This window comes from Pelodiscus sinensis, chromosome 15 (genome assembly GCF_052426305.1).
Source record: "Pelodiscus sinensis isolate ZL-2025 chromosome 15, ASM5242630v1, whole genome shotgun sequence".
In the NCBI taxonomy this organism is placed as follows: Eukaryota; Metazoa; Chordata; order Testudines; family Trionychidae; genus Pelodiscus; species Pelodiscus sinensis.
The window spans coordinates 3,789,224-3,911,119 of record NC_143066.1 but is presented as its reverse complement, the minus strand read 5'-3'; the positions used below and the strand labels follow the sequence as shown (position 1 = coordinate 3,911,119).

Genomic DNA, 121,896 nt, shown 5'->3' with positions numbered 1-121,896 from the left:
GTCGCCAGGCCAGGCTGTTCTCCTCCCCGCCGACCCATGGCACGGAGCCCGCTAGGACCAGGAGGGGCTGTGAGAACAATCACGCCTCTGCCGCGCTCTCCTGGGGGGGAGGGGAGGCCACTGGAGGATTAGCTCGGTTCCATGGCTGGGGAAACTGAGGCCCGGAGACGGCAGCGACTGCTCAGGGTCACCCAGGGTAGAGCTGGGGAAATGAACCTGGAATGCCTGGCACTCACGCTGAGTCCGCCACCGTATCGCCTCCTTTTCCTTCTCCCCTAGCATTGGTGGCGTCGGCCCGGGCGCTGGCCCCGCGGGTCCGTCAGGCTCTTCTGCCTCTCCGAGCGGCTGGTCTTTGAGCCAAGCCATCTCTTGGCCACTGACTTCGTCCTCCTCGTGCCTCTGGGCGCCTGGTCCTGGGCAGCTCCTCACCGCCGCTAGGGCCGCAGCCAGTGACAGGCTGTTCCCACGTCTGCAGGATCTAGCCCCTGGGAGGCTCCGGGCACCGAGTGGGGTAACAGCGCTGGCCCCTGTGTGCGACAGGCCGCCAGCTCGGTGTGAGCTGGGACCCAGCAAGCCGGCGGCCCAACCCCCCGACACAGCCCGGGCTCCCCCCGCGGCCTGGCTGCGGTTTCCCAGAGGCGGATGGGACGTTCACTGCGAGTGATTCTCAGGGCCCGGAGGAGGGACAATTCCCTGGCTCCCATCGCCCAAGAGAGGCCAAGGAGCCAGGGGGTCAGCCCCTCTGTCCCCCAAGCCTGCTGAGCTGGCTGTGACCGGATTCAGGGGAGCAGCCTGGCAGCGTGCTGTAGCCATTGGGCAAGCTGGCCTTGTGAACGGCTGTCCTGCTCCCTGAGCCCCAGCAGAGCCTGCCCAGGAGCAGCTCCCCCCGCCCTTGCTCGCTTGGCCCTGCCCATGGCTTGCCTGGCATCAGCCAGCACTAGCACGGCTGCCCCCTCCGCAGCGCTGCCCTCCTTGGCTCACACCTGGGCCCCACGGAGCGGAGTCCCTGGAGGCCGCCTGCTGAGTCCTGGCTCCTTGGGCTCGCCGGCGGTGCCCATCCCCGGCATGTGGCAGCCCTTCCAAAGCGAGCCAGGGAGCGCCATGCCAGCCGGCCGGGTCCCCGCCAGGGAGCAGCAGGCCGGGCACCTGGCGAACGGGCCTGGCTCATCTCTCGCTCCTGGGCCTGGCGTGGGCCACCAGGCTCCAAATGGGCAGCGTTCTGGGCGATGTGCTCATCCCGCAAGAATTCGCCCCTGCCTGGCGGCTCCCCCCTCCCGCTCACTCTTCGGAGACTCCTCGGGTCCTTTGATCTCCTCCCAGTGTTTGCCCAGCGATCGGCTCAGACGGGGTTAGAGTCTGAGGTCAGCGGCTTTTCCATTCCAGCCGCCCAGACGCATCCGTGAGAGGAGCGGACTCAGGTTACAGGCCTGCCTCCCTCCTCTCCCCTCCCAGCCCACCCCCCAGCCGCACACGCACACCCCAGGCCCGGCTCAGCCACTCGGCGGGACCCGCCGCTGCTCCCTACACCACGCCGGCGAAAGCCGCACGCCAAACCATGGCCGCAAACCAAGCACTGCGGGCGGCTGGGGCTTAACGACCCCCTTGGGGGACCCGCATGGACGGAGCCCGTCTGTGAATGAGTCTCCCCCTCCCCAGAGCCGCTCGCCCGGGGATCTGAGCCCCTCCGCTGGAAGATGAGCTTGGCAGGGCCTCGCGGGGGTCTTCAGCCGGAGCGCAGCCCCTGAAGTGGCCGGCGCTGTCGGGCCTCGTCTCCGGAGAGCCCATGCGGAGCGCGGCCTGGGCACGGTAGAGCCGGAGCTGCGGGTGCCGCACGTGCCGGCCGCACTTTGGATGCGATTCGCTCTGCTGGAGGGAGCTGCACGCGCGGAGCCTCCTGGCCGGGGGGCCCGATGTCTGCCTGGCACCTCGGCGGAAGGGCACTGAAGAGGAGCAAAGGGGCGCGCCGGCCCCTGGAGGCAGCCGCGCCCGACCCCATGCTGGCCGCACTGCTCCTGTCCCTCCTGCCCGTCCTGGCCGAGAGCGCCAGCCTGCAGCCGGTGCGGATGAGCCACCTCGGCGTGTGCCCCAACCAGCTGAACCCCAACCTGTGGGTGGACGCCCAGAGCACCTGCGAGCGGGAGTGCCGCACGGACCAGGTGAGCGCTGCCTGGCTCCGGGGCCGCCCGGGACCGAGCCCCTGGTGGAAGGTGGTGCATGGAGGGACTGGCTAGCACAGACCCGGCGGGGGGAGGTGGGTGCCCACCTGCAGCCTGGCACTGAGGCTTTCTGGTGATGTCCTGCCTGAGCCGTCAGGTCGGGGCCTGCTCTGCACCCCCAGGCTCCTGGGGCGTGATTTGCAGCCTGCCCGGGCAGCTGCCCCTTGCTCGGACCCAGGCAGCGATTTAGTCGCTTGTTGCGCTTTTCGGGTGGGGGAGCAATTGTGGCTGCTGGTCAGTTTCATCCCAAGGGCCCAGCCAGGAGCCCTCCCACCAGCAAGACCCAGCGGGCCGGGGCCGCCAGCTGTGGGTGGGCCAGGCCTTTGGAGACCCGATTCGCAAGTACCCAAGGGGAGGCTGTGACACTGCAGGCAATGAAACCTGGCCCAGCACGGCCCAGGGCGGGAGACTGGGGAGGCCCACAGATGTGCTGGTGCCATGTCTGCGTGTGGGGCCCGTGTGGAGTCCCCTGGAGGGCAGGCGGGAGGTGACCCAGGGTCTGCGCTGGCAGGGGAGCGGACAAAGTGTGGGGGTCGGTGCCAGTTTCAGCCGGCAGTGCTCAGTGTGCTGCAGGCGAGCAGGAAGTTTGCAGCAGAGAGGCAGTGCGACCTAGGAGTTAGAGCTTTGCACTGAGTGAGCTGGCTCCTGTCCCCAGCTCTGCCACCAACCCATGGTGTGTCCAGGAGGGAGTCACGCCCCCTTGACCTGCTTCTGCTTCTTTGCCTGCCCGGTGTCTGTCTGGATCAGGCCCCTCCCCAATTCTGGCTCCCATGTGGGGCAGCAGAGAGGGGCTCAGGCCCGAGGAGGGGCAGGGCCCCCAGCTCCTGGGCCACATAAGGGGGACCTGTCCCACCTGCAGCAGAGGGAAGGGAGGACGTGCCGCCATGGCGCCCAGGTGCCCTCGGGATGACGGGGCCGGCCCACCGCTCTGGCTCCTGCTGGTTTGACGAGCGGGGCGGAAGCAGCCTCCCTTGGCTCTGGCCGGCAGCTCCCTGCAGGAAAGTCGCTCCGGCCCCCGGCGTGGCACCAGGCAGAACGCGCTGGCGTCCCCGGGGCCACAGCGAGGGGCAGGCTGGGCTGGCTAGACTTTACCGGTGTGTCCCGCGGCTCTCCCCACGGGCCCGGTCTCAGCCTCCCGCTGGGCGGGGACGGACGCCACTGGGCCCTTGCCTGTGCCAAGCAGCCTGCAGCTGTTAGCGCCGGGGGCAGCAGGCTGCGTGCCGATGAAGCCGTGGAGCCAAAACCGCCGTGGATGGGGGGAGGACTGAGGGCCAAGGGGCCTCCGGCCCCAGCTTAGCCATTGGCTCACTGTGGCCCCCCCGGACTGGGCATGCCCCCACATGTGCCTCAGTTTCCCCCACCTGTCAACCGAGAACAGCCCCGGGGGCCCAGGAGGCTGCGGTGACGGGGGCGATGGGGCTCGTTCTTGTGGTTAATACGAAGGGCCAGGCTGGGTCAGAGCACTGGCCATCTTGGCCAATAGCTACTGAGGGACCAGCCCCCCGGGGCTTCCCTAGGGCCGGTTTGAATCCAGGCCCCACCCCCGGGCAGGACTAGCACAGGCTGAGAGGGGAGAGACTTGCTCCCAGAGCTTGGGTCAAAGCTGCTGCCTGTCTATTGCACCGGGAGACCCCTTAGGGCTTGCAAAGGGGTAAATAACCCTCCCTCTTCCTGCCCCCCACGCCCCGCCTGACCCTACAGAGCTGCCCCGCAGTCCTGTGTCCCCCCCCCCCCCCCCGTCCCTTTCCAAGCGGGAACATCCCAGTCTTTTTCATCTCTCCGCGGATGGCTGCTGCCCGGTTCCGCACCTTGCCCCCCTCTCGCTGTGTCTCTCCGGGGCAGGGTGCACAGGCGCTGGGGATATTGTGGATTCTGTAACAGCCCCACGATCGCGTCTGCCTCCCGGTTCCCACCAGCCTGGCCTGTCTCGTGCCGCAGCAGCCAGTGGGGGGTGTTTTCAGAGCCCCGGTCACCGGGCTTGGGGTCGTGCCTGAGCCGTGTGCTGTGCCTGGCGGGGTTACCGCCACCCAGGGCTTGGTGCGTATTAGGAGTTAGGCCGGTTTGCCCCCCAGGGTGTGACGTCCCCGAGTCGCTCTGCGGGCAGCTGCGGGCCTCACTCTCACCATGAAGTCTGCGTCCCCTGCACTTGGGGCTCCCCCTGCCCAGGCCCATAGGAATATGCCAAACAGCCCCGGTCCCCAGAGGCTGCCCCCTCTCTCTTGTGGAAACCCATCGTTCCTCCTGCCCAACACAGATCCCCGAGAGCCTGAGCCCTCCCAGCGCAGGGCCGAGCCGGGCGCTTATGGGCTGTGGCGAGGGAGTCGGTCAAAGACCAAGTCTAAGGGCAGCGGGTCCTCCAGCTCCCCCTTCCCCCGCGCTGGCGCCTGCGAAGACTTCGACCGCTTGGGCACAGGCCGAGGTGACGCTCCCCAGCATGGGCTGGGCGGGTGTGTCTGAAAATCCCGGGCCTTAGCTTCGCCCGCGTGCCCAGCGCTGACGTTAGCCCGACCCGCCGGGGTCGCCTCTGGGCGGTGCGTTACCTCCTCGCCAGCCATGCGGGGCAGAGGCAGCGCTGAGGGGGGGGTTACCACGGTGCGTTTCCTACCACTAGTCACCTACAGCCCCCCCAGCGCCTCTCGGACACCCTACAGCCTGTCCTGGAACACGAGCCCTCCCCCGCGCAGGCCACGGAGGCCTCGGCCCCAGACACCCCCCAACCTGCAGCCACACCCCAGGCGCACTCAGCCCGGGACCTACCCCTGCCACAAGCCCCGTTGCCAGCCCCTCTATACAGGTAACACCATCCCAGGGCCTACCCGCATCAGCCACCACAGCAGAGGCTCATACAACTGCACGGCCGCTAATGGGACCTGTGCCAGCTCGTCCACGGACAGTGGCCAACCCGGGCAGTCGCTGCAACAGGCCAGACCTCAAAACCGGTAACACACGTGGGGGGACATTTTACCCGGCCTGGGCACTCGGCCATGGGTGTGAACGGCGCCATTCTCCGACCCGGGAATTTCACCAGGCACTTAGCGAGCGACTGCAGGACGGGACTGCAGCTACGACTTGGGCACTGCTGCCCTGGGCTGGGATAAAGACAGTAAGTGGCGAACGCACAACAAAGCTCATTTCCCTGCCTTTGACAGCCAAAGCTGTGGGGACACACCCAGCCCCCTTAACGAGCATGGGGCCTGCCACTGGCAGTAACTGCGCTTGCTGGTCTGCAGAGCGTGGCGTCTGTGCTTTCCACTCCAACTCATCCGAGGACGTGGGCTTTACGTGGGATGCCACCCGGTCCTGCCGCCTTAGTCGCATCCAGTGTGTCCGTTTGTTTCAAGCCCTCCTCTTCTGCGCTCTCGGTCAGGGCCAGTCCCTTCGGCGGGTTGCCTACAACGCACGGCTGGCCTGCAGGGTCAGCGACACCCGATGCACACGGGGACTAGCCTCTCTCTGCAACAGCCCTGCCTGCCCCGTCAGCACCCGGCTCTTCCAGGGGGCCCCTGAACTGCCTGCCTGGGGCTGGAGCCCTGCCGCAGACCGAACTCCCGTGCCTCGCTCCCGCAGTGGTGTCTTGGCTGCGCGCTGTTGCTGTGTGCGGTTACACAGCTGCCCCGGAGGTGGCTGCAGCCCGGTGGTGGGTGGGAGAGGTTGGCAGGCGGCCGATCCAGGGCGGGGGCACCGGGGCTGTCCTGGCAGGGCTGGCTGTAACCTGCTGCGGCTTGCTCTCCTGCAGGACTGCGAAGGCTTTGAGAAGTGCTGCACCAACGTCTGCGGCCTGCGGAGCTGCGTGGCCGCCCGCTACGCCGACGGCAGCGTCTCGTCCCTGGCGCTGGCGCAGGAGGCCTCGTGCGAGAGCTTCGTGTGCACCCAGCAGGGCTCGGACTGCGACATCTGGGACGGGCAGCCCGTCTGCAAGTGCAAGGACCGGTGCGAGAAGGAGCCCAACTTCACCTGCGCCTCCGACGGGCTCACCTACTACAACAAGTGCTACATGGACGCCGAGGCCTGCATCCGGGGCATCAGCCTCAGCGTGGTGCCCTGCAAGTACGTCTTCACCTGGCCCAACACCAGCCCGGTGCCGCCGGAGACCACGGCTCCCCCCACGCCCGGGGCCACCGCCGAGGTGCCCATCCCCCCCGCCCTCTACAGCAACCCCTTCCACCAGTCGGTCGCCGTGGGCGGCACCGTCAGCTTCCACTGCGACGTGAGCGGGCGGCCCCGGCCCGACATCACCTGGGAGAAGCAGAGCGACCACCAGGAGAACTTCATCCTGCGGCCCGACCAGATGTACGGCAACGTGGTGGTCACCAACATCGGCCAGCTGGTCATCTACAGCGCCCAGCCCGAGGACGCCGGCATCTACACCTGCACCGCCAGGAACGCCGCCGGCCTCCTCCGGGCCGACTTCCCCCTCTCCGTCATCAAGCGGGGCCCCTCCGGCGGGGAGCCCCGGGCCCCCGGCGCCCAGCCGCTCCCGGCCGGCGAGTGCCTGAAGGAGCCGGACACGCAGGAGTGCGAGGCCCAGCAGGTGCGCTGGCATTTCGACCCCAAGAAGGGCTCCTGCGCCACCTTCCGCTACGGCGGCTGTGGCGCCAACCAGAACCACTTTGAGACCTACGCGGCCTGCCGGGCAGCCTGCGTCAGCAGCGCCGTCAACACCTGCACCCTGCCCGTGGTGCAGGGGCCCTGCAAGAGCTGGGAGGCCCGCTGGGCCTACAACCCCCTCCTGAAGCAGTGCCACTCCTTCGTCTACGGCGGCTGCGAGGGCAACGAGAACAACTTCGAGAGCCGGGGGGCCTGCGAGGACGCCTGCCCCTTCCCCAAGTCCCTGCCGTGCAAGGCCTGCCGGCTCAAGAGCAAGATGGTGTTGAGCCTGTGCCGCAGCGACTTCGCCATCGTGGGCCGGCTCATGGAGATCGTGGAGGAGCAGGACTCGGGCATCGCCCGCTTCGCCCTGGAGGACATCCTCAAGGACGAGAAGATGGGCCTCAAGTTCTTCAACATCAAGTACCTGGAGGTCACCCTGAGCGCCATGGACTGGAGCTGCCCTTGCCCCAACATGACGGCGGAGGAGGGGCCCCTCATCATCATGGGGGAGGTGCACGACGGCATGGCCATGCTGGACCCCAACAGCTACGTCCGGGCCGCCAGCGACAAGCGGGTGAAGAAGATCTACGAGCTGCTGGAGAAGAAAACCTGCGAGCTTCTCAACAGGTTCCAGGACTGAGGTGCAGGCTGCCCTGGCTGGGGGCAGCCTCAGTGGTTTGGGGTGGGGGTCAGAGTCCTCCCCAGCCAGGCGTGGCTACCAGCCCCCCCCCCCCCCGGGGCCAGCCCTGGGGCTGCCGCCCGCTCCCCAGATCCTCCCCCTTGAGGTCAGAGCGGAGACGCTTCTGCCAGCTCCCCATGGCCACGGGTGGGCATCTCATGGTGCAACAGAGGCTGGTCTAATGCCCAGGGGGGCTGGGGCCAGGCCTGGTTCTACCCAGCAGCCTGGCCGTTGTCTAACTGTAATGGAGCGGTGCCCTGTGTGCCCTGGCGAGGCCAGACTATGCCAATAAAAGCATGATGCCCCCGCTTCTCCAAGAGCCACCCTGCGGCACGGGGGGGGGTGGGTGCAGCAGCTGCATGAGGCTGCCTCGGGCTGGCACGGCTCAGGGCCAGCATGGGAGCGGAATGCTGCCTGGGGGCCCTGCTATCTCGGTGGGCAGCAGCCCGCTGCAGAGCGACCAGAGGGAGATGAGGCCAGGCTCTGGCCGGCGTCCCTCCAGGGGGCTTGGCAGGAAAGCCACGGCCCAAATAGCCAGCAACATCCCTTGGGCACAGAGCCGCCTGCTGGTCCCAGGCAGTGGCTGCCAGACTGGGAGCCTGGTCCTGGTCCTGCTGCAGCCTCTGGGCATCACACTCAAGGCCCTTTGCCAAGGAGGCTGTAGCATTAGCCCTTTTACAGCTGGGGAAACTGAGGCACGGGGCTGTGCCAAAGTTGCTCATGCTCTCAGTCCTGGGCCATGTGGCCTCCATCACCCCCGTGGCTGTGGCAGCCTCTCTCCAGCCAGAGCTACAGCCGAAGGCAAATCTCCCTGCCAGCAGCACAGCTAGGCAGGTGGGGATGGGGGAGCAGCCGTCACTCCCACTGCTGAGCCTAGGCAGCACCCGCAGGGCCTTGAGCCAGGTGCTGGATGGGGGGCCAGGCTGGTTGGCTGGGACACTTGCCATGGGACAGGGCCCCCCCCGTCCTGAGCGCCAGGAGACACAGCCAATAGGAGCGGGGAGGGCGGTGCCTGCACGCACCATGGGCCGTGGTAAGCGCTGCCCTGACCACAGCCTGGCGCTCCCCCCGCCCCCCCCCAAGCCCTTCATTTCTGGCCCATTGGGAGACCTCAACGTGCCCCCCTCCAGTACCCAAGCCCTCTCGCCCCTCCCGGTGCACCCAGCCCCCTTACCGGTCAGACTTGCCCCCACCCGAGCCCCGTGGCAGCCCAGGGCTGCAGGACACCAGCGAGCTGAGGCGGACACCAGGCAAACACGATCTTTATTGGGCCAGGGCCCACATGCTCCAGGGCAGCCGGTCCCCCAACCCACAGCCCTGCAGTACCCCCTCAGGCCACTAGAGGGCGCCCCACCCCGCAGCGTCCGGCTGCCCTGCTGGACTTGGGTAGGGGAGCGAGAGCCGGTGATGCCAGAGCCCAATTCCCTGCCGTGGTGGGACCCGTGCCCCTAAATCACCTGGGCACCTCGGACCCCCCCCCCCGGCGTGCGGGCTCTGGTCACACTGCCCCCTGGCAGCCTGGGGTTGCTGCCGAGCCGCTGGCAGGCGAAGGGGGGGCCAGGCCCAGAGCGGGTTCGTCCAGCCCCCCCCCCCCACGGCTGGTACGGCGGGACCAGGCTAGCCACGGCTCGGCCCCACGGAAACTGCTGCCGTGGCAGAGGCCACGTGCTCCGGCTGGGTCACTGGGGCAGGGGATGGAAACCACCGTGCAGCTCAGGGAGCCCATGGGGGGAGCAGGGCCCGAGGGAGAGCTGCAGCAGTCTGACTACATGGGGCCCAGCCCACGGGAGGGGGGAATCGTCCCCCCAGGGTAGCCAGACGCCGCCGCACTGCAGGGCTACATCCCCAGGGGAGAGGTGACCCCAGCTGTGCCCCCCCTCGGGGGCTTATCCGTCCCCGGGGGCCGTGAGCACAGGCTGGGTGGGGGCGTGCAGGGAGGTGGCAGCATGCAGTGCCCACAAGCACACGAGCGACCCTGCTTCCGGAGGCTTTGGGGGCGGGAACACGAGCGACAGGCACACGATGACACCACACGATGGCAGCTGCACCCCTCCCAGCGGCGCGTCTCCGGCAGGGCGTCACTGACGGGCCATGGAGCCCGATGCAGCAGGCGGCTGGCCCCGAGCGGGCCCCCGGGTCACTGCTTGCGGAAAATGAGACACTTGTTGTTCGCAGGCATGTCCACCTAGGGGCACAAAGCTGGGTTAGGGCTCCGCGGCAGCTCCAAGAGACCCGCTTGCCAGGAAGCCAGGCTCCCGCTTGCTGCATACAAGCCCTGGGGCGCCCAAGGCCACCAGTGCTTGGGGGGCTTGGAATCAGAACTGATGGCCCGGCTAAGGGAGGGGGAAACAGAAAGTCTCCAACCCCTCCAGCAGGAGGCGCTGCAGGGAATGCAGGGGGGGGGGCGCCCAAGTGCACCAGTCGCTCCAGCAGGAGGCGCTGCAGGGAATGCAGGGGGGGGGCGCCCAAGTGCACCAGTCGCTCCAGCAGGAGGCGCTGCAGGGAATGCGGGGGGGCGCCCAACTGCACCAGTTGCTCCAGCAGGAGGCGCTACAGGGAATGCAGGGGGGGGGCGCCCAAGTGCACCAGTCTCTCCAGCAGGAGGCGCTGCAGGGAATGCAGGGGGGGGGGCGCCCAAGTGCACCAGTCGCTCCAGCGGGAGGCGCTGCAGGGAATGCAGGGGGCGCGCCCAACTGCACCAGTCGCTCCAGCAGGAGGCGCTGCAGGGAATGCAGGGGGCGCACCCAACTGCACCAGTCGCTCCAGCAGGAGGCGCTGCAGGGAATGCAGGGGGCGCACCCAACTGCACCAGTCGCTCCAGCAGGAGGCGCTGCAGGGAATGCGGGGGGGCGCACCCAACTGCACCAGTCGCTCCAGCAGGAGGCGCTGCAGGGAATGCGGGGGGGGGGCGCCCAACTGCACCAGTCTCTCCATCAGGAGGCGCTGCAGGGAATGCGGGGGGGCGCCCAACTGCACCAGTCTCTCCAGCAGGAGGCGCTGCAGGGAACAATGCGGGTGCACTGGACGCAGGGGAGCGCTCTAGCCTCTCCCGTGCTCAATCACAGCAGATCTCTGCCACGCCCCCAAAAGCACTGCGGCGGGGCAGCCCCACAGCCGCCACACCAACCAGTCTGCTCCTGGGGAGGGAGAGGCCTGGGCCCCAAACGCTCCCTTCCATGGCAGGGCCCTAAGAGGCTGGACGGGCTCGGTGCTGCCCCTGCACAGCTGTGACGCGAGGGGCTGGCTGGGGGACCCTCTGTACTCACCAGTGTCTGGCCGGGGGTTCTCATCCCGCCCCAGGAGCCAGCCCTGTTCCCAGTGCTCCCGTGTTAGAATTGCCCCCTCAGGCCAAGCTGGGAAGCAGGGACAGGTCTCCCCAGCTCTGGCAGGGGGTGCTCTGCTGGGGAGGGGAACCATCCCACCCTTCTAGCACTATCCCCCCATAGGTGGGCCCTGCTCAGGCATGTGCCCTCTCAGTTCATGGGCCTCCAGCGCGGGGCGCCCGCCGGTACCCACCATCCTCTCCAGACGCAGCCCATTGGCCTGGGCCAGCTGCTGCAGCACAACCGTGTCCCGCAGGCCCCAGGCCGGGTTCCTGCCGGAGACAGAGCAAGCGTGTCACTGTGGCCGCTGGCGGCGGCTGGAGTCCAGGGGCAGCCCCTTCCACACGCCAAGGGCTGGGGCAGCGGCCGGCCCAGGGACCCAGCCCCATGGCTGCCACCCTCAGAGAGCCTGCCTGGGCCTTCGCCCACGGGACACGCCAGCTGTGGGCGTGGCGGCTGAGTCCAGGGAGGGGCATTGTGGGTAATGCCGTCAGCCCGAGACAAAGGCAGGAGGATAACCCAGTCCTGGGGCAGCCACAAGGCCCTGTGACGTGGGGTCCTGGGGGCTCCCCAAGGCAGCAGCCTTACCCAAGGGGGAGGAGACCCGGCTGCACCACAGACAGCGGAAGGGCTGGGTCTAAGGCCCTGGACTGGGAGCCCCCGCCTCAAGCATCAGGTGCGGCCGAGCCAATGCAGACAAGCCGACCCCAGCCCGCTCGGTCGGCACGGCCCATGGGCTCCCTGCTGAGCCACACCGCCCCAGCAGGCAGGACTCCACCGCGGCCCCAGCACCGGCCTGCACGTTCCAAGCCAGGCTGGGTCTCAAACTGCCAGCCAAGGGGCAAATGGTCCTGAGCCCCTCTGCCACTGCCGGGGGCCGAGCGGGCTGGGGGGATCTGCAGGTGCCTGGCCGGGTGCCACGCGGGGTCTCTCTGCTCCGGGCCCCTAGGGAGGGCGTGTTGCCTAGCTCCTCCCACTCCCCATTCCCACGCAGGGGGAACGCTGCGGCCCCCCAGACGGGGGTGACCTGCACTGGCCCCTTTTCCCAAACAACTGGGCCGCGAGAGCCCAGGGCCCCCTCTCCTGCCCCCACGCCAGGCTCCCCTACCTCTGCCTCAGGAAGCAGTCAAAGTCCACGTTGCTCTGCGGGCTGATCCGGCCGTTGATGGCGTAGGGCTGCGGGGGCAGGGAGAAGGGACTCAACCCAACGTGGCCTGGCGCCCACCCACCCCAACAGGGCGCGATTCCCCAGGGCTCCACTTGCCCCAGAATGCTGCGGGGAGCGAGAGCACCGTGATCTGCGGGCAGAGCTGGACCCTGAGCCACCCAGGCCGGCAGACACATCCGTAACGGGCCGGGGGGAGGATGCACCCGGGTGTGCCCCTGCCGGGGGAGGCTGACGCAGCATGAGGACGAGTTCCTGAGCTGGGGGATGGAGGCCATGTGCTAAGCAGGGGGGAGCGTGGGACCCGCGTGGGCCGTGCGCGTGGACCCTACAGGAGCCATCGAGTGCACAAACCAGAGCGCAGAAACTGACCAGGGCCACCCGCCCAGGGTATCTGGCCCAGAAAGGGCCCCAAGAGCTGCCCGGGGCTCAGCACACGCTCAGGGCCAGGCGTTCGGGGTCCTAGCGGGCTCTAGCTGCACCTCTTAGTGTGTGCACCCAGCTAACAGCCAGCCTAGCCCCTCCCCAGACACCCCCCTTCTCAGCCTGGGGGCAGAGGGGCACGGCTCTCACCCCCCCAGGGCAGTGGGCCTGAGCCCGGCCAGGGACCATCGCTTACCCCATAGGTGATCAGAACAGCCTGGGGTTTCAGCAGCGTCCCTGCTCCTTCGAATAAGCCCTGGGGAAACAAACTCCATAAGGGACGGGGCCCCAGGCGGGCCCCAGGAACCGGGCCCTGGAGGGCAGGGATCTGGAACCAGCTCCCGTCCACTCACTCACCCTCTACCCTGGGACCCTGCATGAAGGGGGGGGCGCTGTGAGCAAACCCCGGGGCCCACCGATGGGAAAGAGCCCAGCTCCATCTTGGATGGGCTTGGAGATAAAAGCCCGGGCCAGGCGCGCGGACCCAGGCCGGTCACTTCAGATGCCACATGACTCAGTTTCCTGGGAATAGAGCAGGGGGCGGAGACGCTGAGCTCGTCTGTGTCTGTAACGTGCTCCGGGATCCAGGACAGGAGGTGCCTTAGGAGGCCCGATATCAGGGTTACACTCGGGGAACAAGCATCCACTAGGTGCACCCAGCGCTTCAGGACCTGGGCTCCCCCAGGCTCCGGCTCAGGCAGGGGCAGAGACCGGCGGCCCAGCCCACAGGGTGCAAAGAGCTCCCAGAGCCCCGGCCAGGGGAGGAAGGGCCTCACCTCGGTGCACCGCATCTCAGTGACGTGCATCATGTTGATGTTGACCATGAGGTCCAGGGAGTTGGGCCTCTCGCCGCCCCACGTCTCCCAGCTCTGGGACGAGTCCAGGAAAATCGGCGGCTTCACATTCGTCACGTTCTGCGCTGCGATCAGTGCAGAGATGCTGGGGGGCGGGAGGGGGAGGAGATCACCTGCTTGACGGGCACACCGGACCCCAGTGCAGCACAATGCTGGCCCCCGGCCACAGAGCCAGCAGGGGGCGCTGTACCCAGGCCTGCCGTCTGCACTAGCGCACAGTGACTGAGCGCCGGCCCCGCAGTGCTGAACGCTGCACGCACGCCCCATCCAATCGCGCACCGGGGGCTGCGAAGGGGGTCAGCTGGCCCCAGCTATGACGGGGGGGGGGGGGCTGTACCAGGGCCGGAGACAGGGAGCAAAGTAGGGCCAAACCTGGGTGCTTCAGCAAATGGAAATCCCACCCCCACCTCTGAGTCATGCGGCAGCTACTTGAGCTGGATCCCCTTCCCCAGCGTGGAATCCCTTCCCACAGCCCCAGCCGCTCCCTTTCCCTTCGCCAGTCTGAGCCTCCTCCAGCCCCTGGCTGTGTTGGGGCAGGGACAGTCCAGTGTTCCGCCCATTAGACCACACTGCCCCAAACCAGGCAGTGGCCCTACGTGGTTGCCAACCAGATTTCTATGCAGCCTGGAGGCCCGTTTCCACCAACCCCCGCACCACTGAGCAGAGAGCAGAGGGTGGGGAAGGGTGATGAGGGCACTTGGCTTTTTAATCTGCTGCTGCACGCCAGGAGGCTCGTGCCCGCACGCCGGAGAGCAGACGCCCGTCGCACGGCTGGGAAAACGGGGACAAGGCTGAGAAAAAGCTGATGGAAGCGCCCAAGGTTTGGGGAGCCCAGCAAGGCACCTGAACACAGGCAGGCGGAACTCAGGGTGGCTTTGGAAGCTTTTTACCCCAGGGCCTTGCCTGGGCTGCAGATCCAGGAGCCCCAACCGGGCTCCCAGCCCTGTGTTCTGACCACTGGGCGGCACTGCTCTGCGTCCATAGTCAGAGCCGGGCTGACCCATGAAGTTGGGGCTGGGATGGAGCAACAGCCCCCGCTAACGGGGTCGTTCCTGTGCAAAACGCGGCTGGCGGGGGGCCCACTCCAGTAACCCCGTGGGGGGGGGGGAGCTGGCTCTAGGCTCAAACCCACACGGTCCCCACGTGAGCAGCCTTCCCCAGATGCCAGGGCTCACCTTATCCCGGGGGGGGGCACAAAGCGAGCCCAAAGCCAAGCCCCCCCCACGCCAGCCCCCTGCCTACAGAGCCCCACCACACCCCACCCACAGGTTCCACCGCGCACACCCTGGGGCTCCGCCCCCGCATGCTCACAAACCCCGCCCCCACCCCCGGGGCTCCACCCCCGCACACCCCGGGCCCCGCCCCCACCCCCGGGGCTCCGCCTCCGCATGCTCACAAACCCGCCCCCACCCCCGGGGCTCCGCCCCCGCATGCTCACAAACCCCGCCCCCACCCCCGGGGCTCCGCCCCCGCATGCTCACAAACCCCGCCCCCACCCCCGGGGCTCCGCCCCCGCACGCCCCGGGCCCCGCCCACCTCTCCAGGCAGGCGGGCTCCACGTCCGAGGGCTGCCAGCGCAGGTTGGGCAGCGCGCGTGCGCAGTGCACCGCGTGCTGCCCCGCGCCCGACGCCACCTCCAGCAGCCGCAGCGGGGCCGGGCCAGGGCTCGCGTAGTCGCGCAGCACCCGCAGGATGGGCTCCTTGTTCCGCTCCGCCGCCGCCATCGTGCGCGCGGGGCACGCCGGGACACCGGGCCCGCCGGCTGGGACTACGAATCCCAGCATGCACCAGGCCGGCCCCCGCCCCGCGCCTTAAAGTGACCGCGGCCCATTTCTCGCGGGAAGAGGAGGGGGACTAAGGGGGGGCGGGGAGTTTTAATGCAAATGTCCCTGTGGGGGGGGCACTGTCCCGCCCACTCCGGGTCTGCAGGGGGAGCCTCCCGGCCTTGCTTGGAATGACAACCCCCCCCAAAGGCAAAGGGCATCGGACCCCGGGGGAGCAGGGAGGGACCGACACCCCCGCCCCCTCGCACCCCCTGCTGGAGTAACACGGGGCGGGGGCCGGGAGCAGGTGAATAAACGGGGGCTGAGAGGGGCGCAGGTTAAAGGGGGGCCCTGGGGTGCAGCCAGCGCGCGGGATTCTAGGCGCGCAGGGCTTTGGAGAGAAGGGGAAAAAAACACCCGTGCGCCGCCCGGGAATCGAACCCGGGTCGCAAGAATGGGAATCTTGCATGATACCACTACACCAGCGGCGCGGCTTCTGGCCTTGCGCCTCCGAGCAGCCCATCTCGCTGCGCTGCAGCGCCACCTGCCGGCTTCTTCCTACTCCATAGATTAGAAGCAGGGAGCATCATGACCAACCAGGCTGGCTTGTTGCATCCCAGAATCAGCCAAGCGTGCTCACTGGTTCCTGCAGGAGGCGAGACCTTACCTCTTATAGAGAAGGGGGATTGATGTAACGCAGCCTGGGCCCACCAGGGGTCTGTGTGTGGCCCACCAGGCATTTCGTTTGCCGTTGCCCATGTGCGGGGGTCTAGTTTTTTCTGCCATTTGTACTAAAGTGACACACACAAAGCCAGGGCATGTGCTCTGCGACAGGGACTCTGGGCCCATCCCAGCACTGCCATCGCACAGCCCGCATGTTCTAGATACACAAGCACAGTAGCAAAATGTCTGCCCCATTGGGAATCACAATCTTGTGAGTTCACCACCCCACAGGGGGGGAGTGTCCACTCGTTAATTACCTGTACTGTTTGTTAAAGCCCTGAATTTTATTTTTGGCCGGAATTTGTGCGAGTCCTAACCACGGAGTCCCATAGATTTTCCACCCTGCTGGATTAAAGAAATCTTTCCTCATACAAGTACTGTGCCTGCGCCGCCCGGGAATCGAACCCGGGTCGCAAGAATGGGAATCTTGCATGATACCACTACACCAGCGGCGCAATGGATGCATTGCACAGCGGGGGAGTCCATCTCCCTGCACAGCAGCGCCACCTGCTGGCCTACGCCGCCCCACCCCGCCCCACTGAGCTCGGGTCCCTGTCGCAGAGCAGAGCAGCCACCAGAGGGCCTATTTGAAGTCACGGGAGAGTCTAAAAGCCCCTCCCCCAGCCTTGCGGGAGGGACGACTGGACCCATGGTTCAATTAATTACTTGGGACAAATAATGACTAAAGGGGCAAGGAGTGTGGGCCAAAGGTTCATAACTAGGGATCCGGATGGGGACACCGAGCAGAGAACCCCGGCCAGCGCCCACTGCTCCTCAGAGCTGTGGATGGAGCCAGTGGACGCCGCCCGGAGGAACTCTGCCCGGATTCGTGACGTAAGGGAGGAGCGGAAATAGGCCCCACAGTCGCAGAGAACCCCTCGTCCAACATCTTACTCCTGGGGTTCTAGATGGCGACCTTTGCTAGAGCCAGGAGGAGGGTGACGAGGTCTCGCGACTCTGTGGGGCCACGGATGGGGTGTGCGTAAATAAAAAGGTGGGGGGAAAAGTGCAGCCAGAACCTCAATCAGAGGTTCTGGAGGAGCCGGAATAGGGGCTGCACCCTGGCACATTCGAGGTAGGCGTGCGCCAGGTTCTCCCTCACGCCGCAAAAGGGGCAGGTGTCCGGGATTGGGATAAACCGCGCCAAGTACACGCCTGTGCTCACGGCCCCGTGAAGGAGCCACCAACTGATGTCCCCAGTGGGCCGCGGAATTAGGTGGGAATAGACGCTGGCCCATCGGGGTTCCCCACCCTCTATAGGCCTAAGGTAGTCCTGCCACTTGGAATCGGGGTGGGACGCGAGGGTGGGGAAAAGCAGGGTGTGGAGCACGAGCGTGTACAGATGTTGTCTTGGCGCGGCTTGAAAACAGACCGGCTGCAATTTTTGCAGCCGGCTGGGGGTCCATGGATGGGGAGGCCGGGGGGGCCCGTGGAACAGGGGCCCGATAATAAGGGCCAGAGGCTTTGCAGGAAGGGAGGGGCGGGGCATACCCTCTCGCAGAGACCGCTGCAGGAAGTCGAGAGCGGGCCGCGGCAAAGCCGCCTTCACCTCCTGGAGTAGGCGCAGGGGGGTTCAGGGGTGGAGAGCCCCATGCGCCGAGCGAGCGCTCGAGGATCCACCCAGTCCCCCCTGTCGTAGTCCAGGAGGTCTCCGACCATGGTGGTTTCTGCCAGGATCAGCCTCCGGCGCACCGAGGGAGACTCCGCCACCTGCACACACAAGGCTGGATTGGGAGCAGGGGCTCCGCGAGGAGGTCTGCTCCCTTGGAGGCCACAACAGACCTGGTCACCAAAAACAGCTTCCAGGTCTGGAGGAGGTCCTGGTAGAATTCCGGCAGCTCTGAGAGGTCTCGCGGGAGGCCCCTCGGGTGGATAAAAAAGAGCTGCCGGTCGTATCGGAGGTGGCGGAGGAAGGCGCGCGCCACGGTGCCCCATGCCGGACTACCTGCACTAAAGAGGAGTCTGCAGGGCCTGGAGGCGGAAGGTCCGGACCTGGCTGCGCACGCAGACCAGGCCCTGGCCCCCCTCCTCCAGGGGGAGGGACAAGACCCCTGCAGAGACCCAGTGCAGTCCTGGCCAAAAGAACCCCAAAGCTGCCCTCTGGAGCTTGGCCAGGGCCTCCGGGGCCGGGCGCAGGGTGTTGAGCCGGTGCCAGAGCATGGACAGGACCAGCTGGTTTAGCACCAGCGCTCTCCCGCGAAGGGAGAGACACCGGAGCAGTCCTGCCCATCTCCGCAGCCGCTCACCCACCCTGGCCCAGCCACCAGAGGGAAAAGGGCCGCCCAGCTCCCCTGGCTAGGGCCAGACTCTCACTGCCTCTGGCCACGCCTGGCAGCTCTCTGCAGCTGAGTCCCTGGGCTTTCGTTAAAGCATCACAGTAGCTCCAGTGACCCCTGTTCCCCAAAGCAGGTGCCAAAGGGGAAAGGCCCATTTCACATCGATTTCATGTGCCTCATCGCTACTATTCTGGTGAAGGGAAGTGCTGGCTTTGGTGGCAGCCGCCCCGGCACTAAGGGCTGATGGGGTTGCAGGCTGTGTGCACTAGACACTGAAAGCCAGGAGAAGCGGCTGTGCGTGCCACCCGGGGAGGAAGCAGAGGGCTTCTTGGGCACAGGGCTCGCGGGAGGGTGAGACCGGGAGATTTCTGGGCAAAGAAACTGCCTGCGTTAGGGAAACTGACCGTATGGACTTCCTGTGGCCACAGACGCCATTCCACCAGGGCTGTCCCTGCTCCAGGCATCACTTGCTCATCCAAAGTGTAATGGAAACAACCTTGCAAGGCCCTTGATGCTGGCCAGCGCCGGGGCCCACCAATGCCATGCCCTTGATACAGCGCAGTGGGGGGGGATGGGAGTAGCTGCAAACACTGCTAACCTCACTCTTCCTTTGCCGCAGGCAGGGCAGGAGGATGCATTCTGGGAAGGGCGCCTTGTCCCCCCAGAACGCTCCCTGCTGCTCACTCTGCCGTTAGCTATCTTGGCTGACCCACACAAGCGTGGCCCTGGCAGGCGAGAGCTTTGGGGGGGGAGGGGCTGGAAAACATGCAACACGCGTTTGAACTGCCCGGCATAATGAACTGCCCGCTCAGAAGGCATCGGGCCCCACTGTGGAGGGTGCGTCCTGGGCGTAGCCTGGGAAAGGGGCTCCTGGCTGGAGTTTTGCTTGCCTGCCTGCCCCGCCATGCGTTTTAAGCAGGAAGAGACCAATGGCAAACCCACTGAAGCCCGTGGAAATCCTGCCGGGGGCAGACCTCAGCATGTGGCCAAGCAGAAAATGTCGGGGGGGCTCCTCCCCCCCCCCCCGCTGGCTGCCTTGGAGTGGCCAGACGAGCCTGCGGGGCCTGGATCTAACCACAGCTTTGATGATGATATTGTTGGGCCGAGGGCCGTTGTTAGCCCTGTGCAGCGAGGGGCCTGGCAGGAGTCAGATCCCTGTCTGAGCCTGGGGCCCAGGGCAGAAGCTGAAGTGTCAGCCCCACCACCAGGGGCTGAAGCCCAAGACTGAGCAATGTAACTTCAGGGGGCCCCGCTGCCCATGGGGCCCTGGACAACTGCCCTGCTTGCTACCCCTAGCCCTGTCGGCCCAGGCAAATGGCTCAGTGGGTGGGGGCCTTGTGTGTTTGGGGAGCGGTGCCAAGTCCCGGGCGCGCCCGACACGACCTCGGCTTTGCTCCTCCAATCTCCATCCAGGCAGACTGTGGAAATACAAACAAATGCCTGTGAGGTCTCCTGGGCCCTGGAGCTGGGTGGCTGCTGGCCCAGCTTCGAAGGCAGGGCCGCCAGGCTGAAGTGGCGCAGGAGTAAAGGTGGCATGCCATGGCCAGAGAAACGGGGGCCCCCTGCCCTCTGTCAGCTCCCCCAGCCGTGTCCTCTGGTCGGGAATTGGAAGCGCAGGAACTCTGCATGGATCGGTAGAGACATCGCTCGGCTCACATTCTGCTGAGGTCTGTGTTTGGGGTGTCCTGGGGAACTGCAGCCCTGGAGGAAGGGGGGTCATTGGATCAACCCCCCCAACTCTGTCACTCCTTCTACCTGTGCCATGGCCCAGAGGGGACAGTTCCCACCACTGGACACGGGCCAGGCACTTTGCATTGTCTGAGCCGGCGGGAGATGGTGGGGCTGTGGATGGGACTGGTTCAGGGGGGAGGGGGATCCCCTGATGGCTGTTACTGACCCTACACGCTGTGCCAGCAGCATGTAACTCACATGTCTCCAGCCGTGTCAAATCACATGCAGCCAGGCCTGTCAGCAGCAACGGCACCAGCGAGCGTCAAACGTGCTGGGAAAAGACCCTCGTGTTGTGCAACTGGATACAACCTGCTTCTCTGCTCCCTTCTTCCGGGCCCTCTAGCCCTCACCCTCCAGGCTGGTCTCTGCTCCGCCAGCCATGCCCAGCAGCCGCCCCTCCCAGCCCTTGGTGTGAGCAAATCGCTCCCCTGCCTGAGGCCCTGCGTGGGCTCCACCCGCTGGCCCCGCAGTCTCCCGCCAGCCAGTTATCAGCTGGGGAGCCACATGGCTGCTGATCCTGTCTGCAGGGTGGCTGTCCACGGGTCAGCTCCAGGCTATTATAGAAACATTGCACATTATTATTGCAGCTTATCTCTGTGCCTGATCTTGTCAGTCTCTTACACAACCATCCTCTCCTTGCCTGGCCTTGCCGCTGGGGCTCCTCTGCCAGGCCTCTGGGGCTGGCTGTGTGGGAACCCTTCTGCCATGCTTGCTGCCTGCATAAATCTCACTGACTTGACTCCACATATTGCTGTTGTGCTGCTCTGTTTTCCTGAGCTCCAGCTGCCTGTCTTCACACGGGGGTAGGGATCCACTGTTCCGTCTGCAGGGATCCCCTGTTCACTTCTGCAGGGCTCCACCTTCCTGTCCACAGGGATCCTCTGTTCCTATCTGCGGGGATCCCCCATTCCCCTCTGCAGGGATCCCCTGTTCCCGCCTGCAGGAATCCCCGTTCCCGTCTGCAGGCCCCACAAAGCTCCGTGGAACCTCGGTTGAGCCGTGTGGTGCCAGGGCCCCAGGGCAGACACGAGACACCAGCCCGGCCTGCAGGATGCAAAGCTGCAGCTCCTAGACAAACAGAAGCCTCCTGACTCCCTTGTGAGCTTCCTCTGCAAACACGGGTCCCCTGTGGCCAGGCACGGGAGAGCTCACAACAGCTGCTTGTGCAAATAGGCCAGGGCGGGGGAGTGCGGACCTTGGAGCGGTCCCAGCCCCTGTGCAAATAATCATTTTTCAAAGTGGATTTGGTGCAACGCGTTTCCGTTCTCAGAGCTTTTCGCAGCAAGAGGCGTGAGGTCCCCGGGGAGCGCGGGCAGCCAGGAGCGCAGCGAAGGGAAGATGGCAGCAGGTGGCCCTCATAGGAATGAGATTCGTGCCGGCCCAGGATGTGGCCGTGCTGGGCGCTGTACACACCGGGACACGCGGAAAGTGAAGACGAGCCCGAGGGCTAATTCCGGGGAGAGGGCACGGCCAGCCTGGGGAGCCGGGAGCTTCAGCCTGAGCACACTGGCCGGGGATGGTGCCATCGGCACCTGGAGCCCACAGTCCCTAATGTGAGACTCTGGGCCCCACAGCTGCTTGCACACTCCTGCCAAGGCCTGGGTTCCTGCTGGCTGGCAGCAGGCTTGTGCCCCTAGGCGGGAGAGTCAGCAGCGATGCTTTTCACGGGACGGCGTGTTGGGGCCTGCCCTGGGGGAGCAGACACCTCCCGTCCCGGGAACATGCCGCGTGCTCAGCTCCCGTCCCAGCGCAAGGCAGGGCGAGCCTGGAGCAGCAGAGAGGCAGAGCACACAGCATCAGGGCCGCAGAGGAAGTGGGCACGGGCCACTCCCCCCTCGCCAGCTCAGTTCTAGCATCCACCCAGCCCGGCTCCTGCTGCGTTTCTGGAGGGGAGGGTCTGCAGCCCCCAGTGGCCTGGCCTCTGGCTCGAGAGCACATGGAGCCTCACGGAGCCTGCTCCGGCCGGGCTGGTCCTTCATAACGCTCAGTCTGCACACCCAGACCACGGGCACCGTCTGCGTCAGCCATCAGCCCACGGCATTCCTCTGTGCATTCCTCTACCTCTCCCACCCGCCACGGCCACGGGGGGAGTATCCTGGTCCCTCAGTTTTCCACCATCCTAACTGCGTGCGCCGTTCACGCACTGGGGTACCCTCATTACGCTTCACGCTGTTCCCACCTGTTCAGTCCACTCACTCCATGGTACGTGTCGGCCTCCGTCCTCACACCAGGCATTCGTCCACCCCACTGCACCTGGCGTAATGGATCCCACACGACTCCTTTCAATGCTTCTCTTCCCCAGTCCTTGCCCTAAGGAAGCTTTGGATTCGGGCTGGAGCCTCTCCTGGCAGCCTGGCAAAGCCTTTCAGGGTAGCTATAGGTCCAGACCATTTAAAATGCTTTTGAGCTACCCGCCTAATCATTAGTGCAACACCATCATCAAAACGGGCAGCAAGCGAATTCAGTGGTCCCAACAGTGTCTGCACTAGCAATGGGTCCTGCTTTCAATAACTGTGAACATTTATGCAACCACGCCAGAAATTCGGTAAAGTTCTGAGATGGGGGAACCGACAGCGCCTGCTAAGGCCGTCAGCTCATTGCTTTCGAAAGGGTTGAGCCTGGCTGTTAATGCACTGGCTCCAGATGCACCTGATTTATTCTCCGTGGATTTAGGGTCTATATTTCCCCTTCTTTCTTTTTCCATTTCTGACCATGGATGTTTCAGAGCTTCCTCCATCTTTTGAGTGGCATCCTCTGCTTCCCTCAACGTCTTATTTACAGGGGACATTTCCTCCGATTCTTCCTCCTCTTCCCCTGCTGTGCTCCCCACCTTTACAGGGACTGTTCTAGGTTCTGGCAGAGGTTTTTCCAAATCCTGCTTCTCCTCAGAAGCCCTCGCCCATGGAGCAGCGGAGAATGATCCTGGGTCATTCCACGTCCCCAGTACAACATCCATTCCAACTGTCCCATGATCCATCTCTCAATGTAGCCAGTGCTACCTGTTTCCATTTCTGGCCCATAGCTTCAGGCACCACAGTGTCTAAAAGCTGCTGTTTCGCGGCCAGGGACGGCACGTCTCCTTTTGCAGGTTTTCTAGAGCTTGTTCCAATCTCTCCTTCTCCTGCTTTCCCTGCTCAAGCAGATCATGTGTTCGGACGGCCTGTTGCCCTGCCAAGGTCCTGTTGCCTGTGCCCTGGTTAGCTCTATAACCTGGGAGGCCAGCAGTGCAGCATGCTGGTTAAACCATCTCACTGCCATAGGCACAAGTTGCAAAATCCCAGGCCTTTTACTGCTATTACTAGTCTTCAGCGCTTCAGTTTCTGCCGTGGCTGTACATATACCGGTCCGTGTTTCTTCATACTCTTTTTTAAACTCCTATGGCCTCCTTTTTTAGCAATCCAACGGGTCCATAGTTCATCAGAACCTACCGAGGTTGTCAGGGAATGTAGATGGGAGTTCCCTAACTCGTGATTTTCTGCCATTTTAGATGTTAGATTGCAAACAGATAAACAGGATCGTTCGCCTTCTTACCAGATCAGCGGTCGGGGTCACCAGTGTTGTCAGGGCCAGACTATGGGCTGGGCGAGCCAGGCAGCTGCCTGGGGTGCCAACCGATGGGGGCGCCTGATGGCAGCTGTAAGGGGTGCACGGCGTCCCTTATAGCTGCCATCAGGCGCTGCGCACCCGGCTCCCGCAGCGCCGTCCCGCCCGCATCCCCGCGGCGCCGGCCAGCAGCGCCCTTCCCCCCACGGCCGCGGGGCCCTGCACAGCCAGGCGCTGAGCGCCAGCAGCGGTGGCTGGATCAGGCTGGGCAGCGCATACGCCATGTATCCCGGGGTCAGGCCCGTGCTCCTGGGGGTGGGCCCATGTCCCAGGGTGGGCCCGTGTATGTGCCATGCGCCCAGGGGTGGCGCCACGCGCCCGGGCCCAGGACGCCAAAATGGCTCGGGCCGGCCCTGAGTGTCGTACCTCGGCGTTCTGTACCTCGGTACCTTCGGGGGTCTGAACTGTCTGAACTGTCAGTGTCAGTGTTGTCTGGTCGGGGTCGTCCTGGCGCGCTCCTGACAGGACCTCTACTCCGTCGGTGATAAACTCTCGGCTGCGTGCGTAACAATCGGCGCTCCCTTTACCGAGACTGTTAGACCCCTGCACTTGGGTCAACACCGGAGATCTCCGAGAGAGCCCGGAAACGGCAGATGCAGGCCAGGTTTGAAATCAGTCGAGCAGGTTTATCGACACATGTGAAGCTCTACCAGTCGGTAACAGAGAGCAGTCCAGTGTTACACCACTGGGCACTATGGCACGTTGACAAGGGACCAACACCGGGCCGGCCTGTTGCCTAGATCAGATATTAACAGCAGTCAGTCAGAGTTAAGTACTGTGCGTTCTGTAAGTCTAGGCGATGACACCTGCCGGTCAGGCGCCTAGTGCACCCACCCCAGGTCGGCCGGAGAGCACCCTCTGCGGTGTCCTTTTATAGACAGGTACAAACAACTGACATCACTTCTTTACGCACCAGGTTGCCACCCTCTGTTGCCTCGTTACCACCCCTCGCCTTGTGCAAGGGGGTGCTCACCTTCTGTTCGTCATCCTGTCAGTTCCGCCGGTCCTGAACCTCGGTCGGCATGTGCCTAACTCCTAGGGCGTCCTCGTACCAGGATATTCCTCAGGATGTGCCGTTACTCCGTCGGCTCACAGTCTGGACTTGGGGCGTCCCTGCTCCACCTAACGTACAGTCACACAGTGATCAGGGGGCCTCTTTCTTGGCTCCTGTGTTGCTGAGCCCAAGTGGTGCTCACTAGATTGCAGGCCTGTTGCTGTTTTCACTCTCTTTGGGCCTGCTGACTCCATGGTCCTGACCCTCAACTTACTACAGGCGGGGGCCACTCCCCCCTCGCCAGCTCAGTTCTAGATTCACCCAGCCCGGCTCCTGCTGCGTTTCTGGAGGGGAGGGTCTGCAGCCCCCAGCGGCCTGGCCTCTGGCTCGAGAGCACATGGAGCCTCACGGAGCCTGCTCCGGCCGGGCTGGTCCTTCATAACGCTCGGTCTGCACACCCAGACCACGGCTGCTGCCCCTCGCTCGTGGGGTGCTGGGGAGGCGCCTCTGGGCCCATTGCTAGCAAGGCGGGTGACAACTGCCCCCCTCCCGCCCCCCAAGCCAAACAGCCCACTGCATGGAGCTTTTGCCCAACCCCAGCCCCTTCCTAGAGGGCCCAGCTTGTCCGTAGCTACACACTCACATGGCCCCTTTGCTGTGGGATCTGCTCGTCTCCCACTCGTCAGTGGGTGTCAGCCAGGTGGCACCCCAGGGCCCTGGTGGGCAGTGAGGCGCGGAGAGGTGAACACTCAGACCCTTAGCCGTATTTAGGCACCTAACTCCCTTTGGTTTTAGCACCTAACTCCCTTTGGGGGTCTGGGCCCAGGAGACTTGCCCCGAGTGGCCCAGCAGCAGGGAGCTGACCCCCCCTCTCCCAGGTCAATGCGCGAGTGTGTCCTGCCTGCCCAGCTTGGGGGCATTAGCCAGAGAGGCTCAGTTCAAAAGACGCCAGCTGCTGTACGCCAGAGACCTGGCTCCTCCCCAGCAGTGCCTGCAGGCTTACAGCGCCTCGCTGGCGCCAGACACCCCGCGCACTGCATCCCATGCCCCGAGCCTGAGAGACTCCGAGGGTCCTTCGCCCGGCTCCTGTCCTTCTTGCCACGGCCGCACACAGGGGCAGGACGGGGGGGCCAGAGGGCTCCATGGCTGCATGTCACGCAGGCTGCGAGCTCCACCGGGCCCAGGGAAACACCCCTCCCGGTGTGCCTCCCCGCATCTCCCAGCACCTCCCTGCGCCTCCCACTGCGCCTCCCAGCATCTCCCACTGTGCCTCCAGCTGTGCCTCCCAGCACCTCCCACTGTGCCCCCAGCACCTCCCACTGTGCCTCCCAGCACCTCCCACTGTGCCCCCAGCTGTGCCTCCCCGCATCTCCCAGCACCTCCCACTGCGCCTCCCACTGTGCCCCCAGCTGTGCCTCCCAGCCCCCCCCACTGTGCCTCCAGCTGTGCCTCCCAGCACCTCCCACTGTGCCCCCAGCTGTGCCTCCCCGCATCTCCCAGCACCTCCCTGCGCCTCCCACTGCGCCTCCCAGCATCTCCCACTGTGCCTCCAGCTGTGCCTCCCAGCACCTCCCACTGTGCCCCCAGCACCTCCCACTGTGCCCCCAGCTGTGCCTCCCCGCATCTCCCAGCACCTCCCACTGCGCCTCCCACTGTGCCCCCAGCTGTGCCCCCAGCTGTGCCTCCCAGCCCCCCCCACTGTGCCTCCAGCTGTGCCTCCCAGCCCCTCCCACTGCGCCTCCCAGCCCCTCCCACTGTGCCCCCAGCTGTGCCTCCCAGCACCTCCCACTGTGCATCCAGCTGTGCCTCCCAGCACCTCCCACTGTGCCTCCAGCTGTGCCTCCCAGCACCTCCCACTGTGCTTCCAGCTGTGCCTCCCAACATCTCCCACTGTGCCTCCAGCTGTGCCTCCCAGCACCTCCCACTGTGCCTCCAGCTGTGCCTCCCAGCACCTCCCACTGTGCGTCCAGCTGCGCCTCCCAGCACCTCCCACTGTGCCTCCAGCTGTGCCTCCCAGCACCTCCCACTGTGCCTCCAGCTGTGCCTCCCAGCACCTCCCACTGTGCCTCCCAACATCTCCCACTGTGCCTCCAGCTGTGCCTCCCAGCACCTCCCACTGTGCGTCCAGCTGTGCCTCCCAACATCTCCCACTGTGCCTCCAGCTGTGCCTCCCAGCATCTCCCACTGTGCCTCCAGCTGTGCTTCCCAGCACCTCCCACTGTGCCTCCAGCTGTGCCTCCCAGCACCTCCCACTGTGCCTCCAGCTGTGCCTCCCAGCACCTCCCACTGTGCTTCCAGCTGTGCCTCCCAACATCTCCCACTGTGCCTCCAGCTGTGCCTCCCAGCACCTCCCACTGTGCGTCCAGCTGCGCCTCCCAGCACCTCCCACTGTGCCTCCAGCTGTGCCTCCCAGCACCTCCCACTGTGCCTCCAGCTGTGCCTCCCAGCACCTCCCACTGTGCCTCCCAACATCTCCCACTGTGCCTCCAGCTGTGCCTCCCAACATCTCCCACTGTGCCTCCAGCTGTGCCTCCCAGCATCTCCCACTGTGCCTCCAGCTGTGCCTCCCAACATCTCCCACTGTGCCTCCAGCTGTGCCTCCCAGCACCTCCCACTGTGCCTCCAGCTGTGCCTCCCAGCACCTCCCACTGTGCCTCCAGCTGCGCCTCCCAGCACCTCCCACTGTGCCTCCAGCTGCGCCTCCCAGCATCTCCCACTGTGCCTCCAGCTGCGCCTCCCAGCATCTCCCACTGTGCCTCCCAGCACCTCCCACTGTGCCTCCCAGCATCTCCCACTGTGCCTCCAGCTGCGCCTCCCAGCATCTCCCACTGTGCGTCCAGCTGTGCCTCCCAGCCCCTCCCACTGTGCCTCCCAACATCTCCCACTGTGCGTCCAGCTGTGCCTCCCAGCACCTCCCACTGTGCCTCCAGCTGCGCCTCCCAGCACCTCCAACTGTGCCTCCCAGCACCTCCCACTGTGCCTCCAGCTGCGCCTCCCAGCACCTCCCACTGTGCGTCCAGCTGTGCCTCCCAACATCTCCCACTGTGCCTCCAGCTGTGCCTCCCAGCACCTCCCACTGTGCCTCCCAACATCTTCCACTGTGCGTCCAGCTGTGCCTCCCAGCATCTCCCACTGTGCCTCCAGCTGTGCCTCCCAGCACCTCCCACTGTGCCTCCAGCTGCGCCTCCCAGCACCTCCCACTGTGCCTTCCAACATCTCCCACTGTGCGTCCAGCTGTGCCTCCCAGCATCTCCCACTGTGCCTCCCAGCATCTCCCACTGTGCCTCCAGCTGTGCCTCCCAGCATCTCCCACTGTGCCTCCAGCTGCGCCTCCCAGCATCTCCCACTACACCTCCCACACAAGGTCTCGTGGGAGACCAAGGCCGGAGCACGTACTCGTGTGCTGTCCGTGATGCTGGCTAGCTGAGAGAGGACGTGGCTTCCCCTTTGGCCCGCCCAGCCTGGCTAGGGATGTGGGCCACTTTGTTCCACACACCACCACCCCTTCTCAGGAGCAGTGGCTAGGCCAGGTCATGCCTAAAGCTGGATGTCCTGCGAGGCAAGGGCAGGCCTCATTGTCTGGTCAAGGCTGAACTGGAAACAGCCTTTTGACTGGGTCTGGCCTGGGGCGTGTGGGGACCTTGTGTGCCCTTGGGAGCCTTTTCCAGCAGTGGGACAGGGGAGACATCATCTAGTGCTTAGAACAAGGAGTGTGGGAGTTTAGGAGAACTGTTTCCCAGCTCTGCCACTGATTCCACTGTGTGACCTTGGGCAACTCACTATGCCTTAGTTTCCCCATATCTAAAATAAGGATTCGGCTCACCTTTAAAAAGGGAAGAGTAGGGTATTATGGCTGCTAATCTCTGCCTCCTCTCAGGAGTTTGGAGCACTAATACTGGCTCTGCTAGTTGTTACTCCAGCTTGGACTGAATTTCACTGGTGGTTTCTAGTCTTCCTGCAGGCGCTAGCAGCAGAATCCTGCTGTGTAAACACAGAATGGTAAAGTCCTTCTTTGGATTATTTCGCTCAGCTGGGAGCTGGAAGGAACCTGGTGTTTACCATGCACTTTTCCACTAGGCCCTTGGCCTGGAAAAGGAAGCAACTCCCCCAGGTTAACTGTGCAGTGCATGCAAACCAACTGCCTTTTCTAAGCCGGCTGGACGAGGGCAGGAAACGCTCTGTGTGTGGACACAGGCTGCTTTCACCTCCTGCGTGCCTGTGCCGTGGGCCAGTGAATGACGGCCGTCTCCAGGCGGGCCAGAAACCTGCGACCCTTCCCTGCAAATACCATGGAAGAGGCCCTGGGCTCTGCAGTGGATTGACCCCAGATGGTACGTTGGCTTGGCTGTGACCTGATCCGAACGTGGCCCCTTCCCAGTGTCACACAGCCCAGGAGTAGGGTGCCATGGGGACCCGCTGATCCCTTTGTTCTTCCCATGAGCGTTGGGGGAAGCCCAGTGGCTCTCCACGGGATGCGGGGGGCTTGCAGTACATGTGCTGCCTCCCAGAATATATTTGTGTTCGGGGTCTTGTGCTCCCCTGCACCCCTCACGTGGAGGCACCCTGTGGGCTGTATCGTGCACGGCCCCACATAAGGTTTATTACTGAGAGCTGACATTTTAGATGAATGCAGAAAAACGGCAGAAAGAAATAGATAAACATGCACATACATAAACCCGCTGGGGGCTGGATTTTTTGTGACTGTCCCCTATTTACATTCTGTCTCTCAAACATCTGGCCAACCCAGCAGAGACGGTCTCCCATTCCAGGGTAGGGATGTTAAATTTCGATTAATTAACTAATCAAATCTTCAATAGGGTTTCCATAAACGATTTGATTAGTCGATAAGAACTTCCGCATTCCACCTTTGAAATGCACAAGAGCCCCAGCGGGCTTTTAAGCTGGCTCCCCCCGGCCTCTCCTCCTTTTCTCCCTCCTTGCTGCCTTTTTGGCTAGGTCTACACCAGGGGTCTCCTACCTTTTTAAGCACAAGATCACTTTTTCAATTTCAGTGCAATGTAAGATCTACCTCAAACCGAATACCCCGGCCCCACTTCCTTCCCGCCCCTTCTCCAAGGTCCTGACCTTGCTCACTCGGTCCTCCCTTCCACATTCTCCCTCCCTTTCATCAGGAAGGGGCAGAGGGTTGAGGCTCTGGTCTTGGGCTAAGGGATTTGGAGTGTGAGGGGGGCTCTGAGCTGAGCCAGGGGCAGGGAGTTGGGATGTCAGAGGGGGGAGTGTTCAGGGTACAGGCTCCATAAAGGAATTTGGCTCCAGGGGGCTCAGGCAGGTGTTTGGGGTGCAGGAGGGGGGTTCATGACTGGGGCATGGGTTTGGAGCAGGCTCCAGATAGACACTGCTCACCTCAGGTGGCTCCTGGGTGGTGGAGCAATGGGAATGGGGCAGGATCACCCCTGCCTTGGCCCTGCACCACTCTCAAAAGCAGCCAGAAAACTCCCCCCATTCCAAGCCCTGTTGTGTCCCCACCTTTTCTGTGGAGATAGACTATAGGGTGGAAGATGGGGCATCCTGACATCTGCCCCCCTCCTCTGCTTTCCCTGCCCTGCCCAGGCAGCAGGAGGGAGAGTGGGGGCACAGCTCCACGGCAAAGGGCAGGAGATGTGCAGCAGCGTGGGGAGGAGCAGCTGAAGAGCGGGCACTTGACAGCCTCTTGGCCAAACCCGTCAGGATCCCCCGTCAGAGGCTCCAAGATCTACTGGTAGATCCTGATCAACTGCTTGGTGACCACTGGCCTTTTTTCAGAAAAAGCTACGCAAATTGCACTCCACAATTGTGTGGCTTTTTCGGATTGCTTTTCCAGAAGAGGCTTTTCTGCCATTTGGCCCTGTCAGACGGAAAGGCCTCCTCTTTCGGAGAGCCCTCATTTCTTGTAGCACGAGGTCCATGGGGCTCCCCGAAAGAGCATGTCCAGGAAACGCGTTTGCTCTTCAGCTTTTTCTTGCGGAAGAGCAAACGTGCTCTTTCGGGGAGCCCTGTGTACCCACAATGCCTCGGCGCTCCCGGCACCTCCTCTCTGGGGGCTAGAAACGCCGACACCCCATACCCGTCTGTCCCAGCCAGCTCGTCCCCGGGTGTCTTTCGATGCTCGGCCCACCTGTGAGACGTCTCGTTGTGGAGCGTGTTCCCAGTGGAGGCCATGTTCAAAGGATCCCACCCGCAGGCCGCGTGTTGAGCCCCACGTAAACCCAAACCGCACCACGTGTTGAGTAGCCCTGGCCTAGTCGACCAGAGTCTCGACTGTCAGATAACCCTTTGCTGATTGCACCGTCGACTGGTCGCTTGCATCCCTATTCCAGGAGACCCCTCCAGAAACGGGAGTGAGGTGTCCTGTGTGTAACCTGCACTGCTGGGCACCTGTCCTGGTGCTGCTCTTTCTCCGTCCCAGGAGAGACTTACGGAGCCCCGAGGAACCGGCTGTTTAACCCTTGGGGGGCTGAGAGGCCACTCTGCTGACAGTGGGGCCTTGTGAGCACGTGTTGGCTCCTGCGGCTGGATTAGTGCAGCGGGCTGGACGATGCCAAAAGAACTGCAGGGAAACGGGAAGGGGACCACCGGGGTGGGCAGCTGTCCTGATTGGAATCCTCGCGGGGGGGGGGGGGGGGCACCTGGATTCTCCTTGGGGAAATCCTGTGTCCTCCCCGCTGAACCGCTCGGGCCCTGGCACGCAGCACAGACACGTCCTATCAAAAGCAGCCGCTGGTTTTGGGGTGGGGGCTGGGGGGCACAGGGCTGATCCCAGCCCCCAACTGACCTGTGCAACTTGCAACACACCAAGGCGCTGGGTCAGAGACAAGCCCCCGGCACAACGTCACAACCTGCATGCGCTGACCCGAGGACACTTTGTGGCCAGCCCTGACAAGGGACCTCCCGGCCCACATCCAGGGCACATCCCCAGCGGTCCAGGCGTCGGGCCTGGGCCTGCCTTGCAGACACCTTGGGGGTGGCAGGTTTCTGTGCCGGCGGCTATTCGGAGCGGCTGTGGAGCAATTTCCCCCCTAGGGAGCTACAAGGTTAAGGGGTTAACCCCTCCCTAGCGGGGGAGGCTTCCCGGGCAGGGGCTGCTCTGGCCCGGGGGGTCGCCACAGGCCGGCTCGCTCCAGCTGGCTGTCGCTGCCGGGCGCTTGCCGTGTCTCCCCAGGCCCGGCCGGGCGCTGTGGTCCTGCCCCACGGGGCCGAGCCGAGATCGTAGCGGTTACCTGCCTTCCTGGCCCGGCACACGCCGAGGGAGCAGGGGGCGGGCGGCCCGACTCCCCGCCCCGGGAGCCCGCGGCGCTGCGGGCCGGGCAGGAGGCGGAGGCGCCGTCTGCGCCTTTAAGAGGCTCGGGGGGCGTGTTGCAGCCGCGCCGCTGCTCCCGGGGCCCGGAGCGGGGAGGCGCCGCTGCCCCCAGCCAGAGGCGCGGGCGGCTCGCGGAGTTTTGCAACAGGCGGCGGGGCCGGCCGGGCGGTCGGTCGGGGCCGGGCTGCAGCCCTGCCAGGCGCAGCTGGAGCCGCGGGCGCATGATGTACACGCTCGCCAAGGGACCTAGCAAGCTCGCCACGCAGAGGCGGACAGGTGGGGCCGGCTGCTTCTCGGGCGGGGGGCTGCGCCCCGGTTCTTGCCCTGCGGGGCCCGCGCCCCCCGGCTCTGCGCCTGGGGCCCCCGGCTCGGCTGCGCGCCCTGGCGGCTGCGGGGCGCCGGGGAGAGGGGGCCCCGCAGCCTGACCCGCTCTGTGCCCGCAGGTCCCACGCAGCAGGTGGAGAACAAGGCGGCGGAGCTGAAGGGCCGGCAGCCGCCGCCCAGCGCCTGGTCCCCCTCGAGGTGAGCGGTCGTGGGCCGGGGCACCGGGCCCCCCGCGCGCCCGGCTCCGGCTCCAGCCCGGGGACCCGGCGGCGGGGGAGGGGTGACCTTGGGCAGAGGTTACCCGGCTTGTCCTTGCCACATGGCTCGGGAGCAGGCGGAGGGGCGGGGAAGGGGGTGGAGGCCAACAGGAGACTCAACCCCGGACCCGATCGCTGCCTCGCCGGGCGGGCAGAGGGACCCAGGCAGGACAGGGAGCAGGGTGCTGGAGCCGGGGGGTGGGGCAGGGGTCATGGAGCACATGGGGTGGGGGAGGGGCAGTGCACGGAGCTGAGGGGCGGGGCAGGGGCCTGGAGCACGTGGGGGGGCAGTGCACGGATCTGGGGGGGACAGGGGCCTGTAGCACGTGGGGGGCAGTGCACGGATCTGGGGGGGACAGGGGCCTGTAGCACGTGGGGGGCAGTGCACGGATCTGGGGGCAAGTTAGAGTATTTGGGGTGACTGCATAGAGCTGGGGGGCCTGGAGGAGAGGGACTGAGCTGGGGGGGGGGAGGACCTGATGGGCCAAGGGGTGCCAGCCAGCCAGGGCCATTCTAGGGGAGAGGGACACAGGGCTGGGGCAAACCTCCCATGCCTGGGCCATTGGGGGGCAAACTTCTCCTTCCCCTGCTGCAGACCCTCCCCCACGCCGCTCCCCAAGACCTGCCCCTCCCCCTCCCCCCTTACCATGCAGGGGGTGGGGTGCCCTGCTCCCTGCCAACGCAGGCTGGAGAGGGCAGCACAGCGGGTGGGGGGAGCAGGTTGCTCCGGCTCCTGCCCTGTTTGGGGTGACCCCTGCTGCTACCACTGCACCAGGACTCCCTACTGCCCTGGTCTCTAGGCCAGAGGCTGGCTGAGGCCACTGCTGCAGGGCCCCCAAGCATAGGGCCTGGGGCGGCGGGATGGCTCTGCAGCCACATCAGGCACACTGGCAGCCAGAGGCCCCCCACCCCCACCGCCGCCCAGAGTTAGCCTTTGCCCCAGTGTACAGGCGCACGCGCTCCCCGGGGCGGGAGGGGCAGGGTGTGCCAAAGTACAGGCAGGGATGCCCGAAGGTGAGCCAGCTGCTCAGGAGGCATCTGCTGAACCCAGTGTCTCCTGCTGCCCTGGCCCGGGGAAGGAGCCATGGGCCCCAAACGTCTGGCCCCTGCCGCGCCAAACCCACATGGGGCTATTGGGGCCCGGAGGTGGGCAGTCAGGGCCCTGAACGGCCCCGTGTTTCTGTGTCCGCGCGAGCCTGGGATCTTGGCCCCGGGAGATCAGTGGCAGAGCCAGCGCGCACAGAGCGGGAGCTGTGGGGCCGGCTCCGCTCGGGGGGGCAGCAGCGTGGCCTTTGCGGTGCACCACCCAGGGCAATTCACGGGAACGAAGTGGCTGTGACCTTGCGAAAGGCCCGCCCCCCCCGGCAGAGCTCCCATTGACTTACCTGGGGCTAGTGTCACCCAGGGCTCAATCCCAGGCTGCGGGGGGGGGGGGGGGGGCTCTTCCCAAACTTCTGTGCTCTCCAGTGTGTGTGTGGGAGGAACAAATACTGTTTGTGGCCTGGTTCAGATGAGCCACTACAGGCTCAGGTCCCCCCCCCCCCCCCCGGCCTGTTCTTTCCCAGATAGCACAGCCTGACACTAAGGAATTGCACCCGGCGGTGGGCCTGCTGATAAGGAGGCCTCCAGCCCTCGGACGCGCAGTAGCCAAGGCAGGGTTATTGGAGGGGCGCTAGGACAGCCCCTGGCCCACCCAGGCCCCTGCCTGCAGTAGGAAGGGTTGCGTTTCCCAGCCCGGTGGGAGAAGGGGGGGGGAGATCAGAGCAGCCTGTGGCACTAAGACCCCATAGCTAGAAAGCCAGGCTGGATCTGGTGCAGGGGCCGGAGGGGCTGAAGCCACGGTCCCTGCCCACGTCCTGACCTGCCCGCTGTCCACTCCAGGAGCATAGCGAAGGGCAAAGTGGAATCCCGCCCCCACCATGTCATCAGGTCCACCTGGCTAGAGCCACGTGCAGCTCCGTGGATGTCAGCTGGGCTGGCAGGGCTGCTTTGCGCCCCCTGCTGGCTCACTCATGTGCATTCATGTATGCCACGCTGCACGTGTCTAGAGCCCTGCCTGGATACAACATCTGTATCCCCAAAAGCAAGTGGCGGACCAGCTCTAACATCTGCGTGGACCCGTGGACAGCTGCAGACTGGAGGGTTCTGGATACAAAATGTGTCTCCACATTCATTTCTGCAAAAACTGAGCTGGGGGTAGCAGTAGAGGGGTAGGGCTCTACCCCGAACCCTACCAGGCAGGAAATGACCAGCAGGAAATGGTGCCTACAGCTGGGATGAAAGTTCGTTTAGAGCTTCCCAGCCTGTTTGCTGCGTGGCCTCCCTGTCACCGGTCGGACCCCTCCCCCGAGCCCATTCTTCCCAGGCCCTTCCAGCAGGGACTCCCCCCTCCGATCACTCAAAAGTCCATGCAGCAAAACGCACTAAGACAGCCCTTTGCGGCTGAGCGCGGGAAGTTGCCACACGGCTGGTGTACACGCAGCCTTAACTCGGCATTACTAGACTGGCCTTTAATTACACGGTCACATGCTGTTTGTCAAACAGTGAACGACTGAAATCGTCCGTTTTCCCGTTTATAAACAGCAGGGTTCTGGCCAGTGGGAGCAGCGGGGAAAGCCGCTGGGCAAGCAGTTTCCTGCGGAGCCATTTCCTGCCTCCGCAAGCCGGGTCTGCCCCCTCGCAGCAGGAAGCTGGCACTGGTGCTCTGACCTTGGGGGGCGGAGGGGCTGCGGGTCTGAAGCACCAGTGCAGGCTCCTTGCTGGGAGGGAGTCCGTGGCCATGTGCAAGACGTGCGCAGGCCCCACTGGAGCGCCACCAATCTAGCGGGAACTTCCTCCCGTTCAGTGGCGTAACCCCACCGTGGTCACGGCCTGCATGAGACAGTAGCGCGAGGGAAGGCGATGGGGGGGGGGGGTGAGTCAGAGCCAGGCTGCCACCAGCACTGGTTTGTATCTGTTCTTCCATCATGTGGGTGGTGGGCGTAATTGGATCTAGAGGGCTGTCCTACCTAGAAAGCCCCCATCCTGCCTAGAAAACCTCCCGCTTTGGGCACTGCCACGACTGCTTCTGCAGACCGTGTAATGCGGTTCCCTTAAAGCATTGTAACCAATGGAAGCGCAGCAGGCAAGCGAGCTGGGCGACGATTGGGCGAGTTCCTGCCGCTGTCCAGCCCACTGATTACAATGACAGGTTGGCTGCCCTGCACCTCTTTCCAGGTGGAGCGTACCCCAGTGCTGCTGCCAGCCATGGGGGCTGACTTCACTGGAGGACTGGCCATGTGTCTAATCCAGCCTCCACTGGAATCTGCGGAAGGGTCTGTAATTGCCCTTGGCACTTCCGAGCACGGCACTGAGCTGCACCTGGTGAATTCAGCTCCCAGGCACCTTCTTAACATACACCTTTTGACCAGGACACACAAGCCGCCCCTGTTCTCGCTGAATGGCTGCAGAGAGGGATGCAAACCTTCCCATAGCTCTGCAGGGTGCTTGTTGTTAATATTTATTAGCACTGTCTTCTGGCCAAGGAAACAGCTTTGCGCTTTGTTCATGCGGCTGCGGTGGAAGTAGATGATTCTTGGATTTAACCACTTAAAACCTCATTTCCCTTAGAGCCTGTTAAACAAACCACAGCTGTCATTAGCCATGAAAGGCTGTTCCTTGTTAGGAGCAGACTTCGTCGTGACTCCAAGCCACAGGATTCTCCCGTCGAGATGACCTGTCTCTACACCTCTCTGGTGGGCTTTTGAGGGCAGACAGAGGAGGGTTAGAAAGGTTTGATCTTGGTGGTTATTGAGAAACATCAGGAATGTCAGTCTCTTGATTTTGCTGGAGGACTCCTCGGTTGGGACCATGCTGTGGATGGGAAGTTCTTAACTGAAGGGCTGGAGGTGCTACTACGAGTTAAAAGAAGCAGCTTTCCGTAGCCTTTCCCTCTCTGTTAATCAGTTTTCATGTCTTTGCTGCTTTCAGCATCACAATCCTAGTAAATCTCGAGCTAGCGCTGGAATCTGCCATGGCAGACAAGACCTTGGTGTCTAATGTGAAATTCATGCAGATGGCGGGGAGGGGGAACCTCTGATAGTCCCAGCACATCTTTCTGGCCATTTTTCTTCATCCCCAGGAACAAGCAAGAAAAGGCCACGCTCCGTCCCCCCTTAGTTTAACATGTGAACAACGCTGACAATCTACTCGTTAAACTTTTACTGCCTTTCAAATGGCAAGTCACTTATTTACCACCCGGGCCGGACCGGTCACTCGGCGAGGAATGTTCTTCAGAATAGAACGTCCCTTGGGCGTTCGGCAGGCCCTGTCACTGGATCGCGTGGCGTGGGTGGCTATTGCACTGCAGTTCCATCCAGGCAGGGGCGTGGCTGCCGGGGCAGATGGTGATGCCAAGACCAGACTAGCCGTCGTTTGTGAGGCTTGGTCAGAGAGTATCTCCAGCACGGTCTGAGGCGGTGGCAGGGCAGGTCCAAGCCTTCACATCACTAGCTCAGGTCCCGAGGACGGTGGAGTTTCTAGATTCAGAAGGGGCTCTGAGCTGGCTGAAGTTGGAATGTCCGCCCCATCCTACTTCAAATTTTGGTTTTGTCTCCAATCAGGATGAAAACTGAAACATGGAGATTTTTGGCAGAAAAGGGAATTTTGAAAAGGTTTCACTTAAATGTTTCTGTTTTCACCGTCCCAAATTGAAATGCTTCAGTTTGCTCAAATGCCTTGTGAGCTGTTCGGTCTTTGGGGCTGTGATCCCCAGCTGGCCTACACCTGACCCCAGTGCACTGTGGGAGATGACTCAGGGGGGCCCTCCTGCATTGGTTTAAGAAGAGGGACTGGCGCAATGTCTCCTGGGAGACGTAGTCCAGGCAGAGATACCGCTCAGTAGAGAAGAATGGTAGCATGAGGCATCCAAACTACATTTCCCATGAGACACTACGGTAGCTCAAGAGGATAATACATTAATGTTACATAGACTTGAAAAACTTTGATTCTGTTCAACACAGAAATGTTTGTCTGAGTTGACCAGGCCTGAAATGAAATGAAATATTGTTACTTTCCTGTCGGAAAATTTTGCAAAATGAGGGGTTTTTGGGAGTTGGGGGTTTCCATCAAATTAACCAGTGAATTCTAGTGTCTCAGCTGGCTTAGTCCCTTCTTGCACAGGTGGTGCATGTGTGTGAAGTGAGGTTTGCACTGATGCATCTACTCCAGATTCAGACCCGTTGCCCAAACTTAGCCCTCCCTTTTCCAGGCCTGCCCGATGTGGAAAAGTAGCATGTGACCATGTAATGCAAGACTGTACCGTAATGCAGACACACAAAAGGGCCCAATTAAAGTTGCTTGGGCAATTCTGGTGTGTCCTGTCTTCTGACTGCATGACACAGCAGCCTTTATGCTCTTGTAACAGAGCGTGTCTGCATGTAACTCCATTGGTTTTTACAAAAGTCAAACTGATCTGTCCCCAGAAATCCCATCAAGGGGCATCAAGCCACTAGATCCGCAGGCTTGGCGAGTCTAGAATGATCTGAGGCCAATGAGGTTACCGATGGCAGTGGGAGGTTGTTATCCGCTCCATGAGTGCAGCACTAAAGCAGTATGGTACAGGGCACTTTGCTGGGGGCGTCACAGAACTTGGCTCCTAGCCTAGGAATTGAGACTCAGCATGGATTTTACTCCAGGCTTTGGAGGGGACTTTGGGGGGCTCAGGCTCTTCTGCCCATTCCCCCAGTATGCCTCCTCGTCCACAGTGCCCCCCCCCCAGACTCCTTGCCCGGCACCTCCTAGTCTCCCCATCTCGGTTCCTGGTCGGATCTGCAGCTCACCCCTCCCTCGGCTTCTCCTCCAAGCTCCGGGTTCTCCCCACAGCCTGCTTCCTTGGCCCAGTTCTGCCCCGCACTCCAGGCCCTCGTAAGAGCTGTGTCCTCATACTCTTGCCCCTCCCCCCACCTCAGTGTCCAACCAGCCCCCCTCCCAATTCCTGTTTCCTTTCTGCCCCTGCCCCCCCCATATCTAGCCCCTCTCTCCCGGCCCAGCCCTTTTGCCCCAGTCTGTGCCCACCCCACAGCTGCACTGAAATCACACGGCTTCCTCTCTCCGCCAGGGCACCATGGCTCCCCGAGGCTGTGGGCCCAGCGAAGCCCCTTCAAAGAAAAGGCCGTGAGTTTTTAACTTTTCCCTGGACCCATGAGAACTAATGGGGCTGATTTCTCCCCCAAAGCACCAGCCTCCGGCAGGCTCAGCATGGGACGTTTCTGCCTAATCCGCTTGTGGGTTGGCAGAGCTGTAAGTCACTCAAATCGGGGCTTTCCCGGGGGTCCCTCCGGCACCCTTTCCTCCAGCCCCGCCCGCGTCAAATGCTCACCTCCTTGGGAGCGCACGCGGAGGGCCAGGGCTCCCCCGGTGCTGGAGAATTCTTTCGGCCGCCTCGGTCTGTCTGCGTGGGGGCGGGTCACGCACCCTGGCGATGCAGCTGGGTCTAACGTGTTAGTGCAGAGTCGGCCTCCGAGTACAACGCCTCTGTTCTCCCCCCCGAGGGGGGGGGGCTGTGTCTGCAGCCACGGCGCAGGGAGCCACGGCTGGCCTGGGCTTTCCTAACCCGCCCAGGGAGGAGAATGTTTCAGTGGCACCCACAGATGTGACACTTTGCCCCTGGGCTCCCTCTGCAGGCTGGTGACGCCCAGTGCCCCACGCCTGCTGCTGCTGCTCCAACAAGCGAGGGGCAGGGGCTCTGACGTGGGGGGGTGGGGGGGATCCCGGCCATGGGCGGCCACAGGGCCCGGGGGCCGTGCTGCACTGTCTTAGGGACACGCCTCCCCCGGCCACAGGGACACGTTGATGGTGCAGAACGAACAGCCGGAAGCTGCTCTAGCCCCACGGTGCTACTGGTGGTTGCACCAGGGCCGCGCTGGGGGAGTGTTACACAGGGATGTACGATCCCATTTAATCAATTCACTGATTAAACATTACACTTAACTGGTTACGTCCCCCTCCACCCACAGTGCAGGGGGCCTGGCCCTGGGGCTGCCAGTTAACCCATTCGCAGCCCTAGAGTTAAATCAACTGGCGGCAGCAGGCAGGGCTGGGGACACATGGGGGGGACACATGGGCTGGCAGGCGTGGCTGGGGGACACGTGGAGGGGGATGCATGGGCTGGCAGGCGGGGCTGGTGGACATATGGGGGGAAGCACATGGAGACACCCCCACAGAGCCCTGCCAGAGGGGGTGCCCGCTGGCCCACTAGGAGGATGTGAGGATGGGACCAAGATCAATCGAGTTTGAGACCCTGGCTTTAGACCAGCTGCCCGGACTCCCAGTCTCAGCTACAAGATCCACTTCCGCTCATCACGCCCGCTGCCCGGCCTGGCTGGCGCTGGCTGCAGAGAGCTCTGCCCTTTGGGCTCTGACCTTATCTGATCTCTGTTTCCGCAGCCCGACTCCCAAACTCGTGTTTAACAGAGTGAATGGCAAGAAGCCCCCAGTGACGGCCCAGCCCACGGCAGCCCACGAGGAGAGCTACACACTGGCCCACGAGGAGAACGTCCGCTTTGTCTACGAAGGTGAGAGGCCCCCATAGGCTGCAATGGTCCCGCTAAGCTTTTCTACGTATGTACAGAATACACTTTTCTATATGCACTGAGGCATGTGCCAATGTGCACCCCCAGGAGAGACAAGCCTGCCTGTGGGCGCTCTGCTCATCAGCTGGGCGGCTGCAGAAGCACCCAGCTTGCAAGGAACACTGACAGGCAGGTCTGGCTAGTTCACAGAAAGAGGGGCACCCCTTGTAATCCCAAGACTCACGGGGTGTCACGGTGCCAGGGGTTATAATGGAGTGGGGGGGACACAGGTGTCCGGTGCTGGAGGTGCTTCCCCGGGGTAAGGATCCTGTTCTGTGACCTGGCCCTGCTCTCATCCTCTGGCAAACAGCCACTCTGTGCCACGCCAGGGGGCGTGGATCCCAATGTCCTGGAGCAGCGTCTCCGGGTGGGGCTTGGGGTCCTGGCAGAGAATCAGCTGCCCACGACGCTGCGGCTCGTAGGCTAATGCCCTCCAGGGGGGCGTGGACAGGGACTCGCGTGGGTGCAGAGGGGATGCTACCTCTGGGGGCACCGCCGGGAGCCTGCGCCCAGCCCTGGGGCCTGCAGCCGAGGCAGGAGGCTGATGGCTTGGCGGGGTCAGAGATGCGCCATGGGAGGGGGAAAGGGCCAGGGCCCTGTCCTGTCGAGCCGGGGCTGCGAGTCTCCTGCGCTGAGCTGAGTGATGATCACAGTGGGGAATGGGGACTCGTCCTGGCTCCTCAGCCCAGCAAAGAGCCAAGCGGAGCCAGGAATCGGGAGCAAGGTGTAGGTGGCGGGGAGGGCTCCAGCACCGAAGGTTCCAGGCCCGGCAGCTCTCGGGCCTGCGTTACCCAGGAGTTGGGCGTGGGGGGCCAGGGCTCTGTTGCCCCATCCCAGGGCCAGTGAGCGGGTCCCTCTGGCGTGTGTCTCTGCGGTGCGGGGCCAGCGCAGCCCAGGGGTGTCTCCCCTCCTGGTGCCGAGCCTGGGCGCTCTCGGGCGGCAGGGCTCTCACAGGCTGCCGGGGGCTTAACTGCAACATGCCACCGCAGCTGCACCTTTTGGCCCTGGGCAGAGGTGGGCGGGGGCTGGGAAAGCGGAGAGTGCGGGGGGATGGAGTGTACAACAGCTGGCACTGGAGTAGCCAGAGGGCCGGCCCCTGCTGACCCCTGCGCTCTCCTCCTAGCCTGGCAGCAGGTGGAACAGGAGCTGGAGAGCAGCCGGCCCGGGGAGAGTGGGCGTGGCCCGGTGCAGTACGCCGAGAAAACTCCCAGCCCCACGCTGACAAGTGAGTGTCCTGGCGCCCCCTGCAGGGGCCCTGCTCACCTCGGTGGGCGGCGGCGCTGGACGATGGGCCGGGCTGCCTTCCTGGGGACCAGTGCAGCGCTGGCCCTTTCCTAGGGCGAGGCAGCAGGACCCCAGCTAGCACGCTGACAGCAGCAGCCCCAGCCGCCCCAGCCTCGGTGGGAGTCCCAGAACACGGGACCCATAGTCAGGGGCAGCACGTTGTTACCCCAGAGCCTGTCTCCTGTCCTGGAGAGAAGGGCCCTGGGGCCTGTCACCCGGGGCTCCCTTCTGTGGCTCTGCTGAAGCACAGCACCTCTTCCAGCTGAGCACCTGGGAGTGCCAGGGGCCTGGGCCAGTTCTGGCTCTGGGAAGAGCGCCCCCTTCTGAGTCACCAGCCATGTGTGACTGCTCCTGGCCTGCTCACTCACGAGCCCCAGCTGTCCCTGGGGAAGGCCGGGGTTCTCTTGGCAGCAGCCTTGGGGCACAGAGCTCCCCGGGAGATGCTCCTCTCCTGCCAAAATACCACACGTGGCAGCCTGGCCACGTGGCTCCAGGTGGCTGCTGGGCATGGAAATTCTTCCCCCCTCCACTCAAGCAGGCAGTGGGGGGAGGGCGGAGCCTTTTGCCTGCAGTCCAATGTCCCCCCGTGTGGGTGGGGGAACACCCAGCCATCCCCATGAGCGCTGCCAGGCTCCCGTCTCGCACAGTCTGGGCCAGTCTCCCTCTCCCCGTGCAGATTTCGTGCCGATCGACCTGGAGGAGTGGTGGGCGCAGCAGTTTCTCGCCGCAATTGAAAACGGCTCATGAACACGCCAGCCGCGGGGCCGGAGAAAACGAAGCGAAAGAAACGGGGCCTAGAACAAGCGCAGCCGAGGGGCCGCCCCGGAAATGGACCACGGCTCCGCCACGCCGCCCACGGCCCCCTGCCTACACAGGGCAGGACGGCAGCTCCCTGGCCCGCCTGGGACCCCTTAAGTGCCAGCGCTCAGCCACGTGAACTCTGGGGGCCGGGCGAGCCCCTGTGGCGGGGGGAGGGGCGTGACTCCCCGGCTCGCCGTGGCCAGGACCTTGCTGCAATAAAGAGCTGAAACTGCCCGTGGGGGGAGTTGGCTCTGCCTGGGGGCTTTGCGGGCAGCCCCTGAGCTGGGCGACAGCCCCGACCTTCCACAAAGCTGCTGGTTCTGGGGGGAATGGGAGGGGGCTACCAGGTCAGGATAGGGGGGTGCCTGAGGCCTCCCCCTTTGCAGCTGGTGCCCCCCGATTCCCAGTGGGGGAAGCAGGGTTCAAAGCACCAAAAGAGCCTGGTCCTGCAAGGCTCCCCCAGGGCCTGGGCTGAGGTGGCCCCCTTCTCCCCCAGCCTGCGGTTCCTGGCCCATGGGAGCTGCAGAGCTGGCGCGCAGCAGGGGGGCAGCCCGCCGCCTGGCCAGTCGCTTGCAGGGCCCCCAGACAAGTAACGGGCAGAGGCCCGGGTAGGAAAATCCAGTTTATTTCGAAGAGGACACACTTCACCATTGCAGCTGCCCACCACGCACACAGCCCCTCCCCCGCGTACACAGCTGTCCAAAAGCCACAAGCCCTCCCAGTGGCCCAGGGCCGGCCTCTCCCTCCCCATGGCCGCTCGCTGGGCAGCCCACAAACACAGACCCGGAGCACAAGAACGGCTGAGCGCGCCAGGCAGGAAACGGACACGTGGGCTTAGTTCCCAGCGTGGGATCCCCTTTTCCAGACGGGCCAGGGCCCCAGGCCACGGTAACCCTGTGCCCTGGGAGCAGATCCAGCACGGGGCCGTGCACACGGAGCAGCAGCCCAGTCTCTGCAGAATCAGGCGCGCTAAGAACGAAGCAGGAGAAACCAGGGCACCGGCCCAGGGCGGATCCTGCCAAGCACTGACACAAACACAGCACACGCCCCTTCACTCCAACCCCCCAGCCGACTCCGGTTGTGCCAGCCGGCTGCTGGGCCTGGCACCCCCAGGGAATCCCCTCGCCAGTGGCGCTGGGCCATCGCGCCTGGCTTTCGAAGGCAGTTCAGAGTGGGGGGGGGGCCCTGTCCCAGGAATGGCAGCAGCACGAGCCCCCAAAACCCTTACCCAGGCCGTGACCGGCTCCAGCCCAATGTCACTCTGGCAGAAACCGCTTCCCAAGGTCGTTTGGAGCGGCCCAGGGGAAGGGTTTAGTTCCTACTAGATGGGCCCAGCCTGGCTCAGGTCCTTCCTGCAGTGACTGATTGGTAAGGGGCTTACTGCATCGAAATCAGTGCTCTGGGAGGGGGGGTCGGGCACAGGCTGCCCCAGGGAGAGAGGACTCCCAGCCCTGACTGCAGTAACTTGGGGCCAGGTGAGAAGCGCCTCTCCATGGGCACTGCAGCCCCAGCTGGGGCAGATCCAGGTTCATCTGCCCCCCGCAGTCCCCAGCCAGAACGAGGAATGCAGCAAACGGGGCACTTTCCCGTTCCGGGCACCACCACGGCCTGGCCTTGCTTGAAGCCAGGGTAGGAGGAAGCTACCTCCGCCGGGCAGTGGGCCTTGCGCTCACGGCAGGAGTCCTGGCGGCCAGACTCGCGCAACCGGAGCACAGATTAGTGATTATCTTAGAGACGGTTCCCCTAGCTGCTCCTAAATTTGCCCCTCCCTCCCCTGTAGTTGGAGGCTGCCGCCTCCCCCCAGCAAGTGGGGCAGGCCGGGCTGGCCGTAGCACACACCTGGCTGCTGGCTGGGTTCGTAAGGAAAAGGTGACAGTAGTTTCTGTAAATATTGAATTTAAAGTGCAGCACCTTTACCAGGAACCCCTCCCCCAGGCCAGCAGGTGACCCAAAAGGAGGCTTGAGCTCCGGTTCCCTGCCACCCCGGCTGGAGGGAGCTGAGCTAACGGGAGTGACCCTTCCCTTCCCTTCCCTTCCAGGCAGGCTGCGTCTGGGATGTAGCCAGAAGCAGGCACCAGGGTTGCAGGCCGGCGTCCCTGCCAAGGACAGCGATGTTGATTGCACCGGCCCGTTGCTGAACGGGTCTGAAGGGAGACTCCAGTTCCTGGAGCTCTGAAGGCCAGAGCTGCTGGGGGTGCAGGCCCGGGAAGCTGGGGTGCAGAGGGTGCTGCAGCATGCCCAGGTTTTGCACCTGACTTCCCTGTACCCAGCTGGGGGTGGGGGGACACAGCCCAGCCCCCCCCCACCTTACAAATAGTCCCAGGGGTGGGGGGGAGGTTTCCTGCTGCGATGGGCGGGGGGGTTAAACTCCCAGCCAATCAAAAGCAGGAGAGCAGGCTCTGGCCAAGCAGGGCCATGTGGCTGCAAAGCCGAAGTCATGAGCAGCCGACCAGGCAGGGGCCCGCTGGGAACGCAGCCCCCAGCCCCCGAAGCCAGGCCTGGCACAGGCCGTCCCACAGGTGACAGCACTGGGGCCAGATTCCCCGCTGCTGCTCTGCTTGGGCTGGGGGCCATGGCAAACGCAGGCTTTCGAATGCGGCCGGGGGCAAGGCAGCCCCCCTGAGCCCTGCGCTAGCGCCCCACACAAGGGGCACCGGGCCTGGTGCCCTCCGAGCCAACAGGCGCCACTGGCAGGAAACGTCCCTCCTACATGAGCCACATTGTCACTGCCTCTGGCCAGGGCTCCTCCCGGCCCGCGCGTCCCCTCCACGCGGCTACCACGGCCCAGCCGCCGAGCAGAGCCCAGAACAGCCCCTCAGCCCAGCGCCGCTCCCCAGGGGCCCACGGGCTGTTCTGGGAGCAGGGTGGTGGGAGACCAAAGATTGAGTAAAAGCAATTTTGAGTAAAAGCAGCCCCGGGGCCATGGTGGATGGATGCACACGCTCAGTAAGCCACAGCTTTGGGCAGGAGGGGGCATTCCCAGCAGCTGGTAAGGGGCAAAGCCACTCCCTTCCCTGATAGTATGGAGGTTTGGCGGGTGCAGAAGGGATCTTGGGGTAAGGCATTTGGGAGCGGGGGGGGGGGGGCTGGCGTCAGGGGCAGGAGCCTGGGTGCAGAGTCTGGGAGGGAGTTTGTATGCAGGAGGGTGGACAGAGGGTTTGGGGTTGTGGGGTGGGGGTGCCAGAGGCAGGCCCTGGCAAGGAGACACGTTCCTGGGTGATTCCTGGCGGCTCAGAGCAGCAGCCGCGGGGCCACGTGCATCTGAACAGCTGCGAGCCCGAGGGGGGAGGGTACGCTGCATGGTGCCTGTTCTTCAAAACAGGAAGCGCCCACTGGTGTTTCCAGCCAATGGGAGCAGCAAGATTGTGCTGGGGGTGGGACCTCTCCTCCCCCCCCCCCCCAAGCTTGCAGCTGTTCACAGGAAAACCAGGTTGGCAGCCAGCTTCTCTGAGTGGCACGTGGGGCGGGGCAGGGCAGGGCGGGGCGGGGCAGGGAGCCTGAGGCTCGCACTGTGCCCAGGGTCACACCCAGCGGCGTGGGAAGGGAGAGCCGGCCTGGGGGCTGTATTTTGCCCAGGCCTGGCTTGGGGCCCTCGGCACAGCAGTATCACTGCGTGTCAGCTCTGGGGTAATTCTCTGGGACCACTTCAACTGACGTGGCTCAGAGCCACAGCCCGGCCCAGGGGCTCCTTCGCCCCCACCAGCAGCCAGCTGGCCGGCCATTTCTTCCTGGGCCCAGCCGCTTCCACTCGCTTTCCCGTGGGCTTGGCGGAGCGCAGGAGTGGGCCCTTCCTGCGTCGCAGAGGTACAACTGCAGGGCAGCTGGCCCCAAGGCCCTGGCTGAACCCCCTGCCGTAGCAGCCCTGGGACATTGCAGGTTAATAATGCGACTCAGGGCGGCCGCAGTTCTCAGCACAGCACCAGGGAGTAATGGGTTAGGGAAGAGGCTGGTTACAGGAAAACCCAATTCAGACCCCAGCGACACGCCCGCTCCAACGCAAGCTGCCCCCGGCCCGCCTTGGCTCACGGGGGCTGTGCGATCGGGGACAGCGACCGTGCAATGACCCGCTCGGCGCGGACCCCGCAGCAGGCTCATGGACGGGAGCTAGTCACCCACGGGGGAATCAGACCAGGAGAAAGCACCGAGACACCCTGAACGTATCGCCAGCTGCTCCCACGGCCTCCTCCCCGCGGCTGCAGCACCTCTCGCCCGCCACAGGAGCGGGTTCGGGCGGGGGGAGGACGGGGGGGATGCGAGCCGCCTGCGCTGACCATGCCAGGGAGCGCAATGGTGCCCCTCTGAGGCCATGTGGTCACAGAGGAGCCCAGGGCAGGCCAAGGGGAGGGGCAGCTGCAGCATACTGGGATCAGAAGGCTGCCCGCTTCCTGGGAGCACCGCCCCGCAACCACGCTCCGCTAGCGGCACTTGGGTCACGCCAAGCTGGGCAGGGGCTGGGCACCCCGTTGGAGTAACACGTCACCGCGTGTGGCAGGCCCCAGCCCGGGGATCCAAGCCCTCGGTCCCCTGGGCCGGTCAGGAGCAGGCCGGGGCTGGCCCTTGGCAGCAGGCACAAAGCCGAGAGGCCCGAATGACCCACAGGCTGGGACGGGGGCTTGGTTCCCCGCTGCTCCCAGCAACTGGAGCACGTGACCCAGAGCAGCTCCAGGCCAGGCCCAGCGTGGCGCCCGGACTGCTGCTGGGTTACAGACGCCTCCTCTCCCGGCAGCAATGGGAGACAGAGCCCCGCCTCGCATTGCACGGAGGAGCGCGCCGGGCTGGCGGCGGGAAGCACAGGGGTCTGCGGGTGCCAGGCAGCCCTTCGGGCAGAGGCCGCATTGCCCCTTCCGCGGGCACGTCCCGGGCCTCGGGGGCTTTGGTGAACTAGCTGGCAGCATAGGCAGGGCTCAGTGCTGAGGGGTGCCCGGGGGGAGCGGGGTGGCAGGGAGCCCTTGCTGGGATCGGCGGCCTGCATGTGGGGCGTGTGCATTGGCAGACGGGCGAGGATGGGATCCCACTGCCCCGGGGAGGGCTCTCCCCAGCCACGCCCAGCAGCGTCTCACTGTGGCCGACACCCAGGGGCCAGACCCAGCCCTTGGGGCAGCTCTGCAGGAGAAAGCTGCCTGCGGCGCAGTGCCCAGGGCTCTCCCCACAGCCCGCCCGGCTGCTGCTCTGGAGCCCAGGTGCTCGTGCGCCGCGAGCTGTGGTCCTAGTGCAGGCACGGCTGGCGTTTATTCCAGGACTTCGGAAAGCTGGCTTCCCCACTTCCGAAAAGCCGGCCGAGAAGGACGCACGTGCAGCCCCGCAGCAACCTTGGGCCAGGCGGGACGGTCTGTGACGAGGACGGTCGTGTCCGAGAGCTGCGCCCGCCCCACACGGAGCGCGGCTCTCGCCGGGGGCACCGGGCCAGGCTCAGCGCGAGGCAGGGCCCAGCTCTTCCTCTCAGCAGCGCTGGCCCCGCAGGAATGGACGGAAGGTTTGTTTGCAGGCTGGGAGCGTCCATGGGCCATTTGCGTCTCAGCACCCGGAGGAGCGTCCCCAGCCAATCCCGCGAGGAGCTGGCTCTAAGCTACATGCGAGTCCCCTTAGACCCCAGCGAGCCCGACAGAACACGCGTCCCATGCAGGGCCCGAGCCGGGGTCTTGGGCCTGTGCAGGGACGTGGCACAGGAGTGAGGGGCCCTCTGGAGCCGCGGCGGGAGAGCCCCCCATCTCAGCCGGGACGCGAACTGGCGGGTGCTGCAGCTAGCCTGGAATGAAGCAGCCGGCCCGATCCTGCAGGCTCTGCCGGCAACTGCAAACGCCGATCGGGCTGGTGCCCTTTTGCCGAGTCTGTGGAAAGGGGGGACCCCGAGGAGTGACGGCCTCTGGCACCCGCGCAGGCAGCGATTGGTAACACAGATCTTTCCATGCACGGATCCCCCCTCGATGGAGCGCAGCAGCAAGCCGTGGGCCTGGCGTGGTGCACAGGAGACGGCTCAGTGGCTCTGGAGTCCACGGTGCCCCCTTCCCTTCTTGGCTGGATCAGCGCCGGGGCAAGAGGCAGGTGCATTCAGAGGTGTCCCCGCAAGGCAGCCGGTGGTAAGTGTCTCCGTGGGCTGTGTCCGGCGCACCCTGGCCACACGCCCCGTGCGATCCCAGCGCGAGGAGCAGACAGCCCCCGTCCCGACACCGACACCGTACTGACGACACACGCCATCGTTTGAATTACTGTCTCGCGCCGCAGAGCCTCGGCGGCAGCTGAGTCCCAGCAGCCGGCTCCGCTCACTTCCCGCGCTCCTCCGCGCAGTGCTGGAAGCGGGTGAAGCTCATGAAGACCTGCTCCAGGGAGATCTGGCTGACGGAGTAATCCTCCACGCGGAACTTCTCCTTGGCCCTCTCCAGCGCCCCGAAGACCTGAGGGAGGCACAAACAACAAGCTGGGGATGCCGTGACACACGGCCCAGCGCTGCCCGGGGGAGTGGTACAGCCGCCAAGCGCACCCACGGCCCAGCCACTGACACACGGCCCAGCGCTGCCCGGGGGAGCGGTACAACCGCCAAGCGCACCCACGGCCCAGCCACTGACACACGGCCCAGCGCTGCCCGGGGGAGCGGTACAGCCGCCAAGCGCACCCAGGACCAGCCACTGACACACGGCCCAGCGCTGCCCGGGGGAGCGGTACAGCCGCCAAGCGCACTCACGGCCCAGCCACTGACACACGGCCCAGCGCTGCCCGGGGGAGCGGTACAGCCGCCAAGCGCACTCACGGCCCAGCCACTGACACACGGCCCAGCGCTGCCCGGGGGAGCGGTACAGCCGCCAAGCGCACTCACGGCCCAGCCACTGACACACGGCCCAGCGCTGCCCGGGGGAGCGGTACAGCCGCCGAGCGCACTCACGGCCCAGCCACTGACACGGCCCAGCGCTGCCCGGGGGAGCGGTACAGCCGCCAAGCGCACTCACGGCCCAGCCACTGACACACGGCCCAGCGCTGCCCGGGGGAGCGGTACAGCCGCCAAGCGCGCTCACGCCCAGCCACTGACACACGGTCCAGCGCTGCCCGGGGGAGCGGTACAGCCGCCAAGCGCGCTCACGCCCAGCCACTGACACACGGTCCAGCGCTGCCCGGGGGAGCGGTACAGCCGCCGCGTGTACCCACGGCCCAGCCAGACACACGGCCCAGCGCTGTCCAGGGGAGCGGTACAGCCGCCAAGCGCACCCACGGCCCAGCCACTGACACACGGCCCAGCGCTGCCCGGGGGAGCGGTACAGCCGCCAAGCGCACTCACGGCCCAGCCACTGACACACGGCCCAGCGCTGCCCGGGGGAGCGGTACAGCCGCCGCGTGTACCCACGGCCCAGCCAAACACACGGCCCAGCGCTGCCCGGGGGAGCGGTACAGCCGCCGCGTGTACCCACGGCCCAGCCAGACACACGGCCCAGCACTGCCCGGGGGAGCGGTACAGCCGCCAAGCGCACCCAGGACCAGCCACTGACACACGGCCCAGCGCTGCCCGGGGGAGCGGTACAGCCGCCAAGCGCACCCAGGACCAGCCACTGACACACGGCCCAGCGCTGCCCGGGGGAGCGGTACAGCCGCCAAGCGCACTCACGGCCCAGCCACTGACACACGGCCCAGCGCTGCCCGGGGGAGCGGTACAGCCGCCAAGCGCACTCACGGCCCAGCCACTGACACACGGCCCAGCGCTGCCCGGGGGAGCAGTACAGCCGCCAAGCGCGCTCACGCCCAGCCACTGACACACGGCCAAGCGCTGCCCGGGGGAGCGGTACAGCCACCGCGTGTACCCACGGCCCAGCCAGACACACGGCCCAGCGCTGCCCGGGGGAGCGGTACAGCCGCCAAGCGCACTCACGGCCCAGCCACTGACACACGGCCCAGCGCTGCCCGGGGGAGCGGTACAGCCGCCAAGCGCACTCACGGCCCAGCCACTGACACACGGCCCAGCGCTGCCCGGGGGAGCGGTACAGCCGCCAAGCGCGCTCACGCCCAGCCACTGACACACGGCCAAGCGCTGCCTGGGGGAGCGGTACAGCCGCCGCGTGTACCCACAGCCCAGCCAAACACACGGCCCAGCACTGCCCGGGGGAGCGGTACAGCCGCCAAGCGCACCCACGGCCCAGCCACTGACACACGGCCCAGCGCTGCCCGGGGGAGCGGTACAGCCGCCAAGCGCACCCAGGACCAGCCACTGACACACGGCCCAGCGCTGCCCGGGGGAGCGGTACAGCCGCCAAGCGCGCTCACGCCCAGCCACTGACACACGGCCCAGCACTGCCCGGGGGAGCGGTACAGCCGCCAAGCGCGCTCACGCCCAGCCACTGACACACGGCCAAGCGCTGCCCGGGGGAGCGGTACAGCCGCCAAGCGCGCTCACGCCCAGCCACTGACACACGGCCCAGCACTGCCCGGGGGAGCGGTACAGCCGCCAAGCGCACCCAGGACCAGCCACTGACACACGGCCCAGCGCTGCCCGGGGGAGCGGTACAGCCGCCAAGCGCACCCAGGACCAGCCACTGACACACGGCCCAACGCTGCCCGGGGGAGCGGTACAGCCGCCAAGCGCACTCACGGCCCAGCCACTGACACACGGCCCAGCGCTGCCCGGGGGAGCGGTACAGCCGCCAAGCGCACTCACGGCCCAGCCACTGACACACGGCCCAGCGCTGCCCGGGGGAGCGGTACAGCCGCCAAGCGCGCTCACGCCCAGCCACTGACACACGGCCAAGCGCTGCCTGGGGGAGCGGTACAGCCGCCGCGTGTACCCACAGCCCAGCCAAACACACGGCCCAGCACTGCCCGGGGGAGCGGTACAGCCGCCAAGCGCACCCACGGCCCAGCCACTGACACACGGCCCAGCGCTGCCCGGGGGAGCGGTACAGCCGCCAAGCGCACCCAGGACCAGCCACTGACACACGGCCCAGCGCTGCCCGGGGGAGCGGTACAGCCGCCAAGCGCACTCACGGCCCAGCCACTGACACACGGCCCAGCGCTGCCCGGGGGAGCGGTACAGCCGCCAAGCGCGCTCACGCCCAGCCACTGACACACGGCCAAGCGCTGCCCGGGGGAGCGGTACAGCCGCCAAGCGCGCTCACGCCCAGCCACTGACACACGGCCCAGCACTGCCCGGGGGAGCGGTACAGCCGCCAAGCGCACCCAGGACCAGCCACTGACACACGGCCCAGCGCTGCCCGGGGGAGCGGTACAGCCGCCAAGCGCACCCAGGACCAGCCACTGACACACGGCCCAGCGCTGCCCGGGGGAGCGGTACAGCCGCCAAGCGCACTCACGGCCCAGCCACTGACACACGGCCCAGCGCTGCCCGGGGGAGCGGTACAGCCGCCAAGCGCACTCATGGCCCAGCCACTGACACACGGCCCAGCGCTGCCTGGGGGAGCGGTACAGCCGCCAAGCGCGCTCACGCCCAGCCACTGACACACGGCCAAGCGCTGCCTGGGGGAGCGGTACAGCCGCCGCGTGTACCCACAGCCCAGCCAAACACACGGCCCAGCACTGCCCGGGGGAGCGGTACAGCCGCCAAGCGCACCCACGGCCCAGCCACTGACACACGGCCCAGCGCTGCCCGGGGGAGCGGTACAGCCGCCAAGCGCACCCAGGACCAGCCACTGACACACGGCCCAGCGCTGCCCGGGGGAGCGGTACAGCCGCCAAGCGCACTCACGGCCCAGCCACTGACACACGGCCCAGCGCTGCCCGGGGGAGCGGTACAGCCGCCAAGCGCGCTCACGCCCAGCCACTGACACACGGCCAAGCGCTGCCCGGGGGAGCGGTACAGCCGCCAAGCGCGCTCACGCCCAGCCACTGACACACGGCCCAGCACTGCCCGGGGGAGCGGTACAGCCGCCAAGCGCACCCAGGACCAGCCACTGACACACGGCCCAGCGCTGCCCGGGGGAGCGGTACAGCCGCCAAGCGCACCCAGGACCAGCCACTGACACACGGCCCAGCGCTGCCCGGGGGAGCGGTACAGCCGCCAAGCGCACTCACGGCCCAGCCACTGACACACGGCCCAGCGCTGCCCGGGGGAGCGGTACAGCCGCCAAGCGCACTCATGGCCCAGCCACTGACACACGGCCCAGCGCTGCCTGGGGGAGCGGTACAGCTGCCGCGTGCACCCACGGCCCAGCCAGACACACGGCCCAGCGCTGCCCGGGGGAGCGGTACAGCTGCCGCGTGTACCCACAGCCCAGCCAAACACACGGCCCAGCACTGCCCGGGGGAGCGGTACAGCCGCCAAGCGCACCCACGGCCTAGCCACTGACACACGGCCCAGCGCTGCCCGGGGGAGCAGTACAGCCGCCAAGCGCACTCACAGCCCAGCCACTGACACACGGCCCAGCGCTGCCCGGGGGAGCGGTACAGCCGCCAAGCGCACTCACGGCCCAGCCACTGACACACGGCCCAGCGCTGCCCAGGGGAGCGGTACAGCCGCCAAGCGCACTCACGGCCCAGCCACTGACACACGGCCCAGCGCTGCCTGGGGGAGCGGTACAGCCGCTGCGTGCACCCACGGCCCAGCCAGACACACGGCCCAGCGCTGCCCGGGGGAGCGGTACAGCCGCCAAGCTCACTCACGGCCCAGCCACTGACACACGGCTCAGCGCTGCCCTGGGGAGCGGTACAACTGCCAAGTGCACCCACGGCCCAGCCTGACACACGGCCCAGCGCTGCCCGGGGGAGCGGTACAGCCGCCAAGCGCACCCACGGCCCAGCCACTGACACGGCCCAGCACTAGCGGAGACTTCCACTGCATCCTTCGTACAGCTGAGGGTACCACGTGCCAGTCCCAGCACTGAGGTGGGTGGGTGCCACCCCTAACGCTGCCAGAGAGAGTTCAAGCCCTGCTGAGACAGGGCCCCTCCCGTGGCCCATCCACTGTGGGACAAAGCTCAGCATCCCGGCAACGGGCAGTGATGGTGGGAGAGAAGCGAAAGTTACGGTCAGTTCGGTCTAGTGGCTGGATGTGGAGTGTGCGGCGGCCCATTAAGCGCACCCAGTAAGTGGCGTGGCCGTGGCCGTGGCCGAGCGCGTGGCCTGGCAAGGCAGGAACCGCCCCCAAAGGTCCCTGCACTCCCTGCTGCGCTCCCGCCCCTCGGCTCTGCCCTGGGCCTGCCCTCACCTGTGCCCAGCTGAGGTTCTTGCTGGTCAGGTGATAATGGACCATGCCTTGGTGCTCGTGCTTGAGGACGCTGCCTGGGGAGACAAGCAGAGGTTAGCGCCCGGGCGGCAGCAGGAGCCTGCAGGCAAAGGGGGCCACGTCCCCTGGCCACGGCCGTACCTGGGAACGTCTTCTCCACGAAGGCCTTGAAGACCTGCACGTCGCCCTCCTCCTCCGCCCGCGTTTTCGCCAGCAGGGTGTAGCCGCTGCCAAACTTGCTCTTCAGGTGCTGGGGGCTGCCCAGGCACTTGAACTGCCCATTCACCATGATGGCCAGCCTGGTGCACAAGGCCTCGCACTCCTCCATGCTGCGGGGACAGGGGCCGTGGGCAGGAGGCAGCAGCTGGGCCCGGACCCGGGACCCTCTTTACCCGCGTGGGAGGTGGGCCGCCAGCTCCCCCTCCCCGCCCCCGCCGGGCAGGCCAGGAGCCAGGCCCGGGGCCGAGCAGACCTGCAATGGGAACTGGGGGGCCTGTGCTCCGGGACCACGGCAGGGAACCTCCCGGCCAGCCCGCCCCTCCCCCCCTTTGCCCTGCGTCCTCCCCCCAGGCCCAGCCGGGACGGGGGCGCCACCTGTGGGAGGTGATGATGATGGATTTCCCGCACTCCCGCGCCCTGGTCACGGCGTCCCAGAGCAAGCGCCGGGCCACGGGGTCCATGCCAGTGGAGGGCTCGTCCATGAAGATCACAGGCGGCCCGCCGATCAGGGCCACGCCCGCACTCAGCTTCCGCTTGTTGCCGCCGCTGCGAGGGGGGATGAGACAGGCAGCCTTGAGACCGGGCAGGGATGCCCCGCTGTGCGGGGGGGAGGGGAGTCCCAGGAGGGACATCTGGCATCTCATCAACCCCCCCCCCCAGGTGTAATAGGTTTGCACACCCCAGCACCAGCGCCTCTCCCAAACTGTGCTGCCCCCCCAGCCCCTCTCGGGCAGGGAAAGTGTCTCCATGGGTCAGAGGGAAAGCCGGGCAGGGAGAGGGAGGCTGGCCAAAACTTCTCAGCCAGCCTGGGCCTAGATCTCAGGTCTTCCGATCCCCAGCCCAGAGCTGTAACCACTAGGCCACGCTCCCACAGTGGCCAGTCCCGCCCGGGTCTGCTCTCACCTGTAGGACCTCACTAGCTTGTCGGCGTGGGGCTCCAGGAGCAGCCCCCGCAGCATGTTCTCCACGCAGCTGCCAATGTAGCGCTCGGGGATGCCCCGGAGCCGGGCGTACATGCTCAGCGTCTCCCGGCCCGTCATGTGATCCAACAGGGCGTCAAACTGCGGGCAGTAGCCAATCCGCTGCTGGACCTGGGAGCCGAGACAAGCCCAGAACATGAGCCAGGAGCTGGCCTGGGAGGGGCTCACCAGCAGGGGGAGCCTTGTTCTCACGACGGACACTCCCTCCGCTTCCAACCGTTTTACGTTAATTGCACCGGGGGTAGAGTCAGGCCACGAGGGCCCCGAACAGACTGACTGGCCCCCCCAGGAAAGGGGCTGCCGGCTAACAGGCCTTCTAAGCCGCTGCTAGGAGAGCGCCACGGCAGGGGCGGCTGCTGCGCCGAGACAAGCCCTGATCCACTTGCCTTTGGGGCGGCTCGCCGCACGCTGCCGGGCAGGACACCCCCACTCGGAGCACTGGGCGGGGGCTCTGACCAGCCGGTCAATTCCCTCGGCTTATCCCTGCCAGGCCACCGGATTTCACACTGGAGCGGGCTGGCTGGACACCAACACAGCCTGGGAATCGCCATTCCGCCAGCCTGCGCGCAGCCCCTGCCCCGGGCCTGGCTCCAACCTTCCCTGCCCGCGGCCAGCAGCGGCTCGCCCCCCCCCCGCCCGCCCGCGGCCAGCAGCGGCTCGCCCCCCCCCCGCCCGCCCGCGGCCAGCAGCGGCTCGCCCCCCCCCCGCCCGCCCGCGGCCAGCAGCGGCTCGCCCCCCCCGCCCGCCCGCCCGCGGCCAGCAGCGGCTCGCCCCCCCCGCCCGCCCGCCCGCGGCCAGCAGCGGCTCGCCCCCGCCCGCCCGCCCGCGGCCAGCAGCGGCTCGCCCCCCCCCCGCCCGCGGCCAGCAGCGGCTCACCCCCGCCCGCCCGCCCGCGGCCAGCAGCGGCTCACCCCCGCCCGCCCGCCCGCGGCCAGCAGCGGCTCGCCCCCCCGCCCGCCCGCGGCCAGCAGCGGCTCACCCCCGCCCGCCCGCGGCCAGCAGCGGCTCACCCCCGCCCGCCCGCGGCCAGCAGCGGCTCACCCCCGCCCGCCCGTGGCCAGCAGCGGCAGCTCACCCACTACCCGACGGCCCACGGCCAGCAGCGGCTCCTCACCACCGGCCCACGGCCAGCAGCGGCTCCTCACCACCGGCCCATGGCCAGCAGCGGCTCACTGCCCGCCCATGCCATCGTGGGGTGCTTTGCGAATCGAATGCAGGGCGCACAGCAAGACGGCTCCCAGCCACTGCCCTCGGGCGCCGCCGCGGGTGCAGCAGGGCCCAGCCTCGGTACCTTTTTGATGTTGGCCAGGAGGCTGTGGCCGTCCACGTAGGCGTCGCCCGAGGTGATGCTCTCGTCCCCCGTCAGCATTTTGAAGGTGGTGGTCTTGCCGGCGCCGTTGAAGCCCAGCAGGCCGAAGCACTCGCCTTTGCTGACCGCCAGGGAAATCCTATCCACAGCCAGCAGGGACTCCTGGGTGTCGTACACCTGGGAGCGCGCAGGGAGCAAGCACTGGTCATGGAGAGCCCGGGCTGCTGCCGCTGTTCCCAGACCGGGCCGCCCAGGACAGCAGCCTCGAGACAAATCAAATCCAAGGCCTGATCGGCCCCAGGGCTGGGAGCACAGAACGAGACCCCACCTCCTGCCCCGTCAGCACGGACTAGCGGCTGCCCCGATGCTCCCGCGTGGCCAGCAGGCATGGTCCCGCTGCCACTCTCCGGGGCAAAGGGGCCACGTGGGTGGCGTGGGAGCAACCCCTGATTTGGCTGCTATGTAAACGCATAGTCCAGAGACTGGGCAAAGGTCCCGCGCCCTTGAAACCCAGCCCTGCCGCCCCCGAGCCGGCTGTGTCCTTCCAGCTGGGAGCCTCTGCAGCGCGGCCGTGCCCTGCGCGGTGCCTGGTCTCCAGCTCACCTTGGTGAGCTCCTTGATGACCAGGGGGCTGCTCAGGGAGGACAGCAGCTCTGGCGGGGACTCCAAAACCTTCTTCCTCTCGTCCGCCACGTCCCGGTCCTCCGGCAGCACCGGCGTCCTGTTCAGCAGCAGTGCCTGGGGACAGAGCGGGCCCGGATTACGCCGGCTCTTAGGCAGCGAAACAACAGGACTCCAGCCCAGAGCTGCTCCTTTCGGGCCCCGACAACGGCTCCACCTCTCGCCGGCCGCACGCTCCCCGAGATTCCGACGCGTCGCGCCGCACGCTGGGAACTCGCTGTACGCCGGCCCCCTGCAAAGCACACGTCCCTCCACCCCGAGCCCTTGGGGACAATCGGACCGGAGCCGAGCCACGTGCGGGGGGCCCACCTCCCCTCAACAGCCAAGGGGCCGGATTCTCATTTCCGCCAGCATCACTTCCCTGGCACCTGGCTCAGCAGCTCACCCATTTCCGCCGCCGGCAGACGCCGCAGACAACGGTCCTCAGCCTCCAGAGGAGGTTGGTTTCGATGAAGAAGAGGAGGAGGAGGAAGGCGGTGCCCTGGGCAGCCAGGGAGGTCAGATACTGTCCGATCCCCGGAGTCTCCCACGAGAAGTAATTCGTCTGGTAACTGATATCTGGAGGGGAAATCAGAGGTGGGTTCCGCTCTTGGGGGGGGTTCGCCCGTTTATGTTCTCTGAGCGAACGCTGCGGCTTCCCCACACAACTCGCCCGTGCCCCCCACTTGTCTCCCCCTCCCGCTCAGCCACCCCCCCCCGACTAGCCCCCTCACAGCTTGGGGCGAGGCAGGCGGCCCGCCCATGAGGTCCCAGGCAGAGACCTCTGGAATCTTCCTCTGTGCAGACTGACCCGGGCCAAGCTTCCAGCCGATTTCTCCTCTCTCCTGGCCCCCCGCTGAGCTCTTCCGAGCCTGGCCCAGCCCAGCCCAGCCCAGCCCTCCAGCAAGCCAAGTGCCAGGCCCCTGGACACGGCCCCCAGGGGTCTGCCCAGGAGAGCCCGCCATGGGGCAGCAGGCGCGGTGCGCACGTGGGCCGGAGCCCTCGGACACTCACTGAAGGCTTTGCAGATGATGATGGCTTCCACGGAGGAGGTGCAGAACTGAATGAACTCGTAGTTCTGGTAGAAGTCGCTGATGCACTGGCCCAGGCAGTAGTTGGGCAAAACCAGGAAGATTTTATCCAGGGTCCTGGAGAGGTCCAGGAGGCCCAGCTCTGCAAGAGACGAGCTCAGCTGGGCAGCGGCCGGGTGGAGCCAGCTGGCTGATCCCAGCTCGGGGAGGGAAAAGGAATCGGCCCTTCGGTGCAAGGCAGAAGGAAGGAATCCGCAGACTCTCCCTGCCAGCACTGGGCACGGCGGACAGAGGGAAACCGACTTGCACGCGGGGGGCGGGGAGGCTCTGGGGCGGGGCAGGGCCCTCACCTGGGATGCTCATGATGGTGACGGCGAGGAAGGTGGCCGTGCCCGAGAAGATGTTGAAGATGGTGAGGCGCGTGTAGGCCGTGGCTGCCACGGAGAAGAAGAAGCTGAGCAGGTACATGAGGGGGATGATGGCCCAGCCGTACAGCAGGAAGATGAGCATCACGTCGACGAGGTGGCTGTCCTGGGTGAAAGCCTTCACGTCGAAGGCCTGGAATATCACCTGCGAGAGGCCACCAGAGGAGAATGGAGACGAGGCGCGAGCCGGCCTGGACCCCGGCGAACGCAGCCCCCAGCTGAACAGCAGCCGGCTCTTCACGCGCCCGCCAGGGCCTGGGCAGAGCCAGCCGCCTCCGGGAGCCCCCGCCCGGCATGGCCACCCCCCGCCTCCTTCCTGCGGGATTTCTGCAGGCCAGAGACACCATTTTCCTTGGGTCCTTTGCGGTACCCGAGGCAGTGATGGACCCAGCGGGGCGGCCCCCTCCCAAGGCTGCAGCACTGGGCACCACGTGCGCATCCGAGGTGTCAGCCCCGGCGGGGCAGGGAACCTCTGTCCCCAGCGTACAGACGAGACCCGAGCGACAGGCCAGGCCAGGGGCTCGGCCAAGGCCAGAGGCAGGCTGGGCTGGGCCAGGTCCCGTCACTAGTTCAGACAAGCCTGTGCAGGGGCTCCAGGGGCCACGCCAGGAGCTACCCGACGTGGTGCAGCCCAACTGGCCTGGCTGCGTCAGCACGTGGCCAGCGTGGGTGCTTGGAGACGGGCCTCGAGGATGGGGGGCCGTAGACACGAGGGGCTCCCTGGGTCCCGCCTCGGGGCGACTCACCAGCATCAGCGCGCAGGGAACGAGGAAGTTGATGAGGTCCCACACCAGGGCCGAGAGCCAGAAGTTGGCCACGTAGACCCCGCTGACGAACTGCACGTGCTTGGCCTTGAGGGCTCGCTCGCTGACCAGCAGGAGCGCGAAGGTGCTGGACAGGGAGGCCATCCCATAGAGCAAGTTGATGGCGATGGCAAACCCCGTCTGGCCCCTAGGGGACAGCAGGCTCCCGGTTAGCTGGGGAACCCCACCAGAGCCACAGCGGGGTCCCCACCCCCTCCCCGGCCTTCTGGCAGCTGGGCCCAGCGCGCCGGCTGCTAGAGCGGACAGGCAGCTTCCGGGCTCCTGGGCGTGCCGAGCCCCGCGACTCCCACGGGAACCTCAGGCTCTCTGCGCTGCCCAGGACTGGGCCCGGCCATGCACCCGGGGCAGGAGAGGAGCCAGAGCAGCCCCTGCCCGCCCCAGGGGGCCAAGTCCCTGCCCAAGGCCCAAGGGAAATAAATCCAAACGCGCAGACGCTCGTAACATAGTGCCGCCGCTGCGGTGCTCACCCACCCCCTCCCTTGGGAGCCCCGGCACAGACCCCATGGGCGTCTCCACTGCCAGCTCCCTGCCTTGGGACCCCTCCAGCCTGCCTTCCCGAGGGTTCAGCAGCCCCATGGAGCGCAGCTGGAATGCTGGGCCCGAGCCCCTCGGAGGGCACAGCCTGCGTGACGCCACTTCTGGCTAGTCGGGTTCTATGGCCTCGGGCAGAGCCAGGCCGCAATTCCCTAGCCCACGGGACAGAAAGGGACCCCAGCTCCCGCCCGACACGTCCCTCCCCCTGCGCCAGTTAGCGCCACTCCACCGAAGCGCAGGGAACGAGGCCTCTCGCTCCAGCCCGGATCCGAGCCCCTGGCCCCGTCACGAAAGCGAGGAAGGAGGCTGGCGTACTCCATGAGCTGGTCCTTCGCCGTCTCCGTGATGTTCCGGGGCTGCGGGTAGTTGGTGACCGTGATGGACGCATTGGGCCCGGCCAGCAGCCGGAAGAGGGCGTTGTCTGCCAGCATGAGGGCGGCGGCGGCGGCGTGGTATGCCTGGTTGTTGAACAGTGCCGTGACCAGCGTGCGGTTCCACCGTGTCTCGAAGGACGCTGCCGCGACGTAGCGTTCGTTGAAGGCTCCGCCCTCGGCCGCCGCGCGGGCGATCAGGTACTCGTCCAGGTCGCCTGTGCAATCACACCCGCCTCACCATTACAAACGGACCGGCCAGTCCCCACCCAACGCAAAGCAGGGCCGGGCACGAAAACCCAACAGCCAAAGGCCCTTGGGGGAACGAGGGGTACAGCTCAGCACGCTCCTCCCTGAAAGAAGTCACAAGCTACCCAAGCGGGTGGGTCTTAGGGCTCTTTGGGTGGGTTTTTTCATTCAATTTTATTCTAGGCAAAGCCAGAACGTGCTGCAGAGAACACGTCAGAACGGCCAGGCTGGGTCAGACCCAAAGTCCATCTCGCCCAGCGGCCAACGCCGGGTGCCCCAGAGGGAGTAAACAGAACAGGGAATCATCCAGCAATCCCGGTCCCATCACCCATTCTCAGCCTCTGACAAACAGAGGCCAGGGACACCATCCCTGCCCATCCTGGCTAGTAGCCATTGATGGACCTAACCTGCAGGAATTTCTCTAGCTCTTTTTTGAACCCTGTTACAGTCCTGATCTTCACAACATCCTCTGGCGAGGAGTTCCACAGGTTGACTGTGCGCTGTGTGAAGAAAAACTTCCTTGTGTTTGCTTTACACCTGCTAGCTAAAGCCCCGGGGTTGGACAGGACACATACAGCAGGCAACTGTTATCAGGATCTGTCATAACCAAGAGTGCTGACTAGCACCCGGTGACTAAGGGGTTAACTAATGTCTCCTGTGCCTAGCCAGGTATCAGGTGGTCAGCCAATAACAATGCAGATAGGAATTTCAAACTGGAAGAGGGGTTTCTCTCTCTGTTCTTTGTCTGAGAGGCAGAGCAGTTTCTTCCAAGACTGAGGGAGATGGGACACACTTCTCTCTCCGAGAACGGACTGCTTACAATGCGTAAGTAGGGAAAAATGTAGCTAGTCCGTCAGGATTTGTTGTTTTCCCTGTTTGGGAATTTGGAAATAATGTCTGAGCTGTTCATTGTGTTTTTCTTTTTTCTTCTTAACTAAGTTTTAGCCCAGGGGGCTTCCCTGAGTATCTCTATCAATTGGTGGCTCTTTCCATCTAGCCACTCGACTATGCCCGCAACTGGAGTTTTGTCTTGATAAGAAAGGGTTGTTTTCTTTTCTAATGAACCGGGATTGGTTGGTTGTTGTGTCCTTAGGATCCGCGCCTAGTGACAAGGGCAGAGTCCATTGTTGCCTGAATTCCCTCGGTTTTTCCCAACTCCAAGTAAAACGGAGGTTGGGGTCAGGGAGAGTTTTACCTTAGGAAGGGGATTTCCCAAGTGATCTCCTCCCTGGTTTTCTTGGAATTACTTGAGTGGTGGCAGAGGAGTCCCCAGACTCTGGGTATTAGGGTTTTGGGGGGAAGCTTTGTACCAGGGCCTGTACAGGCAAGGCTTTGGCATGCTCTTGCGGGCCCTCACTTCTTATGTTCCCCACTCTGGCCTGACGAATGCAGAATGGCCAGACTGGGTCAGACCAAAGGTCCTTCTAGCCCAGTGTCCTGTCTGCCCACAGTGGCCAATGCCAGGTGCCCCAGAGGGAGCGAATCGAACAGGTAATGATCAAGCGATCTCCCTCCTGCCATCCATCTCCACCCTCTGACACACAGAGGCTGGGGACACCGTTCCTTACCCAGAATGGCTAATAGCCATTTATGGACTTAACCTCCATGAATGTATCTAGTTCTCTTTTAAACCCTGATCAAGATGCAGCCGTGTTAGTCTGGTCTTGCTAAAACAAAAGACTGGACTATGCAGCACTTTAAAGACAAACAAGATGGTTTATTACGTGATGAGCTTTCGTGGGCCAGACCCACTTTCTCAGATCAATTTGTGGAAGAAAATTGGCGTGACCATATATAGTAGACTTCCGATAATCCGGAACCTATGGGATTTAGGTGGTGCCGGATTATCAGATATGCCGGACTATCAGGGGGTACTATAAGTTGGTTATTTTTATATATATATATATATATATATATATATATATACATATATATATATATATATATATATATATATATATATATATACACACACACACACACACACACACAGTATACATTATATACTGTATATAAAGTGTTCTTAACTCTTTTTCCTGTACATACTGTATACAGTATACTGTAATGTTTTAGTTTTTTTAAGCCTTTTTTACCCTTTTTACTCAGTTCAGCTACTGCTGCCGTTACCTTGCGACTCATTTTTTGCCGAAGCTCACTCACTAGGCTCTTGCCATTTTGATGCCGGACTATCAGGAGTGCCGGACTATTGGATGCCGGACTATTGGAATTTTACTGTATACCAAAGTGATACGATCAAAAAAAGTGAACACATAAAATTGACAAATCAAATTTTAGAATAGAGTGGTGGTACGGGGGGAAGGTTAGTGTCTGCAAGGTAATGACATTAGGGGGTGATAATTGGAGAAGCGATCTTTGTAATGGGTGAGATAATTAGCATCTTTGTTGAGACCCATACATAAAGTGTCAAATGTAAGCATGAATGACAATTCTGAAGCTTCTCTTTGAAGTCTGGAGTTAAAATCTCTCTGAAGCAATATGCATGTTTTAAAGTCATTGAGAGAACGGTCAGTCTGGTTGAAATGGCAAGCAACCACTTTCTCTCTGTGAGAGAGCCTGATGTCTGTTTTATGTGCATTGATTCTTTGGCCAATTTTATGTGTGTTCACTTTTCTTGATTGTATCACTTTGGTATATATGGTCGGGCCAATTTTCTTCCACAAACTGATCTGAGGAAGTGGGTCTGGCCCACGAAAGCTCATCACCTAATAAACCATCTTGTTAGTCTTTAAAGTCCTACGTAGTTCTGTCTTCTTTTAAACCCTGTTACAGTCCTAGCCTTCACAACCCCCTCAGGCAAGGAGTTCCACAGATTGACTATGTGCTGTGTGAAGAAGAACTTCCTTTTATTTGTTTTAAACCTGCTGCCCATTAGTTTCATTTGGTGGCCCCTAGTTCTTATATTATGGGAACAAGTAAATAACTTTTCCTTATTCACTTTCTCCACACCACTCATGATTTTATAGACCTCTATTATATCCCCCCTTAGTCTCCTCTTTTCTAAGCTGAAAAGTCCCAGTCTCTTTAATCTCTCCTCATATGGGACCCGTTCCAAACCCCTCATCATTTCAGTTGCCCTTCTCTGAACCTTATCTAATGCCAGTATATCTTTTTTGAGATGGGACCACCACATCTGTACACAGTATTCCAGATGTGGGCGTACCATGGATTTATATAAGGGCAATAAGATATTCTCAGTCTTATTTTCTATCCCTTTTTTAATGATTCCTAACATCCTGTTTGCTTTTTTGACTGCCGCTGCACACTGTGTGGACGTCTTCAGAGAACTATCTATGATGACTCCAAGATCTCTTTCCTGAATAGTTGCAGCTAAATTAGCCCCCATCATATTACATGTCTAGTTGGGGTTATTTTTCCCAATGTGCATTACTTTACATTTATCCACATTACATTTCATTTGCCATTTTGTTGCCCAATCACTCAGTTTGCTGAGATCTTTTTGAAGTTCTTCACAGTCTGCTTTGGTCTTAACTCCCTTGAGCAGTTTAGTGTCGTCTGCAGACTTTGCCACCTCCCTGTTTACCCCTTTCTCCAGATCAAGGGAACAGCCTTGACAGGATCAGTTATAGACTCCTTGCTCAGTATGAAAGCGAAACTCTCTTTAACGGAGCACAGCACGGACGAGTCCCTCCCGCCGAGCTGAGCCAAGAGAGGGCCATGCCAGAGGGATGGTCTGCAGTGGCTGTTATTTAAAACACCAAAGACAGAACAGCAAATCTACCAACAGCACCAGTGCGTCAGAGGGACACGAGGGTCAAACCCAATGCATCCGGGGAAGCGTTATTCAAAGAGCCTGTTGGGGAGAGCCTCATGCGTTCCCGTCAATCCAGATTCCCTCCTGGAGACGCGCGGGACCCTCGCGGTCAGCCCAGCCTTCTGCAAGCGGGGACACTTTGCAAGGCAGGAAGCAGCCCGCAGAGCCTGGCAAAGCCCCACTGAGCAGAGCCCCCATTCTAGTCTAAAGCAGGAGATGCGGATCTGCCAACATCGTGTGCCACGGCCTGCAGAGGCTCGCCCCAAGCCGGCACCGGCTGCCCGGGAAACGAGGAGGGGAAACGGAGCAAGCTCTATGCAGCCCTGGCGATGCTTCAGGAGCACTAGAACGCTGCCCCTGCCCAGTGCGAACACAGGGGCAGCGAATGCCGAGCCCAGGACCAAGCTGTGAGCCAGCGGAGATTTTTTGTTGGCTGCCAGAAGTGCCCAGAGGGGCCCCGGTCGAAAGGCAGGTGGAAATTCAGCAGCTAGAGCGTAGCTCTGCCATACCTGCTCCCAGCAGGGTCCCACGGGACGGGACGGGAGCCAGCCCGCGCACTGCATTACCCAGGCCTTTCTGCCCCCGCATGGCTGGAACCCGACCTCCCCGGCGTCTGCTGGCCCAGCTACCGGCTGCCTCTGGAGCAGGACACCAGCAGCCCTTCGGCACACGGCTTGGCCTCTGAGGCCCCGCGCCCGGCCCACCTACCGAGCACCTCCAAGGGCGTCTGGCGCTGCGCCTCCAGCAGCAGGGCGTACTGCTCCGCCAGCCGCGGGGGGAGCCCCGAGGCCTCGGCGGCCGAGAAGGGCACGACAGTCCGGCCGTACGGGTCCAGCGTCAGCCTCAGCAGCGCGGAATCTCGCGGCCCGGGGAAGGTCTTGGCCACGACCAGCGCGAGGGTGGTGAAAATCAGCGGCACCAGGAACTGCGCTGCCACCATCTTCCAGTTGCGCCAGCTGTACACGGCCCTCTTCATGAACATGGCGTAGAACTGCTGGCAGCACAGGTAGAACTGGCAGGGGAGAGGGGAGGGGGCTGAATGTGGTCCCAGCATCCCGGCGAGACACTCCTGCTAGAATCCGTCCCGCCCCCGCCCATCCCGGGGCTCCCGCCAGCTAACGAACCGGCCCTGGCCGCTTGAGCCCTGCACCATCTGAGCGCCGCACCACACCCTGCCCCCAAGAGCCAGCTCCTTTTGGTCCGACCCCCTCCCTTCCGACCGCGGCGAAACAGCCACCCAGCCCCGGGAGCTCGGCCACGCTGGCTGCAAGCAGGGAGCGCCGCGGCCACCTGGATCATGTCCACTCATCGCCCCATGGCCATCTGCATCCTTCCACTGAGACACCCGTGGACACGGCCCTGGGGTGCGGGTAGCCACGTGGGGCCCAGGACTCCTCGTTCTTCCCCCGGCCGAGGCTGGTCCAATTACAGACATCACCTCCCCTGGCTGGTCTCTCCCAGGACGCCCCCCTGCTGCCCAAAACCATCGCGCGCAGGACGGCAGCCAGCGAGATCTGCCCTTCGAGTGCCAGACGGATTCAGACCCGCAAGATCAGCATGAGACGGGATTCTCGTGCTGCCCACTTGGGGCAGGGACTTTGCGACGGCGGGATTCTCCCCCTCCCTGGCAGAGCAACTCGGGCTGGCCAAGCCAGCGGGGCGTCCGGAAGCGAGACCCAGACAGCTCCGATGACTGAGCCGAGACTGGGCTCTGCCACTCAGAAGCCGCAGGGATCCAGGGTCAGAGGAGGGCTTAGAACCGGGGGTTCTGGCTGACTCGATTCCCTCCTGATATCCCACCGTGCCCCGGCAGGCCCCGCGCCCGCCCGAACCTCACCCCCGTGTTCAGTTTGATGCTGGAGCAATCCTCCGTGATCAGCGCCCCGCTGTCGTCCGTCATGTCCGTCATGCCGCTCAGGCTGCTGGAGTCGTCCACGGCCCAGTCGTTGGAGCGCCGCTCGTGCTGGTACTGCAGTGCCGGGAGCTGGATGGCCTGGATGTCCATGCTGGAGTCCACCAGCTTGCCGACCCTGAAAGAGAAACAGAGCGGCTGCGGTGTCGCGCTGGGGACTCGGGTCCACGATGCTCCATTAAAGCAAAGGAAAGTCCTGGACGAGTGCGGACGGAGCCAGGCTCTGCCACACAGGCCCCCGTGCCGCCAAGCCGGCCTGGGGTATCTGGAGTTTCCCTCGCAGCCAGCGGGAGGGGGTCTGTGGAGCGGTGGGCCGGAGGCTTTCCGGGCACCCAGGGACTCTGGCTAACGCTGCTGGGTTTTTGTTGAAATCTCAAAAGACAGAAGCCAGCTTTGGGCAAGCACACCCCCGAGAGCCTCCCGCTCCAACTCTCCAGGGTCCTAAACCGCAGCTTGGCTTGGCCTGGCCACCAGTGCCCCTGCCAGAGCTCTGCGCAGTGGATCTGAGGGCTGGGGGCGTCAAACACTGTGGATGACTCATAGCAGGTGAAAAATGTATCAAATCGGGTGCAATCACGCAGGCGTAATGGCTGGCAATCAGCCAACTCCCTTCTGGGCTCTCTCAGACTACGAATGACAGGAGACAGGGCTAATGTCCTGCTAATATTTTCCAGTCATGTGTGGAATAAATTGTGTTCTGTGCACCAAGGCATGGGTGAATGTGCACCACCTGTATAAACACCTGCAGCCTCCCGACGCGTCTCACAGCCCTGCCGCAGAGCTGGACCCCGGAGCGCTGGCCGGAGCCGGTTCACGGGTCACGTCACCGCACTGCACCCAACGGTGTGGACAGGTGGCATTCGGAGCCACCCCTGCTGGCGTTCCCGCGGCTCCAGGCACGGTACCCACCTGAGGAAGACCTCCTCCATCGTGGTGACAGAGGCACCATAGCTAGCGATCCCCAGCTCCTCTCGCTTCTGCTCCAGCTCCGTGAACAGCGCCTCGAACCTGGGGCACGACACAGCCATGTAACCAGCGGCAGCGAAGGCACCGCGCCCGCTGGAGGGCCCCGCGGCGGCGGTTACCTGTGCGTGCTCTCCGTGGGCAGGATGAAGGACAGCTCTGCCCCCGCGTTGCTCTCCAGGGTGGCATTGGGCACGTACTGACAAACGAGCCGGGAGATCTCCCCAAGGTTACAGTGCGGCTCCTTCACCATCACCATGTGGTAGCCGGCCCCTGGAGGAGACGACCGGTCACAAAGGGAACTCCACCCCGGGCAGACCTAGGCTCTGGCTGCTGGGAGCCGACCAGGCCTCGTGCAGCATGACACGGATCTGTGCCACCCACCGCGGGCCCCACAACAGCGCCCGGAGGCTCTCGCTGCGCCCCTCGGCGGGGTGTGACCCCGGGACCAGCGCTGATCCAGAGGGTGCCGCAGGAGCGGAAACCCTCCCAGCCTCGGGGGGCCCGCAGTCTGGGAACGAGCACCCAGGCCAGCCCTATGGCCCGTCCAGCCCACACTGGCGCCTCAGAGGGAGCAAAGGGAACAGGACAATCCGCGACCGACCCAGCCCATCCGCCAGGCTCAGCGCCAGCACTCAGAGGGTTTGGGACACGTGGGGTCCTGTCCTTGGCTAACAGCCCTCCAGGGACCGACCCTGCCTGGCCTGACCCACGGTCTCGGCGTGGGGAGTGAGGGCAGACGGGGGCCTTGGGTTTCCTTGTTTGCCCCACCGCCTTCCACCCTTGGATTCCTCCTCCCCAGACACAGCGCTCCGGGGCGGACGTAGCCCCCAGCACGACACTGGCCTACCCACCGCAGCACCCACCCTGCCCGGGCCCCGCTCGCAGGGGACTGGGCCCAGCTCCCCGCCCCCCCATACCTGCCATCAGGCTGACAGGCAGCTGGGCCAATCCGAGCGAGTCTGTTGGGACCTGGCGAAGGGGGGAGCAGGGCCACGTGGGTTCCGCCCGGGAGCTCGTCTGCCACACCGGAGGCAGCAGCCAGGCCCACGCCGGGGAGGGGGAGGGGGAGCCGGGACAAATGTAAGCTAACCTGGTGTTCCCTCCCACACAGTGTGCGAGGGTGGGGCAGGCCACAAGGCACCACCACGAGGCCTGGCGTTCTCCCCCCCACGTGTGGGGGGGGCTGGGCGAGCCGGAAGGCGCCGCCACGAGGCCTGGCGTTCCCTCCCCTGGGCACGTGGGGGGGGCTGGGCGAGCCGGAAGGCGCCGCCACGAGGCCTGGCGTTCCCTCCCCTGGGCACGTGGGGGGCAGGGGAGCCACAAGGCACCGCCACGAGGCCTGGCGGTCGCTCCCCTGGGCGCGTGGGGGGAAGGGGAGCCACAAGGCACCACCACGAGGCCTGGCGGTTCCTCCCCTGGGCGCGTGGGGGGCAGGGGAGCCACACGGCACCACCACGAGGCCTGGCGGTCCCTCCCCTGGGCGCGTGGGGGGAAGGGGAGCCACAAGGCACCACCACGAGGCCTGGCGTTCCCTCCCCTCGGCGCGTGGGGGGCGGGGGAGCCACAAGGCACCGCCACGAGGCCTGGCGTTCCCTCCCCTCGCCGCGTGGGGGGCGGGGCGAGCCACAAGGCACCGCCACGAGGCCTGGCGTTCCCTCCCCTGGGCGCGTGGGGAGCCACAAGGCACCACCACGAGGCCTGGCGTTCTCCCCCCCACGTGTGGGGGGGGCTGGGCGAGCCGGAAGGCGCCGCCACGAGGCCTGGCGTTCCCTCCCCTGGGCACGTGGGGGGGGCTGGGCGAGCCGGAAGGCGCCGCCACGAGGCCTGGCGTTCCCTCCCCTGGGCACGTGGGGGGCAGGGGAGCCACAAGGCACCGCCACGAGGCCTGGCGGTCGCTCCCCTGGGCGCGTGGGGGGAAGGGGAGCCACAAGGCACCACCACGAGGCCTGGCGGTTCCTCCCCTGGGCGCGTGGGGGGCAGGGGAGCCACACGGCACCACCACGAGGCCTGGCGGTCCCTCCCCTGGGCGCGTGGGGGGAAGGGGAGCCACAAGGCACCACCACGAGGCCTGGCGTTCCCTCCCCTCGGCGCGTGGGGGGCGGGGGAGCCACAAGGCACCGCCACGAGGCCTGGCGTTCCCTCCCCTCGCCGCGTGGGGGGCGGGGCGAGCCACAAGGCACCGCCACGAGGCCTGGCGTTCCCTCCCCTGGGCGCGTGGGGAGCCACAAGGCACCGCCACGAGGCCTGGCGGTCCCTCCCCTCGGCGCGTGGGGGGCGGGGGGAGCCACAAGGCACCGCCACGAGGCCTGGCGTTCCCTCCCCTCGGCGCGTGGGGGGCGGGGGGAGCCACAAGGCACCGCCACGAGGCCTGGCGTTCCCTCCCCTGGCGCGTGGGGGGCGGGGGGAGCCACAAGGCACCGCCACGAGGCCTGGCGGTCCCTCCCCTGGGCGCGTGGGGGGCGGGGCGAGCCACATGGCGCCGCCACGAGGCCTGGCGGTCCCTCCCCTGGGCGCGTGGGGGGCGGGGCGAGCCACATGGCGCCGCCACGAGGCCTGGCGGTCCCTCCCCTGGGCACGTGGGGGGCGGGGCGAGCCACAAGGCGCCGCCACGAGGCCTGGCGTTCCCTCCCCTGGGCGCGTGGGGAGCCACAAGGCGCCGCCACGAGGCCTGGCGTTCCCTCCCCTGGGCGCGTGGGGAGCCACAAGGCGCCGCCACGAGGCCTGGCGTTCCCTCCCCTGGCGCGTGGGGGGCGGGGGGAGCCACAAGGCACCGCCACGAGGCCTGGCGGTCCCTCCCCTGGGCGCGTGGGGGGCGGGGCGAGCCACAAGGCGCCGCCACGAGGCCTGGCGTTCCCTCCCCTGGGCGCGTGGGGAGCCACAAGGCGCCGCCACGAGGCCTGGCGTTCCCTCCCCTGGCGCGTGGGGGGCGGGGGGAGCCACAAGGCACCGCCACGAGGCCTGGCGGTCCCTCCCCTGGGCGCGTGGGGGGCGGGGCGAGCCACAAGGCGCCGCCACGAGGCCTGGCGGTCCCTCCCCTGGGCACGTGGGGGGCAGGGCGAGCCACAAGGCGCCGCCACGAGGCCTGGCGTTCCCTCCCCTGGCGCGTGGGGGGCGGGGGGAGCCACAAGGCACCGCCACGAGGCCTGGTGGTCCCTCCCCTGGGCGTGTGGGGGGCTGGGCGAGCCACAAGGCGCCGCCACGAGGCCTGGCGTTCCCTCCCCTGGGCGCGTGGGGAGCCACAAGGCGCCGCCACGAGGCCTGGCGGTCCCTCCCCTGGGCGCGTGGGGAGCCACAAGGCGCCGCCACGAGGCCTGGCGGTCCCTCCCCTGGGCACGTGGGGGGCGGGGCGAGCCACAAGGCGCCGCCACGAGGCCTGGCGGTCCCTCCCCTGGGCGCGTGGGGAGCCACAAGGTGCCGCCACGAGGCCTGGCGGTCCCTCCCCTGGGCGCGGGGGCGTGGTGTTCCCGGCCGTACCGTATTTGTGCTTGAGGAAGAGCGAGGAGCCGCAGCACTGCAGCTCGCCCTGCGCCATGATGGCGATGCGGTCGCCCAGCAGGTCCGCCTCGTCCATGAAGTGGGTGGTCAGCAGGATGGTTCGGCTGCTCCGCTGCTGCTGGAGCAGGTCCCAGGTGGCCCTGCGGGAGGCTGGGTCCATCCCCGACGTCGGCTCGTCCAGCATCACCACCTGCGTGCAGGGACGGGACCATCAGCCGCCACCAGACGGACAGTGCACACGCGTGGACGGGCCGTGGGACAGGGACTCAACCCAGCAGGGAGCACGGGGAGCAGGCAGGAGGAGCTGGCTGGTCTCGCACACGGGCTACATTGGGACTTAATGGGCAGCAGGGAGGTGGAGGGCGCAGGCTGGCACAGGTAGGTACGAAGGGAGGAGGTGTTGGCCTTATGCATCAAGAACCCAGATGCTTGTCCCGAGGGCGGGGGAGGGCAGAGGCAGCCCACTGGGATAAAGGGGTAACGAAGAGGGGTGACGTCACAGCAAGGGTCTACCTGGAGCAGCAAAGCAGGGAGAGGAGGTGGGGGAGGCAGTCCCAGGAGTAACAGACCTGCCCAGAGCCCACGCCCTGGTAGCAACAGGGCACTGGAACCCCCGGACCTAAGGCTTGTCTGTGAGCACGGGAGAGATCGGGCCAGGCAGACAGCCACGCGAGCCTCGGCTCTGAGCAGCAGGGCTACGACTCTGGAGGTGGGAGGCAATTCGGGGGAAAGCAATTCACGATCTCAGGAAAGGGCAGAGAATCAGCAGAACACAGACGGCGACCGGGAGCGGGCAGGCCAGGCCCACGGGAGGGAAGTCTCAGGGATAAGAGTCCAGGGCAGCTGCCCTGGTGCAAGAAGGAAGCCGAGTCGGAGGCCGGCCGGGCCGTGCCAGGCGCTCTGTGGCGATCAGAAAGGAACCCTACAGAAAGTGGAGCGAGGGGAATTGCTAGAGGGCAGAAGAGCAGCACCAGCATGTCAGGGCCAGACCGCAACAGCCTGGCACAAAACAAGCTACCTCGAGCAAGGGACGGGCCTCGTCAAAGAGAGGAAGAGGCAGGAAAGTGCAGGCCCCTGCTCCCGGGAAGGGGTGCGATCAGACAGCCACAAGGAGGACGAGGGGTTAACGCCCGTTTTGCTTCAGTCCAGATGCTCCACACAGTTGATATTAACACGAGTGGGAGGGACCGCGGGCCAAGCCAGGCAAGGGACCTTCGCACGCGTTAGGTGTCTGCATGTCCGCAGGGCCTGATGAAATTCATCGCAGGGCACCGACGGAACCGGCTGAAGCCACCTCGGAACCGTGCGCATGATCTTGGAGGCCAGCGGGGCTGTGAGGACGAGCCCAGCGCAAGCCGGGCCGAGCCAGCGAGTTTCCGCGTCTGAGGAGACTGGCCTGGTGGCCGGGAGCCGTCACACAGGCCCCAGAGACAGGCGGGCGAGAGGCAAGTGCGACGAGCCGTGAGCACGAGGGGCTGACCGACGGCACTCCAAGCCCAGCTCTCAACAGGCCTGTCAATCGGGGAGGGCGGATGCAGTGGGGTCCTGCAGGGGGCAGTGCCAGGTCTGGGGCTAGTCGACATTTCACTATGACTTGGATACCGGAGTGGAGAGGCTGCCTGTCAAACCTGCAATGACTCCACGCGGGGAGGGGCTGCAAGCACTCGGAGGCCCGCATTCAATTCAAAGGCCACCGGGGCAGTGAGAGACCCGCTCTGAGATCAACAGGGTGAAATTCAGGACAGACAAGAGCAAGTTATTGCAGGAGGAAAGGGAAAGGCAGCGCCCCACTAACCGCGGGGAAGCGGCAGAGGGAAGGGGGGTTACAGCGGGTCACGAATCGGCACAAGCCAGCGATGAGAGACCGGCCAGTAGCCCTCTGGGCGGCACGAACACAAGCGCCGCAGGGCAGGCTGCGGAAGGAGCTGCCCCGTTCCACTGGCGCTGCGGAGGTCTCCGCGGGAGAGGCCCAGAGGAGGGCAACGGAGCGAAAAGAGGGGCCCAAACCTGCCCTGGGAGGGAGGGTTACACAAACTGGGCTCGTTGAGCGGAGCGGGACAGGACCCGGCCTGCCCCGAGGAGGCCAGTGACCCCTTAGTCCCCACAGCCACAGAGAGGTGCCGGGCTTAACCCGCCGGCAGGGAGCTGCAGGGGCCGGCACAGGGAAACGCTTCCTCGCCTAAGGGGGGCTAAGCTTTGGCGCAGGCCTCCCCGGGAGGCTGCGGGATCCCTGGCACTGCGGCTGGACAGACACCCCCCGAGAGGTCTCGGTTTCCTAGGCCCCGCCTTGGTGCCCTCCCGAGGCCTGTCCAGTCCTACACGCCTCTGGCTCTGGGGCAGGCAGGGGGCCAGCGGGCCCGGGCCGAGCCCAGGTCAGTGCCAGCGTGAAGTCAGCACAGCGGAGGGACCAACAGCCACACTCGCCTGCCTCAGTGGGCAAGGGAGGCTGCCAGAACCCGCCCGGTAACTGGTCCAGGCAAGGCAGCCTGGCCTCCCGCCTCCCGTTCTGGGGGTCCTGGGCCCCAGCACCCGCTGTTCTAACCACCGTGACTCAGCAGCTGTTTGCCACAGCCCTGTCCCCAAAAGCCCTTTGCTGTAGCCACTGAACGACACAGCCTCCCTGTGCCCGAGACCACCAGTGCGCCCCCTGCTGGCAGAGCGGGCGCAGCTCGGGACCGGCCTCCCTGCCAGGGGAGCTCCCTCACTCGCCAGCGCGGGAGCCGCTTGCCTTGGAGTCGCCGATGAGCGCGATGCCGATGGACAGCTTGCGCTTCATGCCCCCGGACAGCGCCTTGGACCGAGCGCCGCACTTCTCCTCCAGCCGCAGCAGCCTCACGATGCGGGCGATCTCCTCCGGGCACTTCAGCGGGGGGTAGCCCTTCAGCTGGCGGCGAGGGGGGAGGGTTAACGCTCGAGAAAGGGGCTGGGACACCCGGGCAGCCCCTTCGCACGGGGCCCTGCTCACGCTGCTCCCAGGGGAAGGCCACGCCCCGTGCTCCCTCCCCCCACGCTTCCCAGTGAATCCCTCCCGCAGGGCTCTCCCCGGTGCCGGGATCAGACCCTCCCCGGTTAAATCCCAGGGCCCCAGCCAGAGAAACCTCGGTGCCTTCGCTTAGCTTGTCTGGCCAAGAGGCTTATGGCGAAGGCCAAGCCAGGGATGTCAGAGCGTAGCCGTTCGGAGGGTTAACCGATCAGCAGCAGCCAATCCGGTTCCATTACGGTCACACGCCGGCTCCCAGCCAGCTTCCGGGGAGCCAGCTGCCGCTCCGCACTGCGGGCTCTGCATCAGAGCTCATGGGGCGGCAGCCAGCTCGCCGGGAGCGGGGCCGGCAGCAGGGAGGCCAGTGCGCCAGGAGCCAGCTTGTAAGCCGGCTGCTGGTAGCCGGTGCTGCTCCCAGGGCACAGCTGGCTGGCTGCGCTGCAGCAGGGATGTCTACGGGTAAGCAGTTAACCAGCCTGTCGGGAGCCGAGGGCCACTCCAGCCCCCCCCCCAGCGCGGAGGCCGGGGGCCCCACAGGCTGGAATGGTGAGATCTCATTGGGTGGGTAGCCGGTTGAAGGTTACCCACATCCCTACTGCAGTGCAGGCTCCACGCAGTCAGCCCGCAGCGCCTAGCCGCTGAGCTGGTTCGTGGGCCCACGGTTCCAACCGCCACCGGTTTTGCACTCGAACCCCAGCACAGGGCGGCTCTGCCTGAACGGGGCGGCTTGCAGCTCTGCGCCCAGCCCCGGGAAACGGGACGGCACGAGGTCCCTGCGGAGGCCACTCTCGGAGCCAGGACTGCCCCGCTCTCAGACCCGCGGCTCTGTGGAAAGGCCCCGATGCGGCTGAGCGCCTAGGAGACCCCCGCTGTGGCCCAGGGGGCTGGGCCCGGCTCAGGCTGCCTCTCCATCGCTCTGCCGCACCCGCTAACGGAACAAGCCCCGCCCGCACCGCCCGCCGGGCCTCTCCATCGCTCTCCCGCACCCACTAACGGAACAGGCCCCGCCCGCACCGCCCGCCGGGCCTCTCCATCGCTCTCCCGCACCCACTAACGGAACAGGCCCCGCCCGCACCGCCCGCCGGGCCTCTCCATCGCTCTCCCACACCCACTAACGGAACAGGCCCCGCCCGCACCGCCCGCCGGGCCTCTCCATCGCTCTGCCGCACCCACTAACGGAACAGGCCCCGCCCGCACCGCCCGCCGGTCCTCTCCATCGCTCTCCCGCACCCGCTAACGGAACAGGCCCCGCCCGCACCGCCCGCCGGGCCTCTCCATCGCTCTGCCGCACCCGCTAACGGAACAAGCCCCGCCCGCACCGCCCGCCGGGCCTCTCCAGCGCTCTGCCGCACCCGCTAACGGAACAAGCCCCGCCCGCACCGCCCGCCGGGCCTCTCCAGCGCTCTGCCGCACCCACTAACGGAACAGGCCCCGCCCGCACCGCCCGCCGGGCCTCTCCATCGCTCTGCCGCACCCGCTAACGGAACAGGCCCCGCCCGCACTGCCCGCCGGGCCTCTCCAGCGCTCTCCCGCACCCACTAACGGAACAGGCCCCGCCCGCACCGCCCGCCGGGCCTCTCCATCGCTCTGCCGCACCCACTAACGGAACAGGCTCCGCCCGCACTGCCCGCCGGGCCTCTCCAGCGCTCTCCCGCACCCGCTAATGGAACAGGCCCCGCCCGCACCGCCCGCCGGGCCTCTCCATCGCTCTGCCGCACCCACTAACGGAACAGGCTCCGCCCGCACCGCCCGCCGGGCCTCTCCATTGCTCTGCCGCACCCGCTAACGGAACAGGCCCCGGCTGCCCGGCGGCACCCACAGCACCGACCATGCCCTTTCAAACCAGAGCAGGGCCCAGCTTGAACCGGGCTCACTCCGCATTCGCCAAACCAGGCTACAGGAGCAAGCGAAACCGGAAGGAATACGCTGTTCAAATGGAAGCCCGGGCTTCCGCAGGGGCCGTGCCTGACCCCAGGGGCCGCACGCCGGCCTGCAGCCAGCCCCGCGCCGACAGAACCGCACAGGGGAGGCGGTATTGCAAAGGACAAGCCGCCAGTGCCGGGTGTGGGGCAGTGACAGGGCCCAGCCTCGCTGATGGCGGCTGCGGGGCCCAGCCCAACCCCCTGGGCTGCCAGGACTTCTGCAGACAGACGGGCCCCCTGCCTCCTCCCGGCCCCCCCCTCCCTGCAGCTCACCCCAGAGTAGAAGTGCAGATGCTCCGCCACCGTCATGTTGTCGAAGAGCACGTCGTGCTGGGGACACAGGCCCAGGCTCCTGCGGATCAGCACCATGTCCCGGGCGATCTCGTAGCCGTTGACGTAGGCTTGGCCGCTGGTGGGCGGGTACAGCCCTGGGGGGGAACACACGGCCATGGGGCAGAGCTGGGAGACGCCAGGGCCCCGGCTCCCACTCCCTGGGGTCCCCCCCTCGCCCCAGGTCAACGTGCTTCAGGCAAAGACCCACCGGGGCCCTGGGGGATCCCCCCGCCCTTCGCACAGCTGGCAGGGCTTGCACTGCCCTGGGGTGCAGCCCAGACTGGTGTAGAGAGCCTGGACGATCAACAGCGAGGTCTGCCTTGGTCTAGAACCTATGGAGCCGCACGACAACTGGCCACGCAGGAGGCAGGTACCAGCCTGGCCAGCGCGTCCTCTGCTCTGCACGCTGCTGGGCGCCACGGGGAGGGCCAGCCACCCCGGCCGAGGTTCCCAGGCGTCCCTGGTCCGTGGGCCAGGCCCCACGAGGCGGCGGAAGGAGCCGTGACAACGCAGGGCGCTGTGAGGCGACAAGAGCCCTTCCCTTCCAAGCGCCCCGCCGGGCGTCACCCAGGAAACGAGGAGGCAGGGGAAGCAGCGTGGGCAAAGGAACAGGCCGGAGTCAGACCAGGACAAGAGGCACCAGGGCAGCACCGGCGAGGTGCCCAGAACACCTGTCTCTTTCCAACAGGCCTCTGATGGCAGAGCAGCAGGGGGCGGGCGGGCGGCTCGACAAGCAAGCCAGGAGCAAAGCTCTCAGCAGGGGCCGACGGAGCAGGGCAGGCGGAGCACAGGAGCGAGAGGAGGGCGCGGGTCTGTCCCACGTGGCACTGGGGAGCCGCAAGGGCTGTAGGACTGAGGGGCACACGGGAGGAGCCTCGTTACGTGGGAGGATCTCAGATGAAGGCAGCCCTGGCCCTGCCCACACGGACCAAAGGGAAGGGCAGGGAATAACGGACCGGGGCAAGCAGAAGATCCGGACCCAAGTTCAGCGGCAATGGGAAGACGAGAGGAAAAGGCAAAGCTCGGAGTCAGAGACAAGCCCGAGAGGGCGTGGGGACTCTGGCGTGCCACGGCGGAGCAGGACGGGACGGGAGCTGTGAAGTGGATCCACAAGGAACTGGACTCCAAAAACGGCACCGTAGGGAAGGCGACCGCCATTCTGACGAGCCAGAAAACCAGCCACACCACTCGCGAGCTGCACTGCTGGAGCGGGGCGCGGGGAGGGACAAGGGACAGGGCAGAGGAAGCGGCTGGTGGGAATGAGGACAGCTGGAGGCGGCAGAAAAGTACAATTGCTGCGACAGGAAAGAACGAGGCGACAGCGGGGCCGCGCGGACGACGGCCTGGCTCAGACACGCCGCACACAGAGCCGGATCCCGCATGCGGAGCTACACCAGAGCGCAAAGCCCTCGGGGCAGAGCGAGACAGAGCGGCCAGGCTGGGTCAGACCAACGGCCCATCCAGCCCAGGGTCCTGTCGCCCACAGTGGGCAATGCCGGGTGCCCCAGAGGGAGGGAACAGAACAGGGAATCATCCAGTGATCCCTCCCCTGTCGCCCATTCCCAGCCTCTGACCACAGAGGCTAGGGACACCCTCCCTGCCCATCCTGGCCAGTAGCCATTGATGGACCGAACCTCCATGAATTTAGCTAGTTCTTCTTTGAACTCTGTTATAGTCTTGGTCTTCACAACATCCTCTGGCGAGGAGTTCCACAGGTTGACGGGGCACCGTGTAAAGAAATGCTTCAAACCTGCTTCCTATTGACGTCTGTTGGTGACCGAGGATGCGTTGGACGAGCACAGGGAGGACCGATGTGGAACGAAGTGAATGAAGCTGGTACGAGGGAGACCGTGCTGACAAGACTTCCTTTGGCCCCGTGGCAGCTGCGGAGCTGGCGGATGGGCCAGAGAAGAGCAGACTGCGGTGGGGTGCGGACACCAGGCTCCTCGGCAGCTGGTTCTGGCTTCATACGCAGCAAAGCAAGACCCGCCCCCGAGCCACCACGCCGTGCTACCACGCGCCTGCCCCTGGATGGCCCGGGGGCTCGTACCTGTGAGCATGGACAGGGTGGTCGTCTTCCCGGCACCGTTGTGTCCCAGCAGCACTGTGATCTGCCCCTCGTACATGTTCAGGGTCAAGTCCCTCACGGCCTCCCTGGTCTTGTTCCCCACTTTGAACACCTGCGGGAGCAGCGGGGATGAGAAGGACACGTGCTCATCCCGGGGTGACCCATTTCGATGACTCAGCAACACGAGCAGTCGCTGGAAACTCCGCCGGCTACGCGATTAGTCGATAAGGGGGAGGGGCGCTCGCTAGCCCGCTGCGCCTCCGCCTTTGAGACGTACAAGAGCCACCCGCGGCTCTCGCTACGTTTCAAAGGGCGAGCGCGGCCGGCGGGCCCCACCCGAGCAGGGACTGCTTCCCCTCGCGCCGTTTCCCACCGCGCCTCTGGGGGGCACCGGCTCCTGCTCCCCGACTTGCTGCCCCCCATACAGAGGCAGCGGGGGGATGGCAATTGAGTAGGGACTCAACTACCCGATAAGCCTGGGCTAGGCTACTGGGTGGTCAACTAGTCGCTTCCGTCCCTAGTTCACCCCCCTTCGTATCTCCCCCCCCCCACGCTGAAATGACCCGGTACAAGAGACCCCCCCAGTGCATCCACACAGCAATCGCCAGCTACACGTAGGCAGCTTTGAACCCGTGAGAGGTCCGAGCCCCGGGGCAGGACAGGGCTCCCCGAATTCTCCGGCGCCCACGTCACCGCCTGCAGGCAGACGCCTTCCCAGCACCGGAGCTGGTTCACAGCAGCCCTAGGAGGGGTGCCCAGAGTCGTACCGGCCCTAGGGGGAATTGGGGCGGCCGCTCCAGGCCCTGCGTTGTGGGGGGCCCAGTGGCAACCGCCCCAACCGTCCTATGGCTGGAGGGACCCGGGGGATTCTGGGGCGGGGCAGCACAGGGGGGCAGGGGCTGCCTCACCTTGGAGAGGTGCTTTATTTTGATCCCTGACACCAGATCAGCAGGCTCTTCCTCGATGTACTGGCTCTTCAGGGCCTTCTCCGGGTCCTCCTCCTCCTCCTTCTCCTTCCCCAGGGCGGTTTGGGGCGTCCCGCACCAGTACGAGGGCTAACAGGAGAGACACGGGGGTGAGCCAGCTGCCGGGCACCGCGCTCCTGCCAACCGCGTCCAGACGGGACTTGCCCACCCCGCTCGCAGCAAGAGGCCCATGCGCAGAGCCGTGTGGCGCGCCGGCAGAGACCGGCCCTTCCTAACGCCACGCCCACTGGGCACGCCCCAGACCGGCCCCGCCCCGCTCAAACGGCATGCTCCCAGCACAGCAGGAGCCGAGGGGGTCCAGCGCCTCCCAGGATCGGGTCCCTGGGACACTGATCCTCTCCCCCCCCCATTCTCCCAGGGGCACCTCTGACCCTGCAGAACAAGCCCGGGAGGTGCGCTACATCCCTGCTCCGCCAACAGGCGCCAGCTCCCAAGGAGGCAGGCTCGTGCATCTGCACTCAGAGGCAGCGCGGACGGGCAGGGCGGCCGCTTGCCCGGTGCACGGGCGGCTCTGCCTCTAGCCGGAGACCCCACAGTGCGTTCGCACCAGCACCGCAAGGACCCCGGGCCCTGGAGAGGGGCTGGTGCCGACACTTCACCCTGCCCCGGGGGCTGAAGAGCCAGCCAGAGCGCGCCCGCCCCATCGCCGCCCGCCCGCCCCATCGCCGCCCGCCCGCCCCATCGCCGCACGCCCGCCCCATCGCCGCACGCCCGCCCCATCGCCGCACGCCTGCCCCATCGCCGCACGCCCGGGGAGGCCTGGCTCCCCTGCCAGCCAGTGGGGCTGCTCCCCAGTACGTGTTCCCTGCTTGCATCTCTCCGTCACGGAGCCCCTGCCTGGCACAGGGCAGCCAATGCCCATTCGAGCCCCACTGGGAGAAATGTCCTGGGCACAACCAGAGGCCCCCCCGCGCGGATGGCAGCCGGGCACGGCAGCGGCGCTCACCGTCAGGAAGAAGTACCAGGGCTGCGGCACGCCGTACTCCCCGGGGAAGACGGCCTCCACGTACCAGGCCACTAGGCCATAGAGCACCGAGTCCAGCAGCAGCATGCCCAGCACCTGCGCAAAGGTGAAGTTATCGTCCACGCTGACTGGCTTCGTGAGGTCCCGCCACTGCACGCCGGTCCCTGCAACGCACACGAGAGAGTCTGCGCCCGCCAGCCAGCAGCCACGGGGCCCGCGGTGCCTCCGCCGCAGGCTGGGGAACAGGCACGGGGGCTCCGTCTCCAGAAGGAGGAATCCCAATATGCATTCCCTGCCAACACAGGTCCCCTCCACCCCCCCCCGCGCCCCCGCGCCCGGCCCTCTGCCGGGTCCCCCCCTTCCCCCCGCGCCCGGCCCTCTGCCGGGTCCCCCCCTTCCCCCCGCGCCCGGCCCTCTGCCGGGTCCCCCCCTTCCCCCCGCGCCCGGCCCTCTGCCGGGTCCCCCCTTTCCCCCGCGCCCGGCCCTCTGCCGGGTCCCCCCCTTCCCCCCGCGCCCGGCCCTCTGCCGGGTCCCCCCTTTCCCCCGCGCCCGGCCCTCTGCCGGGTCCCCCTTTCCCCCCGCGCCCGGCCCTCTGCCGGGTCCCCCCTTTCCCCCGCGCCCGGCCCTCTGCCGGGTCCCCCCCTTCCCCCCGCGCCCGGCCCTCTGCCGGGTCCCCCCTTTCCCCCGCGCCCGGCCCTCTGCCGGGTCCCTCCCTTCCCCCCGCGCCCGGCCCTCTGCCGGGTCCCCCCCTTCCCCCGCGCCCGGCCCTCTGCCGGGTCCCTCCCTTCCCCCCGCGCCCGGCCCTCTGCCGGGTCCCCCCCTTCCCCCGCGCCCGGCCCTCTGCCGGGTCCCTCCCTTCCCCCGCGCCCGGCCCTCTGCCGGGTCCCTCCCTTCCCCCCGCGCCCGGCCCTCTGCCGGGTCCCTCCCTTCCCCCCGCGCCCGGCCCTCTGCCGGGTCCCTCCCTTCCCCCGCGCCCGGCCCTCTGCCGGGTCCCTCCCTTCCCCCCGCGCCCGGCCCTCTGCCGGGTCCCTCCCTTCCCCCCGCGCCCGGCCCTCTGCCGGGTCCCTCCCTTCCCCCGCGCCCGGCCCTCTGCCGGGTCCCTCCCTTCCCCCCGCGCCCGGCCCTCTGCCGGGTCCCTCCCTTCCCCCGCGCCCGGCCCTCTGCCGGGTCCCTCCCTTCCCCCCGCGCCCGGCCCTCTGCCGGGTCCCTCCCTTCCCCCGCGCCCGGCCCTCTGCCGGGTCCCTCCCTTCCCCCCGCGCCCGGCCCTCTGCCGGGTCCCTCCCTTCCCCCCCCCGCCCTCTCCCCTGCGCGCGCCCTGCGTGTCTCTTGTCCCCAGCGTGTGCACACTGGAGGCGGAGGGGCGACAGAAATCACCTCTGGCAGCTAACCACCATGAACAGGTTTAGCCCCGTGGCTCTCGGACGGCGGGTGGGGAACCCCACGGGGGTTGTGAGTCTGAGACCCCCGGCTCAGCGCAGGCCTATGACCTGGCTAAACACCCGCCCTGCCCTCCCCGCGGATGACTCGCACGAGGAGTCCAACCGCCCTGCGTAACGCTCTGTCCAGCGCGGCCCCGAGCGGCGGCGAACGCAGTCTGCGCCCACCCACCAATCCCAGCTGTGCCAGCCTGGCGGGGAGGTGCTTCCCTCCGGCCGCAGGCAGCTCCCCGGAGAAGCGGGCGCTATCCAGACCCTCAGAGCCGCTAAGCACGTGCCGGGAGACGCCTGCCGAAGGGCAGCCCCCGGCCCTGGCTGCGCAAGGGTCTCCTCTCACTTGGGCCTTCAGTGGCACAGGAGCAGGGACGACGGGGCCCGATCGCAGCGCCTCGCCCCCAGCCCAGGAGCAATTCACGGGCACGTGCTCAAGGGACTCGTGTTCCTGGGCGTCCCGCCACTCACCTTTCCCTTCGAACATGCCTAGGAGCTGCGCCCCCATGGCCATGGCGACGTTGGAGATGAGGCAGGACGCCAGCTTCTGGCTGTGGGACATGAGGTCGTAGCGCGGCGAGATGAAGAAGTAGGGGATGTAGGAGAAGAAGTAAAGGAAGCCCCCGGCCGCAGCGGCCACGTTCGCTGCAGGTGCAGAGAAAGAAAAGCCCTTTTCAGCAGCACGGGGAGACCCGCACGGACAGGCGTGGCCCAGGGCCCCGAGCGCCAGGCGGCAGCCAATTGAATGACTGGCCCCAGGCCACTGCAGGTCCGTAGCTGAGCTGGGACTACGCCAGAGCCTCCCCCAGAGCGCCCCACGCCGCGCAGCCGCTACGGAGAGGCCTCGTGGCGTGCGCCGGCCCTCGTGCAAAGGTGCAGGGGGGAGGGGCACGCTTCCCGTGCACGCAGCGCAGAACACAGCCGAGCGGGGACGTGCCCCGACAGCCCCTCCCCGGCCCCCACGCGGACTGCCCGGGACGTGTCCGCAAGCCCCACACAGCCACCGGCAACGGGACGTGCTCCCAGCCCTTCCCAGACGCCCACCACCCGGGGTGGAAACCCCGCTGAGTTAGTTAACTGGGGGGGGCCTGCTCACGACGGGCCCCGCGGGGCTGGAGCAGCCCCCCGCCTCCTGAACGTTTACCGGTTAGTCGACTATTCTGTAGCCCCTGGGGCGGGGCCGGCAGCCAGTGCGCTCTGGCCCCGCCCCCGAGGAGCCGCTGCCCCTCCACGCTGCTGCCTCCCCATCAGAGGCAGCAGCGCGGGATGCCAGGCAGGAGCTGGCCCCAAGGGGGGCCAATTTAAACACCAGCTCCCCTCGCAGACCAGCTGCCTGTCGCCCTGTGCCCGAGGGCCCTGCAAGGTCTGTGGGGTCCGAAGCCAGGCTGGGCCTCTCCCTCCTCGCACAGCCCCGCCGCTAAGGGGCATGGATCCCGCAGCGCCTCTTCGACGCCCCGTCTTCCGCGGCGCAACCGGCTGCATCCTGGCTAGCGGCTGTGCTGACTGCTCCGAGGCCGCTCAGACTCTGGCTGAGCCGGGTCGGCAGGCGGATCCGCAAGGGGGTGGAGAAGGGGCCATTGCCCCGCGGATGTCAAAGGTTACCGGGGGCTCACCTCGGGAGAAGAAGGTGCTGACCATGAAGCTGAAGGAGATGGAGGAGATGGAGAAGATGGCCAGGAAGGTGAAGACCAGGGTTGGGTCACTGTTGGTGAGCACCGCCCCCTGCTGGCTCACCTACGAACAACATTCGGGCCATGAGCTCGCACAGCAGCTAGGCTGGGGCAGAGGGCAGCACAGAACAAGGGACGAGACCCAAGAGCTGCCGGAGCTACGGGCGGGATGATCCTGGCGCCGACCAGACTCTACAGCAGAGCGGCCTTTGCGCCCCCACACGCCAGGGCCTCCTCAGGCTCCTCACCAGAGGGCCCAACCCACAGTCCCTCCGGCCCAGCACGGCACAGGAAAGCCGTCGGCCGCGGTTCTGGGACGCCTGCCCAGGAGGAACGGCTCCTCCCAACGGAGAGGCCACACAGACACAACCCTCAGCAGGAGGCTTAGAGCCCTTGGAAAAGCCAGGGCAGCCGACTCCGTTAGCAACCAGATGTCCCTGCTGCCCTGAGGACACCCCTCTCCGGAGCCCTGCAGCGCCTGGCCTCCACGACACCTTGCGGCGAGAAGTTCCACAGATGAAGCGCCGAAGCTCCGTGCCAAGTGAGCTGTGGGCTCTGCAGGGGGAAGCCAAACCCAGGGCGGCAAAGGCCCTGCCTGGAGGAGCGAAGTGACCGTCCAGGTTCCTTGCCCTGAGAAGGGGCAGGCCCCTGCCACCCACTGCGGACTTACCCTGGCTTGGGGCATGAGCAGAAAGGTTCTCGGGAGCCGGGAGCGGTGGGAAATACAACTCGGGAGGCCCATGAGTGTGTAAGACACCCCCAGCGGATGGCGGGAAAGCAAGTCCCCCCGCCGCTGGTGCCAGGACTCACCTTGACACAGAAGAGCACGGTGACGAAGAAGATGGAGACCAGGAGGAAGAGGAAGAACATGAGGAACCAGGCACTCCAGTGCAGCCAGTTGCTGAGGCCCATCATGCGCATGTACTCCTGCGGGAGGCCAACGCAAGCTGTCCGTTACCCACGGCCCTGCCGTTGGGGGCGCGGGGCAGGAAGAGGCGGCCGAGGGGCCAGGCCCCGCGTGGGACGCAGGGTGCGGTGGGCACAGCCTCCGAACAGGGATCGCCAGTGGCGCCAGATGGCCTGGGGGTGGCGCCGGCGAGAGAGCAGGGTGCCCGGACCCACTTAGGGACCATCGCGATGCTCTGGTCTGACCCAGGAAAAGCCCCTCCCCCTGCGGAACGGGCACCAGGGCCCTCACATCAGCAACCCCACGCGCTAGCCGGACCCCCATCTCTAGGGGTGAAACAAGGCGTCGTGCCCTGACACAGACAGCCCCGTTCCCCAGCCACCCCCATGCAGCTCCCCTGCCCCCCCAGCTCCCCGCTGCAGGCACCAGACAGACAGAGCCGAGACCTCCCCTTCTGGAATTAGCCCCCGGCCCCCTTCTGCGCTCTGCTCTTCAGGTGGGATCCGGCAGCGTGCCGGGGTGGGTAAGCGAAGCCCTGCCTGCAGGGACCTAGGCGTGTGCAGACACCTGGGGCGAATTCCTGCCAAGGACAGCACCCAGCCTGAAGCAAAGCCAGACTCCAGCCACTCGCCGGCCTCCCTCCAGGGCTATTCTGGGCCATGGGTTCCCCCAGCCCCCGTCTCCCTTGTGCCACCAGACTCTGGCCCACGTGGCATGTTCAGGTCTCGCCAGGCAGCCTCATTGCCCCGGAGTTCTCCTCTCTGCCGGCACGGACACACCCGCTTCCTCCAGGCACAGGGCCAGGCCTCTCGAACCCCATCTGACCCCCCAGACCGGAGGGCCCTGGCTCAGCCTGCCAGGAAGCCTCCGGCACGGCCATTACCTTCAGCTTCTTCTCCTTCTCGTGCACCACGGCGCGGACGATGTTGAGCGAGGTGTAAGTGAAGCTGAGCATGAGCAGCAGGGGCAGCTGGTTCTGGATGGCCAGGAGGAAGAGGTCGTTGACGTAGGGTGGGTAGGGGAAGCGCCGCACGGCCACCGTCACCCCCTCCAGCAGGCTGGCGGCCGAGGCGTTGGCGTGGTACTGCATGATGGCTATATCCACAGCATGCTGCACGGCCAGGAACCCCTCCCGGAGGTACCCTGCGGGAGAAAGCCCGTGCCGAGACGTGAGGCACTGCAGGACACAGCACCAGCTGCGGCGAGAGGCCAACGTGTGTGAGCATAACGAGCGGGAACTCAGCTGTGGGGCAGGACCCGGCAGCGCTAGACGCTGTACAGACACAGGACATGCCTGCGCTGTTCAGCACAACTGGGCTGGGCCTCAGTGGGGGCCTCTAGCCGTCACAGAACTGCAGATAATGCTATGGGGAAACTGAGGCGAGGCAGCAGTGTGACTCACCCAAGGTCATACAGTGAATCAGTGGCACAGCTGGGATTCTGCACTCTATTTCCAGTCCTAAGCACTGACCACTAGACAACACTCCCCCCGCAGAGCTGAATGCATGGCCGTGCACGCTGGGCTCCCTAATCCCGGCGGTGTGCACTGCCTATTGCTAGAGAGCTCGCGAAATCCCGAAGAGCTTAGGAACCGACTGGAGCTCTGTGGGGCTGTTCACCGACTCCGGCCGCCGCACTCACGGCCCACCAGACACAGCCAGCTGGAGTCTGGGGGTAATTCGCAGCCTATTCTCCGGGGAACGCGCCATCCCGCATCAGCCTCACGGTCCGTCTAGCCCAGCAGCCCGTCTGCGCGACACAGCTCAGAGATCCCCTGCAATGGAGGGGACAGGCCTTCCACCCCCTCCGGTAGGTGCTTGCTTTACGCCCGGAGGCCTGGCCGTTTATGGCCCGTTACTCTTCATACAAAAGTCCAGTCGGTTTTAAACCCTGCCGAGTTCTTGGCCTCGGGCCTTTTTACTTTCGCGTCACTTGCATCATGTCGGGCCCCGCGGGGATGGGGCCTCACTGGGCCACGTTGTGCTCAGAGGACCAACCAAACCCGCCCTGAGGGATTGACACTCCAACCAGACAAGCAGCGGGAAGGGAAGAGGAACAATCGAGCCCGGGGCAGTGGCAGAACCCGGAACAGAAGCCGTGTCTCCTGGGTCCCGACCCAGCGCCCTACTGTCACTAGAAGCACCTTGTGGCACTGAGTTCCACAGGCCAACGAGGCCCTGGTTCCTTGTCTCAGTTTTGCTTGGCTGCCCTGTGAAGTCATGGCGGGAGGAGGTAACAGCAGGTCTGAGTGTGGCGGGGCTGCAGGAGAGTCTCAGGGACAGGCCTTGTGACGAGGCCGTTAGAGGCTCCCGTGGCTTACGATCCCCCCCCAGCGCAGCAGCTGGTTGTCTGAGATTTTACTTCTGCCGATCCTAACGAGGGATGGGGAAGCTACGGCCAGATCCGGCCCACGGCAGGGGGGGCGCCAAGGCTCACGGGCCGGATCAGGCAAGCCCCTGGCCGCCTGCAGCATGCATGCTCTGCTTGGTGGGGGGCCAGGGGAAGGCTGCTCAGGGAAGCTCTGCCCCTGCACTGGCTCCCCGAGTCCAGGCAGCAACACGGCTCGGGGGGACCTGACCAGCAGCTCTCTGGGGCACGGACGTCTGGCCCCAGGCGCTCAGGGGGGCAGCAAAAGCCGCGACACGAGCCGGTGGCGGGGAACAGGCTGGGCCGCGGTAGCAGAGGGCAAGTCTGGGCCAGGGGGTCTCGGCTCCGGCCGGTTCCAACTGAGGCTGGGACGTTTCTCTGACAGCTCCGCCCCGGGAGCTGTTTGGGGGCGGGGGCCTGGCCGCGCGATGCAGCTCAGCTGGGGGGGGGGGGGTCACAACGGGCCCTTGGCATCCACAAGCCGCGAGAAGTCCCACTCACCCGGCGTCCCCCCGTCAGGGAACTTGGCCTCTCTGGGGCCCGGCAGCTGGAAGAGCGGGAAGAGGTAGCTGGTGTGCCAGTCGCGGTCCAGGTTGGGGTTCAGGCCGGTCTGCTCGCTCCGGGGGGCGTTCCGAGGGCTGTATTTGAAGCGCAGCTGGTAATTAACCTACGGTGAGGGGTGGAGGAAGCAGCAGAGAATCAGGGTGTGAACACACCAGGGGAAGGACCCTGCCCCCCGACGCAGCCCTGGACTGATGTGGTCTCTGGCCTGGCCAGGCAAAGGGACACGTCACCCATCCCACAGGTGGCCTGGGGGGGGCGCTGTGCCGGGGAGCTGCTCTCTTTCACACAGGTACCCGGTACTTCGGGGCCCCCCGGCTGTAAGGGGGCGGAGGTGCTCTCAGCTACCCCGTGGAAGTGCTGGGCTCACAGTGTTCTCGGTAACCACGGCCACGCGTGGTGCAGCAACACCGTAACTGGGCCGTCCTCCCCCTCACACTCTGGGGTGGTTGACCCGCACTCCAGGGGCCTGCCCTTGGCCGGGGAGGGCCGTGGCCAGGAGGCACTTACCTGCAGCGGCAGGGGGTCCTGGCTCTGATTGAAGTGGTGCTTGAAAACCAGGGCAGCCAGCACGTTCCCCGAGCGGTTATCAAACTTCATGTAGTCCTCAAACGCCCTCTCCGAGGGGAAGCCGTGAGCTGCGGAGGAGGGAACCCTGCGGTGAGCCACAAGGGGGGCACTCGGCCACGAGGGGAGGGCCCTGGGCCACGGGCTGGGGGTCAGTCCTGCGGGCTGCCTGGGAAGCACGGAGCAGGGCCTGGCAGCCCAATTCCGGCAGAGCTCTGCTCAGTGACACCGGCGCCATTCCCACTGGACGGCAGCCTGACGCCCCAGCCCCCCCGCGCCAGCTGCTGGTACCAAGGGGCTCAGTTCTGCTGCCACAGGAGAGGGAGCCCCCTGCCCTTTGGGGGGCTAGTTCTCAGGAAAGGCCTGTACAAGCCTCCCCCAAACGGCACTACCCACTTGGCCCCAGCCAATAACGACAGAACTGGGGCTGTCAAGTCCTGTTTAAAACATTAACTGGTTAAACAACATGTTCATGGTGTGGGGGGGAGGGGGGCGGCCGGACACCGGTTAGCCAGTTACTGGTCACATCATCCGGTAAGGGGGATGCCTATCAGGTAACCTGTTGCATCCCTAGTCAGAACCTCCCCAGAGCTGGCTTGCCAACCCCCTCCCGGCACAGTGCAAATGTATATGGGGCCAGGTCTTCTGGGCTACCAGGGTTCCCTCCCGCACGGCTCAGCAGGGCAGGGAGGGCGGAACCTGGCCTTGCTGCTGCCAAGCGGGTAGCGACCCAGAGTCCGTCACTCGCCAGGCCCTGCCTGGCACCTTTCACTGGCGTTAAACTAACTCAGACCCGCAGCAAACTACATCCCGGCTAAGGTGGAAGGGCTGGGCCCAGTCCCACCAAGTTTATGCTGCTCAAGGGCAGCTGCCAACTGGGAACCCGCCCCAATACGAAAAGTGAGTTAAGCAGCAACCTGGGGACCCAGCCTCGAGTCCCCCGACCAGTCCTCTGGCTGCAGAACCCCAGCTCAGTTCTAGAGCTTCTCGCTAGCATGGGGTGAGAGGCAACGGGTGCAGATCACTGGAGCAGGTGGACGGGGGCGTCCGGCCTTTGGGCACGGCCAGCATGGATGTGCTTTCCCAAGTGGAGTGAAAAGAAAAGTGCCGCGAAATGAAGCTTCCCAGGCGTTTTGTCGCAGACACATTCCAAAGGAGCCCAGCGAGACCTTCCGGGAAGCCCAGAGCATTTCGGTTAGCCTCAGCGTGGCCACGACACAACGGAATGTCCCACTACGCTCCCCCACACATTCCCATGTAGCTGGATCAGCCTTGGCCAACAGAAACACTTTCCCCTGGTCCTCCCGCTCACAGGGCAGCCACAGTGCCCACAAGCGCGCAGCCCAACAAGCCGCATGCAGGAGGTTGCTCGTTTCTCCGACCTCGGGGCAGCCGGTGAAACCTTTCCAGACAGAAGGCTGATCTGTGAGCGGGCAGCTCTCACTGCGGCACTGCAAGGCTTGGCTCTGGAGACCAAGCCAGCACCTGGCTGTCACTGCCCCAGATGGTGAACTCTGGACCCTAGCAATGATGAACTGAAAGTCAGCTCCGTTCCCCCAGCTGATCTGCCCACAGCCTGGCTTTAAGAGCATTTGGACAGTCGGCTCGCCTACCCACACAGCACTCGGTGGAGTCAAAGAACACGCTCACGTGCTTTTCTGGACACGGCCATACGCCAGGCGCCCGCACACACCTACAGACCGGTCTCTGTATTTAACCGACGCCCGCCCATTCTAACCTTTGATATTGACATGCAGGGCCTTTTCCACCACCTCGGCGATGCGCCTCACGGCCGTGCTGTTGGACGGGACGTAAGCCAGCTCCCAGGGACGGGGATGCCAGCGGTGGAAGAACCACGGCAGTTCGTCCACAGACTGGCTGGGGTAGATGGTGGCATTGGGGTGGCTGATCGAGTGCACTCGGTGGCGGAGCGCAATGAGGATGGCGGCAAACAGCAGCGGCAGGCAGATTTCTATGAGCGTTACCAGAATCTGTCGCTTCTGCAGGAGAAAGGAGGGAAAACGGGTTAGACTGGCTGGAAGGGGACGGATTTAGCACTGGGAAGGGAATTCAGGCTCCCATGCGCCGGTTCCACACATGGCAAGTGGACTGCATGGTGCTGTAGGAATCACCCCTTCCCCTAGCCAAACCTAGCCCTCCCTGCCTACCGCTGCTTCCTTCATGCCCACACGCAGCAGGGTTGCCGGCGGGCAGGCATGGGGAGCAAGCACAAGGGGCAACACAACCCTCCCCCCACGCTGAGCTTGGTCAGCAGCTTCCGACAAGCGCCCTGGCCTGCCCAGAACCACGCAGTGTTCAGGGGCAGAGCAGATGTGGAGGACAGCTGGGTGCGGGCGGATGCAGGGAGCCCCCACCTAGACAGGAAGCATTACAACAGCGCTGCCTGATCAGCACCTGAGTGCTGGAAACTAACGTCAAATCCCAAGGCCGAGTGGGATAAGCCGGCGCCCGGCTGTCCCGTCTCACCGCAGAGCTTCGTAGAGCCGAACAATCGGGTGCCCCCCAGACTGTACTGGGAGCAGATTGCAAAGAACCCAAACAGCAACAGGCAGGCCCGAAACTGACCAGAATGGGTAAACAGGGGGCAAAGGGGCATGACAAAAACTAACCCACCAGCCCCCACATGCACACACCCAGATGGCTCCGACCCCGCGCCGTCCTCCCCGACAGCGGCCTGCCCAACAGTCACTGGGGCTGAAGACGTACCAGACGGGACTTGAAGTGACTCCATTTGAGGCAGCATGTGCCACGGTTCTCCTAACCGCCGCCCTGGGACCAGCTGTTCTCCTCCGCAGAGAGAGCCCAGCGTGCACGTACCTGCAAAATGTAGTTCTTCCAGAGAAGCAGCCCGAACTGCCTTAGCACGACCATCCTTCAGCTGGAAGGGGAGCGTCGCCTCTGGCCTGGACTCTAGGAGAAAAGAGCAGGCAGCAGTGAGAGAAATGGACCAGACAAACCCAGGAAGCCGCCGCTGGACGAGATCGTACGCGGGATTCTGTCTGAGCTGCCTGTGTCTAGTTCTCGGCGTGACCCGAGGCGCCCCAGACGTGGGATCTGGGCAACACACGGAGCAGCAGAAGGGAGAACGTCCCTCCCTCTATCCCGCAACTGTGCTTCAAACCTGTCACCCCAACGGCTACACGCGGTGCCCAGTCCCGCTCCCCGGGAGCCGCCTGCTGCCCCCGTATCACAGACAGCGGCACAAGTCAGTGGGCAGGAGCTGGTCCGCGCAGGGAGCCTGCTTCCAAGCCGGCTCCCAGGGGAGCTAGCTGCCCGGGGCACCTACTGTGACAGCTCGGGGCTCTCCAAGGGGACGTACGTGCCCGAGGCCCGTGGGCTTCCACTGCAGGGCCTTGTGCACACTCAGGTGATGGCAAACTCTCGCTAACTGGAGCGCAAAGCCCTTTCCAGGGGCAAAGCGCCATCTGACGGGCAGGAAACTGCCGGGCCCTTTCCAGAAGGGCTTGTAGTCTGCAGCCAGGCCAGGCAGCGCCACTGAGACACAAGAAGTGAGGTGGTGTGCAGAGGGGGTGCTGGAAAGGCCTGTGCCCGCACCACGCCGCGTACCCTTGGAGCACCAGGCACGTTCCATTACAGCAGCCTCTCCCCCCACACCGCAGGGCTAAGTTCTAGCCCAGGCGTGGCCAACCCGTTTAACAAAGAGAGCCAAAACAGCGGTGGAAAAAATGCGAAGAGCCGCACCAGAATTGTCAAGCCAAAAAAAATAAATAAAAGCCTCCCAGAACAGAACTGTCGAGCAAAAACAAAAACAAAAGCTTTTATTTTTTTTTCTAAAAAAGGAGGCAGCCCCTTTAAGAGGGCCACCATCTTGGGCACCATTTTTAAACCTCCGCAGCTCCGACCTGGTAAGCACAGGGCAGCCTGGGGAGGGGAGCCAGCGAGGGCAGTGGGAGAAGGGAGGGAGGGTGGCAGGAGCGGCTTCGCAAGCCGCACTTTTGGGGGGCAAGAGCCGTGTGCAGCACGCGAGCCGCGGGTTGGCCACAGCTGTTCTCGCCTGCTGAAGTCACTGAGCCAGTCGCGGCGCCCACGCAGAGCCCCAGCGAGTCAACCAGGCGCTGCCGGCGGCAGAGGACAACTCTGGTGCCTCCGCAGGGCTTCGGGAGCAGCACGCGCATGGCCGGGATCGGGAAGGGAGGCACGAAGGCGCCTGGCGTCCGGGGTGGGGGAGAATGGCCGGGAACAGCCCGGAACATTTGAAAGTGCCCAGGTGGGGTAAGCTGTTAGCCGCCCACGGAGCCAGGTCACCTGGAAACAGACACAACAGCAGCGTGTTTGCCGGGGACGCGCGGAGGCAGCAGCAGGCTCACACAGACAGATAAACCGAGAGCCCTGAGCTCACAGCGGGACCCAGAGCCGCCGGTGAAACTGACCCGACAGAACTGTCCAGAGCACAGAGCAAGCAACCAGAAAAAGGAGAGAAACCCTCTCTCCCCTCCCCCCCGCCCACCTCCTCTTCCCAAGACTAGAAGAGTAGGAAAAACCTGCAGCGCTCACTCGGCCACGCTCCACAACCAAGGTGTGGGGTGGAATGTCGAGCAGCACCCTGCACATCTGCGGCTACCGCAGGAACGTCCCTGTTTGGGGATCACGGGCGGACGCGGATACATATTCGGTGTCTGCCCAGGGCTCTAATGGCACGTTTTGATGAGCCTGATCCGTTGCTTGGCCTTAACCGGATCTCCCCCTTGTGACAACTTGCACAAGCAAATCATTACAGAAACTATGCTTATTGGGATTTATACGCCTAACAAAAGGCATCTGTTGTAAACGCTAGCGGCCTGTTTGCAGGGTTGAGCAACTTCTGATCCCGCTGAGCTAAAGCCATTCCGGGCTGCAGGTGCTCTGCCCTTTAAAAAGAAACCTGGACAATGTTTATAACAGTAACCGAAATGAAAGAGAGTCCAGAGGAAGGTCAAACCATAGCATGATTCAGATCTGAAGACATCTTAGCTGGTGCTATCAGAGACTTAGACATCTGAGTGACCTACAATTACACCTCATCTAGTAATCGCATGCACCAAAGAGAGGTCGCCATTTAAAAGTCTCCAAACAAGACTCTCCAAAACAAGATCTAATTGTGGATAATTATGGAAGATGCTGAATACACCCTGTACCACACTGCACGTCCCAGGAATGCAGAGCATGTCCTTATAGGCGAGGCATCCCACACAAACACCACTCCAGGGAAGATTATGGTAAGGCAGTGGTGGGTACCAGGCGAGTGACCCTGAGGGAGACTGAACTAAAATAGCAAAGAAAGCCATAAAGGGACAACGTCATCAGAAAACCCACCACAAAACCTCCCTTCAAAGTGCTTTCCCCGCTATTGTTTCAGGCAAATCCTACGATTCCCTGGAACGGAATGGATGAGGGGTAAGAAGTCTATGTTGTGTGTTTAGCAACTTGTGGCTAGCCAATAGGAACAGGGGACGTGGTGACAAGGGACAGCAAAACTGAGGCGGCGGCCCGTGGCACCTCAAAGCTGAAGAGAGTTATTCGGGCAGCAGCGTTCGTGAGCGAAGACCACGTCATCGGTGGCATTTCACTCCGTGTGTCTGACCAAGGGGTTTTGACCCACGAATGCTGATGCCCAAATTAATGGGTTTGTCTTTGAAGTGCCACAAGCCTCCTCGCTGCTTTTTGCAGGTACAAATTAACACAACCCCCTCCGATTTGTCACACAACAAAGAGATTTGTTATAACAGGACCGAGAGCTTGTGCAACTCAAAACGGGAAGCCAGGGTACTTTTCACCCATTGCGCTGGGACGGAGGCGCTCTCAAGTGGGTGTCCCTTCAGCTTGTGGAATTTCCAGACAGTGGAGCTTTAGGTTTTGCAACCTTAGCATTGCATCAAGCAGATGTCATTACATGTTGCCATTACAGGTGTGGACAAGAACAAAGTGAGGAGCTCCGGAAAGCAGAAGGGAGGAGTGTGGGAGCAAGATCAGTACTTGGATTGCAGCTCAGCCCTTCAACTAGTCTTGCAAGATTCTCTCTCTACTCTTCATTCCAACCACTTCCCCATTTGCGGAGGGAAACCCTCCAGCCGAGCGAGAGAGGAGCTGTGATTTTACGCCCGGCATGGCCAGGTGCTTGTATTGCCCCTCGAACAGGGAACATCCCCCCCCCCCCAGCCCCCAGCAGGTCTTTCTGCACTTTGAGCTGAAACATCAGACTCGCCTCAAAGCTTCAGGCAAACAAAGGAATTTTCCACGTCCCGCCCACTGCCCAAGCACCCGGCGCTGGCACAGGACACACCGAGGACTGGAGTGGTGCTTAGCCCCCAAAAGTGTCTCCGCCTCTTGTGCAAACAGCTTAAGTATGTTCCAAGGGGGGGGGGAAGCACGCCGCTAGGAGCTTTGATCTCTGGCTGTTTAGCCAGGGCTAGGCCAGCAGCTGGCACAGCCCCTGCACCGGCTTCCAAACAAGGCTGCCTTTGTGCCCGGCTCCTTCTGGGGGGACAGGAGCAGGGCAGGGCAGGGTCAGGTGGAAGCTGATCACGGGTAGGATCTGGGCCCAGATGCATCCTCCTCAGTGTCCTGGGATGGACCAAGGGACAGCTGCTTCCCTCCCATCCACTCCTGTAACTCCCCTCAAGCCACCAGGGAGGGAAGTTCAGTCTCAGGGCCTTTGTGGCCTCGGACGCCCAGGTCACCTGTATCCAGGGTTCCCCAGGCTGCTGCACGGAGACGCTAGGTTTGCTGCCCCCCCCCCCCCCCCGTATTCTATCCACAGCAGCACAAGGACTTCATGCTCCAGAGGAAGGCAAAGCTTGAAATGCAGCATTGGGAGAGCACAGGGGGCGAAAGTCACTTCCTGTCTGACTTTCCGGCAATCATCTTATGCCAGGAAACAAAGTACGGTCACCCTTCTCTGAGCAAACCCCCCCGCCGACAATAAGTTTCACAGGGCTGAGACACTGAGCCCCTCCCACACAGATCTTTGTACAAAGCCTTGGGTGGCAGCACTTGAAAAGTCATAATTTGCTGATCATTATTGTCCTGGTATCACTTGTGTAGCAACACCATGTCAAGTTTAAGGCTCTCTTGTCCAGTGTCCATGTTCCAAGCCTGGGGAGTGGCCAGGCCAGTTCGTCCACCACTAACAGCAATCAGGCTTTGTGTACCCCTGACTGAGGCAACAATGGGCCAGCACCTGCTAAGTGGCAGTTCTTTGGCACGAAAGGCAGTAAGAGTGACATAAGAACATAAGAACGGCCGTACTGGGTCAGACCAAAGGTCCATCTAGCCCAGCATCCTGTCTGCCGACAGTGGCCTGCACCAGGTGCCACAGAGAGGGTGGACCGAAGACAATGATTGAGCGATTTGTCTCCTGCCATCCCTCTCCAGCCTCTGACAAACTGAGGCCAAGGACACCATTTTATCCCCTGGCTAATAGCCTTTTATGGACCTAACCTCCATGAAATTATCTAGCTTCTCTTTAAACTCTGTTATAGTCCTAGCCTTCCCAGCCTCCTCTGGCAAGGAGTTCCACAGGTTGACTACCCGCTGTGTGAAGAAGCACTGTCTTTTATTAGTTTTAAACCTGCTACCCATTAATTTCATTTGGGGTCCTCTAGTTCTTCTATTATGGGAACTAATAAATAACTTTTCTTTATTCACCCTCTCCACACCACTCATGATTTTATAGACCTCTATCATATCCCCCCTCAGTCTCTTCTTTTCTAAACTGAAAAGTCCCAGTTGCTTTAACCTCTCCTCATATGGGACCTGTTCCAAACCCCTCATCATTTTAGTTGCCCTTCTCTAAACCCTTTCCAAGGCCAAAATATCTTTTTTGACGTGAGACCACATCTGTACACAGTCTTCAAGATGTGGACGTACCATAGTTTTATACAGGGGCAGTAAGATATTCTGGGTCTTATTTTCTATCCCTTTCTTAATAATTCTAATAATAAAGATCTGCACTTCAGCAAAGAGACAGCCCAGGGCTCGCGCACACACAGATGTTCTGCTTCCGATCCCCAGCTAGCGATGCTGGGCATATGGGGAGAGAGGACTAGGGGAAGAAAGGGGAAACATCCTCTTCCTCGCTTCCATCGATTCACCGCACCGGGGGCGGGGGGAGAGGACAAACGATGCAGCCATTGCACAGAAGAAGGGGTCCTGCCTACCTAGCTGGGCCAGTAATACTGCTGAGAACAGGCCTGCCTGGAGGATTCAAAGGGGCGCAGAGGGGGCAGTTGTCCCCGGGCCTGGGTCTCCAGGCTACTCCCTGGACCCTTTACATTGCCACCGGAGCGTGATGCCGCGCGTTCTGGGCAGTGCTGAGGGCTGGGGGGATTAGAACTCCGAAGGTTTAGAATGGAACCATTTGCTACATGAGGCAGTAGCTGCATTTTCTCTTTATTTTTCCTTGTACTTCGCCGTGACTGGCAGGTTGGCCCAGAAGTAGCTGGGAGCCACTCACACACCCGTGGTGGATTGGGAGCAGCTCAGGACCGCAGGGGAGGGGTCACGGGGCCGGCTGTCCTGGATGCCTCTCTCTCGGCGGTGTCGCCCCGTTTCTCCTCTTCCAGACACCGCCCTCCGGCGGAGCCCGCACCAGTGTCCGAGCCCCCTGCGAACGCCCCAGGGTCCTCTCTTTCCCAGAGCACCCTGCTCTCCTCCTCAGGCCATGCAGCCTGAGAGCCTCCCTGGCTAGAGCTCCCCCAGCCCTGCCTTGCCTCCCAGCACTGCTCTAGCGCCAGGGAGCCTCCTGCTTCCCTAGCAGCCAGGCGCTCTCTGCTCTCCCCTAGAGAGCTCCCCGCTGGGCCCTCCTCAGCTACAACTGCCTCAGCTGGGGCCTTGCTCCTAGCCCCAGGCTGGGGTTTTTCCCTTAAAGGGCCAGTGCAGGGCAAGCGCCCTGTCACAGGAGGTAACAGCAGCATGAAGGGCCCTGTGGGTGCCAGCGCCTCACTAGTCCAGACTGCCCCGGGGGACGTCAGGGGCTCCTTGTAAAACCCTGCACAGCGGCTGTGCCCGTCCTCCCGCACCAGGGACCCTGCGGGCCGTGTGCTGCTGCACTAGGTCCTGCTTCCGTTGTTTGACTACACACCCGCGCCCGCACCCTTGTGTCACAAGCCAGAATTTCTCTCCAAGAGACGGGTTCTGGGGATGAACCCGGCACGGCCTCCAACTCCAGAGAGCTCCGGGCACCAAAGAGGAACAGGCAAATCGACGTGCGATTTCGGGTTAACGAATCGCCTTGCCTGAGCCACGCTGCCGACAGGCGCTGCCTCGGGGCCTGCGCTCTCGCCACAGGATGCTCTGCTGGAACAACTGCATGACGACGACCACCCCCCAGCTCTGCAGAGGGGCTGCTCGACAGACACAGCCTCCCCAGGCTTGTGCACACACTGGCGTGCGCCCCACGCAGCAGCAACAGCCCTGGTGCAAACTGGCCTCTACTATACGTGACCAGCCTGCAGCCCCCCGGAAGAAATGCCGTACCCAGCTGGGAGAGATCCTACTGCCCAGGCCCTGGCACTAAGCTTGGGCACCCTCCGGGCACACGGACCGTCATGCCTCCCGCCATTCGAGACACGGGTGTCACATTCACCGAACTACGGCAAGCACCAGGCTCCACCCCGCAGCCCTGCCGTGAAGAACTGGCCCATCAGCAGAGCCTTCCCCGGGACGGAGAGGCTGCCCCCTCCCCCACCGGGGCTGCCTCTACACGGACATGCAGACCCCGCTAAGCGGGAAGCAAACGACAGCGCCCGGCCTCCGGAACAAGGCTGCCAGCCCCCTGCTTGCCTCACGCGGTGGAATCACTACTCCCACTCGCGGCACGGCGGGGACACGCCCCACCCACAGGCAGGCAGCCAGGAGTGCTCCAGGAGCTCAGGAAATCAACGTAAGGCATTCGAGAGCGTCTCGCACAACCCTATCAATAACCTAGGGACACTCAACCTAGATGGGGTCCTCTAGGGTGGGTGCATACCTCTCTGGACAACCGTTCCCAGAGAGCCGTTAGCGGTCCACAGTCATGCTGGAAGAGCGTAACAAGGGGGCTTCCACAGGGATCAGTCTGACGACTGGTTTGCAGATGCAACCAAGCCGGGAGGGGTTGCAAGTGCTTTGGAGAACAGGGCCATAATTCAAACTGATCTGGACAAACTGGAGAAATGGGCTGAGGCAAACAGGATGAAGTTTAATAAGGACAAATGCAAAGTGCTCCCCTTAGGAAGGAACAATCCATGTGTCACACACAGAACAGGAAGCAATTGTCTAGGAAGGAGTCCTGCAGAAAGGAATCTAGGGATCACAGTGGATCACAAGCTAAATAGGAGTCAGTGTGACACTGCTGCAAAGAAAAAAAAAAAAAAAAAAAAAGCAAATATGATTCTGGGCTGCATGAACAGGAGTGTTGTGAGCAAGACACGAGAAGTCATTTTTCTGCTCTACTCTGTGCTGATTAGGCTCCAGCTGGAGTATTGTGTCCAGTTCTGGGCACCGCATTTCAGGAAAGACTTAGAGAAATTGGAGAAGGTCCAGAGAAGAGCAACAAAAATGACTGAAGGTCATATCCTTTATAGACTGAAAGAATTGGGCTTGTTTACTTTAGAAAAGAGAAGACTGATTGCAGCTTTCAAATACCTAAACAGGTATTACAAGAAGGAGGGAGAAAAAATATTAACCCCTTAATGCCTGATGACAGGCCAAGAAGCAATGGGCTTAAATTGCAGCAAGGGAGGTTTAGGTTGGACACAAGGAAAAACTTCCTGCCTGTCAGGGGGGTTAAGCACTGGAACAAATTGCCCGGGGAGGTTGTAGAATCTCCATTCCCTAGGTTTTAAGAGCAGGTTAGACAGACCTCTTTCAGGCACGATCTACACAGTGCTTGGGCCTGCCTGAGGGCAGGGACTGGACTTGATGGCTCCCGAGGCCCCTTCCAGTTGTATCTTCACAGAATCATACAAGTGAATGGCCCTACAGCAGAAACTCTCCAGCTCCACCAGACTATCCATGACCAGCGTGAAAAGAAGAGGGACCCAGCAGCAGCACCAGGCTTCTGTGCATGCTCAGATCTAGACTGCAAGCCCGACGGACCTCAGCCATCTAGACTGGAACTGTATGTGCCCTGCACAGCCACAGGCCTCAGCCTCGGGCCTGCAGGGGCATGTTACAGTGAAGACAAATCAGATTAAGTGAGGCTTGGACACGCTAAACCAATAGGAGGAACCAGAGCTCTCGGCACAGCCACCCAGAGCAGCACCAGCAGAGAAAGGCCCCGAGCTGCAGAAGCAAGAATATCCATTTCAATTGGCCAGAGGGACTCGACTCGACAGCCACTTCGACACGTGAAGTGGTGCAGGGCCAGGAGATCAGAGGATTTTTGCTTGCCAGCCTCAACTGTGCCGAGCACTGTAGGTCAGAGTTCACAACAAGAGCAAGGGAGAGGACGGTAGGAATTAAAGCTGCACGCCTGGCAGGAATTCCTTATCCCTGACAGTTCTCCTGGCCCCAATGTTCTGCTCCAACCAGGGCGCTCAAACTGTTAATGAAACTGTGGCCTCCGTTTCCAAGGAAGCCAGCAAGCAACGGCTGAGTGAAAGCAAGGTCACGTGAAGCCAGCAGATGACACAGAGGCCAATGAAACCCACGAATCCCTCCCGAGTCTCAAAAGAGAAGTCGGGAATCCCCCCCCGCGAGAGCTGAGCCAGACGTCTGGCTGCCATGCTGATGTCGGACTTGTCTGAGCCCCCAGGGACAGGAGAAAGTGGAAGTGAGGAGTCAAACCTGAACGGCAGCACATGATTGACACCATAGGAGTGTTTTCAGGTTCTGTAGCCCAGAGAACCATCTGCACCAGAGGAAACTCCTCCCGGATGCCCCACAGTGAACACCGAGCGCTGCTCGGGCTTCGGGGCGGCACTACAGAAGCCATGACACCTGTGGCTTTAATTAACTAAAGCTGGCTCAGCTGAAATCCGCTCCTGAGGTCCCTCAGTCAGCGTCGCCAGGAGCCTCGTCCCTGCAGCGGGGCCACGGCAGGCCTGCGCCGTGCCCAGGCACCAGAGGAGCGCTGCAGGATGGGGTGGAACTGGCCAGTGAACACAACTGCTTTGCAGCTTCCGTGCGGCAGGGCCCAGTGACTGGCGGGGAACGCTGCCCGCCCCGACCTCAGCGCTGAGCTCCGCAGGAGGAGGCGGGTATCCCAACCGCTGCAAACAGAACAGCCAAAGGGAGAGAACCCAGCTGCTTCAGCAAGGGCGCTGGGCGCTGCCCTTGGAGCCCAGAGATACGCTCTGCGTGCAGGGCAGAGACTCTCCTAAGTGGGGGTGGGCAATGAAAGGACGACAGCTTGTCTGGGTGAGCCCTGGCAGGCCGCTGCTGCTACGTTTCCCTGCACCTCCGCGGGTACCAGCGGTCGCAACTCCCATTGGCCGCAGAGCGGCATTCCCAGCCAATGGGAGCCACGGGAAACAGCACGGACCAGGACACCGCTTCCTGCAGCTCCCATTGGCCAGGAACGGCAATCCGCAGCCAATGGGAGATGCAAATCGCCGGCACCTGGCTAACCCTAGTGCACCGGATCCGGCCCGTGGGCCCGTATTTGCGCACCCTGAGCTAAGTCCACGAGGCCAAATCCACCCTCGACATAACTCCACCCAATTCATGGGGACAGATCAAACAGACATTCTCCAACACGCACTCCCGAGTACAGCCCTCGGGCATGGAGAGGCGGAGACACTTCTCCAGGGAACCCTCGCGGCGCTGCTCGAACAGACAGAAGGTGCATCACAGATGCTGCATCTGTCCTGGCAACTTTCCTCGCCTTCCCCACCGTCCCACTTGCCCGAGCCGCCTGGACTGACACCAGGGTTCTGGCGGCCATCTTGTCCAGCCCTGCTCAGAGACAGAGGCGACTCAGCGTTGAAACACAGCGGCCTGCTTCTGCTAGTGCCCTTCTGCTGCCGCGCCGGTTCCGGGGGCCGCGACCACGTCCAGCCGCCGGCTCAGCCCGGAGGATAGGCCATGTGCTCCGAGAACTGAGTGATTTTAAAGCACTCCCTTCCTGTTTCCATAGAAACCAGGACTGGAAAAGGCAGCTTCCCTTATCAGCACTTCGAAGCCGACCTGCAGGACTACAGCAGACAGCTGTCTGCCGGGCACCGCCTTGCGCCCCATGGCCCGTGGGCACCCGGCCGCGAGACAAGCCAGCGCTGGCGGCAGCGAACCCCTGGGCCCTGGCGAGGAGGGGCAGGGTGGAAGGCCAGGCTTTAACCCCCAGATCTCCCTTTTCCTCCCCAAACCCAGCAGGGAGGGGCCGCCTCCTGTCAGTCCTGAGCACAGACGCTCCGAGACTTCCCGAGTGCCTCGTGACCTCAGGTCCCACGGAGGCGCCTGGAAGAGACTGGGCTTCCAGAAGCGGTCAGGCCTCCTGTCTGACGACGATCCGGCCCTTTCAGGTTGCCCACAGCGTGAAGCCCCCAGAACCAATCCCCACTAGACAGCCCGGAGCCCAGTCACTTGCCACCATGTTCCCCTTCAATGGTTCCGCGAGCAGCCTCCCGTTCCGAGCGCTCTGCGCCAGGCAGCCCTGGCAGAGAACCGGCATGGCCGTGCAAACAAAGGGCTCTGCCGCGGCACCGGAGAGCAATGGCACGAATAAACACTTCATTAAAGGTGGCGAGGTGCAACCCCCCCGGGGCCCGGCCTGTGGCACATCGCAAACTCGCCAGCATGAGCGAGCCAAAGCAGCCTCCTCGGAGCTCGGATTTTACACTCGCCACGTGGCTTTGTTTTTCTGCACAAAGACGAGGTCAGCGCGCTACACAGAGCGGCGTGGGGCTTCTCCACGCAGAACGCTCTGGCTTTGCCGGGTTCAGAGCGGCACCGCGTACAATGCCCTGCTCCAGACAGGGCCGATCCGCTGCAGGGTTCCAGGTCAGACCTCAGGCAGCTCGCCTCTCCCAGAGCCGAAATGAGGCAGCAGGGCAAGTCAAAAGAAGAGGAGTGTGATCTGCCCAGGAATTGCAAACGAAGAATGACTTAAGAGGCAAGAGCAATCCGCTGGGTGGACTGGAAACGGGGCGAGCGCAAGCCAGGACCCTGCACGGCCGTGTGTTTGAGGTGGTGCTGTGGTGTGGCAACACGCCCCTGAGCAGCGCTCCTAGTGGTTACATGCCACCAGCTGTGACGCCGTCTGGGAGCAATTACCGGCAGTTTCTGGTGTGTGCGTTGGATGGGCTTGCGGTTAAGGCACAAGGCAGCCTGGGACTCCGGAGACTCAACCTCAAGTCCCTCGTTTCTCCAGCGGTGACACAACCATCTGGCCCACGGCAGCCTGGTCTCTTTAGACCAGCGGCAGGCAATAACCGGCCCATGGGCCAGCCGTGGTTCGCCGGGGTAGCCCCTGCTGGGCCGCCGCCACTGCAGTACTTCTTGTGCCTCTGCAGGGCTGGGCGATCGCAGCTCCTGGCGGCCGCAGGCTGCTGTTCCCGGCCAATGGGAGCTGTGGGGAGCGGCGTCCCAGTCTGTGCCATTTCCCGCAGCTCCCATTGGCCAGGAATGGCGATCCACGGCCGACGGGAGCCGGAGGCACCCATACCCGGGGAGGTGCCGGGCAATACGGCAGCGGTGGCCTGCCAGGGGCTACCCCTCGTGAACCGCTGCCGTCCTATTGCTCGGGATGAGCTAGTCTACACATTCAGACGGTTAACCCATGAGCCAGGGACTTCCCGTTTCAGGCCCCGCCTTCGCTGCAAAGCAATTAGCAGGGGCCAGCTCTCTGTAAACACGGCCTAGCCAACCCACGGCGCTGCGGAGTGCTTGGGGGACATCACAGCCAGCGGCCAGTAACCGGTCAGTGCTAGGAGAGGCGATACGCAAGAGCACTACTATGTAGCGATGCCAAGCCGAGGAAGTCCCTTGATGCCGCCTCGGGGTCGCTCCTTCCCACGGCACCGTGACACGACAGCGCTAACTCGGCTCGGTCGCGCTCCCGCGGGCATGAACTTGGAGACACCCCGGCACAGACGAGCTAAGGCAAAGAGCGGCCACCGATTTTGGGAGCCCCGCTGGAGACGTGTTGGGCCCTGCGAGGTAGAAACGCGGAGCGCCTCTCGTTCCACCTGCAGCCTGAGTCCCACGGGCTGAGCGCCTCGGAAAATCAGGCCCCTCCGCAGACGCCTCAACCCAGCAGCCACTTTTGGCAAGGCAAAGCCACACACTTCCGCAGCAAGGCTGGCACAGCGCCCGGCCCGCCCGCCAAAGCTGCCTATCAGGGTTGTTGCGCAAGCACCTCCCAACCAATCCCGGGGCAGAGAGGAAGGAATTCTCCCCAGACAAGCGGAGCTACACACACTGCAGCCCAGTGCTCGGTCACACGCCCTTCCGCCCACGTGCTGATCTTCGCAAGAGCCGGGGGACAAACCCACATCCACTCCACTGCCTCTGCCGGTGCCGGAAGAGTACCCTGGGAGACGGGGACCCTCTTCATTCCGTGCTGGCTGGGAACCCTGGATCAGCCAGCACGGAATGAAACCTGCGCCGAGGGACAAGGCCGCGGGCAGGAATGAGCTCCTGGCCCAGGCGGTGCCAGCGACGATGGGCCCAAGCTCCACACACCCTGCCCGGATCAAACACTCTGGCCCGCACGCTCGTCTCTCAAAAGCCCACTTCAGTCCCCTGCGAGAGGCACTCCCACCACAATGCCTCTCTCGCTGTGGGAACACCGGCCATTCCAGCAGCCTCTTCAAGCCCCGGCGCCAGCGTCTGCTCCTTTGATCTTTCAGCGGGGAGAAAATCCAGGGCCCGAAACGCTGGGCCACCTGCGCTCACAGACACGGGACCCCTGTGCCCACGCCTGGCGTTGGCACTTACAGGGGGTGACTGGGTACGGAACCCGGGGTGTGACTTGCACAGCACCCTGCGCTTCCAGAGCCATCAAGGGCTGCGTACCCCGAGCTTCCTGGCAGGCTAGTATGATCCCAGGAAAAGGAGACAGAGAAGGCAAGCAGCATCCCAGGGCCACGTAGCAAATCAGTGGCAAGAGCTGAAATTCAGAGCCAGAAGTCCCCTGATTCCCAGTCGCATGGTCATTCAGCCAGACCAGGCTGTCTTGCTGGTAGGACACCTGGGGCCCATTTGAACAGCTGCTCCGTGCAGCAGCTAGCACTAGAGTCCACGGGGGAGAAGCAATCCCTGATTTGGTCCTGAGTGGGGCAGAGGATGTGGGCCAAGCGGTAAATAGAGCTGAACCACTCGGTAACAACAGCCGTCATGTAACTTAAATGTCATGTCCGTGGATGTGGGGGTGGAAAACACCAACCCGGTCCACCGAGGCAGCATTTACCTGCCGAAAGGGGGCTACACAAAATGGAGGCAGCTAGTTAAGCAGAAACTGAAAGGAACAATCACAGGAGTGAAATGCCTGCAAGCTGCAGGAAAAGTATGAAAAAATCCCATAACAGACACACAGATTAAATGCATAACTCAAATGATAAGCAATAGGAAGAGGACTACAAGCCACCACCGTGGCTATACAGACTAAGAGGGAGATCCTTTAGAAACTGGAAGTCAAATTCTATCAAGGAAAATGCAAATGAGCTAAAACTCTGGCAAGACAAGTGTAAAAGTATAATCAGGCAGGCCAAAAAGGAATTCGAAGGACAACTAGCAAAGGACACAAAACTAACAGCAAAACAATTGTAAGTACATTAGAAGCAGGAATCCTGCCCCTGGACGCGCGACATATTAATGGAGCATTCAAAAAAGACAAGGCCTCTGCAGAGAAGTTAAATGAATTCTTAGCTATGAGGAAGATCCCCACACCTGAGCCATTCCTTCCTGGTGACACATCTGAGGAACTATCCCAGACGAGGTGTTAGAGGGGGGTTTGGAATAGACTGATATTACCGTCAATTAACGGAAACCAAAATTAATGCATAATTTAACACATTAATTGCACAAAGCCTCAGCTCCAATCCTTATTTGAAAAGGCAGAAAATATCCACAAATATTAGAATAAATGGCATTCTATTATTATATAACAGTAAATTAAAATAATAATTAATATTTTTTTTAAATTGCTTGACGGCTCTACTGTTTCATGGCTAGCAGCAGGACTAGGGATGTAAGTGACTAGTTGACTGATAAGCATAAGCTTATCAGATAGTCGGCTAGTCCCTCAACTAGTCGCTCCCTTCCCCATGGCTGCCTCTGTCACAGGGAGGCAGCGAGAGGGGAAAGCAGGAGCCAGTGCTGAGGGGAGCCAGCTTAAAAGCTGGTTCCCCCCAGCACCGTTTCGGCAGGGGAGTAGCAGGAACCAGGCGTGAGCTGGGAACCAGCTGATTCCTGGCTCATACCCAGTCCCAGATGCTGCACCTCTGCTTTTTAAATGTATTAGGATCCTGCCGGTAGGCTCTTAATACATTTAAAAAGCAGAAGCGCAGCGGGGTATGGACTCACACAAGCCGGGATAGCTGATTCCTGTCTCATGCTGGACCCCCCCAGCTTTAACCTTTTAATACATTTAAAATGCAAAGCCAGCTCTTTTAAAGGCAGAGCTGCAGTGGGGTTAGCTCCAGGGAAAAGCTCTCAAGCAAAGTGAGCTGTCATGGGATCAGAGGGAAGGGCCTCTCATGGATTGGTAACCAGTTAAGAGACAAGAAACAAAGGGTAGGAATAAATGGTTGGTTTTCAGACAGGAGAGAGGTAGCAGAGTCCCCTACGTACTGGGACTGGCAGCTGTGTTGTTCAACAGTCTGAGATGATCTGGAGAAAAGGGATAAAATGTGAGGTGACAAAGTTTGCAAGATTACTCCAGATGGTTAAGTCCCAAGAAGCCTGTGAAAGTCATGGTCCGCCCACACCTTGAACACTGCATGCAGCACTGGTCACCCTATCTCAAAAACAGGTAAATCAGAAAAGGTGCGGAGAAGGACAACAAAAGCTATCAGGAGGCTGGAACAGCTTCCCTATGAGGAGAGAGTAAAAACACTGGGGCTTGTGAACTTGAAAGAGAGACACCTAAGGGGGATATGAGAGAGGTCCAGAAGATCATGAATGGTGTAGAAAAGTGAACAAGTGTTATTTAGCCCTTCCCACCACATTAGAACCAGGGCGTCCCCCATGAAATTAATAGGCAGCAAGTATAAACCAAAAGGAAATATTTCTTCATACAACACCCAGCCTGTGCAACTCACTGCCAGGCCCAAAGCACGAAAGGGTTCAAAAAAGAACCAGATCTGCACATGCAGGATAGGTCCCTCAGGGGCTGTTTGCCACAAGGGTTAGGGATGCAGACGCACGCTTTTGCTGTCCTTAGGCCTCTACCCGCCAGATGCTGGAAGTGGATCGCTTGATCAGTGCTGTTCTGTGCCTTCCCATTGCAGCACCAGGCACTGGCCACTGTCGGAAGGCAGGGAACCGGACCTTTGGTCTGGCCGCTCTGATGGTGTCACGAGGCCAGGACCTGAGAATGCCATTTCAAGACTCTCCCAAGGGCTAGCATGTCTTTGTACCCACTCTGTTCAGGTGACGGCCTCTGTTCCCGACACATCGCGTTCCCTCTCGCCTTCCCCCCTCGTGCATCACGAGGGATGGTTCCCAGCTGGGACCGAGCCAAACGTAGCCCTGCACACTTCTTGCCACGCCAGCGCCAGACCCTCCTCTAAGCACCAAGGAGTGCAGGAAAAGCTGCACGTCCACTCTGCTTTGGCAAGAACCGTGTTGTCATCACAAGCTCCTTACCACACACAGGACAGGAATGCTGCGGTCCCGCCCAAGCCGCCCATGCCGGAGGCTTACAACAACAGCGCGTCTTCCAGCCTCCACAGCCCCAGCGTTCAGCCCCAACCAGCTTCCCACAAGGGAAATCAAGGGCAGGCCACTGCTAATGGGGTCGGAGGCCAGCGGCTGGAACGGGGAACCAGAAAGCCCCTCTCCCCTTGCACAGAGCACCAGGGAATCCCAACTCCATCGCGGGCTCAGCTGCCCCCTCTACTGCGCTGGGCTCACTGAAGTGTGCTTCGAAGAGAAGGACAAAGCCACAGCAACCAACTCCCTTGGGTCTTTTTCAGGCCGCTCATCACTTCCTGTTCAGAGCCGAAAGCTGGAAAGTCAGACACGGGCAGGCACCCCATTGGACAGCTATTCTGTCAGTCACAAAACCTTGTCCCCACTGCTAACACTAAATCCTGGTGTTTGTAGCAGGACAATGAGGAGGACTGGTGGAGAGTCAAGAAAGGGAGAAAGCAGCCTGGCCATCCTGGCTTAGAGACCCCCTCACCCACCCAGTCCCACGCTCAGATTCTTCTCTCTGCCCCCTGCCTACCCAAGCTGTTCCCAGCGAGCCTGCTGCGGCAGGAGGGCAGACACAGGGCACAGCAGGGGGCAATCCATGGTCAAGTCACCCCCACCCCCGAGAGCTGCTCTGGAGGCCACTCAGATATCAATCTGGCGTCCAACATACAAGAGACCTCCAGGGACCAAAGGGGCCATGAAAAGAGGACTGCCCCCTAGCAGCCAATGGGCAACCGCGGCCAGGGAGCGGCTCTCCAGCTGAGTGGGCCATACGATTGTCATAACCAAGACAGTCGCCTGAGATAAGCGCAAAACCCCCCCACATGCCTAGAACGTGCCGGGGGGGGGGGTGGGTATGGACCCTCGCAGCACTCTGACCAGGTGCAGAGGGGGTGCCTGGCTTTCCCAGTCAGCGCGGGGGGCAGTCAGCACCCACCCCCCCTCACGGGCCCTGGCTTCACACACCTGTCACTCAAGCAACACCAGTAGGAAAAAAAACCTGCATGGAAGGAACTAGCAGAATCTAGTGACCCTGCGCCTGGGCAGCAGCAAAGGAAATGTCTTGCGGGCCGCACACAAAAGCACAACGGGCTGCCCCCCGCTGCGCGAGCGCGTAGAGACCATCGCTGCAGAGCAAGCCCTGCGCAGTGAGCGGCACTGCCACCGCTGCGCCCGGCACAGAGCGCGAGGACCCACTGCCACCGCCGCGCCCGGCACAGAGCGCGAGGACCCACAGCCACCACCGCGCCCGGCACAGAGCGCGAGGACCCACAGCCACCACCGCGCCCGGCACAGAGCGCCAGGACCCACTGCCACCGCTGCGCCCGGCACAGAGCGCGAGGACCCACTGCCACCGCTGCGCCCGGCACAGAGCACGAGGACCCACTGCCACCGCCGCGCCCGGCACAGAGCGCCAGGACCCACTGCCACCGCCGCGCCCGGCACAGAGCGCGAGGGCCCACTGCCACCGCTGCGCCCGGCACAGAGCGCGAGGACCCACTGCCACCGCTGCGCCCGGCACAGAGCGCGAGGACCCACAGCCACCACCGCGCCCGGCACAGAGCGCGAGGACCCACAGCCACCACCGCGCCCGGCACAGAGCGCCAGGACCCACTGCCACCACCGCGCCCGGCACAGAGCGCGAGGACCCACTGCCACCGCCGCGCCCGGCACAGAGCGCCAGGACCCACTGCCACCGCCACGCCCGGCACAGAGCGCGAGGGCCCACTGCCACCGCTGCGCCCGGCACAGAGCGCCAGGGCCCACTGCCACCGCCGCGCCCGGCACAGAGCGCCAGGACCCACTGCCACCGCCACGCCCGGCACAGAGCGCGAGGACCCACTGCCACCGCTGCGCCCGGCACAGAGCGCGAGGACCCACTGCCACCACCGCGCCCGGCACAGAGCGCTAGGACCCACTGCCACCACTGCGCCCGGCACAGAGCGCGAGGACCCACTGCCACCGCTGCGCCCGGCACAGAGCGCCAGGACCCACTGCCACCACCGCGCCCGGCACAGAGCGCCAGGACCCACTGCCACCACCGCGCCCGGCACAGAGCGCCAGGACCCACTGCCACCACCGCGCCCGGCACAGAGCGCGAGGGCCCACTGCCACCGCTGCGCCCGGCACAGAGCGCGAGGGCCCACTGCCACCGCCGCGCCCGGCACAGAGCGCGAGGGCCCACTGCCACCACCGCGCCCGGCACAGAGCGCGAGGGCCCACTGCCACCACCGCGCCCGGCACAGAGCGCGAGGACCCACTGCCACCGCTGCGCCCGGCACAGAGCGCGAGGGCCCACTGCCACCACCGCGCCCGGCACAGAGCGCGAGGGCCCACTGCCACCACCGCGCCCGGCACAGAGCGCGAGGGCCCACTGCCACCACCGCGCCCGGCACAGAGCGCCAGGACCCACCGGCATGAACCCACTGCCACCACCGCGCCCGGCACAGAGCGCCAGGACCCACCGGCATGAACCCACTGCCACCACCGCGCCCGGCACAGAGCGCCAGGACCCACTGCCACCACCGCGCCCGGCACAGAGCGCGAGGACCCACTGCCACCACCGCGCCCGGCACAGAGCGCGAGGACCCACTGCCACCACCGCGCCCGGCACAGAGCGCGAGGACCCACTGCCACCGCAGCGCCCGGCACAGAGCGCGAGGACCCACTGCCACCACCGCGCCCGGCACAGAGCGCGAGGACCCACTGCCACCACCGCGCCCGGCACAGAGCGCCAGGACCCACTGCCACCGCCGCGCCCGGCACAGAGCGCGAGGGCCCTCTGCCACCACTGCGCCCGGCACAGAGCGCGAGGGCCCACTGCCACCACCGCGCCCGGCACAGAGCGCGAGGGCCCACTGCCACCACTGCGCCCGGCACAGAGGGCGAGGGCCCACTGCCACTGCTGCGCCCGGCACAGAGCGCGAGGGCCCACTGCCACTGCTGCGCCCGGCACAGAGCGCGAGGGCCCACTGCCACCGCTGCGCCCGGCACAGAGCGCCAGGGCCCACTGCCACCGCTGCGCCCGGCACAGAGCGCCAGGGCCCACTGCCACTGCTGCGCCCGGCACAGAGCGCGAGGGCCCACTGCCACCACTGCGCCCGGCACAGAGCGCGAGGGCCCACTGCCACCACTGTTCCTGGCACAGAGCGCGAGGGCCCACTGCCACCGCTGCGCCCGGCACAGAGCGGGAGGGCCCTCTGCCACCGCTGCGCCCGGCACAGAGCGCCAGGGCCCACTGCCACCACTGCGCCCGGCACAGAGCGCGAGGACCCACCGGCATGAACCCACTGCCACCGCTGCGCCCGGCACAGAGCGCGAGGGCCCACTGCCACCACTGTGCCCGGCACAGAGCGCGAGGGCCCACTGCCACCGCTGCGCCCGGCACAGAGCGCGAGGACCCACCGGCATGAACCCACTGCCACCACCGCGCCCGGCACAGAGCGCCAGGGCCCACTGCCACCGCCGCGCCCGGCACAGAGCGCCAGGACCCACTGCCACCGCCACGCCCGGCACAGAGCGCGAGGACCCACTGCCACCGCTGCGCCCGGCACAGAGCGCGAGGACCCACTGCCACCACCGCGCCCGGCACAGAGCGCCAGGACCCACTGCCACCACTGCGCCCGGCACAGAGCGCCAGGACCCACTGCCACCGCTGCGCCCGGCACAGAGCGCCAGGACCCACTGCCACCACCGCGCCCGGCACAGAGCGCCAGGACCCACTGCCACCACCGCGCCCGGCACAGAGCGCGAGGGCCCACTGCCACCGCCGCGCCCGGCACAGAGCGCGAGGGCCCACTGCCACCACCGCGCCCGGCACAGAGCGCGAGGGCCCACTGCCACCACCGCGCCCGGCACAGAGCGCGAGGACCCACTGCCACCGCTGCGCCCGGCACAGAGCGCGAGGGCCCACTGCCACCACCGCGCCCGGCACAGAGCGCGAGGGCCCACTGCCACCACCGCGCCCGGCACAGAGCGCGAGGGCCCACTGCCACCACCGCGCCCGGCACAGAGCGCCAGGACCCACCGGCATGAACCCACTGCCACCACCGCGCCCGGCACAGAGCGCCAGGACCCACCGGCATGAACCCACTGCCACCACCGCGCCCGGCACAGAGCGCCAGGACCCACTGCCACCACCGCGCCCGGCACAGAGCGCGAGGACCCACTGCCACCACCGCGCCCGGCACAGAGCGCGAGGACCCACTGCCACCACCGCGCCCGGCACAGAGCGCGAGGACCCACTGCCACCGCAGCGCCCGGCACAGAGCGCGAGGGCCCTCTGCCACCACTGCGCCCGGCACAGAGCGCGAGGACCCACTGCCACCACCGCGCCCGGCACAGAGCGCGAGGACCCACTGCCACCACCGCGCCCGGCACAGAGCGCCAGGACCCACTGCCACCGCCGCGCCCGGCACAGAGCGCGAGGGCCCTCTGCCACCACTGCGCCCGGCACAGAGCGCGAGGGCCCACTGCCACCACCGCGCCCGGCACAGAGCGCGAGGGCCCTCTGCCACCACTGCGCCCGGCACAGAGGGCGAGGGCCCACTGCCACTGCTGCGCCCGGCACAGAGCGCGAGGGCCCACTGCCACTGCTGCGCCCGGCACAGAGCGCGAGGGCCCACTGCCACCGCTGCGCCCGGCACAGAGCGCCAGGGCCCACTGCCACCGCTGCGCCCGGCACAGAGCGCCAGGGCCCACTGCCACTGCTGCGCCCGGCACAGAGCGCGAGGGCCCACTGCCACCACTGCGCCCGGCACAGAGCGCGAGGGCCCACTGCCACCACTGTTCCTGGCACAGAGCGCGAGGGCCCACTGCCACCGCTGCGCCCGGCACAGAGCGGGAGGGCCCTCTGCCACCGCTGCGCCCGGCACAGAGCGCCAGGGCCCACTGCCACCACTGCGCCCGGCACAGAGCGCGAGGACCCACCGGCATGAACCCACTGCCACCGCTGCGCCCGGCACAGAGCGCGAGGGCCCACTGCCACCACTGTGCCCGGCACAGAGCGCGAGGGCCCACTGCCACCGCTGTGCCCGGCACAGAGCGCGAGGACCCACCGGCATGAACCCACTGCCACCACCGCGCCCGGCACAGAGCGCGAGGACCCACTGCCACCGCTGCGCCCGGCACAGAGCGCCAGGGCCCACTGCCACCGCTGCGCCCGGCACAGAGCGCCAGGGCCCACTGCCACCGCTGCGCCCGGCACAGAGCGCGAGGGCCCACTGCCACCGCTGCGCCCGGCACAGAGCGCGAGGGCCCACTGCCACCGCTGCGCCCGGCACAGAGCGCGAGGGCCCACTGCCACCGCTGCGCCCGGCACAGAGCGCGAGGGCCCACTGCCACCGCTGCGCCCGGCACAGAGCGCCAGGACCCACTGCCACCACTGCGCCCGGCACAGAGCGCCAGGACCCACTGCCACCACTGCGCCCGGCACAGAGCGCGAGGGCCCACTGCCACCACTGCGCCCGGCACAGAGCGCCAGGACCCACTGCCACCACTGCGCCCGGCACAGAACGCAAGGGCCCACTGCCACCACTGCGCCCGGCACAGAGCGCCAGGGCCCACTGCCACCACTGCGCCCGGCACAGAGCGCCAGGACCCACTGCCACCACTGCGCCCGGCACAGAGCGCGAGGGCCCACTGCCACCGCTGCGCCCGGCACAGAGCGCGAGGACCCACTGCCACCGCTGCGCCCGGCACAGAGCGCGAGGGCCCACTGCCACCGCCGCGCCCGGCACAGAGCGCCAGGGCCCACTGCCACCGCCGCGCCCGGCACAGAGCGCCAGGGCCCACTGCCACCGCCGCGCCCGGCACAGAGCGCCAGGGCCCACTGCCACCGCCGCGCCCGGCACAGAGCGCGAGGACCCACCGGCATGAACCCACTGCCACCACCGCGCCCAGCACAGAGCGCCAGGACCCACCGGCATGAACCCACTGCCACCACCGCGCCCGGCACAGAGCGCGAGGGCCCACTGCCACCACCGCGCCCGGCACAGAGCGCCAGGGCCCACTGCCACCACCGCGCCCGGCACAGAGCGCCAGGGCCCACTGCCACCACCGCGCCCGGCACAGAGCGCCAGGGCCCACTGCCACCACCGCGCCCGGCACAGAGCGCCAGGGCCCACTGCCACCACCGCGCCCGGCACAGAGCGCCAGGGCCCACTGCCACCACCGCGCCCGGCACAGAGCGCCAGGGCCCACTGCCACCACTGCGCCCGGCACAGAGCGCCAGGGCCCACTGCCACCACTGCGCCCGGCACAGAGCGCCAGGGCCCACTGCCACCACTGCGCCCGGCACAGAGCGCCAGGACTCACCGGCATGAACCCACTGCCACCGCAGCGCCCGGCACAGAGCGCGAGGACCCACCGGCATGAACCCACGCCCTGCCCCCCGCTCCCCAGCCACGACCCTCACACACCACAAGCTTCGTGTTGCTCTCCAAAGCGCCCACCCAGCCCCCACTGGGGCTGCTCACAGCTCTGCACGCCCCACTAGCCAAGGGGGCCTCCGCGCCAGGTGACTGCAGCCACAAAGTAGGCCGTGCACCTGCAGGCGCAAGTCCCTCCCTTCAGGTCCTGACTGGAGCCTGCATTCAGCTGCTCTCCGAGCATAGGCCCCTCCTCTGGGCCAAGGCAGCGTGGGAGAGCTGGAAGGGCCCTGCTGCTGAGGGGGGAGCAGGACGGGGCAGAGCACCTCAGACTCAGGGCTTCTCCCCTCGGGGGCGGGGGTGGGGTTTGGGGGCAGGCATGGGGGTAGGCAGGAGTCTCAGAGGAAAAGGGGAAGGGGTCTGAGGCTGGGAAAAGGGGTGAGGCAAAGGATCTTGGGGCCGGAGGAGCGAAGTCTCCCTGGGGTGACACTGGGAGTAGTTGGGGGGAGGTGTGAGATGGAAGCCAGGCCCCCCAGGGGAGGAGGGTAAGTTCCCAGAGCTGGGGGGGGGAGGAGAGGAGGCGGCAATACAGGAGCAGGGGCTGATGGAAGAGGACCTGGGAGTCTCCCCCCCCCCCCGCCCTGGGGATGATGGAAGGGGACCCCAAGAATCTCGCAGGGGCTGTGGGAGAGTCCCCGGTGGAAGGGGGGGGGAGCACGGAAATCCCGCAAGAGCTGTTGAGGGTGGGGAGAGTCCCCCGGGGGCTGGTGGGGAGGGGTCCCTGGGGGAGTCTGGGAAGGGGCCCGGGAATCCCGCAGGGGTTGTGGAGGGCCTCGGAGGGGGGGGGGCGTGGAAGGGGCCCCGGGAATCCCACGGCGGCTGGGGGGGGGGCTGTGGAAGGGGCCCCAGGAATCCAGCAGCAGCTGGGGGGGCCGGGGAAGGGGCCCCGGGAATCTCTCGGGGTGCGGGGGGCCCCCCAGCGAGCGGGGCGGGGACCCAGGAGGGACTCTGGGGGGTGGGACTCTCTCGGGGGCTGTGGGGGACCCTTGGGAGGGGCCGGGAATCTCTTGGGGTGTGGCAGGGCCCCCCAGTGAGTGGGGCGGGGGCCGGGGGGTCCTGGGGGGCCCAGGAATCTCTCGGGGCACAGCGGGGGGAGCCGGGGGGGCCCAGGAATCTCTTGCGGGCTGTGGGGGGATCCTGGGGGGGCAGGAATCTCTCGGGGGCTCTGGGGGGTGCCCGGGAATCTCTCGGGGCTCTGGGGGACCGAGGGGGGCCGGGGAATCTCTCCGGGCGCTGCGGGGGGGCTCGGGAATCGCTCGGGGGGGCCGGGAATCTCTCGAGGGCCGGGAGGGGGCCCGGGAATCTCTCGGGGGCTCTGGGGGGGGCCGGGAATCTCTCGGGGGCTCTGGGGGGTGCCCGGGAATCTCTCGGGGGCTCTGGGGGGGGCCGGGAATCTCTGGGGGGGGGCCGGGGATTCTCTCGGGGCGGGGGGGGGGCCGGGAATCTCTGGGGGGGGGCCGGGAATCTCTCGGGGGGGGGGGCCGGGAATCTCTCGGGGGGGGGGGGGGCCGGGAATCTCTCGGGGCTGGGAGGGGCCCAGGAATCTCTGGGGGGGGGTCCGGGAATCTCTGGGGCGGGCGGGGGGGGCCAGGGAATCTCTCGAGGGGGGGGGTCCGGGATTCTCTCGGGGCGGGGGGGGGGCTCTTACCGGCCCCGCTCAGCGCCGCCCCGCTGCCATCCCGGCTCTGCCCGGGCCCTGCGCCGGCTGCGGGGGAGGCTGCTCGGCGGCCAGCTGATCCCGGCGCCGCCTCACGTGACCCGATCTCGTCACGTGACCAGGGGAGGTGGCGCTGCGAGGGGGTCGAGCGCCCCCTGCCGTGATCCCGACTCCCCGGCCTGGCCCCGCCCCCTGCGGCCCGCGGGCCGGGCCTGTGTCCGAGCGGCCCGCGGGCCGCAGGGACTCCCGGCTCCCCGGACACAGCAGTGGGGGCAGAGCCCCTGGGTCCTGACAGCCCCCATCCCCATGGCCCCTCCAGCCCTGGCAGAGCCCCTGGGTCCTGACAGCCCCCATCCCCATGGCCCCTCCAGCCCTGGCAGAGCCCCTGGGTCCTGACACAGCCCCCATCCCCATGGCCCCTCCAGCCCTGGCAGAGCCCCTGGGTCCTGACACAGCCCCCCATCCCCATGGCCCCTCCAGCCCTGGCAGAGCCCCTGGGTCCTGACACAGCCCCCATCCCCATGGCCCCTCCAGCCCTGGCAGAGCCCCTGGGTCCTGACACAGCCCCCCATCCCCATGGCCCCTCCAGCCCTGGCAGAGCCCCTGGGTCCTGACAGCCCCCATCCCCATGGCCCCTCCAGCCCTGGCAGAGCCCCTGGGTCCTGACACAGCCCCCATCCCCATGGCACCTCCAGCCCTGGCAGAGCCCCTGGGTCCTGACACAGCCCCCATCCCCATGGCCCCTCCAGCCCTGGCAGAGCCCCTGGGTCCTGACACAGCCCCCCATCCTCATGGCCCCTCCAGCCCTGGCAGAGCCCCTGGGTCCTGACACAGCCCCCCATCCCCATGGCCCCTGCAGCCCTGGCAGAGCCCCTGGGTCCTGACACAGCCCCCATCCCCATGGCCCCTCCAGCCCTGGCAGAGCCCCTGGGTCCTGACACAGCCCCCATCCCCATGGCCCCTCCAGCCCTGGCAGAGCCCCTGGGTCCTGACACAGCCCCCATCCCCATGGCCCCTCCAGCCCTGGCAGAGCCCCTGGGTCCTGACACAGCCCCCATCCCCATGGCCCCTCCAGCCCTGGCAGAGCCCCTGGGTCCTGACACAGCCCCCATCCCCATGGCCCCTCCAGCCCTGGCAGAGCCCCTGGGTCCTGACACAGCCCCCATCCCCATGGCCCCTCCAGCCCTGGCAGAGCCCCTGGGTCCTGACACAGCCCCCGTCCCCATGGCCCCTCCAGCCCTGGCAGAGCCCCTGGGTCCTGACACAGCCCCCATCCCCATGGCCCCTCCAGCCCTGGCAGAGCCCCTGGGTCCTGACACAGCCCCCATCCCCATGGCCCCTCCAGCCCTGGCAGAGCCCCTGGGTCCTGACACAGCCCCCGTCCCCATGGCCCCTCCAGCCCTGGCAGAGCCCCTGGGTCCTGACACAGCCCCCGTCCCCATGGCCCCTCCAGCCCTGGCAGAGCCCCTGGGTCCTGACAGCCCCCATCCCCATGGCCCCTCCAGCCCTGGCAGAGCCCCTGGGTCCTGACACAGCCCCCATCCCCATGGCCCCTCCAGCCCTGGCAGAGCCCCTGGGTCCTGACACAGCCCCCCATCCCCATGGCCCCTCCAGCCCTGGCAGAGCCCCTGGGTCCTGACACAGCCCCCATCCCCATGGCCCCTCCAGCCCTGGCAGAGCCCCTGGGTCCTGACACAGCCCCCCATCCCCATGGCCCCTCCAGCCCTGGCAGAGCCCCTGGGTCCTGACACAGCCCCCATCCCCATGGCCCCTCCAGCCCTGGCAGAGCCCCTGGGTCCTGACACAGCCCCCATCCCCATGGCCCCTCCAGCCCTGGCAGAGCCCCTGGGTCCTGACAGCCCCCATCCCCATGGCCCCTCCAGCCCTGGCAGAGCCCCTGGGTCCTGACACAGCCCCCATCCCCATGGCACCTCCAGCCCTGGCAGAGCCCCTGGGTCCTGACACAGCCCCCATCCCCATGGCCCCTCCAGCCCTGGCAGAGCCCCTGGGTCCTGACACAGCCCCCATCCCCATGGCCCCTCCAGCCCTGGCAGAGCCCCTGGGTCCTGACAGCCCCCATCCCCATGGCCCCTCCAGCCCTGGCAGAGCCCCTGGGTCCTGACACAGCCCCCCATCCCCATGGCCCCTCCAGCCCTGGCAGAGCCCCTGGGTCCTGACACAGCCCCCATCCCCATGGCACCTCCAGCCCTGGCAGAGCCCCTGGGTCCTGACACAGCCCCCATCCCCATGGCCCCTCCAGCCCTGGCAGAGCCCCTGGGTCCTGACACAGCCCCCATCCCCATGGCCCCTCCAGCCCTGGCAGAGCCCCTGGGTCCTGACAGCCCCCATCCCCATGGCCCCTCCAGCCCTGGCAGAGCCCCTGGGTCCTGACACAGCCCCCATCCCCATGGCCCCTCCAGCCCTGGCAGAGCCCCTGGGTCCTGACACAGCCCCCATCCCCATGGCCCCTCCAGCCCTGGCAGAGCCCCTGGGTCCTGACACAGCCCCCATCCCCATGGCCCCTCCAGCCCTGGCAGATCCCCTGGGTCCTGACACAGCCCCCATCCCCATGGCCCCTCCAGCCCTGGCAGAGCCCCTGGGTCCTGACACAGCCCCCATCCCCATGGCCCCTCCAGCCCTGGCAGAGCCCCTGGGTCCTGACACAGCCCCCATCCCCATGGCCCCTCCAGCCCTGGCAGAGCCCCTGGGTCCTGACACAGCCCCCATCCCCATGGCCCCTCCAGCCCTGGCAGAGCCCCTGGGTCCTGACACAGCCCCCATCCCCATGGCCCCTCCAGCCCTGGCAGAGCCCCTGGGTCCTGACAGCCCCCATCCCCATGGCCCCTCCAGCCCTGGCAGAGCCCCTGGGTCCTGACAGCCCCCATCCCCATGGCCCCTCCAGCCCTGGCAGAGCCCCTGGGTCCTGACAGCCCCCATCCCCATGGCCCCTCCAGCCCTGGCAGAGCCCCTGGGTCCTGACACAGCCCCCATCCCCATGGCCCCTCCAGCCCTGGCAGAGCCCCTGGGTCCTGACACAGCCCCCATCCCCATGGCCCCTCCAGCCCTGGCAGAGCCCCTGGGTCCTGACACAGCCCCCATCCCCATGGCCCCTCCAGCCCTGGCAGAGCCCCTGGGTCCTGACACAGCCCCCATCCCCATGGCCCCTCCAGCCCTGGCAGAGCCCCTGGGTCCTGACACAGCCCCCATCCCCATGGCCCCTCCAGCCCTGGCAGAGCCCCTGGGTCCTGACAGCCCCCCATCCCCATGGCCCCTCCAGCCCTGGCAGAGCCCCTGGGTCCTGACACAGCCCCCATCCCCATGGCCCCTCCAGCCCTGGCAGAGCCACTGGGTTCGCCCAGCTCAGAGACCCGGGAGCCTTCTCTTCCCCCAGGGCAGCACTGGGCAAGCTGGATTTTGGGAGGGCTGAACGAAGCTAAAGTCCATGCGAACTGCACCCTGCAGGGCCCTGGGCAGAGCGAAGGCTCCAGCAAGCAGTGAGTGGTGCACGCTGCAGGCCTTTAGCCAGCCGGGCAGCGGTCGGGTGGCTGCTGTGAGAGCCATGGGCCCTACTTTGTTTTCAGAGCAGTTTTGCCCTGTCCCAGTAGATGTCAGTTCTTGGAGAGGGAATTTTCCTCTTTTACCCACTGGAGCCCTGCTGCCCTGCCCCATGCAGACACCTGCCAGTCAGCTCAGCTGTGCCAGTCACGCTGCCTGGCCCTAGGCTTGTGCACCAGGGCCGTTCCAGCCCCATCCTGGCTGGTCTTGTGCATGTGCACGAGGGCGTGGGGGTGCTCTGTCCCGCCCCAAGGTTCACGCCTCAGGGCAAGGACAGCCAGAAGCAGCGCTGAGACTGGCCGGGGCAGGGTTGTATCAGTTACCCTTCGGAGAGCTCACGAGGGTGCAGAGGAGGAAAGCAATTTGGCTGGCAGAACAAGTATCAAGGGACAGTTCCTTAAAGTGGCTGCAAGTCGAAAGTGGGAGGGTTCTACAAACAGGGCTGGTACGTCCAGACCCAGGGTTCTCCAGACTCTTCTGTCAGAGCTCTCCTGCAATGAATCACGCTGGACTCTGCAGTGACTACGCACTGCCCATTCTACCATGCTGCCCATTCCACTGCCCACTGGCATCCTGCCTCCCTCAGCCAACGTGGGGGAAGGAGACGAGTGCAGGAGAGGAAAGGAACAGGAGAAAACCAGGGTGAAAAGGAGAGCTGACATCCTAATGGATAAGGGGGCTTTAAAGACTGGAGGAAAAATATGACCTGGCTACTTAAAAATTCAGTGGGGTGGGGATGGAGGACACAAGCCTTGAGGGAGAGCGAGTGAGCTGGGTTCATTTGATAGAAGATGGTTGCTTTTTTACTGCACTTTGGAAACTGTATATGCAGCCAAGACCAATCCAGGGGTTGCCCAGAGTGTCAATGGGGGCCCAGTTTGGCCAGGAGTCAAAGGATAGAATAGACGCTGGATAAACCATGGGGCTCTGGTTCAGCCCTGTGCTCCACTTGATGGCGGCATAATGCCGTTGGGGTAGTTCAAGCCCAAAGATTCTCCCAGCAAACCCCTCAGCTCGACTCTGCGACTCGCCTCTTTACCACAGGGAGATTTTCCTGCAAAGAAGCTGTGGCTATATCAGCTCCAGTGCGAGAGGGTCTTGGTGTGTCTTTCTTAAGTGCCATCCTGGAGTCTCTAAGCTCTGAATTCCCCTTGGCCAGTACAATACTCTCCCTGGGGGAGGGAGCCCCCTAAAGAGCCACAGCTGAGAAGACTCAATTTCTTCTTGAACATGAATCAATTCATCGTCTTGTCATGGGTCTAACAACTCCCACCTCCCTGCCCTTGATCTCTGCTAAAAACTCAACTCAGGCCCTGCCCCTGCCCTTCTGTCTGTGCCATTAGACTTCTGCACTCCTTTGATTTCAGGGGCATGAATCTGCCACCTAGATCTAGGTCCCACACCTTCCCTCAGGTCCTAGGATGGCTCACGTCTCTCAGATCTGCCTGCGCTAGAAACAACAGCTTATTGCTTGGACCGCGGACCTGAGAGCTTCTGTTTTGGGTGCTGCACTTGGGTGACTCTCATAGTATGTACATGGGCCACGAGTCTGCATTACGTCCACTCGCTGCCCTCAGGCTGTGGGGTCATTCCTATGAGGAAGGATTACAAGAACGTATCTATGGACACTCCCTAACAAACTAGGTGGGAAGCACTGCTGCCTCAGCCCAGCTCTGAGACTGATTTGAGCTTTCAAGAGATTTTTCCATGAAGAGATTTTAGTTTTAAAATGATCATTTGTGTCTTAAAAGGAATTTGCACCCAGCTGCCGGAGCCCACGCACAAACTCCCACAGCATCAAAAAGAAGAGATGCCGTAACGGAGACGGGGTGACGCTTTCTCAGTGGAAGATGATGCTGAGACCCTGCTTGAAACATGCAGATGCCAAAGGAAGAAGTTCTTCATTTTTCTCAGCACTACTAGCGCACATGGCCTCCAGTCGCTCTGCAAGGGCGGCTCTTACACAGCGAGGGGAAGCTCCGGGAAGCACTGGCACAGAGGTGCTGGAGGGTTTGGTTTTATTCAACACGGGTACGGTGCAGTAAGGGTTCATTGTAACAGCTGTGCTGAAGCTACCGTAGGGGACCCTCTCGCCTGTTGTCTGACATTAGAGCAACAGCCTCTTAGTATAAGAATCCTTTTCTGATGACTACCTCCTGATGCAAAAAACAGGACTATGTAGCACTTTAAAGACTAACAAGATGGTTTATTAGGTGATGAGCTTTCGTGGGCCAGACCCACTTCCTCAGATCAAATAGTGGAAGAAAATTGTCACAACCATATATACTGAAGGATACAATTAAAAAAATGAACACACATGAAAAAAACAAATCAAATTTCAGAACAGAAGGGCGATGGGGGGGGAGGTAAACACAGCTACATTTCTATCACTACCTCCTGATGGTGTTTGCTAGAAAGTAATTGTGTGTCTCCTGCTGCAATAAGAATGTGCAATGATTATTCCAGGGTACCCTGAACCTATTGCTTGTACGTGCTGTGTACAGGAGATCAGTGGCAGAATATCTGGCAAGCACGGAAGAAAAGCTTTACGTGAAGACGGCAACAGTACAGTAAGTGGAGAAAGTGGGGAGGATAACAGCTCCTTTTTACCAAGAGAACTGTTCCCACTTGCCTTCTTGGATTCATTCTCTAGATTATAAAAGCGCCCTGTGCTCTGGGTGCCACGCAACACCCCGAACCCCGCTCGGCTACAGTGCCTGTTCAGTAGGGATGACAACCCACAAGGATTGGCGGGGAGTCGCCAAGAATTAAAGATGAATCTTTCATTAAAGATGATGTCATGTGATGAAACTGCCAGGAATACAGCCCACCAGAATTGACAACACTGCCACTGAAGCATTTTAACCCTCCACAGTGCTCTAGCTCACAAAGGTCTTGCAGCCTTTCAGATACTCTGGGGCTCAGCCTTCTTAAGGGGTCAGATTGGCATTGAAGGCCCATGGAAAGCCACTGGCCTCTAAGGGCTTGTCCACATGGGAACGTTTTACCAGTATCAATCCGCAAGAGGATGTGTTTATTACAGAATATCAGTGGCTTTCGGTTTGGTTTAAACCTTTTCCAAAGCACCATGAGCTAAACCGGAAGAAGCCACGCGAATGCCGGAGAAAGTGTGTCCACATGTGGAGTCATATCACGTGACAGCAGTTTAGATTCACACCTGAGCTTGCACTGGCACCGTATCCCCATGTAGACAAAGCCCTGTGGGATAAGCCAGCCTCAGGATACAGTCCTGAACAATGCCATGCAGCCGCATCTCTGCTGCTCTCCCCTCTTCCTACTAGCCTGCTGCAACGCCCACTGCTGCCTCTCCTCCTGGAAGAGGAACCAAGAACCGTGACAGCCTTAGCACAAAGCCACCTGGCTGTGTCGCCTCCCAGGGAGCAATGGGCTCAGAGATGCGCAAACCCAGTGAGGATCAGCACCAGGCATTGCACTCCGAGGTCACCACCCTGGAACTGGGTGATCAGAGATACAGACCCAGCTGGGGATCTGCAAAGGGCAGCCCCCTTCCTCCTGGAGCGTCTCCACCCCGGAACAAGGCACTTAGAGCTGAACAAAACCAGCTGGGACTCTGCAGAGCACAAAGCTGAGAATGTGCCATCTTCTGCCAGCCGGTGCAGGTGCACCATGTAGCACTCAGTGGAGATGCTCCTGTCCACTTCCCTGCGTGGCTGTCACCGGGAGAAGCCCTCTACACAAGGGATTAGGTCAGGATAGCTACCCCGGACAGGGGCGTGCATGTCGGCAGATTCTGAATGAGCTCTCCCCTGACATCTAGTGGTGAGTTGTGGAAGTGGACAGTCAGGAGCTGATCTCATTTGTATGGGCACACCCACCCTGCCTAGGTGCTCAGCATGATGGGATTGCTCACCAAGATGACCACTTTTGGCTGGTCTTGGATCCCAGTCTCCTTGTTATTGGGGCAGGAATAATAAAGGGTTGTCATCCTTGTTGTGTGAACTGAGGGCAGCAGAAATGTACCTGGCCTACCCCAAAGGAGGGATGCGCCTTCAACTAAATGGCACTCACTAGGCAGGGGACATGGATTCCAACAGCTGGGGTGGGTTGTGTTTAAGTGGGATTAACTGAGCCTGTCTATGGGGGTGGGACTGTGTTCCTGGGTGCTGAAGCCTTATAACTATCCTCCCAGAACTGAGCTGGTTCAGTGTCTGTGTTGCTCTGCAGGGGGATGGAAATCCCAACTCTGATTTAGAGACTGTCACATTCACAGCTGACTGCCAGCTGAACGGCTGAAGCCTAGGAGACAGCTGTGCAAGGTTTCATGCCGCTTGTGGATGGAGAAATGAGTTTTTTTGAGACAGGGATGCAGAAAAGGCTGTGGACTACAGGCTCTCACGTGCACTGTCTCCTGCATGGTGGCATCTCTTCTCCCCTTCCTGCCTCCTACATAATTGTCCTGCACGAGGAAACCTTTCACCTACTCTTCTTGTTGTTTCCCATATGGCTGGTGCTTCAGTGCGCAGTAACATAACAACATAAGAACGGCCGTACTGGGTCAGACCAAAGGTCCATCTAGCCCAGTATCCTGTCTGCCGACAGTGGCCAGCACCAAGTGCCCCAGAGAGGGTGGACCAAAGACAATGATCAAGCGATTTGTCTCCTGCCATCCCTCTCCAGCCTCTGACAAACTGAGGCCAGGGACACCAATTCTATCCCCTGGCTAATAGCCTTTTATGGACCTAACCTCCATGTAATTATCTAGCTTCTCTTTAAACTCTGTTATAGTCCTAGCTTTCACAGCCTCCTCTGGCAAGGAGTTCCACAGGTTGACTACACGCTGGGTGAAGAAGAACTTTCTTTTATTGGTTTTAAACCTGCTACCCATTAA

The 121,896-nt window shown here is 64.4% G+C and overlaps 4 protein-coding genes and 2 non-coding genes across 7 annotated transcripts; 2 read left to right on the top strand and 4 right to left on the bottom strand.

Annotated features, from left to right (window-relative positions):
• The first annotated feature begins 1,155 nt into the window (after positions 1–1,155).
• On the top strand, positions 1,156–7,812 carry WFIKKN1 (WAP, follistatin/kazal, immunoglobulin, kunitz and netrin domain containing 1). The gene is made up of 2 exons (XM_075899037.2): positions 1,156–2,156; positions 5,953–7,812. Exons 1-2 carry the CDS (start codon positions 1,911–1,913, stop codon positions 7,444–7,446), a joined length of 1,740 nt encoding a protein of 579 aa, XP_075755152.2. The 5' UTR covers positions 1,156–1,910; the 3' UTR covers positions 7,447–7,812.
• A 919-nt stretch (positions 7,813–8,731) lies between these two features.
• METTL26 (methyltransferase like 26) lies at positions 8,732–15,020 on the bottom strand. 2 transcript variants are annotated; one of them, XM_075899039.2, is made up of 6 exons: positions 14,787–15,019; positions 13,173–13,335; positions 12,593–12,652; positions 11,917–11,984; positions 11,002–11,080; positions 8,732–9,670 (listed from the first exon to the last, which is right to left on the bottom strand). In XM_075899039.2, exons 1-6 carry the CDS (start codon positions 14,972–14,974, stop codon positions 9,623–9,625), a joined length of 606 nt encoding a protein of 201 aa, XP_075755154.1. In that variant the 5' UTR covers positions 14,975–15,019; the 3' UTR covers positions 8,732–9,622. The 2 variants fall into 2 exon arrangements, with proteins under 2 accessions (XP_075755154.1, XP_075755153.2); XM_075899038.2 differs by lacking the exon at positions 11,917–11,984 and having other exon boundaries at positions 14,787–15,020.
• A 413-nt stretch (positions 15,021–15,433) lies between these two features.
• TRNAG-CCC (transfer RNA glycine (anticodon CCC)) lies at positions 15,434–15,504 on the bottom strand. Its single transcript has one exon. It is a non-coding gene; the product is annotated as a tRNA-Gly (tRNA).
• A 616-nt stretch (positions 15,505–16,120) lies between these two features.
• TRNAG-CCC (transfer RNA glycine (anticodon CCC)) lies at positions 16,121–16,191 on the bottom strand. Its single transcript has one exon. It is a non-coding gene; the product is annotated as a tRNA-Gly (tRNA).
• Positions 16,192–31,666: 15,475 nt separating this feature from the next.
• On the top strand, positions 31,667–42,147 carry MCRIP2 (MAPK regulated corepressor interacting protein 2). The gene is made up of 5 exons (XM_075899036.2): positions 31,667–31,913; positions 32,081–32,159; positions 39,644–39,771; positions 40,952–41,053; positions 41,789–42,147. The coding sequence occupies exons 1-5, from the start codon at positions 31,859–31,861 to the stop codon at positions 41,857–41,859; spliced, it is 435 nt and encodes a 144-aa protein (XP_075755151.2). The 5' UTR covers positions 31,667–31,858; the 3' UTR covers positions 41,860–42,147.
• Positions 42,148–42,517: 370 nt separating this feature from the next.
• On the bottom strand, positions 42,518–113,601 carry ABCA3 (ATP binding cassette subfamily A member 3). Its single transcript, XM_075899035.2, has 31 exons — positions 113,463–113,601; positions 89,427–89,519; positions 88,327–88,588; positions 86,532–86,659; positions 85,962–86,127; positions 83,977–84,236; positions 82,997–83,113; positions 82,130–82,250; positions 80,988–81,161; positions 79,072–79,253; positions 78,048–78,194; positions 77,122–77,251; positions 75,012–75,166; positions 72,565–72,720; positions 69,816–70,026; positions 66,461–66,611; positions 66,285–66,383; positions 65,301–65,493; positions 64,172–64,475; positions 59,366–59,639; positions 58,439–58,643; positions 57,618–57,837; positions 57,251–57,409; positions 56,643–56,815; positions 56,180–56,314; positions 55,559–55,753; positions 54,191–54,378; positions 53,663–53,833; positions 53,210–53,397; positions 53,051–53,124; positions 42,518–48,305 (listed from the first exon to the last, which is right to left on the bottom strand). The coding sequence occupies exons 2-31, from the start codon at positions 89,478–89,480 to the stop codon at positions 48,174–48,176; spliced, it is 5,124 nt and encodes a 1,707-aa protein (XP_075755150.2). The 5' UTR covers positions 89,481–89,519; positions 113,463–113,601; the 3' UTR covers positions 42,518–48,173.
• Between the last annotated feature and the right edge of the window lie 8,295 nt (positions 113,602–121,896).

Bases quoted from the DNA above. Each gene is read 5' to 3' on its own strand.
- WFIKKN1 (XM_075899037.2), top strand. From the start codon at position 1,911: ATGTCTGCCTGGCACCTCGGCGGAAGGGCACTGAAGAGGAGCAAAGGG. The intron at 2,157-5,952 runs GTGAGCGCTGCC...GCTCTCCTGCAG, and splicing joins GGGAGTGCCGCACGGACCAG to GACTGCGAAGGCTTTGAGAA.
- METTL26 (XM_075899039.2), bottom strand. From the start codon at position 14,974: ATGGCGGCGGCGGAGCGGAACAAGGAGCCCATCCTGCGGGTGCTGCGC. The intron at 12,653-13,172 runs GTGAGGCCCTTC...TTGTTTCCCCAG, and splicing joins CTGAGATGCGGTGCACCGAG to GGCTTATTCGAAGGAGCAGG. The intron at 11,985-12,592 runs GTAAGCGATGGT...CTGCCCCCGCAG, and splicing joins CTGTTCTGATCACCTATGGG to CCCTACGCCATCAACGGCCG.
- MCRIP2 (XM_075899036.2), top strand. From the start codon at position 31,859: ATGATGTACACGCTCGCCAAGGGACCTAGCAAGCTCGCCACGCAGAGG. The intron at 31,914-32,080 runs GTGGGGCCGGCT...CTGTGCCCGCAG, and splicing joins CGCCACGCAGAGGCGGACAG to GTCCCACGCAGCAGGTGGAG. The intron at 41,054-41,788 runs GTGAGTGTCCTG...CTCCCCGTGCAG, and splicing joins TCCCAGCCCCACGCTGACAA to ATTTCGTGCCGATCGACCTG.
- ABCA3 (XM_075899035.2), bottom strand. From the start codon at position 89,480: ATGGTCGTGCTAAGGCAGTTCGGGCTGCTTCTCTGGAAGAACTACATT. The intron at 81,162-82,129 runs GTGAGCCCCCGG...CTGCACCTGCAG, and splicing joins CAGCACCTTCTTCTCCCGAG to CGAACGTGGCCGCTGCGGCC. The intron at 53,834-54,190 runs GTGAGAGCAGAC...CCCCCCTCGCAG, and splicing joins AAGCTAGTGAGGTCCTACAG to CGGCGGCAACAAGCGGAAGC.